The sequence below is a fragment of the Mastacembelus armatus genome, chromosome 20 (genome assembly GCF_900324485.2).
Source record: "Mastacembelus armatus chromosome 20, fMasArm1.2, whole genome shotgun sequence".
Taxonomy (NCBI): domain Eukaryota; kingdom Metazoa; phylum Chordata; class Actinopteri; order Synbranchiformes; family Mastacembelidae; genus Mastacembelus; species Mastacembelus armatus.
The window spans coordinates 1,114,614-1,234,058 of record NC_046652.1 but is presented as its reverse complement, the minus strand read 5'-3'; the positions used below and the strand labels follow the sequence as shown (position 1 = coordinate 1,234,058).

General features: G+C 41.0%; 2 protein-coding genes and 1 pseudogene across 5 annotated transcripts; 2 read left to right on the top strand and 1 right to left on the bottom strand.

The window, feature by feature from the left end:
• Window positions 1-1,977: 1,977 nt before the first annotated feature.
• On the top strand, window positions 1,978-83,644 carry LOC113121448 (Rho guanine nucleotide exchange factor (GEF) 4). Of its 4 annotated transcripts, XM_026291959.1 has the most exons (15): window positions 1,978-2,328; window positions 4,153-4,182; window positions 24,325-28,845; window positions 29,917-30,186; window positions 30,561-30,690; window positions 60,263-60,414; window positions 70,652-70,831; window positions 71,099-71,299; window positions 71,749-71,928; window positions 72,156-72,388; window positions 79,683-79,812; window positions 79,914-80,045; window positions 80,677-80,920; window positions 81,696-81,773; window positions 82,090-83,644. In XM_026291959.1, exons 1-15 carry the CDS (start codon window positions 2,152-2,154, stop codon window positions 82,245-82,247), a joined length of 6,816 nt encoding a protein of 2,271 aa, XP_026147744.1. In that variant the 5' UTR covers window positions 1,978-2,151; the 3' UTR covers window positions 82,248-83,644. The 4 variants fall into 4 exon arrangements, with proteins under 4 accessions (XP_026147744.1, XP_026147745.1, XP_026147746.1 ...); XM_026291960.1 differs by lacking the exon at window positions 29,917-30,186; XM_026291961.2 differs by lacking the exons at window positions 24,325-28,845; window positions 29,917-30,186 and having other exon boundaries at window positions 1,990-2,328.
• Window positions 83,645-85,886: 2,242 nt separating this feature from the next.
• Window positions 85,887-90,657, bottom strand: LOC113121462 (protein FAM92B-like). The gene is made up of 9 exons (XM_026291983.1): window positions 90,586-90,657; window positions 90,188-90,422; window positions 89,827-89,895; window positions 89,576-89,677; window positions 88,945-88,950; window positions 88,735-88,839; window positions 88,520-88,633; window positions 87,429-87,629; window positions 85,887-86,550 (listed from the first exon to the last, which is right to left on the bottom strand). Exons 1-9 carry the CDS (start codon window positions 90,603-90,605, stop codon window positions 86,386-86,388), a joined length of 1,017 nt encoding a protein of 338 aa, XP_026147768.1. The 5' UTR covers window positions 90,606-90,657; the 3' UTR covers window positions 85,887-86,385.
• Window positions 90,658-107,543: 16,886 nt separating this feature from the next.
• On the top strand, window positions 107,544-114,890 carry LOC113121956 (kinesin heavy chain-like; annotated as a pseudogene).
• The last annotated feature ends 4,555 nt before the right edge of the window (window positions 114,891-119,445 follow it).

The following is a 119,445-nucleotide window of genomic DNA, read 5'->3' as shown; positions in this document are numbered from 1 at the left end:
TAGTATATCAAACCAGCCTCATCCATGTTGTGTTTAAAGTCATTACTAGATGGTGAAGTGATGAGCTGTGTCATCATAAGCAGCTCAGCAGGAGCCACCAACGTAAATTTAAAATGTCTTCTCCTTTCCTCAGACTTCCTGTGTGGATAGCTTCACTGATCCGCGCTGCCAAATCCCTCAGGAGTGACCATGCCCGTCGCAAGAAGGTCTACAGGCTTCTGCAGCGAAAACTGGTTGGTTCTCATTTTGCATCACTGCCTTTTATTTCTTACATCACTTACAAGAGTTAACTTCATGTATTTTGCACATTGATGATTGTATAAAAGCAATAATGTATTTATATTGTTGTGCTTTTCAAAAACAGACATTTGACGAAGACAATAAATATTGGATAATTAAAGACTTGTTGCTTTTGACAGATGCTTCTGATTCACTCCCTGTACAATGATACATTAAAGGATGGGTCACAGTAATTAGTCCAAAGCCTTCACAACAGGATTTCTCCCCAGTCTGCAACCAACTGAGGGACAAAATGTCTGGACTATGTAGTGTCTTAACATATTCACAGCCACCTGCCGGCATGAACCATTGTCTCAGCTCTTCCTCTTTTTGTTCTTATCCTTTATTCTCAACTTGACTCCAGGTGTGTCACAAGGTTGGTGTGAAGCAGGGGAATCTGTCTCAACCCACCTATGTTTACCCTGAAGAGGTGAAAATGCTGATGCGTGCTGTTTTCCCACATGACATCTGCAACTACCCCAACCCCTGCCATGATCAGGTGAGCATGTAACACTAACTTTTTAAATGAATTAAAACTAACTTTTAATAACAACACATGATATATGACATCAACAGTTCTGTGCACTGTGTCTGCGTTGTTTTAAGGTGGTGTACATCACTGTGGAGGATCTGCATAAAGTTGAAGTCAACTAAAGTATGTGTCTGTTCAAAGCTACAAATAATGTTGTATTGTGGGAAAGTTATTTCTTAACAGTGATAGATTTATTAGAAGTATGTTTCAAGATGTTTGACCTTGACTTAGCATGGTGTCACTCAGTATAAACAAAAGCCTGAAGCTGTTTTGTGTTCTGTATGTTACAGTATGCACTGGTTAAGTTGGAGCAGCTGTGTGTTTAAAAGTTGCATTTTAGGTTTTTCTGTGCGAGACCTCTCAGATAATCTTCAGTGAGTTCAAAAAACAAAAAATGGGAATAGAAAAGTCATTTACATTGTGTATATGTCTCTTAGCTTCATGTTGCAGTTGTCCATTTCATTGCATCTATTGAAAATACCAGACACCAAAACACACGATGACCCTTAAATAGATGAAACAACATGTTGCAGCATCTGATCCAAATTCTTGGTAACATATTTTCAGTAATTACTCAGAACCTGTTGATGGATGAGATATTTTGAACAAATTGTCCTGACAGCAAGTTTAATCCGACTGCACTGCCTCATGGACGGCACTTCAGGACAACAGATCATTTTGTCATATAAAATCATAAAAAATCATTTAAAGGAGGCAGGAGGAGGAGAAAGTATTGACAATATATTTTCAACGGTATCTACAAGGATAGATTCTATTTGCACTAACATTTTTAAATGACTTATTTGATTAAATTAAGCTTAAAGTGAAGGTTACATTTAAATAAAAAACAAGGTGGCCAAACTGCTGTGTGCAGCAATATTTATAATATTTTGTTATGTGTGGTTCGTGTTTTGTTATTAAGACAGAAATACGTTGATACCAAAATAATAAAAACACGTCAGGTATAAACAGCAGCAGTGATTCTGCCAGCATGGGGCGCTGAGAGGCAGCAATGACTTTGGTGTCCACTGGAGACTGTTGATGAAAGCATAGCAGCAAATACTTAAAGAGTGGGATCCAAGGGGTAGTCCTGGGACTTTTAATTTGAAAAATGGATGCCATTATGCTGGAAATGCTCCGGGCTCAAAGTTGCGGGTTATATTGGACGTGAGCTGGTTGGTTTGGTGCTGGTTCACCGCTGGCACCCTCAGCGTCAAGAAAAGTTGGTCAGGGTGCAGACAGTATGGGAGTCGCTCCTGAAAGCACCAGGCAGTGGAGTCTGAGGGAAGCTGTGAATTTGTCCTGAGCCGCACTCAGCCTTCTTGCAGCGGGGAACAATAATGGACGCAATAACCGGCAGCTCCGGCAGGAGCAGGGACTCGGCTGCAGAGGAGCCGAGCGGCGAAGGACGGTCGGAGCTGCTCATGTATCTCACCTGTCTACCGGAGAGATACCGCACCGCCAAATTCAGCCTGGCGGCTTACCTGCTGTGCTGGGCTCTGTTCAGATGGTACCAGGTGAGACGCCTCACAACATGCTTGGCTGTGCAGTTGAATTTAGTCAGTCAAGGGATTTGTTTGTTCATTTTTATTTCAGTTTATTTTAAATGTATCCTAACACCAGAGCACTTTGAGCAACACAAAACAAAAACACTTTGTACACACACAGAGATTTCTTTGTACGTGCAGTACCTCTAAGTGACTTTTTTATATTACAGACAGGAAATCTTTGTCCACAATTAGGCCCTTTGGGGAGACCTCAGGTCATGTAGAGGTTTCCATCCAGACTCAAACTCAGAGAATGGTAACAGTCATATAGCCTAAACCTTCCCCAAAACACTGTTTGTTATAATGTTATAATGTTGGGAAAGACCATGTTTCAGCTGTGTCAAAGTCTCAGCCTGTACGTTGTTAACTTTGGGTGTAGAAAATGGGCTTCAGGAAGACTCACCTTCTTCTCACCTCGAGACAGTAGACAGATTGAACCCTTTGTCTTTTATAGATAAGCACTAACAAATCTGTCTGCAACTAAATTACTGCGTTCATTAAAAAGTCTGAAATTTCATTGAACTTGGCACCATTATTATTTATTATATATTATATTACAGATTACTGCAAAGTAGTATCTGGTCTGTAAAATATATGACCTGATAACATCCATCTACACAAACAACATGTGTGGCATCATAATTGGACACAGGAGAACAAAAGTCATCCTGGTGAATCCTGGGGGAGAGAAGGGGAGAGAGCAGGATTTAGTCAGCAGAAAGAGCACAGGCCATGAGACACTGCATCAATGTCACATTCAGCTTAGGAGCTGAGCTGATAATAGAATAACCCCTGACTTTTAGACACAAAATGTGAATAACCAGTAAAAGAAAATCGGACAACTTATTGTCAAAAAAAAAAATCTATTCATCCATCCATCATCTATACCTCCTTATTCCTAATGATTTTTTATGATTATATATGCCCTGATTTCTAAAAATCGGCATGGAAATCAAAACCAGATCAGTCGACCTCTAACACACAGGTCTCCACTCCAGTGTACTTTCACATCCAGTAGCGTAGTGATGAGGGAGTGACTTTATGACACCTGGTGGCAGAAAGAAGGACAGCAGGTTGAGGTTTCTCTGACAACCACCACAACGCTGTGAAGATGCCGTAAACCCACTGTACTTTAACAGTATGACACTTTGAATGGCTCCCACTGTAGATAATGGATGAATCACTTTTAAACCTTGCAAAATGCTGCACTTAAAGGGGCACACCAAAGTTTTATCAAGCTGCAAGCACTTAAATGGTGACTTTGAAAAGTTTGTGCCTTGCCACATCTATAGGCCAGTTAATGCAAGGGTGTGACATAAATTTCTTCATCTGCACAAGTTGGTGATAGGCTGTGCAAGCCCTGTACAGATGGTGCACTGTTGCCCAAAACTTGTGCCTGTGGCAATTGGTGTGTTAGTGTTCAGCTTATGGCAAGCTGTATGGTTTTTCAGGGTGACACAATCACCAATGAGAGGTTGTATTCTTCTTGTCATGTTTTGACCCAAAAAGAAAAAAGGAAACACCACTAATGACATCAATGGACAGTCAGCCAATCAGAATAGGTGCTCATGAATAATGTACATCATACGTTTATAACTTCAGACACAACCAGCTGATAGATAGAGAGGAATCTGGCCTGTGTGTAAAGACGGATTTAGAGAAAACTAAACGATTCATTTGAATAAAGTGTCCCAGACATGTTTAAATCCAACGGCCACAATATCAGCTCTTTAAAAGATTTATCCTATAAATGTTCTGTTCCTCATTGTGTTACTTTTCTTTTTCTCTCCTCAGAAACTCAGACTGCAGTCTGCTCCTCTACAGGTAAGAGAGCAATAGAAAATAAGCTGCTTTTTCCCAACACGTGTTACCGGGTGTTCCACCTTGTTTTTTTATCTAGTGTAAATTATATAACATAGCGCTCACTTTATAAAGTGAAAACTCTGAACACACAAACAGTTATAATCTTCCAGTAGTGTATCCTTGGATTGTGTTTTCATGTGTTTAGCCTGGTAAAATCAGTATGTAAGCTGTTAGCATGACTTATCAATGGAGGTTTGAGCTGTATTATCAGGTTTAACCAGCTGTTATGATACCGCTTGAACATGTGGAATAATCCAGGCTCTGTTGTCTGTTCTGGCTTATAGCAGGGTGCTGTTTAAATAGAATAATGACATGCCAAAGCTTGTTTGGTGCCTTTGGCCATGAAAAAAGGGAAACAGCATTTTTCAAATATCAAACCCAGATGCAGAAACACATCTGTCCAACTGGTTTAGTGTAGGTAAATGTAACATTGAACTGAACTGTCTTTTATCTCTGCTATCTTTTTAATAATTTGATTGTTAGTGTTAATTTTCTGTCCACATTTACACTTGAAGTGGTTGAAAAAGTTTTAAACTCTACTGTAGCAACACGGTCAACTTTCTCTGTATAACTGACCAAATGGCACATGCACTAAGGTGAGCAGACATAAAATACAGTAAACCGTACTTATTTATGCTCTGAAATAAACAATTGCTCATGTTGATTAGCAGGTAGGTGTTTTCATATCAAACTACACTGGTACAATTTGTCACTCTGCAAAAGCACAAATCTGCTGAGGCCTGAAGTGACCACCTGTGCAATATTTGAGGCTCTCAGACAATGACCTGCCAAAAAGCAGCAGCTAAAGATTTTAACCATTCGTAGCAAGGGATTTGTTCCATTTGCCTTATATACAAAAACAATATACATAAAAAATGCAAGTGGGGATAGTTGACATGCATAAGGTCCTTTTAAGAGACAGTACCTAGGATCTGCAAATTGACAGAGTTCTTTGAACTCCTTGACAAGGGTATCTGGGCTGAGGGCTAGAAAGATAAAACCTTGAATTGAGTTAATGTTAGTTTAAGTTCCATATCTTTGCTTACTGGCTTTCTTGTTCACCAGTCATTAAAAGTAGTAGGTAAAAATTGAGCATTAAATGTTTCGGTGCAAAGTGTAATTGACAATTGGCATTATGTGTATTCTCACAGTCATGTTTACGGTTTAAACATCTTCATCTATTCCTACATCACATGGTTGTGATGCTGTTGCTTTCAACACACAACTTTGCCTCTTTCAAATAAAAAAGCTTGTAACGTCATATCATTCTGAAGAGTAATGCAGAGATATTCTGTATTAACAGTGTATTAGCAGCTCACAAATAAATGCCTCAATTTATTTATATGAAAAAATCAAGTGAAGTTCATCTTGCACCATTAGCAGAATATGGTCTGATCACATGACCATTTCACTTTACTGACTCATTAAAAGTTGAATTATAATTGAAAACCTACTGCTGTTCACCCCTTGCGTCAAGTATGGGGGCAGGTTGCAGTCATTTTTTGCCGTTTCCATTATGTGGAATAAAATTCTGCTGAAAATGGTTTGGGTGTTGATTCGCCACAGTTTTTTGTGTGAATGAGAATCAGTGCTTGTAGTTAAAAATTGTTTTCTCAGAATAAACCTCAAACCTAGCAACGGTGCAGCTGATCCAGAAGTCTGCACAAATGGGCCATTTTCTTCTGGTAGCTGTATATCTTCTTTTCAGTGACAGTGCTGTAGTCAATGTACTTGTGTTTGGTGGCATCTTAAAAGGCTCTGGGCATTTAAACCTACCACTGGTTCCAAGTGCTGTCACCTCCTTTATGTGCTGGTTTAACAGGAGAGACCACAGTCTAGTCTAGGTCTCTGGGTGCTTCAGTCTGGTTCAGTCCACAGCACGACAACAGGTTTTCAGCATCGGTGTCAGTGTGGGACCTTTTGTAAGAGAATCAAGTCAAGGTCCTGTCATGCAGCCCAGTCAGTGAGCTTTATTTATTTATTTGTTTTTGTGAAAACAATTGCAACACAATATTTAGTTTTACTGAACTGATACTGATTTTAGTCAAAAGTACGTAAAATATGAATTAATATATTATTAAATAGTGTTATTGTATGTAATTATAGTGTGAGTTGCAAAAGTGTGATTGGGTTGGCATTAAGCTTTGATGCCTTAGCTCTGTGAGAATTGTGTTTTAACACTCAATCTTCCTTTGGCCAGAGCGGATATGTTTTATTTTTAGGTTTACTAGGTTTGAAAGAGGTATCTTATCCAAAATTAGGTTAAAAGTATTTAAAGGCTTATCCACTCAGTGCCTAAAACAGGACTGTTAAAATTGCTTCATTAAATATAATTGCTGTAGATTGAGGACAAGTGAAATTAGGCATAAAATTGCTGTGAAAAACCACATTAACACAAAGACAGTAATGGTCAGAAGTACAAGGACATCACATCAGATGAAGCCCATGAGATAAGACTAAGTTCAATGTACGCAGCAGGATCCAAGCACCCTGGGCCAAGAAAATCAGCCTTAGATGTTTTCAGACTCTCTCTCGCTCTGTCCTTTGCACACACCTGTGTCTCATCCCCTTGTTTACTTTCCCTTTAAATACAGACCTTGTGTCTCTACCATGCTGAATCCTATCCTGAATTTCCCTTCATGGATTAATAAAGTTTATCTCATCTCATATCACATCTCAATGTGCTGCCAGTGCACTTAGTGTTCCTAGTGTTCCTTGTGTTTGGACTGACCTTGTCTTGAACTCTGCCTCTAGCCTGCTCCCCTGAACTTCACCTGTTTGCATTGGACTATTTAGTTGTTCGTGAACTCTGTCTGGAATTTCTGTGTTTGCGTTTTGCCTGTTTCCTATCCTGGATTTAATGTTGGTTTGGACTGATTGCTTGTTACAGACTTACATTTGGAGTGGCACTTCACTCTTAGTTGACCCTGCTCAGTTTTGTCTGCCTTCAGTAAGCTTTTTATTTTCCCATGATGTTGTAATAAACTCTTCATTTTCATCTCATGGGTCTGCACTTGGGTTCTATTCCTTCATTGCAGTTGCAAATATAAAAGCCCAGTCTTACTGAGAATAAAAAACCCCTCTCTGTTTATTAGTGGTTGACTGATTTATCACCGTGTTCTACATCCAGTTGATCTATCATATAATTTGTAGTTTACAGTTCATTGTTGATGTTAATGCAGGGCACAGTAAGGTGCACCATGAGCGTGGCTGGTTGTCCTTTCTTTGGCCATAGTTCAGCTCATTAATTGGTGATAGCAGGTGTGAGTGTGTTTGTCTGTCTCTGTGTGTCAGCCCAGTGCTAAGAGTTAGCCCACTGTGGCTGAGTTACACATGCATGGTCAGGGCCTTTCCTCCCTTCTCTTTTTATTTTGTGCCCCTCCTAGTTCAGTGGCATCGCTGCTAATGAATCTAACCAGAACCAGTCTGACCACAGAGTCAGACTTCCTCTTCTTATTTTTATTCCATTTGACTATAGCATGGCAACACAGTGGATGAGTGGTTAGCACTGTTGCCTCACAACAAGAAGGTTCCTGGTTCTAAACCTGTCAGGCACCTTTCTTCGTGGAGTTTGCACGTTCCTCCCACAGTCCAAAAACATGTATGTCAGGTTGATTGGTGACTCTAAATTGCCCATAGGAGTGAGTGTGAGTGTGTGAGGTTGTTTGTCTCTATGTGGCCCTGTGATGGACTGGTGACCTGTCCAGGGTGTACCCCTGCCTTTCACCCAAAGAGAGCTGAGATAGGCTCCAGCAGATCCCTGTGACCCTAAAATAGGACTAAGTGGGTATAGATAATTAATGGATAGACGGACTGTGGCATGCAAAAAAATATGACCACCATGTTTTATTACACATTATTATGTACAGAATGTGGTGACTTATCTTTACTGTTCAGTATAGTATAAACATTTAAATATGTGCCACATAGAAATGTGACAAAAGAAATTGCAGAATGTCTTCTGGATGGAGTGTTTGAAGGACCAAAAGATCTCACAATGCTTTATCTGTAAGTTTGTATTCAAAGACGACTTTGAAGCAACGCAGTAAGATGACCAGAGGTCCTTGAAATTAATATCATGTGCTGTATTTAGAGGCCTTACAAAATTTGTCAGCAGCTCATTTTTGCAGTCATATTGAGCATTTTGACTGAAAAATGTTTCAAAGAGAAGAGTACAAAACAAGTAGTAGGAGCAACATGGAATAGTGTTAAGATGCAAGCTGGACAGCAGCAAACGGCAGGAGTAAAGTAGTATTCTGTAACGTACTGTAACATATGAGGCCATGTTGAGGCCATGTCTGTAAACCTGGTGAGTGCTGAAAGACTTAACTTGTATTGGTCAGCAGCTCAGAAAACAAATTGAAGCTGAAAGTAAATTCAAAGACTAAGTGGAGTGCCTTGATGCTTCGGTGGCCTGACATTTCTCACATCATTGCCTCTTTATTTCCTGCCAGCTCCTGTCACTTCACTGTGTAAAGTGGGGTTTCCATTCCCTGGCTTAGATACTCCTCAGCAGTTTATATGGTGTTTATATGGTACTCTTTTTCACTTGCAACACTGTTTAGTGCTGAAAGCTCTATGAACTCTAACATCTAGGAAATTCTGGTGTACTATGTCAGATGCAGGAATCTCTCTAGTGTGCACTGGAGAAATGATTACAGCCATCAATAGTGGGAATAATGAGAGGCCAACACCTCTGAAAGCGGCCAAGACCTGCTCATGTCTTACTAATTAACTGTACTGTTACTGTTGTGTTGCTTTGTAGCTCACATGAAGAGTGTGTGCATTCAGGTGTTGTAAAAACAAGTCTCTATACCAAATTGAAGACTTTGTATGACATGTTAAAATGTAATGCATTTAAAATATATCACAAGAGTAATATTAGATTTTATCACAGTGTACAGGGGTGTGAATTTTTTTTTGTCAGGCGTCAGGTCCCAGACAGAGGACAACACATCCATGACATCACTTTTTTATGAGTGTGAGTCCAGGACTCAGAGTAGGACGGGATTACTTTGATACAAGTCTAACCCAGATTCCTCTAGAAAAAAGAAGAAAGCATTCCTCACAAAGGAAGATGAAATGAGCCAGAAAGAGGATAATGACTGACTGCTTTTCTTTTTCTGGACGTACGGTTTCTCTGCCTGGTCATTAGGTTTCTCTAGTTGTCCAGGCTGAGCAAAACAGCTCAGTGTGTGTGTGTGTGTGTATAAATGAGTTTAGGAGTAGTCAAGGTAAAAGGGCATAGGTGAAATAATTTCTCAAATTGTGAAGACCTTTCTCAGGAGGTTTGTGTTCAGTGATTCCACAAAAAGATCAGACTCAGAGACTCGTTTTTCATGGATGTGAAGGAACAGAGGATTACACCTCATGTTAATGAGCTTTGCTCCACTAGCCCATAGCTTGGATGGAGTTTCTCCCCTTACCATCCTGCTCTTGATAATGTCCGGCTGGTACTCACTGTCACATTTCATTAGAGCTCAGACCACACAGTTTCACCAATTCAGACTTATGAAATATTTTCTTCTCATTAATTGTACATTTTAAGAGGATTCTCATTGATCCTGTAGTTTAACAGGTATAAAGTTTCCCTCTGAGGAATTGCACAGAAAGTTGAAATAAGACCAAAAGACAGAAACCACAAGAGCAAAGCACCACTGATCCAATTTCCCACAGTGAGTCTGTGTCAGGCCGTATCATAAGCCGCTTTCAGACTGGAGAAACTTTTTCATAGTCTTTGGAGCCTTTGGAGGAAGTTCTTCCTTTTTTTTGTGAGTCCACAACGCAGGAACTGAGAACTATAATAGTTCTTAAACTATGTTTTAGGGGACTTTTTTAGCTCCTACTCCAGAGTAGGTAGTTTTCAGTACAATTGGAACCATGAGTGATGTATGTTTACGTTGATTCATCAAACACAAAGCCAGTGCAGAACTCAAGCCACCAAAAGTAACATAAACAACAGCTTTTGACATGAAGAAAAAAAAAAACAACTCACAAATGGACCAATGCCAAAGTCCAGGTTACCTTCAGACAGAGAAAGTTCAGAGAAATGTTGATGGATCAAAGGAAAACATGAAAATTTCATATTAGCATTGTTGTTGAATGTCTTGCAGAAGTTACATCACTTCAGCAATCATCAGCCTCTTACGTTACTTAAACATTCCTGCAGTCTCGAGTCCGTTCCTCAGTGGGGTAGTTCTGATTCCCTGGGACTGTTTGGTCCAAATGTGGCTATGGTTTTCCTGACAGTTGTAGTTCAGAGTATTACACAGGGGGAAAACATAAAATAGCAGCACTTTTTTATGTATAGGTTTTATATCTATCTGGTCAGTGGTTGAGTATCCAAGATGGAACTTCTCTAATAGACAGAATCAGTGAAGAACGCAGATTTGAGTAACCTGACATGTGAAACCTGAGAAGCAGGACCAAATATACTTCATGCTTACAGTTTTTACCTGGTTAGGACTCATGTCCTACTCCAGATGCTTGATAAACACAGATCCAGCTCCTGTTAATGGACCCAGATGAAGGGTTCTGGTGGTACATTCTCAGCCTCATCAAGATGCTAAGCTTTGGACAACTGATTTGCATTTCACCCTCATCAATGATTCATTTTGAGAAAACAAAGCTCAGTGTTAAGTGCCTACTTGCAGTGAACGGAAGGAACGGAGAATAGTGTCTGTGTGAGGGGGCGTGGGTGAGGATGGGAGGTGGCACAAGAACTGACACTCTGAGCTTCACAGACTTGGCCTGAGCCTCTGCAGCGCTTGTTATGCTAATGGAGCAGTGGATGCATGATGATTTCCCCCTGTAACTGTTGGTTACCCAGGAAATTTGGAGGGTCTTTCATTCACTTGTGGAGAAAACAAGAGACTGATGTTGTTCTTGTTTTCTCTGGATTTTATTTGAATCAGAGCTGTCAGAGTTGTGATGATTATGTATTTTTGCATTTTAGCATTTTAGTGGTACATTTATAGAAATTTATGTTATTAGTAAGATTTGCCACATGCTACAATTAGTGCAGGATAATACAACAACCCTGCAAGTTATCCTGCCTACATAAAGGTCATAGGTTATTGATTAAATTGCTTTAGGATTTATTGCAGAACTGTTGTAGTGGATTTTATTAGTTTTACTTGGATGTACTGAGTGTTCATTACCTACAGCACCATCCCTTTCCTGTTCTTTTCCCAATCATGCCTTTACTACAGAAAAAAAATGACATTGAAACTCTGAGCAGTGTCCCAGCTTATTATACAGTCTGTGTTTGGATCAAACATCAATCATCCAATAGGCCGGTGGCTGTTGAGGAAAGCTGGAGTTGTATGGCTGTTTGAACACTGGAGTATATAATGGACGCCTGATACTATGAGCTTGGCATGTTACAGCAGCACACTCATATACAGTATGTCCATACGTGCCAATCATTGTATAGTGTGGTTGTTACAGCTGCAAGGCCTTTAGTAGAAATACTGCAGTGAAGCTAAACCCAAAATGTGTCAACAGTCTCCCGAGCTTTGGGAGATAACTGAATTGCAAACACATTTGGTCGATACTTTGCAGGGAGCAGATCTCAGCCCTGTCAGAAAGAGGGTACAGAGAAAGTCTGCTGCTACTCATTGTAAACACGAGTTTCTGTGTAGAGGGTGGAGCAGGTTAATCATGGGCCAGCACTGCAGTGGTGTTCAGTGCCAGTATGTACAGTAAATATCATATCTCAGTGTCTTTGACAGCTCTTTATGAGCAATAATACAGAGACTGCTTCTAAAAGCTACACATGCCGGTGGTGTACTACAAGTCCAAAAGGCTTCAGATGCTAAAGATAATCTTAGTATGAAGGTTGTAGTTCTGTAGGAATCAAAACAGTATGAATGAAATGTTCACACAAAGTGGCATTTACAGTACATGTTCTTGTGACAGGTGATACTGAAAACAATAGAGAAGTAATCTAAAGAAACTCCCAGCAGGTCAGGAAGGCGAAGTGAGATCTTCTTTATGATGATGATGTAGCTTTCAGATCTACGGGGACTGTGCAGGACTGGGATTTTCATGCAGTGGCTGGCATGAATCCATGTCGCTTTCATGCACATTTTTACTGCTGTCGGGGAAGTTAGGAGCTAGCAGTATGAGTTTACTACTGTTTTCTCCACTGGTCTTTTATCAAAATCCATTGTTCTGGCTTTAGGTTGTGCAGGGGTCCCTCCTGTGGCCTGGAGAAGGGCTGCTGCAACAAATCTCAACACTTTGTTCAGCTGTTTTAAAAATTTTTAAGATGACTTGGTTTAAAGTTAGGGTGAGGTTAGGGTTAGGAAGGTAGTGATTATGGTTAGGGTTAGGGCAGGTCTCCAACCAGTCAAAGAAATATCCCCACGAGTTGCAAAACAAGTGTCAGTGAGTGTGTGTGTGTGTGTGTCTGTGTGTGTGTGATGTTAGAAGTACTCCTTGGACCCACAGGTCATCTCATATTATGGTCTGTATCACCGCAAACCGATCAGCAGACGTGTTTCACAGTTTGTATAAGGAGAGGATTGTTTTTGCTGGCACACTATTTTTATTTTTATTTATTATTATATGTTTATTTATTTATCACTGATTATTATTTATATATAAACAGTAAATGCATCACATCTCATCACATCTCAAAAAGGATCATAGGTTTTCTAATGTTATTGCCATTACTTAATATTTTTCCAGGTTGTGACCACAAAGAAGTGTTCTTACCTTTTGGCCGCTTAGCGGTGTTTGGTACTGTGTCCTCTGATGGATGGAACATATCACAGATTTCATGGTGTCCATCAGGGGCGTCACCTCTAACCTTCAGGGAGTTGATTACATGTGGGTGCCCAATGTGACAATTCACAGAGGATTCAGTCAACTGTTCACAGTATTGTCACACTTTAATGCTTAAGCATGACACACAAATAGGACAAACAATTCTTCCCACAGTGAGTGGCCACCCCTCTTGTGTCTGTTGTTTGTGCTCCATAGCTACCAATTTATTTTTTGTCAAAGATGACTTTTTCTCCTTTTCAAGGTGATGTCTGCATCAAGATGTGCTGATTTTTTTTGAGATCTGGTTAGTCTGTCCTGTGTCTTAGAGCGTTTGGTGCCAACGTTCAGTACAGACGCCTGATACAGAAATTCCTTTAGGACTTTTGCATGTGCCCTCAAATGCTTACTATGTTTCTTAGAGTTAATAAACAAACCAATCGCAAATTAGCAGTTTATTCTCTTATGGTTTGAACAGGTTGTCTTATAAATATAATATTATATATCCAGCTGTTTCCACTCCTGACTGGATCTGTCTGCTGACAGGCACTGTCGGTCTCAGCAGCCCAGTCCTGTTCCTGTTCTGGTTTGTCCATCTTTTCTAATGTACCAAATATCTAAATCAGACCTTGGCTCGTAAACCACAGTGGCGTTTCCCTCCCTTTGTATTTCTGACAGGACGGGAGCATGGCCAGAACACAACCGTTTATTTCTGGAGTTCTGGGAAGAGACAGGCTGGGCTGCCAGAGAACAGCATGAGTCATGACTGCAGCTAACTGGGGACTGCTGGTTTTGGGGATGCAAAAAAAAACAACAGCATAGTTTCAAATCAACCTTAAGTCATTCAGGGATCACCCTGTTTCTGTGTCAGCGGCACCTTCATCAACAGGAACAGTATATTATGCATACAGTACTACTTTAACCTGCTGAATCTCCTCCTTTCCTGTCCTGCTCCTCACTGATGGGATGCTCGGCTCTCAGTAGGAGGCTTGTCTCTACTGATCTTTGATGCTGCACAGTAAGAAATACTTATGGTGTCAGCAGGTGTCATATAAAAACAAGTGTCATGGAGCTGCAGCTTACCAGCTTCCCCACTTGATGTGTAAATGTATGTATCTGAAGTTGTGGATGAGGCTATTGATCCATGCAGTAAGTTACAGCTATTGTCAGGAAAAAGGGTTCAAAATGATCCATGCTCAAGTTGGATACAAGGGAGAGATCATGCTGTATTTCAATTTCTAACAGGCGTTAATCACCATCAGTGCTTCCTTATGATTGTGCTGTGAGACCAAAGAATAGCAGCTGTGAGTTTCTTATGTTCTGCATAAAGCCATCAGTATTTTTACCCTGATGTTAGCAGTGCTGGAGGCAATAGATCCGTTATCATCTAATCAAAGTTCCTTCCAGGTCATTTATACCTGAGCTTGGTCCGTTGAGTGAATGGAGACCATGAATAAGATGTGGTTGTGACATCCAGTGCTTCATTGGTACAGGTCAATTTGGTACAGGTGGTAGTTGAATGTTGGAGAAAGCTGAAGAAAAGTAAAACCACTCCAGTGTGATTGGAGTGTGTACCTGTACTGGACACGTCAGTGTTGAGCTATAAGAAGTTGTAAATAACGGAGAAATGAATAGCACCAAGAACAAGGACATCATTCATCTCCATGACCCCTTTTAATTTCGCTCTTCACTCAAGACTTGTCTTTGTGCAACCCTATTATCTAAGCTGTGAAGACCCCAGGCTCTATTTAGCTGCCAGTGTAGCTTAAAAAACAGTGTTGATATAGTTTTACTTAGATGCAAGTCTATTTTTGTTTTTTTTTTTTGTTTTTTTGCATATTAGTGTTTGGTATGTTCCTGTGATGAATGAATGCATTTATGCTGAGGTGGGAGGAGAGGCACAGTGAAGCACTGTTTATGCTGATATAGGGCAGTGCAGCTGTTGCTGAGTTTGATCAGAAATTGTGATTGCATTTAAACTAGGACTAGAAATCACGAGAAGAGGCCACACCACCGTAAAATGAAGTGTGAATAATTTATTGTGAAATTATTTGAATTATAAAATATGTGTGATAATTTAGAAAGATTAGTTTCAAATAAAATAAATAGTCCTCAGTATTTGGACAGAAATGTATTCCTCTCACTAGTAATGTGACTCTTATTCAGTGTCCCAAATGCTGGTAGTCACCAAAATTACAAACACTATTGGACACACAGATATCCTTCTGCACCCTATTTTATGAAAAGAGAACCCCTAATAGCTTAGTTCTCTGATATGTATGAGTCTGAGACACTACACCTTTTTTATGCTGACTTTAAATGGTTTTGAATGTCAAATTATAAGACATCTGTTTAAAATAACTTTTACAATAAAACTACACTTAAGTAGAGACACACTTATTTGTTAAATATGTCATTGCAGTAATTTGTCACTTTTAATCTGCTGCTGATTAAATAATCTAAAACTATAAAAAGTCTTAAAAAATGGAGTAATGACTGGCTAACCTTTATCTCTCTGTGCTTGACATTAATCTGATTGCATTTAATTTAAAGTTGTTTCGTGTTGAAAATAAATTAAAAATGTTACTAGGCCCAAAAGTAAGACTGTCATTGAGACTTTTGCAGAGTAGTAACCAGGGTGCGTACTCAGACGTGAGATCAACATGTTAAACTACGATGAGATTAATGTAAAGAGGCATCTTAAGTCTGCCAGAAGCTCTCAGACTCCCTGGAGCCTGCTGAAAGTTTTTAATCAGTCAGTGTTACAACGAGGATAGTGTAAACTCCAGGCTGCCGATGGTTTTATTACACAGTCCCTGACAGTGAAAGAAAGATTTATTAACTGCAGTGTGAGAAACATTACCTATAGAAAAATCACTCACAATGATAAATGAGCTGTCCTTCAGTAGCAAAGAGCCCCTTTAGTTTGTAAATAAGTGCAAGACGACAATGGGGCATGTTTTAGGAAGGAGGCAGTGAACAGCTAATAATTCATACACTTTAACATGAGTATGTAATTTTAGATTAGCTAAGTTTGGGTTATGTATTACTGATGTGATTGAACCATCATATAAAGTCAATATACAGTACACTAACTAGTTAGTTGTGTTAACTACATGCAACTCAGATTTCATTGATTAATAAGAAGCCCTGTAGATATAATTAAACTTAACAAGTTCAAAGTAAGCACAGATTTATGGCATGATTATCCTCTTATAGTTCACGGGCATCAACTGGTAAATGAGAGTATAAATTTCCTCTGCTCGTGCTCAAAACACTCACACATGGATTTCCTCTGCTCACACACAGAACATGCAGCAGTACAACCCTGCCAAAAGTCCTCCACCAATAGGAGCAGACTTCCATTTGGACCAATAAAATTATCAGTGTCTAGATCTAATTTCTCCCAGACATCCTCCTTGGTTGCAAATGCAGCTACAATACCTGCAAACACCTGCAAACACCTGCAAACACCTGCAATACCTGCAAACACCTGCAAATACCTGCAATACCTGCAATACCTGCAATACCTGCAAACACCTGCAAATACCTGCAATACCTGCAATACCTGCAATACCTGCAAACACCTGCAAACACCTGCAAATACCTGCAATACCTGCAATAAACTTAAACTTAATAAACTTTAGCTAGCGATCTTGACTTTGCCCATCCATGTTTGCAGTAAGTAAGTAAACTTTATTTATATAGCACTTTTCAGAGATACAGAATCACCAAGTGCTTTACAAAGTGAAGCTGTAAACATGAAAGAACTTTTGAACCTTAAAACAGCAGAGACTAAATAATAAAATATGAATATAACAACAACAAAACAACACAAAAACACCAGTCATCTAAAAGCTTATCTAAATAAATGCGACTTAAGCTCCTTTTTGAAAGGAGGTAATTTGCAACCAATGGATCTGTTGTTTCTGTCCAGGTAAAGGTAAAATGAATGAAGCTATATCATATTTGTGTGTGTGAAGAGCTGGTGCAGATGGAAATGCTGACCAGAATAATGTATTCTGCAGGGACTTATTGGCTGTTTCCCACACAGTGCATTTGGTATTTTAACCTGGGCCTTTGTGACTTGTTTCCATGGCACCGTCCTCTGGAGGGGAGGCACGCTAGGTCAAGTGAAAGTGTGTGTGTGTGTTTTTCCTATACTGTGGGGACTAAAACCTATTTGCACAGTGACGTGGAGTAAGCTTCCTCATGGCCCCCACCATGTATATCACAGAAATTTAAAGAGATGGCTTGGTTTAAAGTTAGCATGAGAGTAGGTTTAGGGAAAGGTTAGGGTCAGGCAGGTAGTGGTTATGGTTAAGGTTAGGGTACATCTCCAGGAAAAGAGGGTAAGACAATCTAATGTCCCAACGAGGTATAAAACAAGTTAAAACTAGTCTGTGTGTGTGTGTTTATCACACATATTGTACTTTTTTATGTATAAACATGCAGCATATTGTTCCTAGGTCATGTAATTCTTGTTAATACTCAGTGGCATCAAAGTCCAAAGTTTTCAAGTGCTACAACTGATAGCTTTAATAACTGATTGAAAGGTTGTTGATTTTGGAAGGAAAGGACAGTCTGCTGGTTCGGCAGGGACTCATCCCAGGCTGTCAGGCTGTAGGACCACATGACTCATCCTGAACAAGGGCTAACCTTGGCCAACACTGTGTCACAAAGACTAGACACTAGAGCAAACATTACAATGTTGGAAAACTTTTTATGTTCTTGTGGTGCATCAGCACTTTGCTGGGTTTGACATTTAAAATGAACTGCAGCTCGTTAGCTATGCTTGTTTTCTGCTGTTTCTTTGGGATAAGGCACAATATGGCCTCTTTAGTCCCATTGAATGGAGGCCATTGTTACCAACTGGAGTCCTCTGTTTTCACTGGGAGCTGTGGACAGCAAAAGCAAATGTGCCAAGGCAAACTCAAATGTAATGGTAAACGTTGACCTTTCCACTGATTCATTTTGCCTGACATCAGCTCTGCCCACTAATCATCAGAAAAGCATTATTGTCTTTTTGCTTATAATCAGTTAGATGTGCTCTCTTGCACCTCCTCATTAAAATATAGCAGTACTTCATATTTACTGGTAGGAGGTTTAAACTGCATTGACTCCAAAATGCTTTCACACAGTTCTTATCAGTGTCATGACGGAGTAATAATGATCTCTTCAGCATGGCTGACTAGTTTCCTATAATAACATTAAGAGTTTAATTTACATATAGGACACCAAGGTATGTAGAGGGTCACTTAGAGCTCTAAACTTTATTCATCCTCAAAGGGAAATTCAGGAAAGACCTCACACATACAGTACCTGTGGCATTTCTGTATAACGTATTAAGTTATTGAAAAGAGGGGAGAGTGATTTAATGTAACTCCATTAGTCTGAAAAGTAAATAGACTTACCGTTATAATATTAGATCAGATAATACATTGAGAAATGCCTCTGTGAATGTGTTCACAATGTGTCTGCCATCATGCATACAGCAGCAGCTTGTGTGTTCCTTCGCCCGCATTAATAATTGAGTAGCTAATGTAAATAGAGACAGCTGGCTGCTGTAGCTATAGGGCTCCATTAAGTCTGTCTGTTTCTTTTTCTGTGTAACCACTTTCACAAAATTCATTTACCGGCTGTCTCATTTACCTCTTCATACCACACTCTTCATACTTGCTGTTTACAGAAGGGTTAAAGTACCTGAAGGCATTTCCTGATTTTGTTAGAACAACCCAAATATGTTGCCTAAAACTATTTATTATAAAATACAAATACACATTGATAAGATTGCTCCACTTTTCATTTCTAAAGAAATTTTTACAGAAGAGAAATATTTTTATGTCCAAACAGGCATATAATGCATAGTATTCGTATGTTATTGAATCAGTACTGTAGTATTTGGGGTAGTATTGATAGTGGAGTCAGTATTGTAGTGTAAAATACCACATTGCCAAGCTATTTTTCCAGGTGGACCAGTTGTGCACTTCTTCCTGTGTAATAAAACAGCAATAGAAAGCTGTGTGTCGACGGCTGACAGCAGCAGGAGAGAATACACACTTTGTCTGGTGAAAGATGATCTCAGATGTCAGATGTGACTGACACATCGATCTCTGGTCGGTGCCCTTTAACCTGTGACCTCTTCCCAGTGGTTGATCTGAGTGGTTTTGGTCTGGTGTTCACTTGCAGCTGATGTTGTCTGTTTCTTCATCCCTATTGAATATTTACTACAGCCTGTCACTGAATATTACACATTTTCTGGTGTCTGTCATTTCTATAGCCTGATACTTATGTTGTTGCTTTTGAAATTGATGTGTATGGAAAAATGACATAGGTACATGTGGAGTCACATGATCTGTGGTTTTGATTTTTAGCACTTATCAGTTTTATTCATATTAGCACTTCTACATGTAAATCTGTTCTACTGAACATGGAATATCTGCAGATTTGAAGGGCACATTGACAGATCAGGTTTCTCCTCCTCTCTGTGGAGATGCAAGACAGTAGGTGACAATCTGGTGATGACCTCAGAGAGCAGGGAGACAGAGGAGGGGCAGGCTTTGATTGAGATGAGACAGAAGGAGAGGAAATTGAGAAGGGAAGAGTAGTTTTCAGTTTGCCAACACTAACTCTACATCTTCTACCAGATAAGACACTTCTAGAGGTAAGTTCTCTTTGTGTGGGTGTTGCTCTAAATAATAATTGATACTGCCCAGATGTTAGTCAGCAACTATTGTGTCATTTAGAGTTACACAGAGAAAGCATTAGACAGTGGTGGTGTTTGCATGTTACTGTGATGTGACCGGGAGGAACAGAAGTCAGGTTCAGCTCCCAGTGCAGTAAGTCCAGGGTTTGGGCACAGCCGGTGCACCAGAGTGAGGCATTATTGTGTCTTGCAAAAGAAAAAGATGAATCTTTTTCTTTTGCATGGCAGTTCATGTGTGTGTTTGGTGTGATGTGTGTGCACTTACACATGCTGGCAACAATAGCCAGCTGTCCTGGGCCTGATGTATCGGCACGGCCGCAACACCCACATCCACATTCCATTTGCTGCTGGATGTAGGTGGTGTCTCGAGATGCAGCACTGACTCTGAGAAATGTTATCTGTGAAGTAGTTGGTACCAAACAAAGAAGAGAGGGACCAGAAAGCAGGAAATGACAATGTAAATCAAAGACTCAATAAATCCTGCCTTATTGTAAATGACCATTAGTCAAGTATTTAACTCCCCCTACTGGCATGTTTTGAAAGTGCAGATTACAGAACCTACCAGGTGACAGAGAGTAGTTTCTCCCCATCTCTACAGCAGCAGTTATCAAGGGGGTAGGACGTGGTCCTCTGTGTTATTGGGAAACTCTGATGGAGACTGTTGTGAAAGGGAACAGCGTTGACATTAGGTCATAATACTACATTTATACTGATCAGTTTGTTTTTTTTGTTTTGTTTTTGTTAATACCAATTGTATAACAAAAGTGTAGTTTGGGCTGTAGGGTTGGCCAATATTTCAATACAGCATAAATGAAACAATAGAAATGTGCACATCAGTTTTTTCTAAACCATGTATTCCCATTGTTGTATCAGGTAACACTGAGCAATGTCCTTTTCTTTGTTTTGCATAAACCCAAGAGAGCCAGAACAAGTTGAACTCACTTTATGTTAGAGGCTGCAGGACACAAGACAATGTATTACGTTACACATTTAAAGTGCTTTGATTTGGAATAGCTAGAAGTGTTTTCTGCCACCAGAGGCTGCCCCAGGTAAATAAGCCATTTGATTTTATAGTAAAAACTTGACTTAAGGTTAGTGTAAGTGTTAAGGTTAGGCCAGTAATGGTCACTGCTAAGGTTAGGGTTTAGCTAACAACTTGATGCCTTTATGCCGTGTAGCCTACTGTCTGTTTCTCCAGGGTTTTGGAATGTCCCTCCACATTATTAACTTTCAATTTCAGTAAAAACAGAGAGGTAACTTATGAATATTGGGTTATCAACAAGACACCTAAGACCCCACAGTGTTACACTACACTCTTATAAGTGTGTCGCCCGCCTTTGCTATTACAGAGGAAAGACAAAGCCAAGAGCCAAGATAAAGAACTTCTATTTTCCACTTCAATTAGATGTCAAGGTGCTGAAAGTTAGACTCTGCCTATAATACAGGATAGTACATGAACCATGCGCATGCCTGGATAACTGTGGTGGAGAGTCAGAGTGTTATGTCTTAATCAGCCACCCTACTATGTGGTAGAAAGGGAGCACCACTAAGTCTTTAAGCTTCTTTTAGACACTCAACTCCAATTAATTAGCAGAAAATAACACTGGCCTCTCGTCCAGTGGAGGACGCTTGGATTAACCAGTGAGTGAGTGATTACCCAGAGATTTTCTTGTTTGGTTATAGAAATACCGGGTCATTTTGCTAAATCAAAATGATATTTTTGGATAAATAACTTTCTGTATGAATGAAAAGATGTTTCTGTGGCAGTTTGTAGTTGTCTTTGTATAATGAAGGAAGCTCAGAACACATATAGGTTATGCTACTATGCCATAGTAGTTATTGTTTATTAGTCTGATATGATAACAGGCGTGTTTACAATGATTGTAGCAATGCATTTGTTCTACAGCATGACATGTGTTATAGTATAATGTCTGTAGGTAATCGATGACTAACGGAGATCAAAAATGACTCGCTGACCTTTGTAAAAAGCAGTTAAGACAATTGACACTGTCCACTGTAAGTGATTAGACCCTGCACTGAGATGTCCATTGTTTGAATGCTGTCTTTTGTTTTACATATATTTCCACAGTGAATCTAAGAATGTGGCTTATAGTTTTAATAAGAATTTTTCTGTTATAAGCCACTACCTTTGCTTTGAAGTGGAGTAATATCATGGTTTAATTGCAATTTCTCAATGCACTGTTTGTCCTTAGAAAACTGGAATTTTAGCAGCAATGGGTCTCAGAGGATAAGACAAAGTTATGAGAAGGAAAAGTGCATCCTGTCAGATAGTATGATTGTTTCACAGGCAACTTAAATTGATAAAGTCTTGTAAAGATTGTTTCTGTTAAAGTACAATAGGGAGCTGTTTCTCTCCTAATCTGGTTTGAGTTATCTTTCATAAAGGTTGCTTGCCCTGCAGAAGAGTTGTCATGCACCCTGCACTGCCTAAAGTTGCAGCTCTATATTTATAGCAGGGCTTCTTAGCGTCTTTCCTTGTTATTGAGACACAGAGATCACTGTAAGGTTGGATTAAGCCCTGGCAGCATGTAGCAGGACCACAGTTCTGCTTTTCCCTGTGTGTGCAACTCTCTTTCTGTGAGATTTTATGCAAGTAGAGCGGATCTGTAATTTAAAACTGTGAGCTCTTAGCAAGTACAAATGCTGATCATGGAGGATAAACACAGAGACAAAGAACGAGGAAAAAAGAGTGCTGAGGGAAGCTGCGGGAATGCAGTACATGGCAAGAGGAGACTGTGATTATGTGTATGAACAGTGTGATTATGTGTGTGAGTATATTTGTGACGGACACCATGGGAGCAGTGCTGAGCTGGTTTTCTGCTCACCTTTCTACCCTGATGTTGGATACAGCTCATGGTGCATTGAAGCGCTGGAGAGTAAGTAAAACTATGATTTTGTAGAACTTCATTAGATAGATAGATAGATAGATAGATAGATACATAGATACATAGATACTTTATTCATCCCCCATGGGGGAAATTCAGAAATGCATATGTAGATAGTTTTAATTCTTTGTGTGTACATGTCTTTAATGATTGTGTGGTTATATTTTATTTCAATGGCATTGTTGTGAGCACATTTTGGCATTGTGAGGAGCTTTTTTCTGGTCCTGACAACTTGAAGAAACTTTTTCAGAGCAAATACTTATGCTAGAGGAAGGATAGAGGTGAGATAAGATATGATAAACTTTATTTATACCCACAGGGAAGTTCAGGTAGTCTTGTAGTTAATTAGTAAGTCTGTAGACAGTCATCATCCACCACTGTCTAAGGTGTAGTAGAGCCTGATGGCAGTGGGGATGAAGGATCTCCTGTATGGTTCAGTCCTGCAGCTCACTGAGGTGAGTCGTCCACTGCAGCTGTTTCTCTGCTCCATCAGGATGTTGTGAAGGGGATGGTCAGTGTATTCCAGGATGGACTCTAATTTATGCTGCCCCCCCAGCAGACTACATCATAAAACAACACACTCACTACCATAGTTTGGTAAAACATGTGCAGCATCTTCCTGCAGATGTCTAAGGAGCTAAGCCGCCTTAGGAGGAAAAGTTGTCTCTGTCCTTTTTTATATAGAACATCAGTCCAACTTATTGTCCAGGTTGTACACCCAGATATGTTTCAATGTCCACACCACAGATGTTGACTGGATAAGGAGGGGGCTTAGACCTTTGAAAATCCACTACCATCTCCTTGGTTTTAAAGGTGTTCAGTAGGAGGCAGTTTTTGTGACTCCAGTCACTGAAGGATTTGATCAGACCCCTGTACACCTCTTCCGGTCCATTCCTGATGGTGTGTGATGTAGGTCATGACACACTGTAGAAGATGGTCATATTTTCTAGGAGTCATCCTAGACTCAAATGAAATACATCAGTTCACCAAGACAGGTAAATTCTCCTAAGTACTGCACTAAGTACAATACTACACCTTAATCTGTGTATGGGATGTTTGTTTACTAGTGTGACCACTGAAATGCTTTAACTAGATTCATATCCCCATTCAGGACTGAGGTTTGGTGAATCAAGATCACACACTGAGTATGTTTACCAGAGACAAGGCTGGCACTGGTGTTTTCATTTATGTTTTCATATTTGTATGGACAATGTTTAGGGGATACAAAACAATTTCAATTTCTATTTCTATTTTTTTGTCACTATTAAATTGTTTTCTCATTCTCCCTTTTTTTTAATCAAAAAGCTTTGTTATAAATGTTAACACACCAAGGTTCTTAAGGTCAAACATAATTTAAAAGTAATCCTTGCTCAGAAATATGTACTATGTATATCTTCCTGTTTGCTTTGATTCATACTTATTTGGTCAAAATTGCAATCCCCATACATTTTCTGTAGTGCTTCTTTGGCTCGCACAGACTGTCACTGTAATGTGACTCAGTCAAACTTCTATTAAACAAGTCCTAAAAAAGATAATGAAGTGAGAGTCCAGTGTGGTTCCCCTTCTGTGGACTCCTTACATGACTGTGTGATTTGACTTACAATGAAACAACAGGTAAGAACAGTTATGTGGGACCTGGAGGTAACATTACAAGGTTAAGTTAATGTGTTAAGTTAAAGTGTGCACTGGTTTCTATCCCACTCTTCTTTACTGTTTCCACAGCCTCAGGAAACCCTTGAAGACTCCTCTTCTGAAGGATTAGGGTCAGTGGAGGGAGATTTTGGTCCTGGCACCCTGGAAGTATGCAAGAGAAACATTGGACGCTGTGACACAGCTGATGAGTGTTTTGACTCCCACTCATGGCACAGTGACACTCTGTCAGATGTGAATCTGGACAGTGAGGGCTCTTTGAATGCCCTGCTTGGACTGGAGGAGGCCTGTGATTGTTGGAAAGCAACAGACAGGAGCTTAGACACTGGGCAGAGCAAAGCCCGAAGAAGAGAGTCAGTGGTAACCAAGGAAGGCCACGACAATGCCACAAAAACCTATGTTGGACATTCCAGTTGTAGAGTGAGAAGAAGACCAGAAAACTATCTGGACCCTAGTATTCCCTTAAAACTAAGCAACAGAGGCCTGTGTTCAGCTGAGAGCCAACCCCACACAACTACAAAGAAATTCAACTTGAACCAAGAACAGTCTGTTTGCACAGAAACTCAAGTCGATGGGAGTACGGAACCATACAGTTTACACGTACAAAGCCAACACAACACAGACACCTTTGACATAAAGGTAAACACTCCACCAGACACTCAAAATGTCAAGCTGCATGCACAGCTAGGAGTAGGCAATCTCAAAAGGCTGAATGAATCTTCTGAGTCAGAAGCATTCATGATCCAAATAAACACCACAGAGGATAAAACTGTGGAGACACAACAGCAAGAAAAATTAGAAATCTGCAATTTTCAGGATATAGAAGTACAAGATACTGAACTGCTTAGCAAACGCTTTGTAGAGAAAAATACAGGTTTAAATAGACGCAACAGTGACTTTAATGATACACATCATAGCCAGAGAAAAACATTAGCTCACGAAGATGTAATTAATCCTGACAGAGAAATACAGGCTGTAAACCTTTACAGCAAGGACCTATGTGAGAGTCTGGGAAGATGTTATAATCAAACACGACACCAAACAAATCACAAAATAGAGATCAATTGTAAGGGCAACACATGTATAGCTGGTTCACGTTTCACAGATGTAATAAATACACAAACATCTGGCCTTATTTGCACACCACCACATCCTAAATATCAGACAAAATGCACACATTCAGATTCTCAGTTAATTACAGACATTGCTGTAGAAAGTGCAAACATCACAGAAGCAAGTGGCACAATGACAAATAGCATATCACATAACATAAGGTCAGGGCTCAGTCACACACATGACACACACATGGATATTTGTTATTCTCACACTCAGTGTGAGGATAGTTTCAACAGAGGACTGTCAGAAATAAAATGTCAGGTTTGTAACAGTGAAACAGCTGCTCAGGATAAGACAGAGTTGTCGAGTGTCTGCTCCCAGGTGGAGCGATCTGGATGTGTCGGCACTACGACAGAGGGGACACGACCACCAGGAGCAGTAAATGAAATCTGTTCCTCAGTCACCATTTCCTCAGAGACCACAGCCTCCAGTCTACTGGACAAATGTACTACTGAGCTGACCCCAAAGGTTTCTGAACTAGCTTCACCTGTCCTGGTGTCAGAGTCAGGCAGGGCAGAGCTCACTGGGAGGCAGCTAAATGAAAAACAACCTGAGAGTTTAAGATTACAACCATCACAATTTCCAGGCCAAACTTTAATCCCTAAGCACTTGGAACAGACAGTAGAAACACACTTTCAGAGGAAGCTCCAGTCTGTGGACAAGATTTTGGAGAAGACACAATCAAGCTGTGTGGACTCAGCTCAGATCCAGTCTGACACTGGTAAGGGGTGTAAGGAATCTCTGCCTCAACACATGTTCTCAAATCTGCTGTTTTTATCTGCCAACCCAGGAGCAGAGGATACCTCCTCTATGTCATCAGAGAATTTTAGAGGACAGGGAGGCAGCACAGAAATACCCTGCTCCTCTGTCCAGCAAAACAAGGAATGGACAGGGGAGACCAGTCACGTTTGTGTTGACCAGGAAAAGGTTGTGGAAGCAGTAAGCAATGTCAGTCTTCCACAGTCACAACTTGGCACTAGAGATCTTCCTACACAGCTAAGAGTCATTCCCAGAGCAAACGCTAGTAGTCCTGATGGTTACTTCTTTGCTCAGCATGAACCTACAAAGATAGGAAGAATGTCAACATGTCCTGAGTCTGTTCAGGACAGTAACAAAGAACACAAAGGTGGTACTCAAAAGGACATTTCCCCAACAAGCATACAAACCACTCTCAGCACAAATTCTAGTCATTGTAAGCAAGTTCAGCTGGATCTGAAGATCTCTGAACCTCACTGTAGAGTGAAAACTTCTGTTTCTCTGCTCACACAATCTAACCGAAATACAGAGACCAGTATAAAAGGAGTGGGGAAAGGTGAGAGTGGGACCCAGGGACCCTACGGAACTAATGAGAAAATAATTTGCTCTGCGATTAAACCGTCAACAAATGTGGCTCTTGACCTCTTTGAAGATTTACACAAGCCTCAGGAAGAATCTGAGCGGCCCCTGTCTTCACTGGATCACATCCCTCACTGGAACAGTGAAGACCTTGAGAGCCACAGCCATTTAAGTGTGGTTAATGTGGATGAGCTAGAAAAACTGAGGACTGAGGATGACACAGTTGTAGAAAGTCAAAAGTTCAACAGTTCTAACTCTAAAAATAATGAAGGCCTTAAGCCCCAAATTTCAGACAGTGATTTTATACAAGAGAAGCAACCAATGGATCACAGGGTATCTAAAAGAATAAGCAGTTTCTCTGAAACATTGGAGGACTATACCCTGGTTAACAAGTGCACAGAGCACACACAGGTCAACCAGCAAGATCCACAGCAAGAGGTAATGGTAGTAAGGTCTTCACATCCTGATGTCAGCCTCAACCTGCTGGCTGTACGAAGTTTAGAGCCAATTCAGGAGGCCGAGTGTTCATTGGAAAACTGTGGCACAGCAGAGGAAGATATAAAAAAAGAATATGAGATAATGAGGCCTACTGAGAAAGTTATGGATATTGTTAATAATCCATTAGGGAACATCTCTAGTCCCAAAAGTCCACAGCAGCAGGTGGAGCTGAAAGAAAAACATTTAAGCACTGCTGAGTTAGAACCTGCAATGAACCCAGTTACACCAGTCCTACGCAATAGCAGCACAGTAAAGTGTAGTCCTGATGTTATGTCTTACACCACAGCTAGCAGCAACTGCAATGAACTAGAGGATTCACACTTTATTTCAGACAGAAATGACAAACTGATCAAAAGAAGCAAAACAAAAGGCAGCCAGACAGGAAATAAAGGTCCTAAGTTTTCTGTCTTTGCAAAAATGCCTTCGTTTAGGAAGGCTAAGGCCTCTAAGGGTGCCAAAGGTGAGGAACCACCTCAGGGATCCCCAGTTGGAGGAGATGAGGGACTTCTGTCTGAAGAAGCATCACAGAAGGATGATTCAGACGATGAGGTTTTTGTCAAAGATAATATCTTCAACCAAACAGTTCAAACATTGTCCCCAGTACACTATGAGATGAATGAAAAGGACTGTGGCTTCTTTCCCTCTACCCCCTACACTCGCCATGTCCGTCATCTTGTCAGCCAAGGGATTAGTGAGGTGGATAATGGAGAGTCAAGTTCAGATAACCTCCTACTCGAGCAAGTTCAATCATCTAATGTTCAAATCTACAACAGGAGCAAGAGCAGTGATAATTTAAACATCTACATGCGCTTTGCACAAGCGCACAAGTCCATTTCTGGCCTGTTTGAATCTCGTTCACCGGATAAGGAGAAAGAGGAGCAGATCACTGTGGGTCTTGGTGTGTATACTGGTAAAGTCAAACAATCATGGAGAAAACTAAAAAAGGCCAAGGAAGCTGAATTGCTGAAAAGAACCGTTTCGGTGCCAGATGGGGAATGTAACAACATGGCTATGGAGGACTTTGGAGGCTTAATGCCCTCTACACTTCCAGATAGACTCAGCAATCCAGGATCACCATCCTCCCTCAGAGCCCTTCGCCACACTGATCCCATCCCCAAACGGGAATCTCCACAGTGGAATGAAAAGAAAACCCCACCTGGCTGCACATCAGAGGGTCAGAAAAGAAGAGGTTCATCAAATAGCCTACCTTCATCCTTAGATCACCCTGCAGTCCCAAAGCCCATTCACATTGGCCCTGTTTCACCTTTGAGTCCTTGCTCACTAATCACTTTTTCTCACCCACATTCACCTTCCTGGACTGGGTCCCTCCCTGTGGCTAGTGAGGCCTTGACTGAGAGCCCCCTACGACCAATGAGCCCTAAACCTATCAGCCCAAGGCCTGTGGCTCAACATAACTTTTTTCACCGCCCTCACCCATCAAGGACCAGTTCTGCGTGTCCTATTCCTCTAGGTCAGTCAGTCAGTGTGGAGGGACTGACAGAACCCCCTGAGAGACCTAAAACCATAAAACCTTCAACTAGCCCTCTCGCTGTCAGCCTCAGCCTTCTGGATGCAACTGAGGGCAGATTAGACAGCCAGTCACACATGAGCCTGTATGCCATTGGCTTCATGAATGATTCTGAGGTAAGAAAAAAAAAAACGTGTCATGCACAGATCAGATTTTCTTTTAAGAAAATGTGTAACGTCTCTCAAAAAAATGAAAACATTTCTGATGTGTAAATGTTGTAGGTGCCCTTTGTTTTTGTGTACATTAAACATCAGTGTAGATATGCTAAAACAGGCTTTACTCAGGCTCAGTCAAGATGCCAGTGAAGCTCTAGTTTCTTTTAAAGCAGTCACAATGTTCTTTACTCTTACTGGGTTTATATTTATTTAAGTCAAACTAACATTACCTGATTGCATTGCCCCAAAATCCAATTAGAACAATGGTTTAAACAGATCCACTTATATCTTGGATCAAATGATAAATTCTGTTTGGATGTTTTGTTTGTCTTTTGGTTGACGGCACAGAGATGGAGAGCTGAATAAATCAAAAAATGGAAATCAGTGTCACCCTTGCGACGTCATTGGTGAAGAAAAAATGATTAATATCATAAATGGAGAGGAGGAGAATACAACTGGCTCTGATATTATGCCTTGAAAAGAAACCTGCCTTATATTTGTGTTTATACTTTCTAATCTTGTCCATCACTGGCAGTGCATAATGTTGGATCAACCAATCAGCTTGCCTGATGCACAGGTCAATACAATGGCTTGTTGATTTAGGGGTAGTGTGCAATGACTTCTCTATAAAACCTCAGGTGTTTACTCTTAACACCATTCTCTGCCTGAATCTGCATAGACATTTACTTGTATCCTTGCTGAAGCATGAATCCCTTCTTAGTTTCGGCTCTCTGCCATTTCATTCCTATATAACTTTATAAACTTCAGGATGCAATTCAGTTTTCTAATACTTTTTCACTATGCACTTTACAATTTATTTCTTGTGTAGAACGACAGTAAAATCAAATCTTTATTAAAACGAATTAATAAATGAAGCCAGTGGCACAGAAGAGGTTAGTTAGGAAAACATCTGCATACTGGAGGAGAGCCGTGAAACTATCCTTAGCTGTGCACTGTACCTGGGGTGCTGAAAAGGGAAATAGCTGGTATGGACAAGGTGACTGACTAACTAGTTAACTATGCACTCAAAAGGGCACACAAAACGGTGGTCGACCTGCCATCCAGTCCAGAGCAAGAAAACTGTTGGAGGTGAGGGGCAAGTGGAAGGCCTCTTTGGTTCTTGGCAGACGGAGGACTGGCTGCTGGGTGGATGTGGGATTTGATGGAGGTGGCCAGCACCTAAGGCGAAGATGTTCAGATGACCTGTGGATTGAAGAGCAAAAGAAATACAGATTCAAACTGGCGAGAATCATCAGGGGCCTGGGGCAACGCAACACACTGATATCTGAAGAAATGGACAAAGTAAGATGTTGCCACAGTACTGTGAGATACTAAAACAAATGAAAGTCTTAGTAATCATACTCTTCCTCTTCTGCCTTGCCTCTGTGTGGCATTTCTTTCTGGATAATCTACTTCTCGTTGCTGACTTCTCTTCTTGGCTATGATGGCTGTGCATATCTTCTCCTCACCTTCTGTTTCACACATGGACTGATCTATTTTTTCCTACTCTACACTTTGACGCATGCCCATTGGTATTGTATCCTTTTTATCTCTTTATACTACATAACTCACTGGTATTGTTTTTATTTGTTCACGTCCAGGTCATCATTAGAAGAAAAAAAAAAATATCAGTGATAATGCCAGTGATTAAAACTAGTCCTGTTCCATGTCCACAGACTGATGCTGGAGTCACCTTGGAGCCTATCAAGATCTTTCAGGGAATGCCTCTTATGACCCACAGCTTCTCTCAGAGCACCCCTGCTGGTCTTGACTGCTTGGGCTGGAGAAGAAATATCTCCTACTCCTGTGAGTAACCAATTTTGTTCAGCATTGTGCATTTTAGATATTGCATTCAGATTTGAGAAAGGTTGTGACCGTACGTTGGAAGAGTTGAAGCTGCAGCATTTTCCTTTTTAGATGACAGTTCTAACAACACGACTAGGTTTTGGTTCTTAGAACCGTCCAGCTGTGCAGTTGGTTGAGAGTAAATTATTCAGAGCACAGTTTTGTACTAAGCTCTGATGGAAGTGGTCCTAAAAACAAGAGAAATGACTGAGCTTGCTTTCAAAATGTTGACCTAATTTACGTCTTATTTAGTTATTTTCCTTGTGTTAATGTAACTTTAACAGCTGTAACAATACAGAGAGGCTGAATTCTTGCTAGTCTTATTCTACTGGAGCTTATGGCTGCAAAGTGACTAGTTGTTTACTAAAAGTAATTTTTGTCCATAATAGTGTAATTTTTCTAAACATACATTTAAAACGTGTATTTCTAAATGAAGTGCCATTAGTCCTTATGTTAGATCATACATGACAATATATAAATGAAAAAGTGTCCACAGGCCAATGGTGTTTTTTACATTTTGTGTTTTAGCCATTTGACTGTCCCACAGAGCAAATATGAGTCAGTGAGTCCAACAAACTCCATCCATTTTCTATACCCCCTTATTCCTTAACCAGGGTCACAGGGATCTGCTGGAGCCTATCCCAGCTCTCTTTGGGTGAAAGGCAGGGGTACACCCTGGACAGGTCACCAGTCCATCACAGAGCCACATAGAGACAAACAACCTCACACACTCACACTCACTCCTATGGGCAATTTAGAGTCACCAATCAACCTGACATACATGTTTTTGGACTGTGGGAGGAAACCAGAGTACCTGGAGAAAACCCACACAAGCACAGAGAGAACATGCAAACTCCACACAGAAAGGCCCCTGATGGGTTTCAAACCAGGAACCTTCTTGCTGTGAGGCAACAGTGCTGACCACTCATGCACCATGCTGGTGGTAATGAGTACAGTTGAGCAAGCCATGTATGTTAGTGTTATTTATGCTTGACTGAGAGTATTTTTAATCCATTTTGGTTTAATAATTTGTTGTGCTCGTTGGAGAGGGCAGGACAGATATGTGCATCCTGTCTGTACCTTCAAATTTACTCTGAAAGCTCAGACTTGGCTCCTTCTGGAACCCACAGAAAAGATATTGGACAAAACAGATGGATATGACACAACAGATGACCTGCAAAAACACCATTGAAGGTGATTAGTGACAGTTTATTGGTGTGTGTGCTGCTGTTAAAACTACACTCAGGTTACAAATCTGTAGTTCTTCAAATAAGCCCAGAGCTGATTAATTAAGATTACTCTGTGTAAGGATGGAGATTATCTTTCCTTCAGGCAGTTTGCAGATCATAGTATTTCTGATAAATGTTGGTAACTCAGGCTTTACTCTGTGAATGTAACTAAAACTGACTTACTATTTTTAACATGTGCAGTTAAGTCCAGCTTTAACACAGCCAGTGCAGTTCCTTATTTAACCTGCTGGCTGCAGTAAATTCTCATTAGAATTCAAAGCTCAGAAAGTTCCTCTTGACATACAGACAAGACATGAGATGCTTTGGGAAGACACTGACTTTTTTATTGTTTCTTTAGTGGTTTTCTCCAATTCATCAACTCTATGGCACAATTACAGCATGTTCAGTGGTTAACATTTAGTAAGCTTGTCTTTCTTCACTAGCATGCTTCTGCAATTCACATTTTCCATTGTGGTGTATTGTAGTTTGTGCATTTTGCACAATCTTTATCCCTGGATTACATTTTTCATCATACACGCTTAGCCTGCCAGGAAGCTGACTACCTGCTCCCACAGTGAGGCCAGTGGTCTCACTTTAATTACATTCATTGGATTAATTGAAATGTGAGCTGAATTACAAGACAAGTATGGGACTCTCTCTCTGTGCTGCCCAGTTGGACTGAGAATGGGACAGTAATAAAGCCACTCCTACCATTTTTCACAGTACTGCGGGTACTACGATCCATCATCTTTTGTCTTGTAATCTTCTTTAAGCTGCTTTTGTTTGACTGACATGAAATCCCTTGATAATGATAACCTTCATCCATCATATATACTGCTTATCCTGTAGAGTGTCATGGTGGTGGGTTTGGGGTGAGTAGGGCCTGGATTTGTTCCAGAGTTGTCCTTTCATACATGAGATAACATGAGATGAGCTTCATTAATCCCTGAAGGTGTGATATAGCTATATACATATACATGTAGCACACAGTAGGAAATATTTTGGGTAAGACATGTTCTTCAGTTCTTAAATATTGTTTTGGGCATGGTGTGGTGCCTGGGTAGAGTCACAGACCAAATTAACCTGCATGAACAACAGGTTTAAACCCAGAAACTCTTTGCTGTGAGATGACGGCTGTAAACACAGCCCATAATAGTAACCTGTTCTTCAATAGTGAAAAAGGTGAACTGTTAATCAAGCATCATTAGCTTCAGGTTTATGGTCTGTTACGTTTAGCCATTGTTTGTTCATTGACCATGACTCGTGTATGACAGAGCTTTGTGACTTATTATTCTTACATGTTTATGGCACAAATAAAGTTAGAATACACTGTACAGAGTTAGAATATAGGGACATAGGAAATATATGTGCACACTCTTTTACTATGTGTTTACTATGGGTTTCCACAGCCACAGATCATATCTAATAACTTGGTCTTGGTGTTACAATCAGCCTTTTTTCAGTTTCACTCCATCTGCTGCTGATCCTATCACTGTGACATTTTCATCCTGCAAACTGTGTTGTGTGTGGGCTGCTGGAGCAAAACTGATTTGCTGTGAGAGATTATACAGCAGGAAATAGTCAAAAGGTGAATAAATGTAATTATTAAAATTCAAATTTATTTTTAATTTAGTTATTAAAGTAAGGAGACTTTGACCTGGTCCTGCTTAAAGTGATTCTTTTATGGTTGGCTAATCCATATCACAAAATACATATATTCTCACTTCCTTGCATGCAGATAGTTTTGATTTGGAGACACCATAGAATATAAAGAAAAGTGCTGGTCTGATGTTGTGTTCCTACGAAGTGATGTTTCTTTCAGTTTTTATTGTCATGGTTCAATGCTACAAACGGCACAAACTAAATCCCCTCGCCTACGTTGTGTTGGAATGGTAGAAATCTCATATCTAATCAGTGACGTTGTAAAATAGTTGGCATTTAATTGGTAATGGAAAAAATAAAGCTCTCCCAGTACATGGTGACATCACTGTTTGGTGTGGTCAGAGGTGCAATAGAGCATTGTGTGCCTGGTGGGGTTGGAGGGGGGGGGGGGGGGGGGGGGGGGGCTGAGAGAGGAGGGATGGGTGGCTCCTCTCAGTGTCCACCAAAATGGATCCTGCAGCATTAGTGAGCTGTCTGCACTGCTGCTGGCAGACAAACGACAGAGTCGAGCTGCAGAAACCCCTTTCCAGGGCCCCCGCTGATGTCAACCTAGAGAGAGGGAGAGAGAGGGAGAGAGAGATATGGCTGTGTGAGTTAATGGGAGGAAATGAAGCAGTGTGCAAATGGGTAGAGAGACCCAGAGACAGGGGAGCAGAGAGGGAGGAGGCAGAGGCTGTATGAGAGGTGATCCAGAGCAGAGAAATGAAGGGAGAAGAGAAACACTGTTACAGCTCTCCTGTTATGTGCGTGAGATGGGGAAGCAGCAAACTGACAGCTGAATCTTACCACAGCAAATAGTGCAGCAGATATCAGCTGGAGCTTCCTCCTCCTCCTCCTCCTTTTCTGCGTTCTCTCCCTGCCATTGGAATAAACCACCTGCTCAGCTGTATCGCCTCCCCTGCATTTACGTTTACTTCTTCACTGCCCATTTCCAATTTTCCCCCTCGCTGTCGAGTGTTCACTCTGGGATGCGGACCCAGCAGGTCTCAGAGGGGGGCGTGCCTTTGCCTGGGGGCAGCTGTGGCAGCTGTGGCAGCGGCAGCTCAGGGCTATCACCGGGGTCCGACTCGGACGGAGGGAGTCCAACAGGCGGAGGAGTGGACAGCATGGTGGATGGAGGTCTTGGGGTTGGTGGGTGTATGGGTGGAGGCGGAGGAGGAGGTAGTTTAGGTGGCACTCTGAAGGGGGTCCTGTCTCACTACTGGAGCTTGGAGAGTCTGCACTCCACCACAGGTAAGTGTCCTGCACCCACGACGCAGGTCTGAGCTTAGTAACCTCAAAATCACCTACTGTCAGTATGTAATTTGTAAATAACGCTTTATTTTTCTTGTCCGTGAAGACGTAAACTTCTCTGTATGTGAGCAAACATGCACATGAGCAGAATGACACACTGCCATGAGGTTAGTGTGTTATTCAGGGTTGGATTGGATGTACTGTGTGTGTGTGTGTGTGTGTGTGTGTGTGCGTGTGTGTGCGCGCGCGCGCGTGTGTGTGTGTGTGCGTGCGTGTGTGTGTGTGTGTGTGTGTGTCAGGCGTTCAGCTGGTTGATGTGTTTGGGTGAGCCATTTGCTCAGTCATCCAGAGGGAGACATAAGCAGTTTGTCCGTTTTAATACTACAAATATCGTTTTACATACATGTGTTAAATCAAAACCTAGATCACATTCTATTATTGACTGCATTTATGTTTGAGTTTTTGCCTTGATGAAAATGATGATTGCTGTGTTTTGCTACCAGGCCCTCTTTAATTTAGCTCAGCTGTCATTTTTGCTGCTGTTTCATTGAAGACATTTTTTTTTTTTTTTTTCCGGTCGACACTAGCTGCCAGCCCTGGTAGTGTTGTATTGTCTTATGATGTTCCCACCTAGCCTGTGTCTAGCTTGTTTGTTTTTACATGCAGGTTTATGTAGCTTCAGTTTCAGCAGCCCTGTCAAACTGTTCTTATGTTGTTTTCGTGGAACTGTGCTCACTGCAGCTTTGGGATGAAAGACCAGGGCGAATATAAAGCAAACTGGCCATGAGCTCAGGACTTTGTACAGCTGTGAAATGCTAAGCTGGCAGCAGCCAAATCTGAAATGGGATATTCTCTATTAGCATAACATTGTGACATTTAGCACAGATCTCCCTCATTGAAACTGTATCACATTGGCATTATTATGACTCCCAGTTGTTGTTGCGGCTTTGTTAGTCAGGCTGTGTGTGTGTGGGCTGGCATTACTCATGTTCTGTTTACACAGTCGCACTGTGGGGACTCGATGTCCTTATAGAGACAAAAAGATAAATCACTTCATTTTAGGCTGATGGCTTGGTGTCAGGTTAGGGTTAGGGTACGTTAAAGTTAGGGAATGAATGTGAGTCAGTGCAAAGTCCCCATGTAGAATGAAAACAAAGTAAAGGTGTGTTGAGCTTTGGGTTTTAACTTTTAAGACTCAGTTCAGACAGATAATTTCTTTATGGACTGCATTCTGACATCTTGTGGTCTTTAATGCTAAAGTGGCATAAAATTTTGGGGATGGAGGTCACAATGAATGATTGTCTACACACAGAGGCACCACACATCCTGTCTCTAGTAGTCAACACTAGTTGAGAGTGTTGTCATGATCTTTCTGTGATTATAACCAGGTAGTTTTGAAGGTTCGACATCCTTGACACAAAAAACCAATGTGAATAAGTGTCGTCTGACCTTGTCTAAGACAAACGTGCTGATATCTATTCACTCCTTTCACCACCTGACATCTTCAGTCAGCAGAGGTGAACACAATCTGGGTCAAACTCTGCTTTCCCTGCCTGAGCTGCCCACATCCGGGGTTTTGCTTCTACAACCACTGCAGTCCTTCTGTCCTGCTAGTACCCAACTGCAGCTTCAGGAGAACCCTGGGCGAACCATGCCAGGAAAGTCTCCATCTTCAGCCTGATGGCCTCCTCAGGCAACAACCTTCTGCAACACTGAGCATTAAAGTCCCCCAACAGAATTATGGAGTCCCGTGATGGTGCTTCTGTTTCAGTCATAAATGCAGACAAAAGTCATAGCCTGATCCTGAGAGACTTGCAGTTGCAAGGTGACCCTCTTGTTCTCAAGGGTAAACTCCAACATGCTGTATGTGGAGGTGAGCCCATCTATATCTAATTAGTCCTTTCCCACGAAAGAGATGAGCTTAGATACAGTCCTGGTTTACGATGCTAGGGATTGGCCTGTCTTGCCTGCCACTTGGCTTGCAGATGTCTTTAAACAAATCCAAATCCTGCACACTCACATGTCAAATCTTCTTCTAATGTCAGATCTTCTGTTAAACAGCTGTGGAAAGGATACATCCACCGACAAACTCTGATAAGTCCGACAACAAGCGTAATATGTGTCTATTACTGTGTTCTACTATGAAGTTCAGTTGCTGTTGTTTGGTGCCTTTATCAGTGGTCGTAGAGGCCAACTTGTCATCCATGCTGATTCCAGACCAGAGGGGGTTTACAAACATTTTCTTCCCACTGTATCTCTGTCTCTCACATAGCTGATACCTTCTACCTGGTCCAGGTAGAAGGTATCAGAAAGTACCAGCTGATTTAGAAGGTAAAAAACAATCCGGTTCAATCTGTAATGTTACAGTCCAGTTGATATTCAATTAAAATTTTGTTTCTATTTGACAACCTATACATAAATTAAATGTATGTGTTTAGGCCAATCAAATAGAAAGAGTTAGGTTGTTCTCACACCATCTTTGTCTTTTAAGTATCAAAAACAAATGTAGAAAACATGGTGTGTCCTCTTTTCAATAATAGGAAATAATGTGCACTCGTGCACAGTAAACCTTTGTACTGTGTCCACCACCACCATTTACAACACTATACAGATGTGTGTGCATGTGAATGAAATAGTTTGAGATGCTGTAACTGTAATTGTATTATCAGTTAATTTGCAGAACATTTTCAAAGCCAATTGATTCTTATTATAGCAGCTGTTTGTGCCAACACTGAATGTAAGTTCCACTATAAATATTGTTAGTATGACAGTTAATGCGTCAATAAAAATTGCAGTTTCAGCTATAAAAATTAAAAAAGTCAAGGATTCGATTATGAAATAAATATGTCCTGTGGCAACGACTGATTGGTCAGGATCTGACTCTAAATAATGATGTGTATTTTTCTAAACATCAGCCTGTGATGGGACAGGAAAAATAGAGGAAAACAGAGCCCTTAGTGTTTTACTCAGTGTGTTACTCACAGTATTATGAATGGCAGTGCATTTTGTCTGTGTGTGTAGGAACATGCAGACTGATTATTAAACTTTAACACTGTGTAGGAAAGTGAGTTCTGGTCATTACAGTGTGTAAGGATGTTGTCTGTCTAGTCTCTAGTTAATTTGTTATTCAATTCAATTCAATTTTATTTGTATAGCGCCAAATCACAATACAAATCATCTCAAGGCACTTTACAAAAACTAAAACTAAAAACCCAACAATTCCCTTATGAGCAAGCACTTGGCGACAGTGGAGAGGAAAAAACTCCCTTTAACGGAAGAAAAAAACCTCCAGCAGAACCGGGCTCAGTTTGGGCGGCCATCTGCCTCGACCGGTTGGGGTGAGTGGATAGAGCAGAGAGAAAAGAACATCAACAATAAACAACAAATAGACACTGCAAGTTGGTGGGGCCAGTAACTGCACATCAGCGATAAACAGCTCCAGGACCAGGGACACCTGCAGAAGGTACAGAGAGAGAGAGAGAGAGAGGGAGGGAGAGAGCACAAACTAGGGGAGAGAGAGAGCACAAGGTTAGTAACATTCAATGGTGGAATATACATGAGGTGGGAGAGAAGGGGGTTAGGGTAGGGGAGCTCAGTGCACCGATGGTCCTCGGGCAGTCTAGGCCTATAGCAGCATAACTAACTAAGGGATGGTTCAGGGTTGCCTGAAGCCAGCCCTAACTATATGCTTTGTCAAAGAGGAAGGTTTTAAGTCTAGCCTTAAAAGTACAGAGAGTGTCTGCCTCCTGAACCCAGGCTGAGAGCTGGTTCCACAGGAGAGGAGCTTGATAGCTAAAGGCTCTGCCTCCCATTCTGCTTTTGAGAACTCTGGGAACCACAAGTAGGCCTGCACTCTGAGAACGAAGTGGTCTATTGGGATAATATGGTACTATGAGGTCTTTAAGGTATGAAGGAGCTTGATTATGAAGGGATTTGTATGTGAGAAGGAGGATTTTAAATTCTATTCTATATTTTACAGGGAGCCAATGAAGAGAAGCCAATATAGGAGAAATATGATCTCTCTTGCTAGTTCCTGTCAGGACTCTGGCTGCGGCATTCTGGATTAATTGGAGGCTTTTTATTAAGATATTAGGACATCCAGATAGTAATGAGTTACAGTAATCTAGCCTTGAGGAAACAAATGCATGGACTAGTTTTTCTGCATCATTTTGAGACAGGATGTTCCTAATTTTGGAAATGTTGCGCAGGTGAAAGAATGCAGTTCTAGAAATTTGTTTTATGTGTGAGTTAAAGGACATGTCCTGGTCAAAAATAACTCCAAGGTTTTTTACAGTAGTGCTGGAGGCCAGGGCTATGCCATCTAGAGTAGCTATAATTTTAGAAAAGTTATTTCTGAGATTTTTAGGCCCAAATATAATGACTTCTGTTTTCTCCGAGTTTAAAAGTAAAAAGTTACTGGTCATCCAAGCCTTTATGTCAGTTAGACAGGCTTGAAGTCTGGTTAACTGGTTTGTGTTAACAGGTTTAATAGATAGATATAACTGAGTGTCATCCGCATAGCAGTGGTAATTAATACTTCCTAATGACATATCCTAAAGGAAGCATGTACAGGGTAAACAGAATTGGTCCTAGCACAGAGCCTTGTGGAACTCCATAACTAACTTTTGTTCGTGTGGAAGGTTCATCATGGACATGAACAAACTGGAATCTGTCCGATAAATAGGATTGGAACCATTTTAACGCTGTTCCTCTGATACCAGTCACATGCTCCAGTCTCTGTAATAAGATGTTGTGGTCAATGGTGTCGAATGCAGCACTAAGGTCTAGGAGGACAAGTATAGAAACAAGTCCATTATCTGAGGCTAAGAGAAGATCGTTGGTAACTTTTAACAGTGCTGTTTCTGTACTATGATGTGCTCTAAATCCTGATTGGAAATCTTCAAATAGTTCATTCCTGTGTAAGTGGTCTGATAGCTGCTTAGCAACAGCTTTTTCTAGGATTTTAGAAATAAATGGCAGGTTGGATATTGGTCTATAATTAGCCAAGACTCCTGGATCAAGACTAGGCTTTTTGAGTAAAGGTTTGATTACTGCAGTCTTAAAGGCCTGTGGTACGTAGCCTGATACTAGAGATAAATTTACCAAGTCCAATAAAGATGAGTTCATTAATGGCAGGGTGCCTTTAAGCAGTCTAGTCGGGATGGGGTCCAAGAGACACGTTGATGATTTCAATGAAGCAACTACTGATGTAAATTCAGAGAGATCTATAGGAGAGAAGCAGTCTAAACATAACTGAGGTCCTACAGATGATTCAAGAGCTACTGTAGTAGAAGATTCATTTGTTGCAGGTATAGGAAGCACCTGCTGAATTTTATCTCTAATAGTTGTGATTTTATTTGTAAAGAAACTCATAAATTCATCACTGCTGAGAGCTAAGGGAACACTGGGCTCAACGGAGCTGTGACTTTTTGTCAGCCTGGCTACAGTGCTGAAAAGAAACCTGGGATTGTTCTTATTTTCCTCTATTAGTGATGAATAGTATGCAGTTCTGGCTTTACGGAGAGCTTTTTTATATGTTAGTAGACTGTTTTTCCAGGCTAGAAAAATTTCCTCTAAGTTTGTGGAACGCCACTTCCTTTCCAGCCTTCGTGATGCCTGCTTTAAGGTACGAACATGTAAATTATACCATGGGGCTAGTCTTCTCTGAATCACTAACTTCTTTTTCAGAGGGGCTACAGAATCAAGCGTTTCACGCAGTGAGGTTACAGCGCTGTCAACAACATGATCAATTTGGTAGGGAGTAGGATTAAGGCAGCTGCCCTCCACTATGTTTATACTTGGCATGGATGCAAATAAAGATGGAATCATTTTCTTAAATTTATTAACAGCGTTGTCGGATAAACATCTGCTGTAGTGGAATTTTCTTCCAGACGCTGCATGATCCATCATTTTAAATTCGAAAGTTATTAAAGAATGATCTGACAAAACAGGATTTGGGGGAAAAATTATTAGATGTTCAATTTCGATGCCATAGGTCAGAACAAGATCAAGGGTGTGATTAAAACAGTGGGTGGGTTTATTAACGTTTTGAATGAAACCAATTGAATCTAATATAGAATTAAATGCAATGCTGAGGCTGTTATTTTCAACATCTACATGAATGTTAAAATCTCCCACTATAATGACTTTATCTGATCTAAGCACTAAATCAGACAGGAAGTCAGGGAATTCAGTTAAAAACTCTGAGTAAGGAACAGGTGGACGGTACAAAATGACAAGTAGAACTGGTTTTTGTGTTTGTATGTGAGAGACTAAGAGTGAGGCTCTCAAATGAGTTATAACTGTTCTGAGGATGAAAGTTTAATAATAAGTTTGACTGGAAGATTGCAGCTACTCCTCCACCTCGACCTGTGCTTCGAGGAACATGATAATTTTTATGACTGAGGGGGGTTGATTCATTCAGACTGACATATTCATCCTGCTGTAACCAGGTTTCAGTAAGATAAAGTAGGTCAATTTGGTGATCAGTTATCAAATCATTTACTAACAGAGATTTAGAAGAAAGGGACCTAATATTTAATAATCCACATTTGACAGTTCTGTCAAATGTGGATTATTAAATATTAGGTCTTCTTATTCCATAAGACACAGCATATGAAGCATTTTACTGCAGTGCTGTCACACTATCAGGCTAGAATGAGTTTTTATACACTGTTTAAAACATGTTTTTGTGTCACTATTGCAGTATATTGTAAAGTTTGATCCACATTTACATTACAGGCACAAGAAGCTGTTTCAATGATGCATGGTCTCTACTACTAAACATGCCACGTAACAATATAGTTTGAACACAAGTCCTGTTTTATGGCACTTACAGTTACATCAGGTAACTTTTTCCTAACTTTCTCAGCTGAAATATGCTCCACTGCTTATCTTTATGTGTAGAGGTGCTGTCAGCTGGGCAGCAGTGCAGAAATATTCCTCAGGTTTTGCCCTTCCAATCAATCCCAGAAGAGTCACAGCTTGCGGAGCTCATATATTGATACAGTAATATTGCTAACTCTCAGGACAGGCAGCTTCTGATAACTGCGTTATTTGACGAGGATGTAGATAAAAGATAAAAGGAAGGAGACTCAAACATTTCTCTATATTATGAACTACTGTATTAATTTAGGAGTCATGACATACAGATAGAAGGTTTCTGCAGAGGAAACATAAGTGCGAGGGTGCTGATCTGTAGGTCTGTTGAGACAAACGGAAAGATGGGCCACAAGGACATTGGGGTTTATATTTTAAAAAGAGATTGTATTTTGTTTGTCTCAGTGTCTTTTTTGTTTTTTCATGTATCCCAGACTGAACCAATGAATTTGAGATCAAGGATCTGTGTCTGTCTGTGTGTGTGTGTGTGTGTGTGTGTGTGTGTGTGTGTGGTTTTATTTATAATAATTGCTCTTATTTATAATACAGCTGCCCTGTAGCCTTTCAGATTTTTCTACTTACCCACTATAAATAAATCCACCAAATACAAAGATTCATTCATCCAGCATCTATACCCCCTTATTCCTAACCAGGGTCACAGGGATCTGCTGGAGCCTATCCCAGCTCTCTTTGGGTGACAGGTCACCAGTCCATCACAGGATTTACTGAAATAAATTCATTTTTGATTAAAAACTTTGCTGTTTCAGATTATGCTTTGAAATGTATCCTGTATCCTTTTTATTCCCTGTTTTTTGAGTGGGCCTCAGAAACTGTGGAAACACAGAAACTTCTTACCAGTAAACTATGAACACACCAGCACATCTTTCAAATAAAGCCATGCTTCCAGTTGAGTTTGTACACCATAATAAAATAACATTGATGAAAATGTAACCAGACGTGTTATAGGGCAGAGAAGAGTGAGGGGAGGAGAGAAGGATGTCTGAAAGCATCTATCACAAAACATGGGAGGCACAGGGCTCTCTGGGAAATAGGTCGCTGTGGGACAGCCATTCAGCCTGAAGCGTCTTCGTGTTCTACCTCTGCTGAAGTAATTCAGTTGAAACAGGGGCAGGGGAAACAATGCATAGAACGACTGCAATGATTTCCATCGTTAACTACTTTGACATCCAAATCCATTACTGTAGCTCAGCAGCAGTCCACCCAATAAATTCATTCACAGTTACTACAATGATGGTAAACTCTGCTTTGCAGGGCACATATTATACCTTAATACTTGGTATACTGGTTCTGTTAGTGCAGGGGGAGAATGAACCTTTAATTTAGATCGTTTCATGAAGATGTGTCAAATCAGCTTCTCACAGTGTTTATAACATGTCATTTAATTACAAGAAATGATGTGTTATTGACATCTGGACTAACTTGGTGTCACTTAAAGACACAAATCAAAGGGGAGTAAAGTTATTTATCCATAGCTACATTTTTACACTTCATACAGGTTTAGACTGTGATAAATCTGTTTTTCAAACTCAACCTTTGACAGACACACAGAATCACTTTAAAGACCAGTGCAAATTCATATTGCACAACATTTTCCTTTCGGTGTCTGATGGTGATCAATATAATGTCGAGTTGAAGTTGTCCCTACAGTGAACTAGTGTTTCAAAACAGAAGGATGAGCTAAAGTGCTGGGAGCAATTAACTCTGCTTAATAGCTCTGTTGCCTCCAAACAGCCCATTACATTATGTCAGAGGAGCTCGGCATATTCCATAAAAGAGATGGAGAGCTATGGTATTTGTTGTTAAAGGCACATGATGTCATGTAGCAACTAAAGTGAGAGGTTTTTCTACAAAGAGTGGCTTATGATTTATCTTTCAATGATGAAAGATTAAACTGAAAATTCCAACTGAAATATTAGTTTGGTTTATTTTACATTCAATATGATGAATAATGTGTTGGAAGAGGATTATTGAAAAACAGGGTTGAAAATGTCATTTTGTAATGTCCCAGATTTATGAATAATGTGCTGTTGGTTCCTTTCCCACTTCTCTGTTTGTATTGGAATTAATTTGAACACCTGTGCTACAACTAGTGTCTATGTGGAGCAATTTCAGTGATAGAGCATAGTTTTTTTTTCTGCTATAAGCATTGCTTGATGAAAGAGGAGCCATTATCTGTGAGAAACTGTTGTAGTCAGCACACTGTGTCAACATCTACTTCATAAACAATGGTATTTATTTTAAAAGGAGGTTTTCCTCATGGGCATTTAGAGAGGGCATGCTGATGATGCTGCAGCTCCCCCCCACTCTCAGGCATAAAAAAAATCCAAAGTACATCACAGAAATGAGTTTCAAATTGTGTTTACTTCATCATATACTATCATATACTATCATACATTTTATCTATCATCTTTGCTGTTGGTGACTTGTTTTTGTTTTTCTAAAGACATTACCTCTGTAAAGGTTCAGTAGTTCTGAATGACTAGTGGGAAATATTAGGCATCTTCAAACAATGTCCACAACATCATATAGTATTATATTTATTTTCTAATGACCTTAGTAATTCTGTGCTTTGGGAACAAAGGAAAATGTACAGTTATGTTTTTGTGTAACGACTTTAATTCAGCGTTAAAACAAACTTTAATATACAGTGTGTTATCAACCAACCTCTGGTAGGAAGCTGAGTACAACACAGATAAATAGTTTTTTTGTCTTTGAGAAAGAGGATAGATGGAGAAGAAAATCCTCCTTGTTCCCACTCCCTCATTAGGAGGCAAATAATCAGAAGTCTTACACCTTTATATAGATTTCCTCTGATGGGAAATCACACTGAGCCCCTTCTATCCTCAGACTGAGGGGAACTGAGGCTGAAACCCTAATTTTTCTCTTTCTGTGACTATCTCTTCATCACATCCATCTCTCCCTCTCACCTCCCCTTGTCTGCCGCTCTGCTTGTCACTGCTGGGAAGGGCAGAGCAGGATGGCAAGGTTTAATGGTGCAGCTGCCTCCTCGTGCTGATTGACAAGCAGGCGAAGAGAGAGAGAGCACAGACGGGACTGGGGTGTTTGGGGAGATGGTGGTAGGGAGGAGATGAAGTTACAGCTTTACAAACGTCCATAGCTTCCACTCCGTTACTTCTATGCCAGTAGAGCAGGCGAATCAACCTGTAGTGGAATAGTTTCTGCCAGCAGGCAACTTTAAAAGTGGCTGAAGCATGGCTGCTTTCTGTCTGATCTTTTAAGCTCAAACCACAAGTCAAAAGTCTGGACACACCTTCTCATTCAATTCAGTGGCATGATCAGAGGTCACTTAAAAACTTGAAGTTATATCGTGCAGAAATCCCACCAGTGTTAATATATCTGCAGAAATCCCACCAGTGTTAATATATCTGGAGTCCGTGTTGTTCTCAGCAACGTTACGTGCCAATACAGTGACGTCAGCTGACTACCTGAATGCACTGAAGGATCAGGTTATCCTGTCAGACTTTGGTGGGAAACAGTAATGCTTTTTGCATTTCTAGTTACTAACATTTGTGTTCTAGTTAAGTGCTGCAGCTTTTTTCCCTGCACTGGCCTTTGCATTATTGTATGTTTTATATATGTCATGCACTTCTGCATTAAGAGTACTGCTGGTGATTTTAGAGCTCACTGAAATCCTGTTAATTCCTGTTTCTCTGTAACATCTGCAGTCAGGCAAATTGTCACTATTTACTACCATAATGCATTTGTGCTGATTCCTTTCTTGCTGTCTTTCTTGTCCTAGTTTGGCCTTTCAGACCCTGTTTCAGTTCTAATGTCTGCTTCTTCAATTACAGCAGTATTGATAGACCATAAACTCAAATTCCCTACTTTTCTTGGGACAGCTGACCTGACTGACTTCCAAGAGTCAATGTCAGTATCACTCTCAGCTATTGAATGTTTCTGCTTTCTGCCAACCACAAGCGAAGCTTCTGTTCCAACCTTAAGATTTCAGTAATGTGCCCTCTCAATCTGTTTTACCCGCTTTGCAAACTCATGGGACAGGCTGTTCTTTTCTTATCAGCTTTCTAACTGCTTAGGCTCACCAGCCTGTGATAGCCCAGTAGTTGTCTTCTAAAGATGGATCACGTCCTACTGCATAAAAAAGGTATGATTGCTGACTTTGTAAAGTTACAAAAAAATAGATGTGGGACAATCTAACAAGGATTATGTGTGAAGGATTCTGGTGCTGTTATCGTTTGCCGTTCTACAAAGGAGACTGCAGACTGTAAAAACAACTAGATATGTACAGAAACACTATGACAGATTACTTTGTGTTGTTCCAGACAGTAACAAATTGCCAGATTTACAGTGAAGAAGTAAAATTTCATAGTGCAAATTGGTTTATTTAAGGACCCTAATGCTTAATGTGCATGTAGAGTAGCACCATGTACCAGAGCTGCTTCACAAATCTCCACTCTTTTCCTGAATATTGTTTCTCTTATGTTGTGCCTAGAACCAGAAGGCAGACTGATCCTGAGAATGCCTGGTATGTTAGATAAGACCCTGACCCTGTCAGCCTCAAGAGGATCACACCTTTAAGTGCAGACCCTTAATAAATGAGCCAGGAGTCACTGACATTTCTAAGGAGTGAGTGTCTGGCAGCAACATGCTTCGTTGGTCATCACTGTGGCTATTTGTTGATGTCCCATCCCTGGTCAGCCTGGCCTGTCAGGTTTTGTTTGCAAATGTGCAGAATTTCACACATAAAGATCAGTTTACTGTCATGAGGGGTTAACTGGGTTGACAGTTGTTTATTGTCCTCTGTGGCTCTGGAGACACTGTTGATGTCATAGTGATGTCATCAAGGTTATGTCTCGGAGCCTGGGCTGGGTCCAGAATCACTCCCTCCCTCGCTCAGTTACTACTCCCTGTGTAACAGGCACTTAGTGGTTACTTAGTGAGCTGTAAATTGATATTTCCAAGACTTACTGCTCATCTTCATTTTGTGTCATTACTGCTAGCTGTCAAGTCACGCAACAGTAACATTCATATTGGAAATACAGAACATTATATTGTGGGATTGATGTCAGAAAAGAGTCAATCTTCCATTTACTCTACTTTTTTTGTTTCCAGTGTGAACTCTGTGTCTGCTGTGAAGTTCTGGTTTCTGGACACAGAATCTAGACTATACATTTACAGTATATGCACATTTATAATAGAAAGCAAGCATTTCAAACTGGAATCACTGGTTTAATTGAGTTGCATTGTGGGAAATACATTTCATAGTTATTAGACTAAAAGTCAGGGCAAGTCATGAGAGGCCAGGGACTGTGTCTGTATTTCTGAAAGCAACATAAGACTTGACATGTTTCTCTTCTGATGTCACAGTAACAAACAACTATATTTGTCAGTAGTGGTCAGTGAGGTCATTTTCTCCAGGTTAGAAACACCTAGTGAGGATTATGGGGTCTGATTAATCAACCGCCATAAAGCGCTCACTGATTATTGAATGGAGATGCAGCATCTTAAAGCAGAAATAGACACAGCAGGAGGAAAACAAATGGACATTGGATGCCTTATGCTACAAACAGCTCTAATCTAATCAGTTGTGTATTGATGACAGTGTCATCGACGTGGTCTGAGCTAAAACTGAGTTATGTTTTTATACTGCTTCACAGAAAGACATATACTGTACTTTCAAATATCCATCATATGTCAATATGTTATCTCTGGTTGTTGCTTCAGTACATTACTCAGGCAATGCCCCATCATCCTAGCGGCCCTGCAGACCCTGGGGTCGTCTCTCACACTTTTAGAGGTCAACAGGCCCAGTTGTTACTATTTATATCAGCAGTACTAACATTGTAAATAACATAGAACAACAGGCGCAGTGTCTTTCCCACCTCCTTTTGCTCCATTTCTTGTTTTCCAGGTTTGAGTCAACTGTGTATAATGTCTCCAACTTCAGAAGTGTCACATGAACATGTTATGAACTTAAGTTATTGTGTGACAATTTTGTATTGTATTATAATGTTACTATTTGCATTATAACCTGCTTTCATATGTTTTTGGATTGTGGATGTTATTAAACTATGTATTTACATTATGGCAATTAATGTTTTTATTTATATTTTCAGTGCTCATTTCCTTGTTGTTTTTGGATGTTTATTGTTTAAAATATTATTTCAAATATTTTTATTCTGATCCTGCCCGTTCCAGTGGTTCAGATATTGTTTTTATCTTTGGTTTTCTTATATTTGATTGAATGTTCATGAATCTACACTAGGTTTACCAGATATCTTTGCATTAGTGATGTGGAACTTAGCTGGGAAGAGTGAAATTAAATCCCATTATGTTTAGGGTAAAGTCTTAGGAAATAAAAGAATTCAAGGGTTTGACTAATCAGTCTTCTTTCGGCTTGTTAAAGTCCTTTCATTATCGCAGTGTTTTTGTTCTGCTGACTCATTATGTAAAGCATGCACTGAGACTGGAAGCCACTAATTCTCAGCTTTATCATTCATTAAGCTGGAATGCTTCCACTAACCAGAAAATAAATCTGCTAATTCCATTCTCTAAAATGAATGAGCACTGGTTCTGCTATGTCATTGAGATCCTTGTATATTTCAGTGTTTTTTTAATGGGATTATTGGACTGTGTGTGTGTGTGTGTGCGTGTGTGTGTGCATGCGCACGCACAGGGGTGAAACGGGTGGAAATGGGGGAGTCTTGTATACACTAATAGGAAAGAGTGGTCTGTTCACTTGGTGTTAACAACCAGCCACTCACTGTTAAACAACTGTTTTCATTCCAGTTAAATAACTGACAGAGAGACATAATACTCCCAGCACACATGTAAAACATTTAGTGAATGAAAACAGTGTGTGGTATATAAATAGTGCTGGAGAAACAGAAGTATAACGAATTCCACAGTAAAAGTTCTAATAAAGTTTAGCCAAGAATCAAGTGAGAGGAGTTCAGGCTTCTTTATGACTGATGTGTATAAAGTTATAGAAAGTTATAAAGAGTCCTGCAGCAGCTCAAACAAAGGGACAGATTACATTTAAACTTTCTGAGTAAAGACGTTTATATACATTTCATGCTTAGGTATCTATACACTACATGTTGTAGGTATATTGGAGCATTAACACCAACGATTTTTCTTTGTCATCAGTAAAGTAGATGCTGTGTTAGGTAGGGCCTGGTGTGAGTCATTAAATTCACAACACTGTGTATTTAGGAGAGCCCACTCCAAAGGAACTGCACTTGTAGATTTCTATAGATTTCTTAAGGATGTTTCTTCATTCAACCAATAGGATTTCTTGAGCTCTGAGGGACCAGTAGGGAGTCTTAGACATTTGAAAGTCTCTTGTAATTGTTGAGGTCACACGAGTCAAAGTGGGATAAGACTTAAAATGGGAAGGAATGTCAAGACAGCATTTTAAGTGGCTGAGAGTTGGTGTTATCACGTTCACAGCCAAAATTAAAGCTTAGTTGCTTCCTGTAATTGGTGAGTTTTTTGGTTGTCCTGTTGTATGTCCTGACCATTTCAAAGGCTTTTTTTTAAATCAGGTGGGTCATAAGACACTATAGTGCTTTGTGTTACTTTGTGTTACAAGCTCAGATTGACTGGTCTGCTTGCTTCCTTCTCAGGCAGTGTTGAACCTCGCTGTATTATGTGGCTTTTCTATACCTCTGTTAATATAATCTGTGGTTATATGCTAATTAAATAGTGTTTTCTGTTCTACATTACATAAACCTGCAAGTTGTATTTAGGAGTTCATTTTTTAAGATGAGTGGTGGTACAGTACGTTGCTCTTTCTGGTGGCAGCAGTTTGCATTTAGCATTGAGACCACAACATATTTCATTTCTTCCCATACCACCTTCACACCTGTCAAAACTACAGAGACCGTGCTTTCTTTCCTCAACTGGCTATATACATAATCTGCCTATAAACAGCATTAAGATACACCAGCCAGGCTTCAGTACTGTGCCATATGATTCATTCAGTGACAGTGAAGTCCAATAACCTCACACTGGTGTGTCAGTGTGTGTACATGGTCCCATGAGCAAAAGTAATTTTGGTGCAGATCAATACACACAGACATTCTGCTGTGTGTGCTACCCAGCCAAAAACACAATGGATGAGCTTCCACATTTTCAGGAACCATTGTTGAAGCCTCCTGTTTCTGCAGGATTATCATCTGGATCATATCATTTTCAACCAGGCTACTCTTTGGAGACAATCTAACTAAATGTTAACTATGCAAACAGTAATTTGTGTAACTATCATTTGTAACTGTTTTAAAAAGGCTGATTTAAAATAGCTAAATCTAGTATATTCCTTTCAAATGAAGCAAAGGTGGTGACAATATGGACGTTTCATGGATATTGTTTGAACTGAGGCTCAGTATGGTTCAAGATGAGACACCTGTCTGTGTGACTGGGATTTTTGTATGCTATGGATTTGAGTTTCTAAACTTATCATGGTTTTTTGTACTTATGTCACTGAGTTGTTGGTGTCCACATAGCTATAGAGTTTGTCTATGTAATGTAGGTGTTGAGAAACTGCACTTTAATAGAGTCACTGTTAACCAAGAGTTAACCTTGTATACATCTGTAAGCTCTCTATGGTCACCTTGAAGGATCCAGCAGAGGTCTCAGTGTATGTGCACATTCTGCTGCAGAGTTTCATTTCTTTGCTTTGTCAGGGCTCAGGTGCTCAAGCTGTTGATGCTCTCAGTAAATACACCTTCATTACATTTTCACATAGCAGGAAAATAATCTGCATATTTTTCAGATCCTTTCAATTACTTCTATTTGTGTAATTTCGTACCACGACGGGTAAGGAGATAAAAAAAAAAATTTTAATAGTTTGTCCACGTTAGCACAGGTGTGTTTGAGGCCAGAGCAAAACTCCCCATTCATTAGCTGAGGCTGGAGATTAAAACCCTGAGGTATCAAAAAGGCCCTTTCCCCTTTTCCTCCAAGAGCAAATAGATTTAGAGAGAGGGGGGAAATTCATATACTGTGTGGATGCGTGTGTGTGGAGTGTGGCTATGTGTGCAGCCTGCCCACTGAGCTGAGGCGCTGGCTGGTGGGCAAATCTGTCACCTTGAAGAAGCATTTTGCAAGGTGCCCCACTCCCGTCCATCGATTCATATGACAAAGGAGAGGTGCAGTGTTAGCGTTAGACTGAGCTGAGGAGAGGATCCATGTAACATCAAATCATATTACATGCATTTGTGCACAGGACACACCCTGTAGTTCATGGGGAAACCAGCTAGTACATGAACAGCACAGCATAACATACAATGCAACACTAATTCTAGTTTATTACAAATTGGGTCTTAGTTGCAAAGTCTTGTCAGTCATTTCTGTTATAGTTATAACATTGAACCAAAAATGAGAATTAAACACAGTGATACAGTATCCACATAACCCTGAAACAGTTAATGCACATTATCTAAAGCACTTTCATTTCATTTTTCTGTAGAGCTTTGCGTTTTGTTCCCAGGCATTTTGGCTAATCTGTTGGTTTGTTTTCAGCCTGTCAGATTGTGTCACTGCTTGTGTTTCATGACCCATCTGACTCAGCTTTGGATTAAGTCTGACTTTAGACGTGAATGACCTGCTCTTGATTAATTTTAAAATCAAGACAAATTTCAGCTGTAGTTTTGATGTTCGGTTTGAAGGAGGGTTCAGATTTTTTTATTGACTGGTTTTGGGTTGGCTGTCTAGGTAGTTTGGTGGTCTGGTTTCCCACCTGGCTGCTGTCATAAGATATTTTGTTGTGAGTTTTTGTTTAGTTAAAATTTTCTGAAAAATTTGCTTTTTATTTTCAATGTTATGAATGTTTGTCTTCAAAGTTTTGAAAGTTTTTTTGCAGAAATTTAACTTAAGACCTGACCTGAACCAGAAAATAATCTGGTTCAGTTCAATTCAATTCAATTCAATTTTATTTGTATAGCGCCAAATCACAATACAAATCATCTCAAGGCACTTTACAAAAACTAAAACTAAAAACCCAACAATTCCCTTATGAGCAAGCACTTGGCGACAGTGGAGAGGAAAAAACTCCCTTTAACGGAAGAAAAAAACCTCCAGCAGAACCGGGCTCAGTTTGGGCGGCCATCTGCCTCGACCGGTTGGGGTGAGTGGATAGAGCAGAGAGAAAAGAACAGCAACAATAAACAACAAATAGACACTGCAAGTTGGTGGGGCCAGTAACTGCACATCAGCGATAAACAGCTCCAGGACCAGGGACACCTGCAGAAGGTACAGAGAGAGAGAGAGAGAGAGGGAGGGAGAGAGCACAAACTAGGGGAGAGAGAGAGCACAAGGTTAGTAACATTCAATGGTGGAATATACATGAGGTGGGAGAGAAGGGGGTTAGGGTAGGGGAGCTCAGTGCACCGATGGTCCTCGGGCAGTCTAGGCCTATAGCAGCATAACTAACTAAGGGATGGTTCAGGGTTGCCTGAAGCCAGCCCTAACTATATGCTTTGTCAAAGAGGAAGGTTTTAAGTCTAGCCTTAAAAGTACAGAGAGTGTCTGCCTCCTGAACCCAGGCTGAGAGCTGGTTCCACAGGAGAGGAGCTTGATAGCTAAAGGCTCTGCCTCCCATTCTGCTTTTGAGAACTCTGGGAACCACAAGTAGGCCTGCACTCTGAGAGCGAAGTGGTCTATTGGGATAATATGGTACTATGAGGTCTTTAAGGTATGAAGGAGCTTGATTATGAAGGGATTTGTATGTGAGAAGAAGGATTTTAAATTCTATTCTATATTTTACAGGGAGCCAATGAAGAGAAGCCAATATAGGAGAAATATGATCTCTCTTGCTAGTTCCTGTCAGGACTCTGGCTGCGGCATTCTGGATTAATTGGAGGCTTTTTATTAAGATATTAGGACATCCAGATAGTAATGAGTTACAGTAATCTAGCCTTGAGGAAACAAATGCATGGACTAGTTTTTCTGCATCATTTTGAGACAGGATGTTCCTAATTTTGGAAATGTTGCGCAGGTGAAAGAATGCAGTTCTAGAAATTTGTTTTATGTGTGAGTTAAAGGACATGTCCTGGTCAAAAATAACTCCAAGGTTTTTTACAGTAGTGCTGGAGGCCAGGGCTATGCCATCTAGAGTAGCTATAATTTTAGAAAAGTTATTTCTGAGATTTTTAGGCCCAAATATAATGACTTCTGTTTTCTCCGAGTTTAAAAGTAAAAAGTTACTGGTCATCCAAGCCTTTATGTCAGTTAGACAGGCTTGAAGTCTGGTTAACTGGTTTGTGTTAACAGGTTTAATAGATAGATATAACTGAGTGTCATCCGCATAGCAGTGGTAATTAATACTTCCTAATGACATATCCTAAAGGAAGCATGTACAGGGTAAACAGAATTGGTCCTAGCACAGAGCCTTGTGGAACTCCATAACTAACTTTTGTTCGTGTGGAAGGTTCATCATGGACATGAACAAACTGGAATCTGTCCGATAAATAGGATTGGAACCATTTTAACGCTGTTCCTCTGATACCAGTCACATGCTCCAGTCTCTGTAATAAGATGTTGTGGTCAATGGTGTCGAATGCAGCACTAAGGTCTAGGAGGACAAGTATAGAAACAAGTCCATTATCTGAGGCTAAGAGAAGATCGTTGGTAACTTTTAACAGTGCTGTTTCTGTACTATGATGTGCTCTAAATCCTGATTGGAAATCTTCAAATAGTTCATTCCTGTGTAAGTGGTCTGATAGCTGCTTAGCAACAGCTTTTTCTAGGATTTTAGAAATAAATGGCAGGTTGGATATTGGTCTATAATTAGCCAAGACTCCTGGATCAAGACTAGGCTTTTTGAGTAAAGGTTTGATTACTGCAGTCTTAAAGGCCTGTGGTACGTAGCCTGATACTAGAGATAAATTTACCAAGTCCAATAAAGATGAGTTCATTAATGGCAGGGTGCCTTTAAGCAGTCTAGTCGGGATGGGGTCCAAGAGACACGTTGATGATTTCAATGAAGCAACTACTGATGTAAATTCAGAGAGATCTATAGGAGAGAAGCAGTCTAAACATAACTGAGGTCCTACAGATGATTCAAGAGCTACTGTAGTAGAAGATTCATTTGTTGCAGGTATAGGAAGCACCTGCTGAATTTTATCTCTAATAGTTGTGATTTTATTTGTAAAGAAACTCATAAATTCATCACTGCTGAGAGCTAAGGGAACACTGGGCTCAACGGAGCTGTGACTTTTTGTCAGCCTGGCTACAGTGCTGAAAAGAAACCTGGGATTGTTCTTATTTTCCTCTATTAGTGATGAATAGTATGCAGTTCTGGCTTTACGGAGAGCTTTTTTATATGTTAGTAGACTGTTTTTCCAGGCTAGAAAAATTTCCTCTAAGTTTGTGGAACGCCACTTCCTTTCCAGCCTTCGTGATGCCTGCTTTAAGGTACGAACATGTAAATTATACCATGGGGCTAGTCTTCTCTGAATCACTAACTTCTTTTTCAGAGGGGCTACAGAATCAAGCGTTTCACGCAGTGAGGTTACAGCGCTGTCAACAACATGATCAATTTGGTAGGGAGTAGGATTAAGGCAGCTGCCCTCCACTATGTTTATACTTGGCATGGATGCAAATAAAGATGGAATCATTTTCTTAAATTTATTAACAGCGTTGTCGGATAAACATCTGCTGTAGTGGAATTTTCTTCCAGACGCTGCATGATCCATCATTTTAAATTCGAAAGTTATTAAAGAATGATCTGACAAAACAGGATTTGGGGGAAAAATTATTAGATGTTCAATTTCGATGCCATAGGTCAGAACAAGATCAAGGGTGTGATTAAAACAGTGGGTGGGTTTATTAACGTTTTGAATGAAACCAATTGAATCTAATATAGAATTAAATGCAATGCTGAGGCTGTTATTTTCAACATCTACATGAATGTTAAAATCTCCCACTATAATGACTTTATCTGATCTAAGCACTAAATCAGACAGGAAGTCAGGGAATTCAGTTAAAAACTCTGAGTAAGGAACAGGTGGACGGTACAAAATGACAAGTAGAACTGGTTTTTGTGTTTGTATGTGAGAGACTAAGAGTGAGGCTCTCAAATGAGTTATAACTGTTCTGAGGATGAAAGTTTAATAATAAGTTTGACTGGAAGATTGCAGCTACTCCTCCACCTCGACCTGTGCTTCGAGGAACATGATAATTTTTATGACTGAGGGGGGTTGATTCATTCAGACTGACATATTCATCCTGCTGTAACCAGGTTTCAGTAAGATAAAGTAGGTCAATTTGGTGATCAGTTATCAAATCATTTACTAACAGAGATTTAGAAGAAAGGGACCTAATATTTAATAATCCACATTTGACAGTTCTGTTTTTCTGTTTAATAAGAGGAGTGGTCTTAATTTTTATTAAGTTTTTATGAATAACTCCTCTTCTGTTAACTTCTGATTTATTTGATTTATATGTTCGAGGGGCAGACACAGTCTCTATGTGGTTTAAAGGGGGCGGCGGCTCTAAGGAAACTGCAGAGAAGCGTTTTAGACTGAGTCTCTGCATCCCGGTCCCCACCCTGGATTGTCAGGCTTTAGGTCGGCTAAGAAACTCGGCCAAATTCCTAGAGATGAGAGCTGCACCATTCAAAGTGGGATGGATGCCATCTCTCGCTATCAGACCGGGTTTTCCCCAGAAAGTGGCCCAATTGTCTATGAAGCCCACATCGTTTGCTGGACACCACCTAGACAGCCAGCGACGGAACGACGACATGCGGCTAAACATGTCATCGCTGGTCAGATTGGGGAGGGGTCCAGAGAAAACTACGGAGTCCGACATTAATTTAGCAAAGTTACACACCGACTCAACATTAATTTTAGTGACCTCCGATTGGCGTAATCGGGTGTCATTGCTGCCGACGTGAATAACAATTTTCCCATATTTACGATTAGCCTTAGCCAGCAGCTTCAGATTTGACTGATGTCGCCCGCTCTGGCCCCAGGAAACATTTGACTATGGTCGCTGGTGTCTCTAGCTTCACGTTCCTGACTATGGAATCGCCAATTATCAGAGTCGGTTTCTCAGCCGGTGTGTCGCTGAGCGGGGAAAATCTATTAGAAACATGAACAGGCAGGTGATGAGCCGTGGGCTTCTGCTTAGGAGTATGTTTCCTTCGGACCGTCACCCAGGCTAATTCTCCGGGCTGCTCCGGAGCTGCCCTTGGACCGCTAACAGACCCTGAGCTCGGTGGCTCCACACCAGCTAACGGGGCTAGGCTAGCTGGCTTTTGTTCGAAGGTGCGGAGCCGCGCTTCCAAATCAGTGATCCTCGCCTCCAAGGCTAACAGAACCTTACACTTAATACAGGTATCATTATCGCTAAAGGAGGCAGAGGAATAACTAAACATGTGGCACACCGAGCAGGAGAGAGAGAGAGAGGGAGAGGCCATGTTAGCAAGCTAACTAGCTAGCTAAGCTAACCGGTAGGCCAACGAGCGCTAAGTCAGGAAATAGCAACAAACACCGGTCAAAACACAAAGGTACCCGACCAGCACCGGAATGCAGCAGCCAGTGAACCGTTCAAAGTCTAGCCGGTTCCCAGGTGTGCCAAACCACAGCTAGTCTGCCGCCAGTCTGCAGACGAACCACACAACACACACAACACGACACGCCTGCAAGACAAAAGTGATTCGCTTACCCGGATGTTCAGCTACTCACCTTCAGGTCTCTGAAATTACCATTTTGAATATGTGCAAGTCTCAAAACTTTGAAAACACACATTTGTACCATATTGTGTTTTTTTTCAGGCGTTTTTATTTGCAAATTAATCAGTTATTCAGTAAAATTAATATATATTGACTAAAAATAAACTAGCAATATCGGTTTACCTTAAAATTCACTTAAATGATCAATAAAAACTTAAACAAAGCTATGCTGTGTAAAGTGATTTTAAAGTCAGCCTAGAAATGCAAAAGTGACTTTTCTGAAAATGTAAGCAAATTGAAAAACATAATTGTATGAAGAAAAATATTTAAACCTGGAGATTTAAAAATAAAAATGTGACTCAGCTGCAAGACCTAGTCCCTAATGCAGGTTCACTATAAGACTGACAAGCTCCAAGCCTGGGCACTTTTAATCAGCTGTGTGTACATGTGGGGCGCTGTAGTAGGCATGGCTAACTGTTGGTTACACATGTAATAGAGACAAACAACATTTGAATTAGTGTGTACATGTATTTTTGAACCTTGACAGACGCCAGCACTGGTTCCAGTCTTTATGCTAAGGGAAGCTCCAGCTTTGTGCTTAACACATCAAACCTTGTTCCATCTTTTGTGTTTAAAACTAATTTTTAAACAGATGTTGTGGATTGAATTTATTTATAAAGGATATATCTAAAATGGATGAATCTGGTGTTTTACCTAAAGAAGCAATATGATTGTCTCTCTCAATATTTTTCCTGATTGTGGTGCTCAGACCCAAACTCTTTGATTCCTTCTTAAATGTTTTTAAACACCTCACAAATGCAGCCTCGACTTAGAAAAGCGTCAGTAATTTCCTAAAATAGACTCTAGGTTTTATGAAAAAATCCCTACATCAGGAAAGAGGAGCATGGATCTTATTAATAGTTGTTACATTTGGTGCTCTAGTGAGTACAGTAGTCATTGCATTTTTTTTCACCATCATGACTGTTTGTGTTTTATAGAAATATTGTTTTTGTTGGTATTTGTGGCTTGTAAAGATCAGATCACATTTAATGACCAATTCATGCTGAAAACCAGGAAATTATAAATAGTGCCATTACTTTTTATTGCAACTGTATATCTCTGGATACACACACACTAGGACTCATTCTGGCTTCAGGATTTGTTGATAGGATCACATATGGCTCTCTTCAATGTCAACTGTCTTATCTTTTGAGGTACAGATGCATAAACAAGAACAATATTTGAAGTACTAACACCCTCTCCGTCATCATCTACTGTTCCAGTAGGCCAGTCCAGTCACGTGCTGCTCGTAGACACGTGCCACACTGCAGCACACACACAGTGAATGAAAATGATACCATTACTCTTCAGATCTCAGCAACACAGCGGCACACACTTGTGCCCGTGAGTATTGAATGCTCTCTATGCAGACAAATCTGATCCACTTATATGGCTAACCCACCTCCACAGCCTCAGGATGATTAAATGCTACAGTGCAGGCTCACACAGAAACACACTCTGCCTCAGCTTCAGCATCCTGCTGTTACATACAAACACATACAAAAAACCCTTTTAAATCAGTGCCTGTGTTCTGTGATCCCATCAGCATCTCAGTCATAACACACAGGCTCAAGGACAGGTGGACCAGTCAAGCGAGAGGCAAACAGTAAAAAGCACAGTTTTCCCTGCCTGTATGAAGCTGCCCTGCACATCAGTAGGTAAAACTGTAGGCGATAGCACAGCAAAGGAAAAGGCTTCTTATGTTACTGTTATGCTCTGCACAGGATTTGTCAGTTTTCTGTGTCAGACCATCTACAGAAACTGAATAAATCACAAACACAACCCTGTCAGCATGAAAAACTTGTATTTTGAAACAGTTTAGATGTTTAAATCTTGTCTATCGTGCTTGTCATCAGAAATATGTCTGATCAATCCTAAATTCATTCTGCGTGTGTTGTCACCTCCAGGCTACCGTAGGCCAGACTGCAGGAGCTCTCTGCACACAAATAAAGGCCACTCAATAATTGGACATCCATCTTTTAGCAGTGTCCTACACTGCCCCCATGAGGGCAGCCCCTGCAACTTCCACGTTCCTAATGGTGGCAGTGTTACATTATATGGGCAGTGTGCAAGATGCCTTCAGTATGCTGTGCCAGATGGTGACTGTAGAGGATTGCTTGTTGTCTCTGCTTCTTGCCCACACCAACTACATTTTATTGAGTATTGTTTTCAAATGCATCTTTTCCTCATTGCTCAGGGGGCTCTATGTGCTCTTTCATTATGTCAATCTTTCTCTCTCTCCACCGTGATTTGTCAGCACAAATATGTCCGCCATGGCAACAGCTGTCGAAAAGGCAGCCAAGGGTAATGTCTATGATGAGGTGTGACAGCCAGTGTATTTTTAGCTCATCAGCCAGGTACCCACAAACTGAGAGACACTTTAGAGGATGTTCCTAAAAAACAAAAAAAGTGGGGGGGGGGATAAGCACAAAGTTTTGTTCTGTGAAAGCATCACCTAAGTATGAAATTAGTCGGCTGATAACGGGATATATTATGTTTTTAATTTTGAATGATGTTACGTCAGAAATCAGTTAATCTCCATCAAATACGTCACATCAGATGTGAATGACTCAGTATCTATGAAGACAGGGCAGTAACAACAGACCTGCATATTGATAGACTACAGTACTTTTGTATCAGGGTAGATTATGTGATTGTACAGTATGTGTGTGTGTTTATATGTGTGTTTTTGAGAATAGGCAAATGAATGCAAGTCAGTGTAAAATTCCCACAGAGTTAAAAATCAAAGAGAAGAATCGCTCTTTGCACTATGTTCAAGAGTTAGTTGTACCAGCCGCTTCTATGTTCAAACTTTACACGAATGCTAAATATAACATCAGTGTTTCGTGAGATGAGATTTCTGTTGCACTAAACATTAAAATACTGTAGTTTGTACAACACAGATGTGTTCTCCTAAGCCCTCACATAGTTACACCCACTAACAAGCCCAATGTTACTGTAAAGTGTAAATTCTGCGTGTACTTTTTGTGTTGTATTTTACAGACTTCTCTGTATCCAGCACCTGTCCTGTTGAGGTTTTTTTTTTGAATTGCACAAATCCACTAATACTTGCATTATTAGTATTTTCCAGCATGTTTGGAAAATGTTCAGGCAACAATTACAGCACCTAGTTCTGTCCTAGAATGCAGTCTTCTATTTTTTTTTTTTAGTATAAATTACAATGATGATTTTTATCCCCATCATCTTGGCTAATGTTTAATGTAAAGGTTTAGATCTATAATCTAATAATAACAAAATAATAAAGGTTTCAGCCTGATTTCTGGGAACATAAATCGACCATGAGTTTCCTACATATCTCTTTACTTACTATTTATCAAATCTGGTACCTATGTAAATACAATATTATAGCAGTATTGCCAAGATAAAAATGGCTTTGGGAAACATTTGTGGAGAGAGAGCTCCTGAGAGCTCAACCAACAGAGCATTTCTGGAGAAACCTGAAAATGGCTGAATTTGAATAATTCAGCTAAGACGAATGTGTGAAGCTTTCAAAAGAAAGGTGTGCAAATTTCTGCACATTCCCAAGAAGACTTGAGGTTGTCATTGCTGCCAAAGGTGATATAAGAAAGCACTAATTGAAGGAGTTGGAATACCAAAAGTGTGTTCTTGCTCTGTTGTTGTGGAAAACTGTGTAGACTGGTGGGGGACAAAAAATTAATCCATTTTAAAATGAGCCTGAACAAAACAAATTATGGAAAACATTCTGTAATCGCTGCATGTGAATTTCCTTGAGCCTCTACCAGCTTATATTTTTGTCCTCTCTATATCCCAGCGGTAATTGTCCCTGATGGGATCTCAGAGAAGGCAGGGGTTGGAGACGAGCTGGGGAGCGAAGAGGATCTTCTGTACGAGGAGTTTCGCAGTTCTGGACATCGTTTTGGACACCCAGGAGGAGGTGGAGGGGAGCAGCTAGCCATCAATGAGGTAGGCAATATGGGGATGTAGTCTCTACCGCCAGATAATCAGTTTCACTGGGGTTGGGATTTAAGGCCTGTTTGCTCCCAAGTGTGTTCAGGTTGTAGTTTAAAGCAGCTGATCACCTGAACCGTCTTGTAGTCAACAAGTTATTGTGATGGTATGGTGATGGTTTGTGTTGTTTTTATCACGGTGTCATTTTTTTATTCTACCGTTGGAGTATCATATTAAGATCTTTGATATAACAGCAACTTAAATAAAGTACACAACAATTAATGGGCAATGTTTAGACTTATTTAGACACTAACATGGAAATCGTTGGTAAAAAGTCACTAAATACTATTTCAGCAGTGGTGACTGTAGAGATTCTGAGGCTACTGTGGCACGAGTCCCAGAATGATGGATTAATAAATCACAACACACTCTTTCACACCCTAGTGTACGCGGGGATGCGTAGCCACAGAGTGCTCAGGCTGGTCACCTTTGCTTTGGCTCATCAGTGTATATTTATGTATATGTTAACAAAACCTGAGTTGCCTTCAGTTATTACCAAGCTGGCCCCTGTTGAGGTTGTACGCAGCCAGAAAGTACAGGAACCATAATTGAAAATAATGAAAATAATGGTTATAATAATATGAAATCATATTTGTGTCGCCGCCTGATAGACCATACAGAGTTAGTCCTTTGCTGTCATCCTGTGGGTTGCTGGTATTTGCTATCCAGAGAGAGAGGGGGAGAGCACAAACTAGGGGAGAGAGAGAGCACAAGGTTAGTGACATTCAATGGTGGAATATACATGAGGTGGGAGCAGAGGAAGAGAGGAGAGGGGAGGGGAATGGGGGGGGGCTCAGTGCACCGATGGTCCTCGGGCAGTCTAGGCCTATAGCAGCATAACTAAGGGATGGTTCAGGGTTGCCTGAGGCCAGCCCTAACTATATGCTTTGTCAAAGAGGAAGGTTTTATTTCTAGCCTTAAAAGTACAGAGAGTGTCTGCCTCCTGAACCCAGGCTGGGAGCTGGTTCCACAGGAGAGGAGCTTGATAACTAAAGGCTCTGCTTCCCAGTCTGTTTTTGGAAACTCTGGGAACCACAAGTAGACCTGCACTCTGAGAGCGAAGTGGTCTATTGGGATAATATGGTACTATGAGGTCTTTAAGGTATGAAGGAGCTTGATTATGAAGGGATTTGTATGTGAGAAGAAGGATTTTAAATTCTGTTCTATATTTTACAGGGAACCAATTAAGAGAAGCCAATATAGGAGAAATATTATCTCTCTTGCTAGTTCCTGTCAGGACTCTGGCTGCTGCATTCTGGATTAATTGGAGGCTTTTTATGGAGATATTGGGACATCCAGATAGTAATGAGTTACAGTAATCTAGCCTTGAGGTAACAAATGCATGGACTAGTTTTTCTGCATCATTTTGAGACAGGATGTTCCTAATTTTGGAAATGTTGCACAGGTGAAAGAATGCAGTTCTAGAGATTTGTTTTATGTGTGAGTTAAAGGACATGTCCTGGTCAAAAATAACTCCAAGGTTTTTTACAGTAGTGCTGGAGGCCAGGGCTATGCCATCTAGAGTAGCTATAATTTTAGAAAAGTTATTTCTGAGATTTTTAGGCCCAAATATAATGACTTCTGTTTTCTCTGAGTTTAAAAGTAAAAAGTTACTGGTCATCCAGGCCTTTATGTCAGTTAGACAGGCTTGAAGTCTGGTTAACTGGTTTGTGTTAACAGGTTTAATAGATAGATATAACTGAGTCTCATCTGCATAGCAGTGGTAATTAATACTTCCTAATGACATATCCTAAAGGAAGCATGTACAGGGTAAACAGAATTGGTCCTAGCACAGAGCCTTGTGGAACTCCATAACTAACTTTTGTTCGTGTGGAAGGTTCATCATGGACATGAACAAACTGGAATCTGTCCGATAAATAGGATTGGAACCATTTTAACGCTGTTCCTCTGATACCAGTCACATGCTCCAGTCTCTGTAATAAGATGTTGTGGTCAATGGTGTCGAATGCAGCACTAAGGTCTAGGAGGACAAGTATAGAAACAAGTCCATTATCTGAGGCTAAGAGAAGATCGTTGGTAACTTTTAACAGTGCTGTTTCTGTACTATGATGTGCTCTAAATCCTGATTGAAAATCTTCAAATAGTTCATTCCTGTGTAAGTGGTCTGATAGCTGCTTAGCAACAGCTTTTTCTAGGATTTTAGAAATAAATGGCAGGTTGGATATTGGTCTATAATTAGCCAAGACTCCTGGATCAAGACTAGGCTTTTTGAGTAAAGGTTTGATTACTGCAGTCTTAAAGGCCTGTGGTACGTAGCCTGATACTAGAGATAAATTTACCAAGTCTAATAAAGATGAGTTGATTAATGGCAGGGTGTCTTTAAGCAGTCTAGTCGGGATGGGGTCTAAGAGACACGTTGATGATTTCGATGAAGCAACTACTGATGTAAATTCAGAGAGATCTATGGGAGAGAAGCAGTCTAAATATAACTGAGGTCCTACAGATGATTCAAGAGCTACTGTAGTAGAAGTTTCATTTATTGCAGGTATAGGAAGCATCTGCTGAATTTTATCTCTAATAATTGTGATTTTATTTGTAAAGAAACTCATAAATTCATCACTGCTGAGAGCTAAGGGAACACTGGGCTCAACAGAGCTGTGACTTTTTCAGCCTGGCTACAGTGCTGAAAAGAAACCTGGGATTGTTCTTATTTTCCTCTATTAGTGATGAATAGTATGCAGTTCTGACTTTACGGAGAGCTTTTTTATATGTTAGTATGTTTTTCCAGGCTAGAAAAATTTCCTCTAAGTTTGTGGAACGCCACTTCCTTTCCAGCCTTCGTGATGCCTGCTTTAAGATACGAATATGTAAATTATACCATGGGGCTAGTCTTCTCTGATTCACTAACTTCTTTTTCAGAGGGGCCACAGAATCAAGCGTTTCACGCAGTGAGGTTACAGCACTGTCAACAATATGATCAATTTGGTAGGGAGTGGGATTGAAGCAGCTGCCCTCCACTATGTTTATACTTGGCATAGATGTAAATAAAGATGGAATCATTTTCTTAAATTTATTAACAGCGTTGTCGGATAAACATCTGCTGTAGTGGAATTTTCTTCCAAACGCTGCATGATCCATCATTTTAAATTAAAAAATTATTAAAGAATGATCTGACAAAACAGGATTTGGGGGAAAAGATGTTAGATGTTCAATTTCGATGCCATAGGTCAGAACAAGATCAAGGGTGTGATTGAAACAGTGGGTGGGTTTATTAACATTTTGAATGAAACCAATTGAATCTAATATAGAATTAAATGCAATGCTGAGGCTGTTATTTTAAACATCTACATGAATGTTAAAATCTCCCACTATAATGACTTTATCTGAACTAAGCACTAAATCAGACTGGAAGTCAGGGAATTCAGTTAAAAACAACAGTAAGGGACAGGTGGACGGTACACAATGACAAGTAGAACTGGTTTTTGTGTTTTCCAATTTGGATGTGAGAGACTAAGAGTGAGGCTCTCAAATGAGTTACAACTGTTCTGAGGATGAAAGTTTAATAATAAGTTTGAGTGGAAGATTGCAGCTACTCGTCCACCTGGACCTGTGCTTCGAGGAACAATTTTTATGACTGAGGGGGGTTGATTCATTCAGACTGACATATTCATCCTGCTGTAACCAGGTTTCAGTAAGATAAAGTAGGTCAATTTGGTGATTAGTTATCAAATCATTTACTAACAAAGATTTAGATGAAAGAGACCTGATATTTATTAATCCACATTTGACAGTTCTGTTGTTCTGTTCAATAAGAGGAGTGGTCTTAATTTTTATTAAGTTTTTATGAATAACTCCTCTTCTGTTAACTTCTGATTTATTTGATTTATATGTTCGAGGGGCAGACACAGTCTCTATGTGGTTTAAAGGGGGCGGCGGCTCTAAGGAAACTGCAGAGAAGCGTTTTAGACTGAGTCTCTGCATCCCGGTCCCCACCCTGGATTGTCAGGCTTTAGGTCGGCTAAGAAACTCGGCCAAATTCCTAGAGATGAGAGCTGCACCATTCAAAGTGGGATGGATGCCGTCTCTCGCTACCAGGCCGGGTTTTCCCCAGAAAGTGGCCCAATTGTCTATGAAGTCCACATCGTTTGCTGGACACCACCTAGACAGCCAGCGACGGAACGACGACATGCGGCTAAACATGTCATCGCTGGTCAGATTGGGGAGGGGTCCAGAGAAAACTACGGAGTCCGACATTAATTTAGCAAAGTTACACCCCGACTCAACATTAATTTTAGTGACCTCCGATTGGCGTAATCGGGTGTCATTGGTGCCGACGTGAATAATAATTTTCCCATATTTACGATTAGCCTTAGCCAGCAGCTTCAGATTTGACTCGATGTCGCTCTGGCCCCAGGAAACATTTGACTATGGTCACTGGCGTCTCTATTTTCACATTCCTGACTATGGAATCGCCAATTATCAGAGTCGGTTTCTCAGCGGGTGTGTCGCTGAGCGAGGAAAATCTATTAGAAACGTGAACAGGCAGGTGATGAGCCGTGGGCTTCTGCTTAGGAATACGTTTCCGTCGGACCGTCGCCCAGGCTAATTCACCGGGCTGCTCCGGAGCTGCCCTTGGACCGCTAACAGACCCTGAGCTCGGTGGCTCCAAACCAGCTAACGGGGCTAGGCTAGCTGGCTTTTGTTCGAAGGTCCGGAGCCGCGCTTCCAAATCAGTGATCCTCGCCTCCAAGACTAACAGAACCATGAAATGTGAAGTGTCTGTAAAGAGGTACAGCTGGGAGGCTGTTGTGTCTGTGGTTCTACCTCCTCCAACCTCGGGAGCTATCTCTTTTCTTTATTTCATCGTTGTAAACTCAACATTTTGGGTATGTGGCTGTTAGTTGGACAAAACTGGCAATTTCTGTATATCACCTGGGCTCTGGACATTTTTTATTTTCTCACGTCTGTGACTTCCATATGGTCTCGACTTTGTGTGAAAATGAAGAAGAACTTTATTGGTTCAAATATTTTTAAGAAGAACCGGATACAGAATCACAAGATTCAGTTTAAAACAGCTCAGTCGCTACTCTTCATGCTTCTGGATGGATTCTGGCCATAAAAATGACCTAGATGTTCTGCAGCTGTACTATTGATTCATGAATTTGTGTCACACCATATAACAACGGCTGCTGGATCTCAAATATATATGCAGAGGTGAAATTTCTACTATTATTGCCACCCCAGCTTTGCAGTTTTGCTAAAAATGTTTTCTGACTGTTCATCCATTAATATTCAAGATGACTGAGGAGAACAGTTAATAGAAGTTTGTCATTATTACCATGCATTATAGTTTCACCTTCCTGAAGATCAGCAAACAGGAGTCAGAGCTGGAAAAGTACTGGCTTTTCTGCATGTTTTTAACTAATCCAAAATCATTCAGTTGTGGATATTGCACTTTTAAATAAATGATAAAATATTGATCAATTTGTATTCAAATATATCATCAGAGAGGATAATACTGCAATACTCTTTCTTTTTCTATGTACAAGTGAATTTTTTTTTTAATTGTTCCTTCGGTTCTAAGTAACTGCAAACATTTTACTTCCTGTTCTGTGAAATGACAAAGGTTTTTTTTAATTATGGACCATTTCTAAAGATCTGTAACTACAATAGTTGACTACAGTAGTGAGTTTGGAGGTCAGTAGGAAAGAAAGGAAAGGGACACTGGTTATGTTCAATTAGTATGTAGACCTTGGAATTATTATTTTGCTTGTTGTAGATGCATCTATCCATCATCTATACCTCCTTATTCCTTAACAAGGGTCCCAGGGATCAGCTGGAGCCTATCCCAGCTCTCTTTGGGTGAAAAGCAGGGGTCCACCCTGGACAGGTCACCAGTCCATCACAGGGCCACATAGAGACAAACAACCTCACACACTCACACTCACTGCTATGGGCAATTTAGAGTCACCAATCAACCTGACATACATGTTTTTGGACTGTGGGAGGAAACCAGAGTACCTGGAGAAAACCCACGCAAGCACAGGGAGAACATGCAAACTCCACACAGAAAGGCCCCTGATGGGTTTCAAACCAGGAACCTTCTTGTTGTGGGGCAACAGTGCTAACCACTGATCCACTGTGCTACCCCCTAGGTGCATACAAATGCAGCAAATTAATTTAACTTCCAGTCTGACAGACATAGACACATACAGACCCCCTTTTCCTTTGAGATCCACCTATTATTCTGCATGGCCTCCATCAAACCCCCACACACGTCCCTTTCATCCCAGCATCCCTTGTCACCCTCCCAGGAGTTGCAATGGTCCTGCCTCTCTTCTGTAGTGCAGGATACGCTAACACTCTGTGTCCTGATTGGCTGCCTGCTATCCAAGGGTTGGCACAAAAGAAAAAAGGAAAAGGGAAAAAAGAGGGCGATCTTGGTAGCTGGACGGATGGCGGAGGCAGCCCGGCTCGAAGCGGAACAGACCAGCACCATTTTAGCAGAAGCTCTTAAGGGAGAGAAAAGGTGGATCGAGACAGAGGCATAGAAGAGGACAAAGGGGGAGCGAATGAAGAGACGAGTAGACGTGAGCATGAACCGGAGATTTGCAGCATCCCGTTTTCCTTCCTTCATCCTGACATCCTGACAAGTAAAACCACAAGGAAAAGACAAACCGCTGCAAGATAGAAAGAAAAGCAGCAGAGGAGGTGCCTGTTCCTCAAAGAGGAGAAAGGGAGTAAAGGAGGAGGGGGATGCTCAGCGCGTAGCGCACACACATCGCTCCACAGCGCGCACATCCACCCAACGCTGACAGACACAGGCACCCAGCCTCCACTGGCAGGCCGGGGCGACGCGGGGCATCGGCAAAGTGGCAGGAGAAGCAGAGAAGGCGATCACCGGAGCTGAGAGGCAGAGGAGATCACCACCAAAGGACGGCGCCAGAGACAGTCGAGGGGGAGATCGGGGTGGCGCTGTGTGGTGCGGAGGCTCGGCACTGAGGGAGAGGAGACGGGGGAGGGCTGACGGTGCTGAGGAGGAGGAAGAGGAGGAGGCCAGGGAACTGATGGCTCGTGGCAGCGGCTCGGGCAGGTGGAGCAGGCAGAGGATGGGCTTCTTCAGCACCATGCTGCGCTGCAATCTGCCCCCGGAGACCCAGAAGGTGGTGGTCTTCCTCATCATGATGCTGCTCATCATCATCAACGTGGTGCTCATGTTCCTGCTGGCCTTCCAGTAGAGCGCACACAAAGACCCACGAAAAATACACACACACTCACACACACACACAGAAAAAACATTCCCATATGGAGGAAAAGACCAGATAAACTGAAACACAGAGGATCACCGGCTGCTGGGATCAATGGGTGTCCAACATTGCAGCATCAGAGCGCAGGTACACTGAGGAGAGAAGGATGGTTAGTGTGAGGATGGATGATGATGTGTGCAGATGTTTGTAAATAAGAGGGAACTGTTTCATGTGAGCACTGGAACTCATTTTCTGATGGCTCTCATATTAATGCTGTTTCAGTTTGATTGGTCCAGGTTTTGAGGTATGTGGGTTCAGTCTGCATCCCAGTCTACAGTAGATCTGATGGAAAGTCTGTGTTATTGTGTGTTAAATCCTAATTATCAGCAAACTCCCATAAAATGACAAAACAATGTGTTGATCATTGACTTTCTGACTCCCTTAGTCTGACACTGGCTCTCTGCCTTAAGCCCCTTTGTTCCATCTGAAGACGTCGTTTAAAAACTCAGCTCACAAATAAATATTTCACATATTTAAAAATAATAATTCAGTCATTTCTTAAAACATCTAGTGGCTGTATTTTCTAACAAACAGTATTCAAACGGGAGAAAACTTAGCAGTACTTTCAGCAGCACACGTGTAGTGAAGCAAAGACCAAAAACAATTTGTGTTAAGAAACTTGTCACCCAGCATAATGAGGAGTCTCAGTGTTTACAGTCATTTCCAGTGATGTAATACACAGTGTGACCCTGTTACAGGTTTCCAGGCTACATCTAAAGGTACAATATGTGAAGTGATCTACATCTCTAAATGGAAATAATATACTTTACTGACTTTCATTTAATGGATCTACACCAGCTTTTTACATATAATTCTGTTTTTTTCATTACAAATAGATGGGATTATTAAAATAAACACTATTCTTTCAGACTGTGTTTTTTTTAAATTTCAGATTTAAATTTATCTTAGAGTAAGATTTGGTTTTAGACATTTAGGTGGATGACTAGGGTTAGCAGATAGGGATTGTATTATTATCTTTACAAAGATATATACATATGTGTGTGTGTGTGTGTGTGTTAATTTGCCATTGTTGTTACCATAGTGACATGGTGACCACTGATGTGAACATTGCTGTGATGCACAACAAGCTATTTGTTGATGTAGCGTTTTATTGTCATTTAATAAGAGGATATTGTGGTGTCATCATGAATCAAAGAGGATTGTGGAGCGAGAGGCAGCAGAGAGGCAAGATGGTGTGGGTGTGTTTCTTAGCAACAGCCACATCGTCTGTTTCCTTCATTGCCATGATGGCTGAGTGGAGCCGAGCACCTGATCACAGGGAGAAAAACAGAATTACTACATCTTTAACATTTCTACGGAGATGATGTGAAAGACATCCAGACTTTCTTTACTACCCTTGAAAGACATGAGCCTGCAGACAGGAGGGATGCTGGGCTGATGTGGTCCAGCAGGATTTGTGTTGCATCTGCAGTTGTGAGAGAATGAGGAGCATAATGGATGGCCTCTGTGGAGCCTGGGGCCATGTTGACGCAGTGAAACTGGTGGTGTGTATGAGGCAGTGTGAAATATGACCACTGCAGTGTCTTCATCATTAACACTGACTCCATCTCCTTCTGGTCTCACTGCTTGTGCCTCCTGTTTTCCTTTCGCTCACACTTCCTCTTCCTTCTACAGTAGCTCTGTAAAGATGATGGCTGGATCCCAGTTCCAACCATAACTGCATCTACATTGCTCTCACTTGCTGATTTCTTTTCCTTGCATCTTAGTCCAGAGGAAAGATGCAAGGAAAAGATGGGAAAACAATCAGTGACTGTAGATGTCAGTTCCTCAAACCCTTCACCTGAACCGTCCAATTAACAAGTGGTTTCTGATAAAGGGGAGGGTCTCCCACAGGAAGCCTTTTTGCTCCCTGTGTCTCAGGAAACAAGAGCTTTGGGACAGTCTTTAAAGTGGTTCCTGGAACATCTCCCAGGTTGAACGAGGAATGGGCACCTAAGGGAACTGGGATATAACTGAAGTCTGGTTGTTAGCCTGAAGGATAAAGACAGAAGAGACATACAGTTGTACTTTCTGTGTGCTGAATCCTTTGTCTGCTTGTAATATCATAATGCCAAACAAAACTGTACTGTAGACTGTAAAATGCATAATACAAATTATACAGAAACAAGTGTATAATGTACCATTGTTGACAATATGAGACCACCCGTAATAATGACCCTACAGAGAACTATCAGCTGAATCTGCAGCTCCCCTCAGCTTTAGAGCAATATAGTGAGTTTCAACTATTTGTTTTGCTGCCACAAAGTCCAAACACTGGATCTCACACACAATGAAACTTTATAGTATCTCTCACTTTTAATCTTGTGCCAACATGAGGTTCATATTTGTGGCTTGTGACTGAAATATGTCAACAACTGGATATAAAATTTGGTTCAGATATTCATCTTCCATGTTGTACTGTAATCACTGATCCGTACCAGTGGGTCAAACTTTTAGTCCGTCCCACAGTTTGGTTAATGACAACTGATGACGTCCATGTCAACTTCTGTATCATTAGCTGTATTTTGTGTTTAGTGCTAATTAGTAAATAGTACAGATGGTAAACCTAGTCAAGACAAGACAAATGTCAGATATCAGCACATGAACTGTTCTCCAGACTCATGTGCTGTGTGCATGTGTGTCAAACATTGCTCATAACTTGCCAGCCTGTGAGGAACAGTGTCAAAGAAGAAGGAATTGAAGAATGTGTTGCAGTGAATTTGTGTCATGTTACATCAGTAAACCCCATCCTTCAACATTTTACTGTCTGGTATCTGGTATCTATTGTGCAGCTAACCCTGTTATTACATTACATCACAACTTGTGGCAAATCCTTACTCTAACATATCACATCGTGTGCTGAAATTAGAAATACAATGAACAGAAACCTGATCTGTGGCTCTTCTGTGGTGCTTACCCTGCAGCTGATCAGCGATGGCGGTGTGGTGTATGCGGAGGCGCTCTGGGATCATGTCACCATGGATGACCAGGAGCTTGGCTTCAAGGCCGGTGATGTCATTGAAGTAGTGGATGCCACTAACAAGGAGTGGTGGTGGGGTCGCATCATGGACAGTGAGGGCTGGTTCCCTGCTAGCTTTGTGCGGGTGAGAGAAAACTCTAGAAGAGACAGATGTTACTGCCCATATGGCTTTTAATTACATTGTTTAATTAATCATAGCAGCTGCTGCAATACTAGCAGACTAAGATGTCAGTATATTACCAGTATTTTGGTAATATGCAAAGTTAGGACATGTTTCTTCTGTAATTTTTTTGTGGATCCCTTTTTAATTTAGGAAGGATAGAGCTGAAAAAGTTAAGTGTGTTAGGTGAAATCAATTCTTCCTACAGTTGTAACTTTGTGTTCTCCTCAGTTGCGTGTTAACCAGGATGAGCCTATGGAGGAATATTTGGCCCGACTGGAGGAGGCACAGGCTGGAGAGAAGGACCGGGCAGGTCTAGACTTATTGTTGGGACCTGGCCTACCCTGCAAAGAGCAGATGAGGACCAACGTTATCAATGAGATTATGAGCACAGAGAGAGACTACATCAAGCACCTGAAAGATATCTGTGAGGTCTGGATTACATCATGTGAAGCCATGTAAAACACTTTTCTGTGTGCTCCAATGGCCAACTATTTGTAGGGGGAACCATAAATACAATGTGTGCATAAAGTCAGTGGTTTGAGTTTATCTCTGGTGACTGTTAGAAACACTTAGACGAACCCCCTACGTTATTATTTCACCCACTGGTAAAACTAACCTAACCATAAACTTAAGTTTTAGTTTAGCATATCTCTGTATCAGTTACAAGACGAAGTAGGAGTGGGAGATCAAATCACACCGAAGTGTCAAGGATGACACAGTACGATCCAAGAATGAGTTATTATTGTAAATGATGCAGAAATGTAGGAGGGGAAAATGTAACCCAACGAATTTATTTATGCTTTGGCATGTTTTGTTGGTTATTGTTTAAAAATGTGAAAATGTGCCTGCAGCTCTGATCCTGGTTCCCTTTCTCTCAGGGTTATATCAAGCAGTGCCGCAAGAGGACAGACATGTTCACTGAAGAACAGCTTCGTACCATCTTTGGGAATATTGAAGAGATCTACCGATTCCAGAGAAAGTTCCTGAAAGTGCTGGAGAAGAAGTTCAACAAAGAGCATCCACATATCAGTGAAATAGGCTGCTGCTTTCTTGAACATGTAAGCTAAATCACAAAGCCTACGAATTTATACTGTATTATTTCTAGCAAAAAGGCATTGACTATATGAAGAAATCAATCATCAGAGTTTGTTTTAAAGCTTTTACTGATAGAATTCTTAAGCGAGAAATTCTTTTGCCTTTTCTTTAACTTTGATTTAAAGCAGTCTACCTATATTGTTCTCATACAGTGCTTCTAACCCTTTCTCTTGTTGTCTTTTATGTGTAGCAAACAGATTTCCAGATATATTCAGAGTATTGCAACAACCACCCCAACGCCTGCGTCCAGCTCTCTAAGCTGATGAAAGTCAACAAGTATGTCTTCTTCTTCGAGGCCTGCCGATTGCTCCAGAAGATGATCGACATTTCTTTAGATGGCTTCCTGCTCACTCCTGTTCAGAAGATCTGCAAGTACCCTCTACAACTTGCTGAGCTGCTCAAATACACCAACCCACAACACAGGTGACTGCTTACTCTTTCAGACCAATTAGTGTACATACCTGTATGTGCCTACTATCAGAGTGAACCATCATTTTTACTCTTTCCTTTAGAGATACTCCCACCGCTCACTGGTCAGCATGGTTGGATGTCAAAGTTATTTTTTAACCTTGGAAATAGTAGTTCAGCAAAAAGCATCTTAGGTCTATTGACCAACATATAAGAGTTTTCATTGCTATTTTTTCCTTAGTTCACAAAAGCATAGAAGGTACCATAGACTGGAGACCAATAAAATGTAGATGTCTAAAATAATAATTCTTAGAAAATATCAATCTAAAAGTAATCATGATTTGGAATTTTAATTAGTATTTAATATACAAAATAAATAGAATATCTAGGACAATTATTAATCTTTTGTTATAATTATATACACAATTCTATATGTACCATAGCTAATACAACTATTGGTGTTATAAATCTTATAACACTGATGGAATAGTAAAAATATTTGACAGTCTTTATGCCAGAGCTTCAGGAAACAAATCCACCATGATAATCAATCAATAAAAGGGTTTATGCACTAAAGCTTTTAATGAGCATAAATACCAAGACACAGTTTAACAAATATGAAACACTGATGTGTGTATACGTCAGTATACGTGTGCATTGTGTGTACATGTATGTGCGTATGCGACTGGCTTAATAAGATGTGGGGGCCAAGATGACGTGTGTGTGATGACGTGAGCCAACATTTTTTCCACCAATATAGTTGGCCATTTCAGATCCAAAGCCTAATCTTGAACCAGTTCTTCGGGTTTTGACAAAGAACTGGTTCTTGGCCAGGAAAACTGGATTGAGAGCAACAAAAGCAAGAACCACTTATGGGCTGGGGGCAGGATTATCATGACCAAGACAAGTAATATTTTGTTTGTCCGACTGAAAACAAAAAAACCTGACATTCATGCATGTAAAATCAGAGCAGCAGGGGTCTTTGAACTGTGGCCTTGGACAGAAGTTCAGAATAAACTAGAGGGAGCTTCAAGAACAAAAGTGGTGTTTGAACAGATACAGTGCAAGGCGGCTGCAGCGGGCTAAGGCAGAAACACCAAACATCAACAACAAACTAAAGAAAGAAACAGAGACCAAACGAAGGACCTCGTGTAATGCAGCATTTGTTGGCCCTGAAGAAGTTCCCACTTTGACCTTCTTGACTCTGTCCTCTGTGACACACTGGCAGGCCAACTAACCAAAGCGCTGAACACAAGAGCAATGCTTACGTTGACAGTGGATGATACACTGGTGCAAAGTTCCACTGACCCTGGTAAGTTTTATTTATCAAATATTTTGCCTTGTTGTCAGCAATTTATTTCTCAACTATCTAGCAAGCTGCTAATGTCTCACCTCAGTGTCATGAACACAACATGGATGGCTCGTTGGTTAGTTGTTGGTCAGGTAGCACACGAGCATGGCTCCTAATTTCTCACAATAATATTACCTTTGTGACATTAATGTTACGTTCGACTTTCATAAAATTGAGAAATTAGTGGCTGTGTCTGCTTGGATGTTAGCTGACTAACAGTTGGCCCCATTCAAAGAAGGTTAATGTTTAATAAAGTGTATGAAAAAATAAGTTAATTATTCAGTGTGAACACACTGAGATGTGGGTCTTCATTTTGTGTGCTGTTGATTTTTTTATTTTAACTACCCCTAGTGGTCTGGTGAATGTGCAAACCTGCCAACCTGTATGCATTTTGATATCCAAGTATGTCTGTACAACTTACGCAAAAGGCTTGTTGTGTATTTTGAGTTCAGATCCAGTCCACGTACAGAAATGAAGCGTTTCTCTTTGATTTTCACCACCTATGCCACATTAAACCAACGTATACAGAGGTCGTCCTTAGAGTGAGATGTTTAAATCTACATAGGGAGCAGGTCTCCTTTCACAGAGGCAACCAAACAGCGGCCCCTTGATAGGGGATCACCCTTTGTTTTAACAGTGACAGCCACTGTACCCTCCCTACAATTTCAAATTGCACCTTTAAAATTGATAACCCATACACAAAGTCATACACAAAGACTTTCTTCAAGGTTGGCAGGTCTGACATGTTTGTGCTGGGTTCACTCGGCGCAGGTGTGTGGAATCATTGTTTATTAGTTTATTGTGTTCATTGTGTCTTCAGACATTCAACTAATGAAAGGCAATTATGCTGATACACATCAGTGTATTTCTTAATGTGTTAGCCCATATCAATTAAAAGCCTTTTAACCATCTGCTTCAGTGCCTGAACTGGATCTTTCGTGCTGCATCCTACCCATTGATGACGCACAATCTTTTCCTTACTTTAACATATTGATTCAGATGTAGTGGAAAAGTTTGTTTTTAAAGCACTGTTCTCTTATTTTCGTTTGTTTGGTTGTGGTTTGCTTTTGTTTTTAGGCTTCTCTGCAATCAGTGATGTTGATGCTGACATGGAGCTACCACTGCCTCTGGACTACAGCTCACCAGCACCATCTTGTAGCTCTGGAGCTTCAACAGGCCAGATGAGGGAAGGTTTGTTATGTTTGGTAGGTCTATGTAGTAGCTTGTTACACTAGACGATATGCAAGTCAAACACTGTGCTAAATTTATGTTATGATCAGGTTCTGGCTTTTTATTCTTCTCCCTAGGCTGAACAATTCTTTTTATCTGGTACCTCTGAATCCATGGACACAGCCATAGGAATACTAAGAAAAAAATAAAATGTAAAATAGGAATACATGATACAGAATAGAGAGTAAATCAACATTCATTTATTAGAGACCTAGAATAATTATAATATTTAATATTGATCAAATCAATATAACAAACATGGAATAGCAAAATACAATTTTAACAGAATCAGTGAGACAGAAGTTTGGATGTTAATGCTTAAGGCATATTTAACCTAAACCGATAAACAGCCATGAAGGAAGAACTGATATCTAATAAGTATAAAGAGGACACCGGCTGACTGAATGGTACTCACATATAAAGTGACACAGTTAACCAGAGCTATTATCACTAAAATCCCAGATATTGAACACACTTATGTGGAGTGATGGTCATTAGTAGGTGAGACAGTCTGGCCAGGATCAAGAGGCCAGTGAGAGAAGACGCCTGGAGGCCTCTACAATAGTACCCTCCTCTGAGGTACAGCTCCCAATGGACTAGGATGATGTCCCCGGGGCAGTTAGCCCACCATTAATGAAATTCAGTGATGAGCATGGGGTCTATGTCATCTACCTCCACACAGGACTTCTGCAGAGGCCCATACCCCTCTGAGTCCACCAATACTGTAATTGTTCTGTACAGTGCCAGGAGTCCAACGCTCTCCAGACCACAAAGATAGACTTCCCCTTGATGTTAATGGGCAGGAGAAGCATCTGGTGACACGCCGCAGGCCTGGTAGCCCTGACCTGAGGAGGGGGGACATGGAAAGAAGGGGTTATTTTATATTGTGAGGGTAACTGTAATCTGTACATCCCTCTTTTCAATCTTCTGATGATCCAAAAGGGACTTCCTACATTTGAGTTGCAACTTGATGTCTCACATACCCATGAAGCCGTAAATCATAATGATAACCATACACATTGGGCTGCATGTTAGTTTGGTGGCTGTCTTCTTTGATCTACCACATCCTTTTGCCTCAAGACAGCTCAGTGTATCTGGAGATGTGTGCAGATGACCATCCCTCTTCAGTCCTGCTGACTTACTGCTCCATTGCCAGCATGAGCATAAAGGTGCAATTCCAGGGAAATAGCTGTGATTGTAGCCTTAGACAACATCTGAATGGGGACAGACCAAAGGGCAAGTGGATAAGTGAGTGCACCAACAGAAGTGTCCCTGACAGTTCCCACAGGGACTGTGACTCTACAGTCCAAGCTCTTGGTTTAGGTGCTCTGTCTGACTGCTGGATTATGGGTGGTGACCAGAAGTAAAACTTAGTCCACGCACACCTGGGATGGAAATGAGATGCCACCATCAGAGACAGTGTCCTCTGGTGTGTTACCAGAGGACACTGTTGTGTTCGTGTTGAATTTCCGGAAAACATGGTGGATCAGCAGTTTGGAGAGCTGTGGAAAGATCAGGCAGAAGCACAAGACAAGGTCAACTACAATTGTAGTATTACCTTTCAACCGTACATGGTTCTGAACATGCAGACCCAGTAATGGCAGTACTGAGGAGGATGATCCCAGGTGAACAGTCTGCTGAGAAGGGAGGTGGAAATGTACTCTATGTCAACAGTGCCATAGGGTGGACTTACCTCCAGTCTTCTTGCCTGACTGATTCTCTTGTTGATGTCCTACTAAATAGGGTCCATGGAAGTACGTTGTATAGGCATGGGAGAGAATAATGATTTTTATGTTTTTTGAAATGGGAAGATAAGAGGGAGTTTGCGTGTTCTCCCTGTCTTCATTAGCAGAGCTGAGAGGAACCTGGACTACAGGGTGCAGAAAGTTTCTTCTGCCACTGCAACTAAAAGAGTTTGCCTGGCCAAGGTAAGTGGTACAGCCCCTGAGCTAAATCCCCAGATGAACCTGTGCTAGAATTTACTGAAGCCAAGGAACCTTTGCAGCTCTTTTGCAGTGCTGTGGCTGGGCCACTCTCTCACTGGCTTCACTCTCATTCAAATGAACTCACTGTGACCTGAGCACATATCCTAAATACGACACAGTAGTTTAATGGAATAAAGATTTGTGGAGTTAGAAGTGATTATCAAGGACTTTCTTTAACATGACTTTGACGTGGGCAATAAGATCAGACATGTTCTTGGAATATATCAAAATATCATCAATGTACACACTAACACATTTAGACATAAAGTCACAAAGAAACTCCTGTACAAAGGACTGAAATGCAGAAATTGCCTTTTCCAGGCCAAAGGCAGTACCAACTATTCAAAGTGTCTTGTAGCAATTGTGAAGGTAGTTTTAAGTCTGTCTTTTCTGCAGACACACACCAGGTTGTATACACTGCAAAGGTCAGGTTTAATAAACATGCCAAGCAGAAGGATGTGGAAAGATGGTGGGCAGGTGTCTGTCTGGAAAGGATCCGGAGGATGAGGTGGAGCAGGAATGCCACAGGGAGAAGGAGGCCTGGTGGCCTTTATAACAATAATATAATATATGGTGGTATACTATGGGAGATGAGTATAAAGTTATAAGATTGAGTGTAATGCTAGAGTTTAATACAGTATATAATACACTACAGCAATATAACATATGGTAGCATATACATGTTGCAGTATTTTACCAGCATTTAACATGAGCATACTCTTCATTCCCTGCAGAAAACAATTATTTGCAATGCAATAACTGCACAATGAAGATTTTTGTTAATTGTTACTGTTCTTGTACACAGGAAAAAAGGAAGTGAGACAACAATGTGGAGCTACAGTTTCTGGAGAAAGCAGATGAGAAGGTTGAGAGGTCATGAATGACACCTTGTTGCTGAAAATGGAATTAGAAACAGGTGCATTGCTAAAGTATTTAAAGTTGGTTTTATTTAAAAGTGATGTCTAATGTCTACACTTTCACATTTTTCGACTTTTGTATTTTTTGCATTTTACTGTATTTGAAATAAATAAATTTTATGAAAATATGTGTACGCTCCAGTATGTTTAATCAGCAGAGAAACATGTGTTACTACTGAGGTCAGTTTAGATGTCTCCAGTAAAGCAGCTCTAATGTCAGCCCCTTTTGGATGAGCATGCCATGGTAATGCCAGGACAATGTTTACATTCCCGTCTGTGTGCTCCTCAGTGAAAAATGTTCCTCACAAATGTTTAAATACCATTTGCTTGCTCAGCTCCAGCTTGCAGGGAGGATGCACCTCCATTGTCCTTTCGATATCCTGAAAGACATCTCCACAGCTGAGCATGCACAGCTCAGCGTATAACTCTGGGTGTGTTGTTTAGGGATCAGTCTTGCAGTGGTTGAATTGATGATTTAATGGGTCACCCATCAGGTAGCGTCTAACATCACAGCCAAACATTGACTGTTCGTCACTAGTAATTCCTCATTTTGGACTTTCCACAAATGTGACTGTCATAGTACGTTTGTGTCATGTACAATCCCTGGATAGCCAGCATCCATCCCAGGTCTTTGAAAGAGCTTTGCTATCCAGACGTCCTTACAGAACAACAGAACCTTCTTTTCTGATTGTTTTAGTCTGGCTGTTATTGGAATGTGGCTTCCACCATCAACAATTATGGAAGAAAGTGACTATTTCAACCAACATGTCTGAATAAGAACAATAATACTGGTGAAAAACAACCCGATGATGACTGCATTGCAGAACTGCAGAACACAAACACAGTGGTCAGGCCTTTTTGGATTGGGACATATAAACAGTAATTTTTGTTCCTTCTCCCCATGACATGCCTGACTTGAACCCAGATGTTCTGAAATGACTATGTGGTCATGAAATTCTGCATGAATGTGAAAGAGCTGAAATCCAGAACAGTTGTGTCCAGCCCATAGTGAGATTATTGGTGTCTCCAGACAACAGTCCAACTCCGACATCCCATCAGTCACAAGCGTACATGATAAAAATCAGTCTGCCATTCATTCATTAATTGCATCAATACTATCGCAGTCAGTGTTAGGTAGCTAGCTAATGATGAAGGCAAAGACTAACATGAACATCTTATGTTAACTGCATGTAATTATCTGTATTTTCAAACATAATCACCAGGCATAGCAGTTACCACAAAGAGCAGAAATAAACAGTTTGAATGCCAACACATTGGGAGACATTGAAGTCTGTAGTATAGCTCTTTCTTTTGGGTAGTATTTTCACTTTTGTTACCGTAAGAGTTAGAGTTTACTGTGAACATAAACGTTTTTACTTTTTCGGTGGTACGGTATTTTGTTCAGTTGTGCCATCTAATGCTAGTGACTACTAACTACTACTGAGACACCACATCCTATGCCAGTTTTACTTTAATTAGAGGAAATTGTGAAGTTTGGGGGCCTTGGACTGGATTGGCTTTGGATCCCAGCGGGGTGGTGTGTCAGGAACTGAGTCAAAGAAAACAATGTGTACAGTGTGAGAGGAACTTGTCACTTAGTGCAAAAGTGTGGCTCACTGATGGGTGTTTTTAAAAGGATTGTGGGAAAAAAATGGAGCTCTGGGAGGAATAAAATCAGGTTTTGAATATCCACAGAGTTCTTGTTAAGAGGATAAATTCATTGTTGGTTTTGGATTTTGGAATTTGCTTACAATAAGAAAAATAAACTATCACATACCAAATTATTATTTTTTTGTTTCAACTTCCTGTTACTTTCTGGCCTTTAGAGACTACAGAGATGTGGAGGCGGCCTTAAATGCCATGAAAAATGTGGCCAGGTTGATCAATGAGAGAAAACGGCGCCTGGAAAACATCGACAAGATAGCCCAGTGGCAGAGCACCATAGAGGACTGGGAGGTTTGTTATCAAATGATCTCTCATTTCATAATGTTTAATACAACTGGACTTAGTAGAAAAAAAACAGCAGTGTGTGTGTGTGTATGTGTTTATCCGTGCAGGGTGAAGATGTCCTCAGCAGAAGCTCTGAACTCATTTTCTCTGGGGAGTTGACAAAGCTGTCTCAACCTCAGGCCAAGAGTCAGCAGAGAATGTTTTTCCTCTTTGATCATCAGATGGTGTATTGTAAAAAGGTGCATTGTACCCTCTCTTTACACTCTGACTTCATTTGAATGACATATTTTGATTGAGTATTCGTGGTTGAGGTTTCATTTTGTGATTGGTGTGCTTCAAGGAGACAGAAGGTTTGTGTGATCATTCTAGTAAGATGTGATGAGTTAACTCACTTTATTCTGTAGAGTGTTTATTTTTTAGGGGTCTTGTCAAACTGGCAGTATTGAATGTGGCTTTACTTACTACTGTTACTACTGCCTTATAAAATACTCATATTCCAGCCATTTCTACTGGCTACTGGACAGTTATTGTTTTCTAACTTCAGATATTTCCATACTGCAGATATTTTAGCAAACTGTTCTCTCACCTGTGTGACAGCAGACATGAAGGTCTGGGCTTAGGTCTGGCTCAATAAAGCTAAAATTGATCAGGTAAAAAAAATCCTGCTGCCTTGATGAGCCCCAATACTGACCTTTGAGACTGGGACTTGAGACTGGATCCAGACATCCCTAATTTAAACAGTTGTTAGGCTTTTACTTCTTTCTTTTGTTGTCATCATGGTACAAACTAACATCAAGAATTGATGCTGATTACTTGTTTCTTGTATTATTCACATCACTGGCTGAATTAGCTGTTTTTGTATTAATGTAGGACCTCCTGCGCCGGGACATGCTGTATTACAAGGGTCGGATGGACATGGACCACATGGAGGTGATAGATGTAGAGGACGGCAAGGAGAAGGATTTCAACGTCAGTGTGAAGAACGCACTGAAGCTGCGGTCACTGACTGGTGACAAGGTCCACCTCCTATGCGCTAAGAAGCCAGAGCAGAAAGAGCGCTGGCTCCGAGCCTTCACTGATGAGAGGAGACAGGTCCAGCATGATCTTGAGACAGGTCAGATATATGCACAGTTCAAATTCAGTGTTCAAAGTGTGGCCATTTAGCTATATGATCCATTAACTATAAATAGAAAACAAGTGTCTCCCTTCTTTCCTTCCCTGCAAACCACAAAGCTGTTTCCATAAACTATTATGTCATTTCTAATCTGATTTCTTCTTCCTCTACTACATCTGCAAGAATTCTTTCATATCCTCACTTGGCATCATGTCAGGAAATGTGGATCTGCCCAGTGTAAATGGGTTTCTGTGATACTGATCCAAAGAGTTCACAAGTGGTTTGTCCATGATTCCCCCTCCATTGGAGGGGGCTTTTGCCCTCAGTTGTTTGCTCTGACTTTATCTAAATTATTTTGCAACAGGAAATATTTCACTTTAAACTATTATTGAATATATATTGATGTTTATCACATGGTAACCATAACAACAAGAGTTTTTGGCTATTAAGGTATGAACCACATGGCACGGACTGAAAAACCCATGAACTGGCTCCGGGCAAGCATACATTTCCTTCAAGAAATGTAGATTGGTCTAGTTTGTTTTATGTTTTCATTTCTATATACTTTGTGACATTACAGCAAAGCACAAGCACAGATGCCGCACTAGATAGTGACTTGTGAGATTGACTTAAAGTTGGTCTCTAGGTTTGTTTTGAAGACTCTTAGAGCCCTGTTAAAGTACGCAGCTATTTCTTTTTATATATGGGAATCTATCAGTTTTATTTACAAGTATTGAAAGTGTCATAGTGAAGGTATTTCTTTTTCTGTTTTCAGGCTTTTCTCTCACAGAGGTCCAGAAGAAACAGGCCATGCTGAACGCCTGCAAAAGCCATCCTGCTGGGAAACCCAAAGGTGTGAAACAGACACTGGCACATAATAATAATTACACATGAGACACAAAACACATGTTAGCATCAATGTAGACTTACTTATTGTTTATTTAGGAGTTATTTCCTCCTTGGATATAATCACCCTCACTTTTTAGATTTCGACATTTCAGAGTCACTTTTAAGAATCATAGTAATTTAGTTTGAGTGGATCTTAAAAATACTTCTCTTCCTACAGGACAGGCATCATTATTCATGAAGGTTTCTACCCACGATAAGACAGAGATCTACATTAAAAATAAATAACCCCAAAACATATTTTCTGTTTGTCTCCTCCTCAGTGGTGACCAGATCGTACTATGACTTCCTCCTGCGACAGAAACATCCCTCCCTCCCCACTGCTTTGCCCCAGCAGCAGGTGTTCATGCTGGCTGAGCCTAAGCGCAAAACCTCGACCTTTTGGCACAACATTGGCAGACTCACACCCTTCAAGAAGTGAAACAAAAGGCTGAAAATAAAAGGAGAGGAGGAGAAAGAGAACATCTCTTTGCTCATGCCTGAATAGACCCTTTGAAATTCTTCCTCATTCTGTCCTATTTGTAACATCGCCCTATTGATATAGTGATTTATTGTATAGATGGGGTTTATTAAGATGAGGAGGAGATTTTTGAAAGCACTTTACAGGTTGGTTAACAATCAGACTGGAGAATGGTCTCTTGGAGTCAAACAGCGAGAGTGGACATTTGCTTTACTTACATCTACTATAACTTCAATCAAACGCAGATTGGTACTAATACTACTACTGTACTGCTGCACGTGAGCGTGGGACTCCTGTCTGTGCTGCCTCTGTGAAGACGTTGCCTGTCAACAAATCCTTGTCATTCATTTCCACTGTTTTATTGCTTTATTTGAGAAATGCCAACTGTTCACAGTGCCAGATGATTTGTTTTTGTATTTGTTCTGTGTCTGCTTATGAAAAAAAGGGGGAAATTGAGGTGGTCCAGCTGTGGCTGGTAAAGTTTCTTGTGCTTTTCTATGTGCAAATATATAATTTCAGAATCATTTTAGTTGGGGTTTCAAGTATTTTGTGCTCTCCATATTTGCTGCAGCATTTTTCTGGTGCATTTGATGTGTTGTGCAAATACTTGATTAAAGACATGAAATGCAGCCCAAAGATAAATCAGGACATCACAGATTCAGCGCTTGTCATTAAGTTAAAACAGCAGCACTCCACACGTGTGTCCAGCAACACACATCCCCTGAGTCTGGTCCTTAACTTTTCCTTATACCTACATCTGTAAAAGTTTCTAACCTGGTTGTTATGTTTTCTTCTTCTTTTTTAAATACTATTTGAAGTGTGTCATGGATGACTTACAATGACATGCATGGATGTAATTTAAAAAAATACTGTGAAAAAATAATTTTTTTATTATTTCTAAAGAGCCCTACGATATTTAACTAGATTCGGGAAGTTTTATTGTGCTACTAATCTGACATCCCACACACATATGCATGTTTGTTTTAATTCCTTGTGTGGACTTTACATTGACTTCTATTGCTTTCATGAAGACCTACTGTAATATATCCGCCACCTGCCTAACCCTAACCCCTTAATCCTTACCATAAACCAAATTATCATCCTATTATTCCGCATTTGGTCCCCACAAGGAAGGCCTCAAAATGTGAGTGTACTGTATTAACAGGGTTTGGTGCCCACAGTGTGAGTAATACAAGCTACACACACACATTCAAGCTACCTGTATTTCTGATATCTAGTATTCCTGCTCTGTGTATCTGGTTTCCAGTATAACCTAATTTCAGATCCACGGATCCCAATGATATCAGTCTGTAAGTGCATTCATTGAAATGTACTCCTTTCACCTTTACGTTCAAATGTTTTAGCTTCTGACAATATGGAATATTAAACATTCCTAAGCTGATAAATGTGGTTGTCAGTCAGGGTGATTATTTTTTTGTTCACTGTTTAGCACACATCATAAGGAAATGGGGGAACAGCAAGATCAAAACTCAAGTGGGTAGAAACATAGCAGTGATAATAATAATAATGGGAACGATCCACTGGCAGGTGAAGTCAATAATTGTCATCATAATGGCACTTGTCAAGGGGCAGCAAGTGAACAGTCAGCTCATAGAGGCTGATGTGTTAGAAGCAGCATAAGAACCTGAGTGACTTTGATAAGGCCCAAACAGTAAGGGCAGGAGTTGGGGTGATACATGGTCTGCATCCAGGAGCCAATTTCCCATTCTTCTTACTGACTACAAATAACGAAGATCCAAAAGGAACTTTTAGATTCCTTAATTTAAAGATGCTGCTGTAAAGTTGTATGGATCTGTGTCCTTAGCCTGATGTAGTGCTTGACAGCAGGAGCATGGCCATGAGACATGTCAGTCCTAGCAAAAATATCTTAAAAAGAATTTAAATTTTCGTTGATAAATGTCTTCACCACTGGCTTCTACACATCTGGGTGACAGTAGGAGCAGAACCACAGCCTTGAATATGTTGGAACTCTAAAGGCTGAGACCTTCAGTACTGATTTTGTCATCAGCAGGGTTGAGTTTGTCTTTTTGTGCCAGCGATGCCTGTTGTTTCCAGGGCTTTGCAGAAAGCTCTGTGCAACCTCTACTAGTCCAAATGCATCTTCACAGAGTTACTTTAATAAACTTTGTGTGTGAGATGTAGATATAACCCCCACAACAAGCCCATGGCTACATCTCTCCAAAAAATGAATAACCCCCAGTAATTAGCCCTTGGGCCCCTTGCTTGAATATAGATTAAGTTTTAAAAGACTCATAGGCATTTTAATTGAACTTTTTCTTGTAGTACTTACATGAAAGGAATATCACTGCAACATTAACTCATTTCTCTCATAACCCACCAGAGTCTACCTGGACTCCACCCACAAACACCCTGGAAGATGAAACACTACATAATGTAACATTGACCATATGACCTCTGGGTCTGTATCAGCTGGAATAAAACATCAGCTTCAGCTTCTGCTCAACCACTGACCCTGGCTGTGATTGTCATTGGTGGTCAGCTATTTTAACTGGCTTATGTTTTCTGAAAGCCACCCAGTCTCCAAAGGTGATGGACCTTCTGTTTTTTCCCTAAACTCACACATTCTGGAAGATAATCCAGGCAGGATGATAAGAAAATTAGAAAACACACTGTAGGAGCCACCTGGTTGTGTTATTCTCAGGTGGGTTCACTAGGTGTCAGTCTTTAATACTTGGGTGCAATCACCATATAAGGAAGAACTTTGACACAGGGGTCAAGGGTTATAAGAAGTCAAAGCTTCATTATGTTGTGTAAATGATGACAAAGCTGTTGGGCTTCATGGAAAAGCTGCACATGGACGTTATGGATGAATGTTTATCAATGGAAACTGTGTGATGGAGAAATAAATACACTAATGTACAGCAGATGCGTGTGGGATGATACTTATGTAGAGTAATTCTGGCGAACCCTCAGTGGCTTTAAGTTTGGGCTTAGTCACCACAAAGTTAAAACTGTTAGAAAAACTATTGAAAGGTCTTTATTACGTTAGTGGCCTCGGATATTGGAGCTGGCTGCTGTTCTGGGCTGGTTTGGAGCTGGAAATCTGCGTGAAGGATTGTCGTCTATTGGACTCATCAGGGATGGATTGTCAAGCCCAGAGCACAGAGTCAGCTTGTTTTCCCCGTCAACAGGATTAGACAGGCCATCTAACAATGCTCAACCAACGTGAGGACACCGGGAGCTGGTCTCCCCATAGAGCCCCATAGAGTCAACTACATTACCGGGATCATCTCATGGCGCACAGCGTCAACTAAGGTAGGCCCATGTGTAGCGCCACCAACCTTATAAATGGCTATTTACATTTGTGTGCGCACATAATGAAGCTATTGCACAATCAGTGCTATTTTGTGTGATGAAGCAAAAGACATTGATGATGTTCCCTGATGATGAAAAGGAAAAACATGATATTTGACTCAAAGCAAAGATGATGTTCAATGAGTTTATTTCTGATGTAGAAAATGGGTTTTCAGGCTTGAACCTGAGGCATTTGACGATGAAAATGTTACTGATCACATTAATCCAGAGGATAATGTTGCTACACACTCACACAGTGGAAAATATAGCACCACATCTTCTGCCAGAATAAAAGCAGAGGCCAATAGAGCTGTACTGTTTGCTCGGGTTGCAGCTTTGAGGGAAAAGCATTGGAGGAACAGGAAGAACAGCTCAAAAGGAACAGCTTGAACTGAAGGCACTGCTGTCTGCAGTTTTACAGGCTTCAGATATGAAGAGTGCTTCCAAAACTGCACCCTATGCAATGAATTCCTGCTTGGAGAAGGAAACAAGGAAAGTAGTAAAGATAATAGATAGATGGTGTTCGATGACATGAGTGCAGAGGAGCTGCTTGTCATTCTGCCACTGAAAGGTCACTTATAGGCTTCATGGATTTTATAAACAAAATCCACCAACCATTAGTAAACTAGTCTTCATTACCATTGGACATTGGGAAAGATAAGGAAAACTGTACAATTATATAGTCTGGGAAAAACTACTGCATATATACCACCATGTATTCATGTACAGTTGTGCCTGTAGATATCTGTATCTACGTTTCCTGTTACTTTTGCCATCTGTACATCGGGGAGTATTGAGCAGCATAAGACTGCCTGTTGATATGCTGATCCACCTCTATCTCTGATTCATACATCTCTTCCTCCTCTTCCTCTCCATCATCCTCTTTCTCCTCCTCCATACATCTCTGGCGCTGTAAGGTGCTGCGAGCCTGCCAATGAGATAAGGTGTGAATCATCAGGGTCATGGGGTGGTGGCTTTCAGGATAGTAGTTAAAACCACAGCATAACAGAACAAAAAGGCATGTCGCTCAAAAATGATGAACTTTATGTGAACATCATCTGAATCAGTGCAAGCAACAACTTAGCCACAGATATTTCTGATCATCTTTATTCCAACGGCAAAAGAAGCAGATATTTTTTAGTATGTCACCGCACTAAAACTTTTAAAGTGCAAAAGAAAAATATGTGGAAACTAATGACTGACACATCTGGCAGTGATGAATAGATCAGAAGTACAGTGACAATAACAAGTATGTGAGGCCAATCAGTTTAATAAGATCAGAGGTGTGAGTTTGAGCTACACTGACTTATCAAAAGGAAGACCATTCTTCTTAGTTAGTTATGACCATGATCTGCCAAAAACAAAAACTAGCTCATAAGATTTCTAATCAAGAAATCTTGATTTATATAAAGCTATAATGTGTTAGGGTGCCCACCAGTCTTCCACAACCCTTGATATGACGATGACATTTATACCAACCATCTTTAAGAAAATGCCTTTTTGAAACAGTTCAGTAAAGAAGAAACACTGTGTATCCACAGTCAGGAAGTATAATTCTTCATTGTTTTTTAGCTTCTCTTATTTATAATTTAGATTAAGTTCAGATGACAAAAATGTTTTTTAAAAAAAAAACAGTTTTGAAAGGGTTCACATATTTTTCTTGTTACTGTAAATTAGATGCTTTAATTTAAGAGCAAATATTCATATTAATAGAAGGCCACTAGTTTTTATCCATCTATGTGAAAGCACTATTGTTGTCAAACACAGCCCTTCTGTCACTTTGGTAACGAGGACATTAGGACTTACTCTTCTGGCTGTTTCTTGGTACTGGCTATATTGTTGCCAGTGGTTTTGGCTTGTGGTAGAGACCAGCATCGGCCTGAGGCTTTGACCTTTGCTGGGAGTCAGAGGAGGACTGGGGTAGCGGCTCATGAGCGGAGAAGAGTGGCTGCTCAGAGGGGTGTCCAGGTGTCCAGATTCAGACATCCTAATCCGGCCACTAAACAGCTGTGGAAGCAGGAAGACGGTGTAATGCTTACTTCAAAAATAGGACAGACAGAATTTCAAGCTTTTAGTTTTCCTCTAAAACTGTCAGTCATTTTTTAGAGTGGATCTGAATTACCTGGAGGTCTACTGTATTATTAGGGAACTTGATTTGTTTTTGATGATCAAATAGTATAAATATTCTTAATAGCAAACATTGTTACACTGATTAATGGTCAAAGAGGTTGTGATATAATTGAGACTGAAACGTCTACTTGCTGTAAATCATCTCTACAGCAGGAACAGTTAGTGTTAGTTACTCTTGGCACCTGATACTGTATTGCATCCTCTAGTATCACCTGTGCTCCCAGCCCAGCACCGTGCAGCTCGTGTTTATGATTAGATTTATTGAGTATTGATTTTTCCCTAGCTCCCTACGGCAGGTGGAGGGTAATTGAGAGAAAGGTCACGCTCTTCAACATTAAGATAACGTTTTGAATACTTTTGATTAGTGACTCTTACCTGGTATTACACTGAGGTGAGCACAATGCTAACAAATACCTCTGAAGTCATGAATGGTTCAACTACAGTTACAGGTTGAATGCAAATTCTCCACCCTGGACCTCATCAGGCCACATTAATTTTTTAATGAGTGATGTCACACATCATCTGATATGCTATCACCCTGTAACTGTGACAGCAGACATTAAAAGTCATTATCATGCATTAATGTTGCAAAAAGTCTGTTTTTGGTCTTAACTTCAGAGAGAAAAATCATTTGAACCTTTAGCTGCACAAATATAATCACTAGTCCTTATAATTGTGTCTTTCTGCTGTTTGGTGCTGTGTAGATAAAACAGCATTTAAACACTGTAGTTCAAAATGTTATCAGCAATGTAATCAACACAAGCTACCTCCAGATCCTTTTGAGTGTTCATTGCCTCCAGGTTGTGGTATGTGTGCGTGTAGACCTCCAGTGCTTTAGCATGGAAAAGCATCTCCACTGTGATGAAGTCTGTGAAAACCCTCTGCCCAAAATACAAAACATGGGAGTGAGGTCATTTTAGGGTTGGGTTCAGGCAGTTGTGGTGTTTGGGTAAGTGTGCAAGGAAATGGCTTGTTGACTGACTTTTACATCCTCCAGCTTTTGCCTCTGAAAGTCTGTGACGATGTCCTCTACTTGTCTGCTCCTGCGCTGGGCACTGTTGGAAAACTTCTGAGCATTTACTTCTGCCTGTCAATTAACACAAAATACAGTAACAAAACTTTACCTTGCTGCTGTTTATACATTGGTACTGTAATGTTAATCATGAGAAAATCATAAAATCATTTACATTACCTGAGACTGAAAGGTCTTGTCAAGAAAATATTCTCAAATTTAAATTAGCATTCTTAACATGCAATGTCAAAACACAGCAACACAGCCATATATTGGGATTGCATACAGTTGTCAATGTACTGATTTATAGTCATATAGTTAATATATGTATTGTACGTTAATATACATACTGTATGACAGATAGACTGTATAAAAATGGTATAATGGTACTGGTAAATGGTAATATAAAAGTATGAGGAAAATTACATTTGTCAGATTGATATTTATGTATTAAATGTATGGGTTTTTTTTTTTTACAGTATGTTCAAATATACATATTTTAGGTGAATGTGAACTTCCTCCCCAAAAGATGAGTCTGTGGTGAGACCATAGTTCCTAACCACTCAAAACTAGAGGATAAGTGTACAGGGAAATATCTGTTGCTTGCTTGCAGATGCCTGCATTCACACATTTCTTTAAAATTCCCTCAGATTTGGTATTTTTGGAAACTGTGGCCTCTCCACTAGTTCTGTTACTTTGAACAGTGTTTGGCTGTGCAGTTTGGACAGACTCACCCACTGTGGCTTCACATGTCAATAAAACATGAATATGCAGTGATGAAAAGCATCAAATCTTTGTATGTGAAGGATACAATGCTCTGCCGATCTGCTGGATTCCTCAGTCTGATTTTCTCCAGCTTCTGCAGCTCCTTCAGCTCTCTGTTCAGATCATTGCTCAGCTTCTTCAGATCTGCCTGAATGGTAGATACACTGTCAGATAACACTGCTAATTTACTGCTAATTTACTTATTTATTATATTCATGGAAATATGATAATCAACTAATATATTAGCTTCTTCCAGATATATCAGTCTTATTGGTGCACATCTTTAACAAAACTCACCTTTTTAGTTTTGACTATGTTTCCATATGCTTTTAAAGGAGCAACAACTCTTGTCTCCAGTCTCTCTACCTGCAACAACAAAATGCTCATGACAACAACCACAGGTTAATGGGTTTGATGGTGATTACAGGTGGTCAACCCATGTTCCTCAAGGGTCACTGCCCTGCTTGTTTACCAGTTTCATTACCAATACCTTTTCTGAGATCTTCCAGCTTTTTAATATTATGAACATACCTGATCCAGGTAATCAGCAGTGTGTAGGGCAGAGGTAGTTGGAAAACAAACAGGACAGTGGCCGTCGATTAACACTGATGTAGAAAATAATGCACGTTGATGCATGTATAACTACAGTATTTTTGACCTGAGCCTGCCTGTAGTCCTGAACCATGGCTAGGTCTTCTGCCAGGTTTTTAAGACCAATCTGGAGCTCTGGGCCCTCTGTGCCAGAGAAGTCAAACAGCCGAGCCACCAGCAGGTCTGCCTTGTCTCTGAGCTTGGCTGTCTTCCTGGTGTAGGCGGCCATTAGAGTGCAGAGCTCACCTAGGTACTTCTCAGCATGTTTCACTGTCTGCTCCATGCTTTTCACCTGGACATCCCTGCTGGGACGAATCGGTAGACAAAACTGACTGGAGGATACGTTTTATTGGTGCTTGCTCTGTAGCTTATCACCACACTGCCAAGGTGTTATTATCTTCTAAGTGAAACTGTCTCCATGTTACCTTCTCTGTTGATAACGTGAAACATAAAAGAGGCTCTTACCTGGATAATAGGCTGTTCATGTTTGTTCTGTTGTCCACGGGTTCTCTGTTCTGTTGTTTACCTCAGCTCGCTCTCACCTGTGCCAGGCAACAGAGGGCTGTTGCCATGGAAACACCAGCAACAGATGGGGTCTAATAGATGTGTTGAAGGTGTAAGTGATGCTTCTTGCCACATGATGGCAGCAGAGTATTATTAAGGCTGCATACTAGGTTTTAAGACTCAGGTACCTCCCATAAAGGATCAGGTATGCCAGTAAGACCCAACACACAGGGACCCAAAGTATGTGGATGTTAATATTTTAAATATTGTGCTTGTGTAATAGGGGCTATAAATGAGTGGGAATATCTCAATTTATTCAAGTGTTTTTGAACTTAAAACTTTCTTTTTTTGCTTAATACTTACTCTGCTTTAGCAAATATTCTCTCACAGGAGACAGATGCAGCTGGTGTTTCATACCTTTGGGTGTGTATATAAGATAAGATAAACTTTATTCAGCCCCAAAGGGAAATTCAGGAGATGAACATCACTAAACAGCTGTCTGTTTTTTAGCCAATATAATTGGTGACATATAAGGAAATACAGTTGTTCTTTTTAAAAAACAATATAAGCTGCTTGAAAAAAATTAAGGAAACACTTGAATCACATATCAGATCTTGTTCAACGATTTATACAAGTGGAAAACTGTCATTAATGTGCTTTGTATAATTTGTTCAGCAGAAAATGACATAAGTCAGTGGAAACCAAAATCATCAAGGGCTGTATTTAACACTGAAAGTTAAAGTGAACATTTTAAATTAGAGGATTACCCAAGTTCCATCAATTTCATTACAGCAACTCATAATGTTGCTCAAAAGTGTGTATAGCCCTGTATACACTCCTAACAATGTCTGGACATGTTCCTGATGAGTCAGTGGATGGTGTCTTAGGTGAAATCCTCACAGACCTGGATCAGGGCATCAGTAAGCTCCTGGGTAGTCCATGATGGTACTTGGTGGCGTTGAATGCTTTAAAACATAATGTCCCATAGGTGTTTAATTGGATTAAAGTTTAGGGAACGTGAGGGCCAGTCAATGACACAAATGCCTTCATCATTCTGGAACCGCTTACACACTTTGGCCACATGAGGCCGGGCATTGTCCTGCACCAGGAAGAAACCACGGCCCACTGCCCAAGCATAAGGTCTGACAGTGGCTCTGAGGATTTCATCCTGGTACCTCACAGCAGTCAGGTTACTACTATCACATGGAAGTGTGTGCAGCCATCCAAGCATATGTCTCCCTGGACATTACTGACCCACAACCAGATCTGATCACTGCAGGTACTGCTGCGAGTAGTGACGACGACTCTAGCATGGATTTGTCTGTGATGATTATGTGTTCACTTGATTTCTTGAGCAGTTTATAAGATACTACTGTACTAAAATCAGAAAGTGACCATGGTATGCCATCAGAAATTGAAACTGTAACAAATTTACTGTCTTTTTTAATGCCAGGGTAAAGTATTTTAAGTCATGATGAGTAAGGGACTAAATTGTGTTTCTCTTCATCTCAACAGTGTTGACTGCATAAATGGGCCCTCGTGTCTCTCTGCTGTGGCAGAACCAGGTGGGTAAATATACAGTGATGTGATTTATCAAAAGGCTCACCTTCTCAGTCCTGTTTTCTGTTGTAGACAGACTCACAAACCCAGCACCCTCTGTTCCTTCTGAACTGCTGTCCAAAAAGTCATGCAATGATTTTGCAGCCTTTTTCACAGACAAAATATCAAAGATAAGACAAACTATCTCTAGCTGCAGTCCTAGGAACATGACAATATCACCTGTGCCTCCTTGTTCTCCAGTGAATCTAGAACATTTTGATCTCCTTGATCACAGAGCTCTGGCAGAAACGCTTCTACAATTAAAATCTACATCATGCTGCCTTGATATTTTACCAACAAATTTTTTTTAAAAATGTTTTTAACAGCTTAGCTCCAGATGTATTGCAGATTGTCTCTTCAGTCAGGGCACTTTCCCCAGACCTTAAAAACTGCTGTTATAAAACCTCTTCTTAAAAAGCCTAATCTAGATGCTTCAGGAGTAAGTAACTACAGGCCAATATCAAATCTTCCATTTTTGGGAAAAATAATTGAAAAAGTAGTTTCTCAACAAATTCACAGATTTATGGTGCAAAACAATCTTTTTAATGCACTTCAGTCCGGATTTCGCGCACACCACAGCACAGAGACTGCACTTATTAAAATTATAAATGATTTACATTTAAATAATGATGAATCCAAAACCTCTGTTTTAGTACTACTGGATCTCAGTGCTGCATTTGACACAGTTGATCATGATGTGCTGCTTGATAGACTAGAAGCGTGGGTGGGAGTTACTGGCTCAGTGTTAAACTGGCTAAAATCTTACTTACAAGATAGAGACTATTTTGTCTCACTTGGTAACTATGAGTCTGAGCGAACAAAAATGAAATGTGGGGTTCCTCAGGGGTCTATTCTTGGTCCTCTCTTATTCAATATCTATATGCTGCCCCTTGCTCAGATTATGGAATACTACAACATTGACTACCATACCTATGCAGATGACACCCAACTTTATATATCAGTATCATCTCATGATTATAGTCCTCTAATTTCATTATGTGAGTGTATTAATCAAGTCAAAGAATGGATGCGCCAGAATTTTCTCCAGCTCAATACAGACAAGACAGAAGTGATTGTTTTTGGCCCCAAAAATGAAAGTTCAAAGGTCATTGCTCACCTTGACTCCATGTCATTGAAAGCTACAAATCAAGCCAGAAACCTTGGTGTAATCATTGACTCAGACCTGAATTTTAACAACCACATAAAATCCATCACTAAATCTTCCTATTACCACCTGAAAAACATTGCTAGAATAAAAGGTTTTCTGTCTAAACAAGATGCAGAAAAACGTGTTCACGCATTTATTTTCAGTAGGTTAGATTATTGTAATGGCTTGTTCACAGGTCTTAGCAAAAAGTCAATCAGGCAGCTGCAGCTAATCCAGAATGCTGCTGCCAGAGTCCTTACAAACACCAAGAAACTGGACCATATCACACCAGTTCTTAGATCACTACACTGGCTTCCCATTAGTCAAAGGATAGATTTTAAAATTTTATTGCTAGTTTATAAAGCACTAAATGGTTGTGGACCAAAATATATCCAAGATATATTAATTCCCTATAAGGTTTCCAGACCCCTCAGGTCATCTGGGACAGGTCCACTGTGTGTTCCCAGAACCAGAACCAAACAAAGTGAAGCAGCATTCAGTCACTATGCTCCTCACTTGTGGAACAAACTTCCTGAACACCTGAGGTCTGCTCAAACTGTCAGTTCATTCAAATCAGGACTGAAAACTCTGTTGTTTACTGCTGCCTTCGAATAATTGGTCATCTTTGTTTTCTTAATGTGCTTTTATGTTTTATTTTAATTTACTTTACTTGATTTAAATTTATTTTATGTTAAATGTCTTTATTTTTAAATGCTCTTTTCAATGCTTTTAATGTAATTATATGCCTTGTAAAGCACTTTGAATTGCGTAGTGTATGAAAGGTGCTATACAAATAAATTTGCCTTTGCCTTTGCCTTCTAACAGCTGAGCACACACAAATTCCTGCCACCCACAGATGTGTAGGACTTAGTGACATGTTTAAAAAATGTTAACCATTTCCAAACTTGGTCTGTATTTAGAAAGCCTTATTTTAGTTTTTTTAGTGTTGAGTGGGAGTTGCCATATAGCCCAGTCCAAGTGTTGAATGGAAAAGTACCATATACCCAAGAACAGGTTCTCTTCTGTGGCCTACAGGTTCAGGTGTCCTGGTCCAGGTGCATTCCAGTGTGCTGAGACTGGACTGGTGTTTGTTGTGGCCCAGGAGGAGGAGCTACTGTACAGAACCATCAAATGGGATGAAAGGCTCCTCCAACCAGGTGGTAAAGTGGCTGCAGGGCCCCTGTTCAGTATCCAGTGTCCAGAGGATGCTGTTGGTCAGCTCCACCTCACACACTGTGAAACAAAGGAAGGTACAGGCTGAAGCTTTCATGTCAGCGACAGTCATAGTGAACCACATCCTCCCCAGCAGCCACACTGTTGGTATTTGTACTGATGCGCCTAATTCATGTAATGCATCTGTGGTGCTGTTACTGTGAGATTTCTAAAGTTCCAAAGGACAGAAAACTATGGAATGAGACTTGAGACCATAAGAACTGAACAGAAATGAGGACAGGACTGGACAGGACTGAGGTCAGTTCTCAGCAGGAATAAATGTCTGTCTCTACTGGGACCATGTTCTGTAGATGAAACTCATCATCTCCAGCTCTTCTTGTTCCCTTTAGCTGTCTTTAAAACCCCATTAGTAGCAGAATGTAGCAGGTCTGACCTCCTGCCACTGTGTTGTTGATTTTACCCCACAGGCCTCCAGAACATGACACGTATGTTTTCCTCATTCTAACTGACCAGACCTGCACCCCAGTGTAGCCTGGTAGAAATGTGTGAGTGAGACATAAGTTGATAAAAGTCCTTATTCTGCTTGTTCCTCAGATGCTGCTCCAAGAAATGAAAATCCACGTGTCAGAACCAGTTCTGAACCAGCTGCTGGACTTTCTTTTGCAGCAGGATGTAATAAATCAGGAAGAAATGGAGTCCACCAGGGCTGATAGGGCTCAAGCTGTGATCGACATGGTGAGAGGAAAAGGAACAGGAGCCAGTTCAGTCCTGATTGATGGTCTGTGTCAATTGGACCCACACCTTTCCAGAACCTTGAATCTGATGTGAAGTAGAGATGTGGCTCAGTGAAATGTCTGACTGTAATATCATGATGGGATCTGGTGTCCTGAATGGAGACAGTCAATATGAATTCACCTCAAACTCTTATCAAGGTGCTGTTGATCAAAATATGGAAATGTCTTGATTTTTTCTTTTTGCCTTTTTAAACCACTTTTTGATTCCTTACATTTGAGTGTCCACATCCAGATGTGACAGTGGCCTCACTCTTTGCAGTGACGGTGCAGTGGTCGCTTGCTGCCACATTTTGGGAAAGGTGTGTCAGGATCTGAACCTGGTTTCCGGTTCTGAGCCCTGCCTGGCGTCTTATTTTGGTTAGGTTCCTGTTTCTGTTCTGTGTTTAGTTCCAGGTGGCTTTATGTTTCAGTTATCATTAGTAGATTGCTTTCACCTGTGTCTTGTGTTTAGTATTTAAGTTCTCCGGTTCCCTTTGTTCTCTGCCGGAACAATAGTTAGTTAGTTACGTTACCGATGCTAAAGATAGTTACTCATAGTTATATTCGTTCGAGGAGTTATGTAGTTTCTGTTTCCCTGTCTGCCTGCCCACCGAGTAGCGGAGAATATCTTGTGTTTTGCCTGAGCCCTGGACGATCCAGGGGGAATAAAAGCCTGCAGTGTCCTGCATTTGGGTCCTCACCACTCTTTCTTGCACCGCCGACACCCGAGGGCTTAACAAGGTGCCCCCTTACTCCGTAGGAAACCAAACTTCTTTCTCCCAGTTTTTCTAGTTCCAGCCCTGGTTATGGTTTGTTTTGTTCAGAAAGGTGTTGGGAAGCCACGGCTCCTGCTCATTGGTCCAGTCTGAGTCTGCTCACGTCATTTCTACTGAATCTGTTTGTATGTGCTGTCCATTCTCCTCGTCCCACTGCTGAACCAGGAAAACTGGCATGTTGTGTTGCAGCCCCAGGCCTGGAACAAAACAGAGACCAGCCCTGCTCAGTCATGGAAACTGTGGGACATGATCCAATATGTAACCATATACATTCCATAAGCATTCATTGAATCTTATATAATCCATCCATCCATTTTCTATACCCGCTTTTCCTGGATCAGGGTCACGGGGATCTGCTGGAGCCTATCCCAGCTCTCTCTCAGGTGGAAGGCAGGGGTACACCCTGGACCGGTCACCAGTCCATCGCAGGGCCACATATAGACACACAAATACAGACAACCTTCTTATATAATCAGTCTTTTATATTCATTATGTACATAGCCTATATTTCTATTTTTATTATTATGACTCAGGTTTATTTGGAACTGTTGTTATAATAAACATGTGGTTCAGACTTTGTCGACTGGAGAGTTTGATTTCACACATTGGCAGAGAAGAAAAGAGAAGAACAGTGTCTGTGGGGCTTCGATGGCTTCGAATCTCTAGAAACTTTCCATATTAAGGTCAAGCATTTAGACCATCATAAAAAAAAAAAACACTTGATCAAGTACTTGGTGACAGTGGAAAGGAAAAACTCCCTTTAACAGAAGAAAACCATGTTTCATGTCAATAAAACCATGTTTGTGTTCGCAGAGGTCGGTACCACAGACAGAGACCAGAGTGTCCAGGATCCAGCTCTCTGTGTGTGAAGAGGGACTTGTCCAGACCTGGTCCTCCAGCCTTCAGTCCTGAACCTGGATCCTGAGACCCACACTAAGAGACAGTTTCTACTGTAAACTGAGCTGAAGATGAGTCCATGTTAGACTGGGGTTCAGAATGAGTAGAAGTCCTGGGTGGATCCTTATGGACTCAGCAAAGGAAGAAGTTCTCTTCAAGTGTTTGACTTCTCCATGTGTCCACATATCAGCTCTATCTGTATAGATCAATCATCAGGGAAGAACATTTGACAGGGAAGAAGTTTTCTTACATACGTTACTGTTTCCAACCTGTTAAACTTGGTTTCTCACAGGAAATGGATCCTTTTCTTTAGCCGACATAAAGTGGTTGTGGAAGCTGTGCTAAGTGAAGCTACTGATTTCACTGAAACGTGTTTATCTGTGTGTATGAGGAGCCCAGAGTCCATAGAGCTGGTGCTGGAAACTGATTAATAATCAGGGCTGGATTAACCAGGGGCCCAGAGCTCAGGGCCCTTGGGCCTGTGTCTCTGTATGAGGGGGGTCATGTTGTGTCTCCATCTAGTGGCTGAAAGCAGAAACAACACCTGGTCAGGCTGAAACTCTGACCTGCTGTAGAAAGCTTTAATAAGGACTGGGATAGTCCTCTGATAGTCCAGAGACACGTTCAACACTGAGACCACCAGGCCTCTGGAGGGACAGTTTCAAATGTTTGTTTTTACAATAGTACATACATAGTAACGTCTGAGTCACTGACTAAGTACCTGACGATGTGGGTCTTCTTAGAAATGTTCATTTAAACAGGAATAGTGAGTAGAGAATACTATCCAGGGCTACTGTCTGGCTGTAACCCATGCCTGCTTCCTGCTACTTCTCCAGTGTCTGACTACACAAGACCCCCAGCCCAGAACAGACCAGAACGCCCCCCCTCTCCCATGGACAGTCACTCCTACAAGCCTCAGGGGCCTATCACTGTGTGCATTATACATCATGTCGTAGAGACACAGAACAGCACCATCCAGATGGACTGATAGCATGTTGACACTCTGACACCTAAACTAAGGCTCATGCCAATATATTTCATATGTCAGGCCCCAACAACTGCAGAGGAACCAGTCAGAACACAGGATGTGGATTCATTTGCTGCCATTATTGATTCCTCTTATACTCTGTGTGTCAACAAATCCAGTTTAAGTTTGAACAACAACAGACTGTTTCCTCCTCATTATTATGTCTTTGGTGGAAACGGGGACTTTCCACATGAGTTGCAAAGTGGCGTCTGCTCCAGGAGCTGAGCTTTAATCCTGAGACCAAAGTCTGTTAGTCCTGAGTTCATAATGATCCTGTGAGGAACCACATCACTGATGTGTCGCAGCACTGTGTCAGACAGACATAGATACAGATGGTGAGGACCATGTCTCTGTCTATAGATCATGAGTGATGATGAAGATGAAGATGATGTCAGTCAGATGCTGTGTGACCTCAACCCTAGAGGTCGACTGATCGGTCGATTGTTCCGGCCAGTTTTGACCATTTTTACCATCGTCGTCTTCATGTAGCTGAGCATATTAACAGACAGCCCAGTGTTGTTGTTGTTGTTGTGGTACCTGATGACCCCCCTTGTGTCAATTAAACGGCCTTTCTGCCAGACCTCAGTGGATGCAGACAAGTGGAGGCTGACTAACTCCTGGAAGAAGAAGGAGGAGACTTTAATGTGACTAAAGATGTGATTTCATTTCCAAACACCATGAGCTTCCTACAGACAGGACTAGAAACAGTATGAATGAATGTGCTTCACAACCTAAAATGCCTGGACACATGTTCCCACTCAACCAAATGGGCCATTTCAATATTATTACTAGTGTTCTCAATCCATTAAAAATGTACTGACAAATGTCAAATACTAGGATTTACCTGTAAATGTGTTGAAATAAAGAAATACATGACAAACTAGTTGAAGGAAACAGATCCTCCAGTTTTCTTATGTCAACAATCAACATTCTAATCCTATTTTAGAAATGAAATGGAGATGAACAGTCTCTACACTCTTGTTGACACTGTCTCAGCACTGGCATCTTTGCTAACATCTGCAAAAATGTGTTTGGCCTGAAGATGCTACTTCAAACTTGTGGTGCTTCGGTGAAAGGACAGTTCATCACTACAATAAGTGAACACAACTTTGGTTTTATCCAAACTTCCATCTGGAAGCTCTCTAGAACCAAACTTGCTGTTTGAGTAATGAGACTGACATGATGCCGATGGTGATGATGATGATGATGATTTCAAGGTCAGGAATAAGACTGGTGAATCTGGAAAAAGCCCCGATGATGGTCCACAAAGTACTCAGGAACAGGCCACAGTAGAAGAACCAGTCATGTGTAAGACCCAAACACAAGAGGATGAAGCTAAACCTGAACAAAGGAGAAATCCTGCCAGAGAGAGGAAGAGGCCAGGTTATCTAAATGATTATGTCTGTGGTTTGGAAGGTGATGGAACTGACACTGATTATTGTTATAGACTTGTATGTGATGTTCCTCAAACATACAAAGAAGCTGTAACATCAGTGAACATGAATGAACGGGTTAAGGCTGTGGATGAGGAGGTGCAGTCACTTAAGGAAAATGAGACCTTTACCCTGACCAACTTCCCTGTAGGTGAAGAAGTAGTGGGGGGAAATGGGTTTATGCAATCAAGAATAGTGATGGAACAGACAAATCCAAGGCACCAGAGAGGTGTGAACTATGATGAGGTTTTTTCTCCAACTGCCAGTATGACCAGTATGACCAGTATAACCAGTATGACCAGTATCAGAGTGTTGGGACAGGAAAATGAGATTGTTCATCAGATGGATGTCAGGGCGGCATATTTCCATGCACCAATTGAGGGTGAAATTTCTATGGAACAGCCAGAGGGTCACGTGGTCAAATCTCAAGGAAATGAAAAACTGGTGTATGAAGAAGAAAAATCACTGGATGAACTGAAACTATCAGGCAGCAACTGGAACAGAAGGTTACATGAGTATTTCTGTGAAATCAAGTGAGTTGAAAACCCAGCTGATCATTGTGTTTCCACAAAAGTTCCAGAAAGTGAGAAAGTTTTCCTGATCATGTGGGTTGATGACTTCATTATTGCAGCCAGCGATTTAAATGGACTTAAAGCTGGGAAAGATTTGCTCATGTCCAAATCCAGAATGAAGGATTTGGGGAAGACGACACATTTTCTCAGCATTGAGTTTGAACAAGGTGTTGATTGTGTTCAAATGTCACAACACAGGTTTGTTGAGAAACTACTTGAGAGATTTGACATGAAAAATTGTAAGTCCAGATCTCCTCCCTGTGGACAAAAACTAAACTACACTGATGATGCTGAGGTAATGAGTGATGCCAGAAAATCCAGGGAGGCAGTAGGGAGCTGAATCTACCTGGCAGCATGTACAAGGCCAGACCTAAGTTTTGTTGGACTGTCACAGTACTTTGATCAGCCAACTGTAGGACAATAGAAAAGTGTCCAGCATGTTTGAAGATATTTGAAAGCCACCAAAACAAAGAACTGTGCTACAGGAAAGGTGCCAGTGAAAACTTGATGCATGCATACAGAGATGCAAATTGGGCAGCTGATGGAACTGATAGGGGGAGTCCAACGAGTTACTGCATTAACCTAAACCAAAATGGTCCACTGGTCTCCTGGAAGACCAAAAGACAGCCTACTGTTGCACTGTCCACTTGTGAGGCTGAGTACATGGCATTGGCTTCAACTGTACAGGAGAAGCTTCTACCTACAGCAACTGGTTCAAAACACTGATGGTCTGAAGACTGAGTCTAAAGTCTATGAAGACAATCAGGGGCCATAGCCTTAGCTAAAAATCCTGTATATAGACAGAGATGGAAACATGTGGACATTAAATATCATTTTGTAAGCTGGGTAATAAACCAAGGAAGGATTAGTCTTGAGGACTGTCCAACTCAGAATATGTTGCAGATGTACTAACAAAAGCAGCAACAAAGCTCAAGCTCATGAAATAAAACATTTTCATGTTTGGTGAATGAATTTAGTTGAATTATGTTGAAGTGATGAACAATGTGAGAGCAAGTGGGGGTGTTGATGTATTATGCTCTCAAATGGATTTTTGTTTCTGTTTGTTTCCCTATTTCCTATTTTTCTGATTATTCAGAGAAGCACAGTAAGGTGTATGTCATGTGACCTAATCAGGGCCTGAATGAATCCACGTGTCTGTTTTGTTTTAATAACAGGAGGTCAGTCAGAGCGACTGGACTGAATGAGAGAAGGGAAAAGTCCAATGTGTTTTGTGTGTTGCTTTGGAAACTCTGTAAACAGCAGTTTGGACCCGAGCTTCAGTCGCTGCTGGCAGCAGAGAAACGCAGAGTGGACCACGAAGGATGGGTTGCAGCCAGTCCGGTTCTGGATCGGCAGCTGTTGATGTCCTTGGGTTGGGTTCTTCTGATTTCAAGCTGTGGTTCTGAAAGTCCGTAAACTAAAGTGGGAAGTGATAAAAAGAGCAGTGTTGAAATGATCCTGGTCCCTAGACAGGCTGCATCCAAACTGTTCATTTTCAGTCCTATGACCCAAGGATCCAAAGTCCTATATTTGCGTAAAGCTTCACTATGATGACTGTGGTTTAATGTGTGGGGATCAAAGCAGGATGGGTCAGGGATCCAGTCCAGCTTTTAGTGGGTAGATGGTTCACCAGTTAAGGAATATGACTTCATATATAGTGCATGGAGTCTGAGCTGCTGCTTAGAGCAAACTGATCTGACTGAAAGCAGGTCAAGTCTTTGGCTTGAAGTCCTGGGTCAAAGGTCATCATCTGACATTAATTCTGGAATTGGGAAACGAACAGCAGCAGCATCACTGAGAAGCAACCACCATAAAACAGCTGCTGTTATTTGGAAAAACCATCCAGCAGCACCTGACACTGTCCACCCAGTTTGTTCCTTAATCCATATCTCATTGTGAAGAACAAATCCACAGTGTCTCTATAAAGTTGATCCCATAGAAATGAAAGCACATGTGGAGCACAGAGATACACAGATGAAATCATGTGTCCAGGTGGTTGAGCTGTGTTTAGTGTCTGAGCTGCTGCTGCTGCTGCTGCTGCTTTACCTCTGTGCTGTGCTGAGGCTGCAGCCAATAAAGCCAGAGAAGAAGATGCAGAGAGGGAAGAGACAGGAGACAGGAGAGCCTGGGGGAGCTTCCTTGGCTCAGATAGAATAAGGAGGAACAATTCAATGCATTGTTTTGCTGCACTTTGGAACTGTGTCAACAAACTTTAAGCAGGAAACTTTAAAGCTGCACAGTGACAGTATGAGCCATCAACTAGATTGATTCTGCTGTTGGCTGGAAAGCAGCTTCTCTTCCCATGTGCTGACAATAATATCATGATATAGTCAGACTATTATTACTATTATTCTGACTGTTCTCATATTATTCTTCTCATTATTATCATTCTACATTTCCCTTCAGGGATTAATCAAGTTGATCTCATCTCATTATTCTAATGAAAAGAAGAAGAATTGTCATCATCATCATCACCATCCTCATTGTCATCAACATCAGTGTCACATCCTGCTGCTGGGTCCTCATTGGCTATCATCAGCCTTAGTTCAGCTGTGAAGTTAATTGCTCTGGTCAACAAAAGCTAATTGGAAATACAAGACATTTCTTTTTTTCGTGGTTCTAAAGGGGATAAATGAAATTGTAAAACTGGTTTAATTTCCTTTCTTTATGTAAAAAAACAAAATACACGTTATTTCAATTTTCTTTTTTTTTTTTTGGATTTTAAAACAAAAATCAAATAACCAGTGTTTTTTATTTTTTTTAATATCTGCTTTTGAACAGAAATGACTAAAAGATTCACAGACCATGTATAGTCCACCATACAAATATTATGAGTATTATATACTGTATGTATGGCCTAATAAAGTACTTTTAGTGTAAGAAGAAGAAGAAGAAGAAGAAGAAGAAGTACTTTATTAATCCCCAAGGGGAAATTCAGTTGCTACAGCAGTTATCAAATTATTATGAGATATTCCAAATTATATTGATTAACAGTAATTCATAAAGTAATTAATAGAGTAATAAAGTAATTATTTGGATGCAGTATTTATTTGGGGGGGTTGTGTGTGTGTGTGTGTGTGTGTGTGTGTGTGTGCGCGTTATTGTTTATATAGAGGAATTATAGAGTCTTATGGCCGTGGACACAAAAGACTTCCTGAATCTTTCTGTCTTTGGTTTAGGAGGATTTTGTCTGTGGCTGAATGAACTTCCCATTCGCCACTGTTCCTCATGAAGAGGGTGGGCAGGATTACCCAGTATGGAGTTTATTTTGTCCACCATCCTCCTCTCTGCCACAGCCTCCAGACTGTCCAGTTCCAGCCCAACAACAGATTTTGCCTTCCTGATCAACTTATTTAGTCTGTTGGCCTCACCAGCCTTGATGCCACCTCCCCAGCACACAACTGCAAAGAACAGTGCACTCGCTACTACAAACTGATAGAACGTCTTCAGTAGCTTGTTGCACACGCCAAAGGAACAGAGTCTCCTGAGGAAGAACAGTCTGCTCTGTCCTTTTTTGAAGAGTGCATCTGTATTGTTTGACCAGGCAAGTTTGTTGTTAATGTGGACTCCAAGGTATTTGTAGGAGTCCACAATCTCTACTTTGTCTCCAAGGATGGAGACAGGGACTGGGGACTTCCTGCTCCTCCTAAAGTCCACCACCAGTTCTCTGGTTTTCTTGATATTGAGCTTTAGACAGTTGTTGTTACACCAATCAACAAAGCTTTTTATCAAGTGTCTGTATTCCTCATCATTATTATTATTGATGCATCCTATGATTGAAGAGTCATCAGAGAACTTTTGGAGGTGACAGGTTCCTGAGTTGTAGCGGAAGTCTGAGGTGTAGAGTGTAAACAGGAATGGTGCCAGTACAGTTCCTTGAGGTACACCGGTGCTGCTCATCACCACATCAGATATGCAGCCATCTAAGCAAACAAACTGTGGCCGCCCAGTGAGGTAGTCTTTGATCCATTCCACCATATCTGCGGGAACGTCCATATCCTGCATCTTTGCACTTAGCAGGTGGGGCTGAATAGTGTTGAAAGCACTTGAAAAGTCAAAAAACATGACTCTCACAGTGTTGCCCTGCTTCTCCAGATGAGAGTATGCTCTGTGCATTAAGAAGATGATGGCATCTTCCACTCCGATGTGTTCTTGATATGCAAACTGCAGGGGGTCCAGAAATTCAGACACTTGGGACCTCAGGTGTTGCAGGACCAGTCTCTCAAACACTTTCATGACATGTGATGTTAGCGCTACTGGTCTGAAGTCACTAAGGGTACTGGGACGGGTTCTATTTGGTAATGGGACAATACAGGATGTTTTCCATAACTTAGGCACTTTTTTGAGCCTCAGAGAGAGGTTGAAGAGTTTCTGAAAAACCTCTGCAAGCTGTCCAGCACACACCTTAAGTATTCTGGGCTGATCTCATCTGGTCCTTTTACTTTGTTGGCCTTTAGTTTAGCTAGTTCCTTCCTCACCTGTTCTGTGGCAAAGGCTGGGCCTGTGTATTGTGTTGATGAGTCAGATGATGAGGGCAGGGGAGGAGTTATTGGAGGTGAGGTATACTTCAATGTTGTATGACTGCTGATAGAGGAGATGGTATCAGTGGGCAATGTGGAGGCAGCATTGACAGAGATGTTGGGTGGGGGGATGTGAAGAGACCCCAAGGCATCAGCTAAGGTGGTGGAGGGAGGAGGGATGGTGTGTGAGGACACTGGGTCGGAGTAGAGAAGCGGAGGTGGTGTCAAATCTATTAAAGAACAGGTTTAGTTCATTAGCAAACTTTGAGTCTCCTTCCACAGCAGTGTGTGACTTCTTATAGCCAGTCATTATTTTCATCCCATTCCACACCTCTTTGATATTAATCTGTCTCAACTTATGCTCTACTCTGTCTCTATAGAGCTGCTTTGCCTCCCTCAGCTTCCTCTTGAGTTCTTCCTGCACAGCCGAGAGTTCCTCCTTGTCTCTTGCCATGAACGCCCTCTTCTTCTTGTCACTAACCTTGTGCTCTCTCTCTCCCCTAGTTTGTGCTCTCTCCCTCTCTTTCTGTTCTGTCTGTACCTTCTGCAGGTGTCCCTGGTCCTGGAGCTGTTTATCGCTGATGTGCAGTTACTGGCCCCACCACCTTGCAGTGTCTATTTGTTGTTTATTGTTGCTGTTCTTTTCTCTCTGCTCTATCCACTCACCCCAACCGGTCGAGGCAGATGGCCGCCCAAACTGAGCCCGGTTCTGCTGGAGGTTTTTTTCTTCCGTTAAAGGGAGTTTTTTCCTCTCCACTGTCGCCAAGTGCTTGCTCATAAGGGAATTGTTGGGTTTTTAGTTTTAGTTTTTGTAAAGTGCCTTGAGATGATTTGTATTGTGATTTGGCGCTATACAAATAAAATTGAATTGAATTGAATTGAATTGAGGAGGCCTTTAATGTCCTTATTTATCCATGGCTTATTATTGGGGAAACAACAAACTTTTTTGGATGGAACAACATTGTCCTCACAGAAGTGGATGTAATCTGTAATGCAGTGAGAGATGCCTTCGATGTCCTCACCATGAGCGTCCATTAAAAGGTCCCAGTTTGTAACCCTGAAGCACTCCTGCAGGGCCTCCTCAGCATCCTTGGACCAAATCTTCACATACCTCTTGGTAGCAGACTGTTGTCTTACTACGGGCTTGTATGTTGGTACTAAATATATTAAGTTGTGGTCTGATCCACCAAGTGGGGGTAGGGCTGAAGAGTTGTATGCCTCCTTCACATTGGCATAAAGGAGATCAAGAATCTTATTTTCTCGTGTTGCACAGTCCACATACTGTTTGAAGTTCCCGAAATACTGACATGGTTAAAATCCCCATTAATTAGTATAAGGACACTGGGGTGTTTTGTTTGGAGACCAGAGACAGCTGTGTGGATGATGTCACATGCACTCTGTGCTGCAGCTGATGGAGGAATGTAAACAGTCACAACAATGGCGTGTGAAAACTCACGGGGCAGGTAGTATGGTCTCAGTCCAACCACCAACAGCTCAATGTCTGGAGTACAGATACAGTCTTTCACTGTTACATGTCCAGGGTTGCACCATTTAGAGTTAACAAAAACTGCGAGACCACCTCCTCTTTTCTTGCCGCTCTGTTTGCCTCTGTCCAATCGCACTAGTGAGAACCCAGGCAGTTCAAGTGTGCTGTCCGGTATATTTTTATTCAGCCAGGTCTCAGTGAAGCAAAGCAAGCTACACTCTCTGTACTCTCGCTGGCTGCTAGCTAAAGCTGTAAGTTCATCCACTTTGTTGCAGAGTGATCTCACATTTCCCATAATAATTTTTGGGAGAAATGGTTTAAATCTCCTACGTTTTTCTCGATGCTTCCCCTCCTGCGCCTCCTCAGGTCTTGGGGGATTTCAGATTTTATACCAAGAAGCAGACTTGTTCCCTTAAGAGCTAACATTTGCTCCCTTGTGTAGATGACGTTGCCATAGAAACGTATATTTTCTGATGCAGTTTCCATAATCTCCATATGTCTCTCCACAGGAACTAAAAAATCCCAACTCATCCACTTTCATCCGTTATCAGTGAGAAAGCATAGATCTTGATTTGACTTAGATTAACAGATGATAATTCAGTAAAAAACTTGCAAAAAACAAACAGAGGAGCTGCTGTAACAGGCTGCCACCTAACAGGCGCCATTCTAGAATCTAAATATAAGATACTTGGATATTTGTACTTTGTCCAAACTCAGTCACATCAATCATCATCTCCACATATGAATTTGATCAAAGCCTACAAATCAATCAGTAACTGCTCCCAATGAAAACAAGAGGTTGGACTTTTCTCAGCTTGGTGTAACTGTTACTGACTGTCCACATGGTGGCGCCACACACAGCACAAACAGCCACTGTAATGTTTTCAATGTGCTAATGAAGCTCCAGATGATTTGTGGAATAAAGGCAGGTGATCAAATCCAGATACATTAGCTAGTCTACATTACATTGGTAGTATATGGCAGTTTGCCTTCAAATGTGAAGCTCTGGTCTCCAGTTGTGCAGCAGGTTCACATCCACACAAAACCTTTGCTGCTCTGCTGATTTCCAGAAGAATCAATTGTTTCATGAGCTCTTGAGTCTTTCCATGAAACACAACAACTAAGAAAATCTAATTAAAGCTCCTTCTGCTAAAGCAGCTGTAAATCTGTGCCTCATCTGGAGTTACAACAAGCAAAGACACACAAAGAGACACAAAAGATCAATTATGTTTCTCAGATCTTAAAATTCCATGTGTCCTTTCTGTTCATATCACATGTAGACTAGTCTTTTTAAGTCCCTGCCCAGTCACATGGATTTTGAATTCTGTTCTGATAAAAGTAAAGTCTAGTCAACCAACATTAGTTTTCTTCTTCCCTCTGTCTAGTCTGTCTACTCTGTCTCCATCCATCATCTCATGTTTTTGGGTCTATCAGACTAGTGCCCTAGATAAACCCTACCCCCTTTTTGCTGCTCCATCTCATGTCTTAGTTTGGGGCCGGACCCCCTCATCCATCCATGGTGGACCCGGCCGAGTGTACTATTAAGGTGGTGTGTGGTTTCAGACCGCTGAACAGCTCGGAGGTGGCCCGGGGGGACAAGTACATCCCTAAGTTCCAGGGGGAGGACTGTGTACAGATCGCGGTGAGTGTGTGGCTCAGCAGATAAACTTGTTCCTGTTTTCATTCAGTGAAACTCAGTAAATACTCTTCTAATGTTCTGACTTTGTCCTGATGTGGCCTGAGTGTAGATCAATGAGAAACCAATGTGGGATCAGGCTGCAACATAACAACACTGAAAAAAGTGAAGGGGGTCTGAATCCTTCCTGAATGCACTGGACCTTCAGCCTTCAACCTTCAACCTTATGTTGATGGATGTGTTTGAAATGTAACGTCCTCTGGTCCTAAATCCTCTTTGATAGAGTCGCTGAGGTGGCACAGCAAGAGAACCTGCCTGTGAAGAAGATCCATCCATCCATTTTCTATACCCGCTTTTTCCTGAATCAGGGTCACGGGGATCTGCTGGAGCCTATCCCAGCTATCTCTCGGGTGGAAGGAAAGGGTACACCCTGGACAGGTCACCATTCCATCACAGGGCCACATAGAGACAAACAACCACACACACTCACATTCACTCCTATGGGCAATTTAGAATCACCAATCAACCTGACATGCATGTTTTTGGTCTGTGGGAGAAAACCAGTGTACCTGGAGAAAACCCACACAAGCACAGGGAGAACATGCAAACTCCACACAGATAGGCTGGGTTGCGAACCCATGACTTTCTTGCTGTGAGGCAACAGTGCTAACCACTCAGCAACTATGCTGCCCTGTGAAGAAGATAAAAACAGGGAAATATTACACTACCATTGATTCAAGTTTCCATCTTTGAGTAGTTTATCTTTTAGAGTTTAAACATTTATGTATTTGACTGAAATCTGGAGTCAAGATGGGATTAATTAGATGAATCTGATTCCAAAGTGGGCGGCTTGGTGGATGAGTGGTTAGCACTTTTGCCTCACAGCAAGAAGGTCTTAGGTTCTCAACCCCGCCTTTCTGTGTGGAGTTTGCATGTTCTCCCTGTGCCTGTGTGGGTTTACTCCGGGTACTCTGGTTTCCTCTCACAGACCAAAAACATGCATGTTAGGTTGTTTGGTGACTCTAAATTGCCCATAGGAGTGAGTGTGAGTGTGTGAGGTTGCTTGTCTTTGTGTGTCTATATGTGGCCCTGCGATGGACTGGTGACCTGTCCAGGGTGTACCCCTGCCTTCCACCCGAGAGAGAGCTGGGATAGGCTCCAGCAGATCCCCGTGACCCTGATTCAGGAAAAAGCGGGTATAGAAAATGGATGGATGGATGGATGGATGATTCCAAAGTGTCATGTTAGAAAACCTGAGCGTTTGGTTAGTAATTGTACCAGTCAACAAAACTCAACATCCCACCTGTCTATTTGAATTGCTCACATGCAGTGGACCAATGAGGGCTGTGGCCATGTGGACGTTCTTGATGGTGTGTGTTACTGCTACGTACTTATCCCAACTTCCACCTCTTCACAGGGTAAACCATATCACTTTAACCGAGTGTTCCACTCCAGCACGGCTCAGGTGCAGTTCTACAATGCTGTGGCTCAGAGGACTGTCAGAGGTGAGTTATCCAACAGAACAGATGCAGCTTCAGTAGCTCACACATTAAAACTTAGGAAGTATAAGCCCAGACCTTAATACTAAAAGTCTTATTTCATTGGTTCTTGTCTTGGTGTCCACAGATGTTCTGGAGGGATACAACGGAACAATATTTGCTTATGGCCAGACATCCTCTGACAAAACACACACAATGGAGGCAACGTAAAGCTGTTGTCATTTCCACTACAAATAACTACATTGCTTCAGATTTTTGCTGCTCTACTCATTTTGTTTTCATCATTTTCTCATGAAGGGGAAACTTCACGATGCAGACACGATGGGAATAATTCCCAGAATTGTACAAGATCTTCAACTCCGTTTATTCCATGGATGAAAACTTAGTTTCATATCAAAGTATGTGTTCTGTCTTCATCTGGCCCTCATTGGCTTTTAAATGACAACAGGTCCATGTCACAGTATTGATTGGGTTTCATTAGGGAATTTGACTTCACAGGTTTCATACTTTTAAATATATATGGACAAAATCAGGGACCTGTTGGATGGTATGTGATGTTTTCTTATGGCTTGTTGAAACACTAACACAAACATCATGATTAATTCCCATCTAATCTTTAGTTGGACTTTTTGCAGTATCAAAGACCAACCTTTCTGTTCATGAGGACAAAAACAGAGTGCCCCATGTCAAGGTGAGACATGTGGATCATTTTAGAACTAGTTTTAAAATTATTTGTAGCTTCTTCTTCTCCTTTCGGCTGCTCCCTTCAGGGGTCGCCACAGCGAATCATCTGCCTCCATTTAACCCTATCCTCTGTATCCTCCTCACCCACACCAACTATCCTCATGTCCTCCTTCACTACATCCAAGAACCTCCTCTTTGGTCTTCCTCTAGGCCTCCTTCCTGGCAGCTCTAACCTCAGCATCCTTTTACCAATATATTCACTGTCCCTCCTCTGAACATGTCCAAACCATCTCAGTCTGGCTTCCCTGGGTTTTTCTCCAAAACATCTAACATGAGCTGTCCCTCTGATGTCCTCATTCCTGATCCTATCCATCCTCATCCCTCCCAGAGAGAACCTCAACATCTTCAGCTCTGCTACCTCCAGCTCTGCCTCATGTCTTTTTCTCAGTGCCACTGTCTCTAAACCAGACAACATTGCTGGTCTTACCACTGTCTTGTCCACCTTTCCTTTCATTCTTGCTGACACTCTTTTGTCACACATCACACCTGACACTTTCCTCCACCCGTTCCAACCTGTTTGCACACGTCTCTTCTCTTCTTTTCCACACTCTCCGTTGCTCTGGACTGTTGACCCTAGGTACTTAAAATCCTCCACCTTCTTCACCTCTGCTCCCTGTAACCTCACCGTTCTACTTGAGTCCCTCTCATTTACACACATGTACTCTGTTTTCCCCTCCTTTCCAGAGCAAACCTCCACCTCTCTAGATTTTCCTCCACCTGCTCTCTGCTCTCACTACAGATGACAATGTCATCTGCAAACATCATGGTCCACGGAGATTCCTGTCTAACCTCATCTGTCAGCCTGTCCATCACCACAGCAAACAAGAAGGGGCTCAAAGCCGATCCTTGGTGCAGTCCCACCTCCACCTTGAACTCCTCTGTCACCCGTACAGCACACCTCACCACTGTCTTACAGCTCTCATACATGTCCTGCACAACTCGAACATACTTCTCTGTCACTCCAGACTTCCTCATACAAAACCACAGCTCCTCTCTCGGCACCCTGTCATACGCCTTTTCCAAATCTGCAAAAACACAATGCAGCTCCTTCTGGCCTTCTTTGTACTTCTCCATCAGCACTCTCAAAGCATCCACGGTGCTCTTTCTTGGCATGAAACCATACTGCTGCTCACAAATGCTCACTTCAGATCTCAGCCTAGCCTCCACTACTCTTTCCCATAACTTCATTGTGTGACTCATCAACTTTATTCCTCTGTAGTTTCCACAACTCTGCACGTCTCCCTTGTTGTTAAAGATGGGCACCACTACACTTCTCCTCCATTCCTCAGGCATCCTCTCACTCTCCAAGATCTTGTTAAGTAGTCCAGTCAAAAACTCTACTGCCACCTCTCCTAAACATTTCCATACCTCCACAGGTATGTCATCAGGACCAACTGCTTTTCCACTCTTAATCCTCTTCAACGCCTTCCTCCTTCCTTCATCCCTACTAATCTTTGCTACTTCCTGCTCCACAACAGTCACCTCTTCTACTCTGTGCTCTCTAAAATTTTCCTCATTCATCAACTTCAAAGTATTCCTTCCATCTTTCCATCATACTTGTGGCACCTGTCAACATATTTCCATCCCTGTCCTTGATCACCCTAACCTGCTGCACAGCCTTCCCATCTCTGTCTCTCTGCCTCGCCAACCTATACAAATCCACCTCTCCCTCCTTAGAGTCCAACCTATCATACAAATCCGCATATGCCCTTTGTTTGGTCTTTGCCACCTCTACCTTCACCTTACGCTGCATCTCCCTGTACTCCTGTCTGTTCTCTTCTGTCCTCTCAGTGTCCCACCTCTTCTTAGCTAACCTTTTCCTCTTAACACACTCCTGAACTTCCTCATTCCACCACCAAGTCTCCTTATCTGCTTTCCTCTTTCCGGATGAAACACCAAGTACCCTCCTACCTGTCTCCATGATCACTTTAGCTGTAGCTGTCCAGTCATCTGGAAGAACCTCCTGACCTCCCAGAGTCTTTTTCAGCTCCTCCCTGAAATCCACACAACACTCTTCCTTTTTCAACTTCCACCACTTGGTCCTCTGCTCTGCCCTTGTCCTCTTCATCTTCCTCACCACAAGAGTCGTCCTACACACCACCATCCTATGCTGTCTGGCTACACTCTCCCCAGCCACTACTTTGCAGTCACTGATCTCTTTCAGGTTGGGACGTCTGCACAAGATGTAATCAACTTGTGTGCTCCTGCCTCCACTCTTATATGTCACCCTATGCTCCTCCCTTTTCTGGAAAAATGTGTTCACTACAGCCATTTCCATCCTTTTTGCAAAGTCTACCACCATCTGTCCTTCTGCATTCCTGTCCTGCATACCAAACTTACCCATCACTTCCTCATCACCTCTGTTTCCCTCACCAACATGTCCGTTGAAGTCTGCCCCAATCACCACTCTCTCACCACTAGGGATACCCTGAATCACCTCATCCATCTCCCTCCAGAATTTTTCCTTCTCTTCTAACTTACATCCTACCTGTGGGGCTTAACCACTGACAACATTCAACATCCCACCTTCAACTTCCAGCTTCAGACTCATCACCCTATCTGACACTCTCTTTACCTCCAGAACATTCCTAGCAAAATCCTCTTTCAGGATAACTCCTACTCCATTCCTCTTTCCATCCACACCATGATAAAACAGCTTGAACCCTGCTCCTAATCTGGCCTTGCTACATTTCCACCTGGGCTCCTGAACACACAAGATATCCACCTTTCTTCTCTCCATCATATCAGCCAACTCTCTAGTTTTCCCTGACAAAGTCCCTACATTCAAAGTCCCTACTCTAAGTCCTACACTCTTGCCCTTTCTCTTCTCTCTTTGCCTACGAACACGCCTTCCTCCTCTTCTTCTTCGAGCAACAATAGTCCAATTTCCACTGGCACCCTGTAGGTCAACAGCACCAGTGGCGGTCGTTGTTAACCCAGGCCACGACTGATCCGGTATGGAAGTCATTTTTGTGATTCGCATGTTTGATTTGGCTGAAATTTTACGTCTGATGCCCTTCCTGACACAACCCTCTGTATTTACCCGGACTTGGGACCGGCACATGAAGACACTGGATTGTGCCCCCCTGCGGTTGCATTAAAAATATTTGTAGCTGCACTTTGTTTTTGTTCCACAGTCCTACAGTCTCAATTTCAACCAGCTGCAATTTACAAACAGTATTTTTTATGTTTCATATTATACCTGACTATTGTTTTTAGATCATTAGATACAGGACGATTATTTCAAACATACTAAGAAAATTAAGTAACAGGAAAAAGACACATTGATAAATTTCATGATGCAGTGTGTGATGACCTGCTAAGACTTCTCTCTCTGTAAAGCTGTACTGGGGCTGTTGGACACAGGGTGTCCTTGTGATGTCTGTGTGTCCTCAGGGCTGTACTGAGCGTTTTGTGTGCAGTCCTGAGGATGTCATGGACACTATAGATCAGGGGTATTCAACTAAAATTTAAAGAGGTCCAGTTAGAGAAAATTTCTTGAAGCAAAGGTCCGGAAGATCATAATGTCTAACTAGTTAGTGTGATATGTATTTAAGTAGCCTAGTAGTTTTATCAACATCTGCATGTAATCAATACCTGACTGTCAAATCAAATGAATTCAGTACAATTCAAAAACTTTTTGACAATATTTATTGTCATATAACATACAAATGAACATATATGTATGGCTGTAGATATGTATAATGTTCTCTCATTAACTAAGTTCTCTCTTTCTCCGTCTCACTTGGCTGTTTCTCTCCCTTTGTTTTCTACATGTATCGCCTTTTTTCTTTTTCTTTGTACCGTCTCTTCATGTGTAACTTGCCTCTAGCTCTGTTTACACTGTAGAGTCGTAATGTTTACCGCATGGGATGCACAGACTTGATTGGCTGAGTGGTATCACGTGGGATGGCTCAACTCGCATGCAATTGGTCTGTGCGTTTCCACTACCATAAAGTCTACAAAAGCTGCGCCGGTGGAAATAGAAGCGCCCCGTTAGGTTTTAAATCTTAACCTTCTGTTTTGGCTGTAGGTCCGGGTCCGTATGGGGTGGCTTCTGGGTCTGCATCCGGACCGCGGTCCGCCTGTTAGTGACCTATGCTATAGATGAAGGAAACAACAACAGACATGTGGCTGTCACAAGGGAGTTCATACACTGAGCCTTTAATGCTGCTGGTCCTCAGCAGAGGTGGACAGTAAGGAAGTAAATGTACCTGAGTACTGGATTTAAGTACAGTTTTTGAGAACTTGTACTTTACTTGAGTAGCATTTTTTGGGGAAACTTATTACTTTTACTCCACTACATTTGAAAGATAAATATAATACTTATTATAATCTATATTTTTTGTGTTGTAAAAAATCCTAGTAATTGTACAATAGTAATATCATTGTTGGACATTTCCAAAAGCTGAAGTGATGACCTCATTTATTAGTTAGAATATGTGTAACTCCATATATTTCTCCAATTGTAAAAAGTGAGGAATAGAACAAAGCCTACTGATTGATTCATTGGTGAAATACAATTAGTCGATTGTTGTAATAATGGTTAGATGAATGGATGATCAAAATAATGGTTTGTTGCAGCCCTATCAGTGGTATCAGGAGGCTTACCAAGATATTGCATGTCACCCACTGGAAATCAAATATTGTGTTAACATATGTAGGCTATAAGCTAATTGGTTTCTGATGCATCTATAAATACATAGATATACCTGACTATTGACCACCACAGGAAATAGTTGTATCAGCTGTTAAATGGGTCTGGATGGACTGTTTTTAAAGGTGGTATTTAAGTCCTTGTGCCCACGCTGTGTTATATTTAGGTGTCATACAACACTTGTTCTTAAAATAAGTCAGTGTTATTTCTTACAATATGTCTATTTCTTACAGCAGCCACTTTAGTCAACTTTGTGGAAAGGTTGGTGACATCAACTCCTACACCATGTCCACCTGCAACGGCTCCCACCATCGCTACATCCTCTAAACAGTCAATAATCACAGGTGTTCCCAGAGAGGACACATTAAAAGCTGAGGTCCTGTGGTGTTTGAACATGATGGAGTCCCTACTCTTTTAATTCCAGTGAAGGGACAGGTTAATGAAATGATGTGAACTTTCACCTATGACATCATATTGAGATTCCCAGGTTCAGTGCAGCAAAGTACCAAATGCCAGAGTTTGATTGACAGTCACAGATCCGTATGCAAAGATTTGTATTTGTATGATTTTATGTGCTTCAAAATGATTTCCCAGTCAAAGGAGGTGCTGAAATCTGACTTTGTGGTGACTGTACTTTTGAAAACACACATAGTCACACCCTCACAAATAAAAATGTCTTTGATTTCAATCTCTTTCTTTTTTCTTTACTTTTAGCTGTGCTGTTTTCTGCAATGTTCAAATGTCTTCACAGAGAGAAGAACAGTGGAATTTCTGTGGAGGAGCACCAGTCCTGTCAGAGCAGCACTGTCCAAAGTAAGACTGTCCATCTGTCTGCTGATGTCCTGGTCTCTGAAAACATAATGTCTTGTTTCATCCTGTGGTTGTTCTCACACAGCATCGACATTTAAGATGATTAGAAACGTCACAAAAAACTTTTCTGTCCTCAGATTCTTTCTCTAGTCTCAGTGTTTCTTGTCTTCCAGTGGACTCTGGTCTGCAGGAGGTTTTAGATCAACATAAGACCAGTCTGAGGACGAGATGTGAACGTGTGACTGAAGGACCTGATCCAACAGGAAGTGGAACCCTCCTCAACAGGATCTACACCATAGGTCACTAACAGGCGGACCGCGGTCCGGATGTGGACCCAGAAGCTGCCCCATACGGACCCGGACCTACAGCCAAAACAGAAGGTTAAGATTTAAAACCTAACGGGGCGCTTCTATTTCCACCGGCGCAGCTTTTGTAGACTTTACGGTAGTGGAAACGCACAGACCAATTGCATGCAAGTTGAGCCATCCCACGTGATACCACTCAGCCAATCAAGTCTGTGCATCCCATGCGGTAAACATTACGACTCTACAGTGTAAACAGAGCTAGAGGCAAGTTACACATGAAGAGACGGTACAAAGAAAAAGAAAAAAGGCGATACATGTAGAAAACAAAGGGAGAGAAACAGCCGAGTGAGATGGAGAAAGAGAGAACTTAGTTAATGAGAGAACATTATACATATCTACAGCCATACATATATGTTCATTTGTATGTTACATGACAGTAAATATTGTCAGAAAGTTTTTGAATTGTACTGAATTCATTTGATTTGACAGTCAGGTATTCATTACATGCAGATGTTGATAAAACTACTAGGCTACTTAAATACATATCACACTAACTAGTTAGACATTATGATCTTCCGGACCTTTGCTTCAAGAAATTTTCTCTAACTGGACCTCTTTAAATTTTAGTTGAATACCCCTGGGCTAGACAGTGTTCAAGGGGCCGTGAACAGGTTCTTGCAAACTGTTAGTAGACTGAGGAGTGGGAGGCAGGACTTTGTGCAGGCTGAATTTGACTGTTGATGTTGTCCGGCAGTAAGTAGAACAATTGATCTCTTTGGTGAGGCAGGAGAGGCTTTGCCCCGTGTCGTGCAGAGATCACTACAAGGTGCCTTGCAACCACCCCCATGAAGTAACTGTTTTTTAGCCAATGGCCCAAACCCTGTAGCAAATGTTGTCTTACAGAGGTTTTGAGGCAGAAATATAGTCTATTCTTCACTAGACCACGTGTGAGAGAGAGAAGTGTTATAATGAAACATTCCCCATTCAAATGTGTTTAGCCGCCCGCTAAAAACACTGTGACAACCACCTGATCCATCCTAAAAAATTTAAACGGGCAGCAACAAGACCTTAAGTTTAGATGCACAGATCAATTAGGGTCTTTCTGTTTGTTTGCAGAAGTGCTATTTGTTGGCACCTGGACTTTGCTTGGTGTTTTTGTAGATGTTTCGCCTCTTGTCCGTGAGGCATCTCCAGTTTCAACTGACTGGTGCAGACTCCCAGGTGTTCAGCCTCTGTAGAACCGTAAACACCTTGAGGACCGTGGAGGTCACACGTGGGTCAATATCCCACTTGGCCACCCCGTGTGTCGACAGGGTCACACGAGCAAAGGAGACGGGTTCAGCTGGAGACCTCATGTCTCCAGGTGTGCCAATTTCTTTATATGCAAATACTCCAATCTTTTCATTATTTTTCTCCTTTTTAAGAGAGGGTAACTTTATCTTCTCTGTGAATCTGCCATGAAGTAAAATCCAAGAAAGCCACACAAACAGTGAAATGTTCAGGTGTTATTTCATTAATACTAGAAATGTTTGACCCCAGAGGTGATATTATATTATGGACTGTGTAATGTTGTAGCTGCAGAGTATTCTTGTATTACATATGTTATTAGGTTTAGGAACTAGAGCTAAGTGAAGGTTTAGAAACTAAAACTAGTACACTAAAACTTTGTGGTTTTGTTCAAGCACTAAAACTTCAGGAGCAGCTGCGTGAACCGCAGGAAAGTTTCAGCATTAGTCTTTTGCCATGGGTAAATGTAAATTTAATGACAATTGGTTACAAAACCCTAATTTTGCACCGTGGTTAAGTAAAGTTAGTAGCAACGTGTTCGAGGTCCGGTGCAGACTGTGCAAAAAAAAAAGTAAAACTCGGAACAATGGGTATGAAAGCTTTGGGGACCCACATGCGGTGTGAATAAGACAAAGCGGCTGCGGAAACCTGTTGGAAAACACCTGGCATTTTATTTTACTCAATAAATCAAACGGTGTGTAAACAGTTTATATCAATAAACAGTGTGTTATGGGAATTGGTTGTATTGTGTGATGTTTTATTTTATTTCTACAAAATTGGTCTTAAATTTCATTCTGCGTGGTATTAAAAAGGTCTTAAAAAGTCTTAAATCTAGCTCTTAGAAACCTGCAGATACCCTGTTTAAGTACTGCAAGTCAGCAGATTAACCTTAAATGCCACAAAGCAAAGTCGTGTCCCAACATTTGTTGGGTACTGAAAACAAACTGTTACTACACCCTGTGAAGGCTAACCTGGACAATACAGCACAACCGGAAGCAGTAGTGTATACTGCTATCATGGTGAGGAAAAGACATTTAACAAAGGCGGTCAGGATAATGACCCTTCCAGGCTGTGTTAGAAAATGATGGTGGAACAACAGCACAGTCTCCAGATTCTCCAGGTGAAGGGTGAATGCAAAGAAAGCTACAAGTGCAGGTCATTTGTGGGAACCTCTGCAACAGCATTGTCTTTCCCTACAGCATAAGATCTATGTTTAGTTTAAGAAAGAGTCAAAATGTTGATTGCATTTATACTTAGATTCTGTGATTTTCTATTATTCCTAAAATGTTTATTTGTGTTATGGTCTCATTTACAGCACAATGAGACATTACACTAAACTACGTCCATGTTTATAACAAAGTTTTTTGACTGGTAGTGTAAGTGACTTCCGTGAAGTTGGCCCCCCACCCAACGCAAAATTTCGCAAAAATAGGCTCAATCGTTTGTGCTCCGTTTGTGCTGGTTTGTGCTCTAAAAATTTTCGTTTGTGCGGTTTTGGTTTTGTAGATATAAAAGATTTATTTAAAGGTCATTCTCCGGTCACTCAGCCCCCCCACATGATCCAAATGTACCACAACTAGTCTCAGTCGTTTGTGCTGGTTTGTGCTGCTCGAAGCTCCGTTTGTGCGGCTTTTTATTTTGCTTTTATTTAGCATTTTATTTTGGGTTGCTCACTTATTCACTTTCTTACCAAACTGTTTAATTTTAGTGATGTTTTAATAGAACAACTCTTTATCAATATTTTTTGTAGTCGTTGTGGTGTTTATTAAAAGCAGCTCAATGTTCATCTGCTGTCAGACTCTTTTTCTGTCACCGTCTTACTTAAACTAGATTTGTGCGAGAGCGCCATCAAGTCGTAGCTTTATGTAACTTCAGCGCTTTTGTTCCCATCTGATTGACCTTATTTACGAGTATCGTCTGATACCCTTCACTCCCACCACGAGGTGGCACTCTTCAAGATGCTGTTGTGAAAATCAAGTTAGTAGAGGAAAAGTTGATAAAATTACAAACTCAAATTTCTGGCCAATGTAAGTACAATGTTTTAACAGTGTCAGTTTAAACCATGGTGACCATAAATTAGCCATGGTTCTTGCTAACCATAGTTTAACCATGGTATTTGTAGGAAAAATGTTGTACAAATGGTAATGAATATGCCAAATAATAAAAGTTATGATACTTGGTTACTACTCTTACAATACCAAAACAAAGATTAATTTTTGTAAGGGTAACTTCAAGAACAACGGTACAGAATTCAAGTGAGCTAAGATTTCCAATGTTTATTGAACAAAAAACACATTGCTAATACTTATATCACTTATATCACAATTAAATGCTTACAGTTGTACATATGAGCTATGTTAGTTTTAGAATATGTTGCACATTTAGGGATCAACATTACTCTATTGTTAGTTATATAAGATATAACATATTATTACTATATTGTCCTTATATTTGGGACAATGCAGTAATACAGGTTTATA

Coding starts and splice junctions, on each gene's coding strand:
- LOC113121462 (XM_026291983.1), bottom strand. CDS start 90,605: ATGAACAGCCTATTATCCAG. Junction 89,896..90,187: donor AGGACTACAGGCAGGCTCAG/GTCAAAAATACT, acceptor TTGTTGTTGCAG/GTAGAGAGACTGGAGACAAG. Junction 88,634..88,734: donor AAAAGCTGGAGGATGTAAAA/GTCAGTCAACAA, acceptor TATTTTGGGCAG/AGGGTTTTCACAGACTTCAT.
- LOC113121448 (XM_026291959.1), top strand. CDS start 2,152: ATGGACGCAATAACCGGCAGCTCCGGCAGGAGCAGGGACTCGGCTGCA. Junction 80,046..80,676: donor AGATGGTGTATTGTAAAAAG/GTGCATTGTACC, acceptor GTATTAATGTAG/GACCTCCTGCGCCGGGACAT. Junction 81,774..82,089: donor TCCTGCTGGGAAACCCAAAG/GTGTGAAACAGA, acceptor TCTCCTCCTCAG/TGGTGACCAGATCGTACTAT.